This window comes from Artemia sp. Qi Xiang Cuo, chromosome 10 (genome assembly GCF_049724085.1).
Source record: "Artemia sp. Qi Xiang Cuo chromosome 10, ASM4972408v1, whole genome shotgun sequence".
Taxonomy (NCBI): Eukaryota; Metazoa; Arthropoda; class Branchiopoda; order Anostraca; family Artemiidae; genus Artemia; species Artemia sp. Qi Xiang Cuo.
Genome location: NC_142803.1, coordinates 9,784,334 through 9,905,730, shown reverse-complemented (window position 1 = coordinate 9,905,730; position 121,397 = coordinate 9,784,334). Strand labels below are relative to the sequence as shown.

The 121,397-nt window shown below is 34.8% G+C and overlaps 2 protein-coding genes across 4 annotated transcripts; one reads left to right on the top strand and one right to left on the bottom strand.

Moving 5' to 3' along the window:
* Positions 1 to 24,233: 24,233 nt before the first annotated feature.
* On the top strand, positions 24,234 to 78,216 carry LOC148947450 (uncharacterized). 3 transcript variants are annotated; one of them, XM_089095267.1, is made up of 11 exons: positions 24,234 to 24,331; positions 40,778 to 40,864; positions 43,774 to 44,208; positions 49,206 to 49,465; positions 52,046 to 52,214; positions 57,012 to 57,167; positions 60,837 to 61,027; positions 65,906 to 66,195; positions 70,787 to 71,018; positions 73,261 to 73,435; positions 75,248 to 78,216. In XM_089095267.1, the coding sequence occupies exons 2-11, from the start codon at positions 40,784 to 40,786 to the stop codon at positions 75,416 to 75,418; spliced, it is 2,160 nt and encodes a 719-aa protein (XP_088951393.1). In that variant the 5' UTR covers positions 24,234 to 24,331; positions 40,778 to 40,783; the 3' UTR covers positions 75,419 to 78,216. The 3 variants fall into 3 exon arrangements, with proteins under 3 accessions (XP_088951393.1, XP_088951394.1, XP_088951395.1); XM_089095268.1 differs by lacking the exon at positions 24,234 to 24,331 and adding an exon at positions 32,344 to 32,408; XM_089095269.1 differs by lacking the exon at positions 24,234 to 24,331 and adding an exon at positions 34,596 to 34,656.
* A 5,021-nt stretch (positions 78,217 to 83,237) lies between these two features.
* LOC148947449 (homeobox protein TGIF2-like) lies at positions 83,238 to 97,302 on the bottom strand. Its single transcript, XM_089095855.1, has 3 exons — positions 97,201 to 97,302; positions 88,538 to 88,758; positions 83,238 to 84,735 (listed from the first exon to the last, which is right to left on the bottom strand). The coding sequence occupies exons 2-3, from the start codon at positions 88,745 to 88,747 to the stop codon at positions 84,343 to 84,345; spliced, it is 603 nt and encodes a 200-aa protein (XP_088951981.1). The 5' UTR covers positions 88,748 to 88,758; positions 97,201 to 97,302; the 3' UTR covers positions 83,238 to 84,342.
* Positions 97,303 to 121,397: the final 24,095 nt, after the last annotated feature.

Below are 121,397 nucleotides of genomic sequence, written 5' to 3'. Positions count from 1 at the left end.
CACTCGTCCCGGAGTGATGCTGCAGCGGCGACATCTTCCCATTCAGGTACTAACGAAGTTCTTTGGACGATCTCGTCTTCTTTTTTTTGCCTGGTTAAAGGGGGCAAGACGACAAAAGAATAAGCTACACAAATCTTGAAGTTTTGGGCCTTCACTGCGCATGTGCCAGCAAACAAAGAGGCTTAGATAAAGTGTAAGAAATCCGAAGATAGCCTCCCCCCTTCCCGTATCCTCCCAAAAAATGAAAATTTAGTTAATTATAGTTTAGTTTTAGACCCCCTCTCCTACTCCCTCGTAAAATAATTAAATCGCAAAATCTTATGATTTGTGATCTTTTTATTTTTATCGTTATTATTTCATGTTTGTGTCATATTTTTGAATATTTTTTTAATTTTTTGGAATTGTTTTTTTAGTAGTTGTAATTTTCAACCCAGTCCTCCAGTTTCTAGATCTAGATCCGTTTCAACCCTAATCAAGTAAGTTACAACCCTATTCAACCTCCAGTCATAAGAAAAATAGGGTATACTTACCAACACTTTTGACTTACCAAAACTGTTGACTTACCAAAACTGCTGCTTTAAAAAAATTGTTTATTTAACAGAATTGTTGATTTACCAAAACTGCTGATCTAATTAAACTTTATAGACTTGCCAAAACTGTCACCTTACCAAAACTGTAGACTTGACGAAGCTGTTGACTTGTCAATGGTAAAAACACAAAGATGAAAAATTTATATATTCAACTAGTTTAATAATTAATTTGTTAATTTAATTTAATAATTAATATTTGATATGCGGAAGAAGAAGTTTTTTGGCACGAATATGGACAAATAAAACGGGGCCTCCAGTATTAGCTGGAAATAGTTATACGAAGCCTACGCTAAAAACAGCAAACACGAAAGAAGCTGACTTGTGATGAACTTATAAGACAACTTTATCAAATTTAAGTTTCAAACGTTTTTTATTGTATTTGTGTTTTTTTCATTTTTTATTTCTCATTTTTCAAGATTTTTTTATTGTATTCATGTTTTTTCTCATCTTCTTGGCTTGTTTGTTGTTTTATTTTTGTAATTTTCCTGTCACATTTAGCTGTAAGTAATGGCGAAGACCACAGTTTTCCCTTTCAACTGAGACTAAAGCCATCAATAAAACAGTTCTAACAACGTTACCTTAAACATGTTCAGCTAGGAATGTTTGAATAATAGTTTGTTTTTGTTTTTTTGTCATGAAAGAAAATTTCTCCCTTCCCCCTTCCCTTAACGTCAAAATTGTTTTTCACTTTCCGTATGCAAACAATAAAGAGGATAACGCCATGAGGAAATTTTAGTGACAGTGAAATGAACAAAAAAAAATAATTGAATTAAATAAAATTGGTTAACTAAAAAAAAAAAATAATCGAAAATGTCGGCTACATGTCTGTCGGCTACATGTCGTTCTCAGAAAAACAAAAGCTAGTAATACAATAAAATTTGACCTAAGATAAAAAACGAGGACACTAAAAGGACAATGAACAATAAAACATTCCTACATTATTACTTTAAACAAGTTCAGCTATGAGTGAAAAGCAGGGTAGCTAATCTCAACAAAATCATATTAGGAGCAAGTTTTTCAGCAATGTTAGCTTTTCTGGCCGCTAGCTGAACAATGAACCTCTATCGAAAAGTCCTATATGGTTTTTTATAGTGCTATTTGCCTCCAATTTTCTCAATTTGATGATGATTGTGCAGAAGTTAATGCACTAACTATTAGTTAATGTATTCAAAAAAATTGACACGAAGTTAATTTTCGATTGTTCCAGCAGTTAATTCTCTCTAATCTGTGACAATAAATTGAATTTTTGTTGAATATTATTAACGTTTTGTCGACAGAGAAACGTTCTCCCAGTATTTGTTAACTGTAAATTATTACAAATACCAGGGCCATTACTAGCCAAAATGTTGGGGAGAGGGGGGAGCGAGAAATTTTACTGACTGGCTGGTCATTTTTACCGACTGTTTTTTATGAATAATTACCGTAATGTCCGTTTTTGAACACAATACGTAAAATAACTGCACGAGTCGGTAAAACCGAGATTGATATTTTAGTATATGTAACGTCACTATTTTCATGCTCTTTATTTAACCCGATGAAAAATTGTGGCACCATCTTTAAAATCAAGGCAGGAGTCGGTAAAACTGCTAATTTTACCGACTAAGCTCGAGATTTATGTAGATGAGTGTAAGTATTTTCGGGGTCTTTATTTAACCGAACAAAAAAAAATTGGTGGAGTCGGAAAAATCTGACTCCACCAAATTCTCGGCGCTTCGTTCCACGATTTTACCAACTCATTTTTTTAACCGAGTGCCCAAAACATTGGCGGTGGGGCGTCCACCTCCCCCATACGTAACGGGCCTGACGAAGGCCACACTGTCACTCCATCATGTGCATAATGAAGAGGATAACGCAATAAGAAAATTCTAAAGGCTGTTTGTTATAGAAGAACTTGAATATTTTGACTCTATGTCCAATAGTCGTCCTTAGCAGAATGAAAACAGGAACAAACATAAAATTCGACTGATGATAAAAAAAACGCGAAAACTACAAGCACAACCAACAGTAAAACAGTCGTAACAACATAACTTTGAATAAGTTATGCAAGAAAAACAAGATAAGTCATCTAAACACGATCATATTAGGAATAAGTTTTTAAGTAATGTTTGCTTTTTTGGCAGCTAGGTAAACAATGAACCTCTATCAAAAAGACCTATAGGGCTATTTATAGTTATATAGCCGAAATATTCAATTAGTTTTTTTCTGCTTTTACAATCTCCTACTAAATTTCCTCGTTATACACTTTATTGTTTGAATACTTATTGATAATTTATTATTGTTTGTTCTGTTTTATTATATGTTTATTTGCTATTGTTTGTTGTTTTACTGTTATATTACAGGTATATACTGTTATAGGGAAAAAAAGACGAATTGAAATTGAAATAAACCAAACATATTCAAAGTTGCTATTTCCTAGTTGGGATAGCTCTGTACCATGGTTTGTTGATTAAATCCCAAGGGGCTCTCCCCTTGGGGTCCCTAGTGCATGTACACTTGTTTTGCTGTCCATTTTCGACATTTGCTTTTCTTTGGCTGTTAGTGTCCTTGCTGCTAATTTTCCTAGATTCCTGCCTATCGCAATTATTAAATTGCTTGAGAGTGCTTATCAACCCGTTTTTTACCCTGCTTTGACACTTACTGCTGTGCCTGCTTTTGATTTGTTTTGTTTGTTTAATTTATCATTGATTGAGCCTCCCCCCTTCCCTCTGTTTGTGTCTGCTTTATTTATTTGACAATTATCTTCTTTTTGTGACGTGACTTTGTTGTTTTACCTGTTTATTTTAATCTATTGGTATTTTAATTTATTTGTGATTATTGACAGGACAGTTAGTAATCTTGTCACCCCTTACCTAAATAACTGCAGTTTAAGGATTTTGGCTTTAGGAGTTGAAGGTCCAAATGAGACCAGTAAGTTGTTGAAATTAGGTAGTAGAACAGTTATTACAAAAAAAACTTTTTAACACCTCCAAAATTATGAGTGCAAGCGCCATTATGGTTCAATGTTAGAAAGACTTGGACCAGATGGCTCTAATATCATAATAGCTGTGAACCAATCAATAGCTACTGCTATACTTTCTGTCTCAGATATAGCAGTAAATGGTTGTAAGGTAAAGTTTTTGCTTGGTCCTAGCTCCAACCCCACTTTAATCAGAAAAAAAAAAAGTTTTGTATTCACCCCATCTGAGGGGGTCACCAATCTGGATGATTTTATTAGAGAGGTCCAACGTGATGTTAGAATCCAAGAAGTGACCATGGTCTTCAAAAACCCAAGCTCATTTGTTATCTATGTGGGTTGCACCTTCAGTCAGAATGTTCAGTTCCCACTGAAAATCTCTGTCTGAGGTGCAAGGTATACAATTAAACAGTTTATCCCTCGGACAATCATCATCATCATAATTTTATTTATAACCAATCACAAAAAGCTGTGCAGAGCCCATAAAAAGACGGCGTAAAAACCAAGAAAAACAAAAAGAAACAACAGAAATGAAAACACAACGTTGACAACTGCCAACAAGGGACAAACAAAATGACCAAAGATGGGAAGACTTCTGATATTCAGTAGAGAAATCACGTATACGCTTCTCAATAACCCCAGCTGGGTTTACCAGTCGATAATTTCTGTACAGAAAAGAGTTACTTTTCTATGTTAGCAGTTCTATTAAATACTTTGCAAATTTAGAATAAAGGCGATGAACTTGCTTTCTCTTACCACTGATATAAAAAAGCCCAAACATGAGGAAGGGCAAGTAGGTGAGAAACTGTTAGTTGATTGTATAATTGAGAACAATAAACTCTGCTCAGATACGAAACGTTTGAAACCAGAGATGCATCTGCAGCCCGGATTTTACTAGCGTTATTTTTCAGTGCTATGTTTACAGTTTCTTTCAGATTTGCTCCAATAATCATACCCAGGAAAGTAAGCCTGCTAGCAAAAGGAACTTCAGAGCCGGATACTACTTATCGAATTTCTATTAGCTTTATATTTAAATGGTAGAACAACTGTTTTATCAGTTTTAAAACTCAAGTCAGTATGCTCATAATCTTCTTGGAGAAGCTTCAAAAGTCAAAGAGCATCCTTGGAAAGTGCAGGAAAGGTTCAGTAAGTCATCCGCAAACGTAAATAACGAGAGATCAAATCCTTTGAAGATAAATTTACAGTTCAACTTATTCTTAGCACCAGTAACACAACTATTAAACAAAACTAGAGAAGTCAAAGCTCCTTGGCATACACCTTTCAGAATGGGAAATAGTCGAAACTGTACAAAACTTGCGAAATTGTACACTAGTCAAAAGCTCTTGCAACATCGAGTGCACACAGGACCAAGAAAATCACCTCTGTGTTCAATATGCTTCAGCACATTTATAAGTAGAAATAGAGCGTGGTCTCTACTTAAGTCAAACAGGCGAGGAAGGGTGGAATATTTTTTTTCAATTTCTCTTATCAAAAATGACTTGAAAAGTTTGAAAGTAGTACACGAGACGGTAATGGGGCAATAAGAACTGCAGAGAGAAGCGTCATTTTTGCCTTTTTAAAAGATGGGAGCTATTTGTCCAATACAAAATTGCATAGGGACTGCACCACGGACAAGGATCATCTAAAACAGTAAAGCTAACTGTTGTTTGATTAAAGGACCTGCAAGTTGCAGGTGCCTTGCTGAAATAGAAGCAACGCCAGTGAAAGTTTTTTCTTTAATTTCGGAATCAAAGAGTGAACAGCACTTGACGACATAAACAGGCAAGATTTCGTCTTTCATAGGTAGCGCAAAAGCGCTGCCTAAGTAGAGGACGATGTTGGCACAATGTATTAATTATTATTTTCTTCTTTTTTTTGTCTTAGATCAGGGCACTTCTTATCGAAGAAGTTGTCGTAGAAACTTCAAAAAGGACTCATTGGAATGGCTAGTGCCCTTTTTAATAGTTGAAAGTGATTGGAAGGCAACTAACACCCTTTCCACGCCCACCATTTCCCCAATCACATCCAATCAAAATTTTGAGATAGCTAGTTTGTTCAGCGTAGTTGATTTCCGATAGGAATTATGTTTTTGAGGAGGATACTCCCCCACAGCCCTCAGGGCAAGGGTTGTAAGTTATGCCCTGGGAACATATAAAGTTTTTTTAGAAAGCTTTGTCGTAGAAACTTCAAAAAGGGCTCATTCGATTAGAAACTCAAAGGTCTAGTGCCCTTTTTAATAGTCTAAAGTGATTGGAAAGCAACTAACCCCCCTCTAACGCCCACTTTTCCCTCAAACACATCCAGTCAAAATTTTTAGATAGTAATTTTGTTTGACGTAGTTTAAAGTTTTGGAAATTAGGTCTTTGAGGATGACAACCCCCCCTCCTCCAGAGCCCTCAGGGCATGGTTTGTAAGTTATGCCCTGGGGGAATATAAGGTTTTTATAGAAAGCATTGTCGTAGAAACTTCAAAAGGGCTCATTAAATTGGAAATTCAAAGGGCTAGTGCCCTTTTTAATAGTCGGACAGGTTTTACAGAAAGCGTTGCCGTAGAAACTTCAAAAAGGGCTCATTCGATTGAAAATTGAAAGCGCTAGTGACTTATTTAATAGTCGAAAGTGATTGGAGGACAACCAACGCCCCCCTTACCCCCACCATTACCCCCAACCCATCCAATCAAAATTTTGAAATGGAAATTTTGTTCAACGTAGTGGAAAGTTATGGAAACTAGATCTTTGCCAGAGTTTTAATAGAAAAATCAAAAAGGACTCATTCAATTGGGAATTGAGAGGGCTAGTGCCCTTATTAATGGTTAAAAGCGATCGGACGGCGAATGCCCTCTATGCCCATCATTTCCCCAAACAATTTCGATCAACAGTTTGATATAGCAATTTTGTTGAACGTAGTTGAAGGGTCCGGAAATTATGTTTTTGAGTATATGACAAACCCCCACAGCCCTCAGGGCTAAGGTTGTAGGTTATGCCCTGGGGGCATATAATGTCATATAGAAAGTGTTGTCGTACAAACTTCAAAAAGGGCTCTTTCGATTGGAAATTAAGAGGGCTATTGCCCTTTTTAAGCCAGAATATAATTTGTACTTTACTGAAAAATATTCTTTTAAATGTTTTCACTTTAATAACTTCAAGGAATCAAAAATTAATTAAGATTTTAAGGAATAAATATCAGCATGTGTATATAAAACTGACAATGCACATTTTTTTAGTAAATTCATTTGAAATTTTTCAGTAAAGTCCAAATTATGTTCTGGCTTTTAGAAAGCATAGGGTTTAGAACCCTACTCAAATTAATTTCTGCTCGTTTTGAGTTTGACTTATTTTAATTTATGTTTGTTTTGTGTTTTATTTATTTATTGATACTGATTTGTGGTAGTTGTATGCTTGGTAGATTATTTGATTCTATTTTTGTTCATTTTTGGTTTAATAGAGCTCTTCACTTCTTTTGAGAAACTTATTTTGTGGAAAAAGTTATTTTGATTAATCTTATTTGAAAGAACAAGGTCAAGCTGTTTTTCTAAAAAACTCCTCTGTGCTTTTGTTGGGTGCACTGAACTCACTCGCAAAATATTCAACCCACTTTTTTTTAGGCACACTGGTACTCCGGGTTTTGGCGGGCTTGCTGTACTTCCAGGGTTTGAAGGGGTCTCCAGCAAGATGTATCACATTTTTCTGGATCAGCATTAACTTATGTTTTTTCAGTTCCTTATTGAATATCCGTTTCGTACGGAGCCTCAAGTGATTTACTAAGCCATCTCTTGGGCAACCAAATCTTTCCAAACGGAAAGCCATAGCTTAGCCAAATTACGCGTATTTACGGATCTCTGTTTTTGTTTTTGGTTTTTATACCTGTGTTTGAGCTGAGACTTTTTACGAACACTTCGAAGAGAAACGGCGCTTGTTTCAAAACATTTCAGCACGTGAAATGTTTTGAAACAAGACATGAATACACGTCTGAACCCACAGACAGGCAAGTACTCAACCATAGACCGTACCTTCACATCAACAGATATTGTAAATAGGGCAGAAATCCTGTGACTTAGACTCTGACCGTGAGATTCTATCCTTGCCACTAGAGATTAACCCAGTAAGATCAGGGTACCAGCCAGTGAAATTCCAAGACAAACTCTGAAATTCTTGGAAGTACAACTTAGACCAAAAGGCTTCGGAAATTAAGAGAAGTGATGAGTCAGATGAATCATTATCTAAAAAAAATTACTTCAGCAACCATAGCATCCTCGGAGAGAATATTTAGTTACAAACAACCTCATACCCTATGACAAAATTCTACTCCTGGATGGAACAGCAAATGCCAGAAAGCCTACCTAGAGAAGAAAAAGGCAAAAAGTAATTTCTCTAGATGCTCCTCAATTGAGAATAAAATAGTTTTTTTTAGCAAAAAACAGCAGGATTCAAAAAGACACTAAAGACTGAGATACAGGAGAGGTGGAAAAGGCTTATTGAGGACAAGTTTGACCACAGCGCTCCCGTTCGAGATCTATGGAGAAAATTCCAGGTTTTTTAAGGTGAGAAAAGAAGCTAACTCATCCCTGCAGAAATACAGATGGAAAGCTGGGGTTTAATTTGTTATGGGCAGGGCAACTGCCCCCTCCCGACCTCAGTTTGCCCCCCCCCCTCCCAGATTGAATTTAGTTTCTGCAAAAAATCTTCTCAAAACTAAGGCAAGCCTGCTTAACTCAAGTATCCAGAGAAACAGTCAGTTTCCTTTAGTATGTATTTGCCCTTATGGCTCTATATGGCTCATTTTTCAATTTCCACTGTCATTTTCACTTGATTTATGAAAATTGGCTCCAACCCCCCCCCCCCCCCCCAGGATTCTGACAGAAATCACGCCACTGTTGGGAAGGACTACAGAATCTTCAACCAATGGGAAACTTAATCTCTTCCTAGAAAATTTTCTGAATGTTGATACACTTATACGTTATAATGTTTTATTTATTTTATTTTATTTTATTTCTTTTATTTATTTCATTTTATTTATTTTATTTATTTTTATACGTTATATGTTTTACACTTATACGTTATAATGTTACACTTATACGTTATAATGTTTATACGTTATAATGTTAACTTATAATGTTTTCACTATACGCCCTATTAACTCAGACTCAAAAATAGTACCGTTCCCTTTTCCCATTTCAGCTTCCAGGGAGCTAAGGACACTGTTGGGGTTCCACCCCTGTTTCTTTTCTTTTCAGATAAATGACCCATTTTCTTTTCTGTAATTATATTTGCCTATAAGATAATTTTTAATCCTAAGTTTAACTATGGTTGTTAAGCTAGATTCTTTCGCAATAAGTAAGCTTTGAAGTAAATTCTATTTTGGACTCTGGTCTGACCCATTGAAAGATATAGTTAAGAAAAAGTAAAATAGATTTTGAATGGGGATTGAAAGGATTGGCTAGGGCCAAGCGAAGGTCCACCCCTATGAAAATTTGTTGTACAGAACGAATTTTTGAGTTAGTCTACATTGAGACCCCGGTTGAAGAAGCCTATTCTTTTTGTTATATGTGTGTGACCTTTGGAAGATTACAAGGAAGATATTTTCTACAGCTGTGTAGACTAATATTTCCAGGAATCCAGACAGGGTAGGAACAGAGTTACGAGATACCGTCATCGTTATATTGACAGGGGGGTTCGTTACCTCCAAGGAGATAGTTAGAGATTTTTATTGGTGACCCAGGTTGGGTACACCCTTGGCCTTAGGATTTGGCCACTTGACCGCTCGATCACGTTATCATACCCTGGGGCAGGGTATATTGTAAATTGGGTGCTAACACACCCTATATTTACAGAACCGTTGTGGTAGGCGCGGACATCCTATTATAATATCTCGCGCCACCGGGGGCTTTTCCCTCCAGTAAGTGGTGTAGCACCATTTTTGCACCAATAAGTGGGGACACCCGTACCTTACCTCACGAATAATGGTGGCAGTCGTGGCTTACTAGTACAATACTGGTGGCAGCGAAAAAGGAGCTATCAGCGGCACTAATATCAAAAGAACAAGCGTTTCCAAAGATACCGGTGAAAATTAGCCTACAGTATAGGCTATAGGCTGTAAAAATCGGCACGGAAAGACAGAGTTGACAGATTGCGAATTTAAAATTTGATGAGCCAGGCTCCTACCCAAGAACGACGCAGTGTAGGAGAAAGGGTATAACCCCCTTTCATTACCTTCTTTCATCAAAGTTTGGGCTGAGCCTAAACGGAAATTAGAGAAAAAGAAAGATAAAATACGGAAGTATGAAGATCTATAATAGGCTGTACCTTGTTATACTATAATAAAAAAGAATAACGTGAAACTAATTGAGTTTGAGTTTACAGTGGGGGAATCTCCGGATTGGAAAGTATTACAGGGCTTAAGGACAGATAAGAAAACGTTGAAAGTTGGGTTGTTATTTGAGTGAATTAGTGGACTTAGACATAATATTCAGTGACGAAGGTTATAAGATTATTGAAGACGGCAAATTAGGAGAATTTGTCAGTTATGTGCCCACATTTGATAAGGAAGATGGAAGGCACCTGTCCTATTGAGTAATCGGCCTAAGAGGAGATTATATTTGGAGTACGAGCATCCAGGGAGGATACGTGATTTTTTTTACAGGGTAGTTCCCCTGTTTGAGTTTAGTCCAGCTAATTTACTAGTGGATTCCCTAATAAAGTCTAGATATTCTGGTTATTTGAAAAATTGTTGAATCTCATTACATGGCGGTAATAATTCACAATAGTAACTGTGTACCATAATATTTGCGTTTGGCTGTTGTGGAGCTCGCCAAGATTGACTAATTAATTAAGAGATAATATAATCGGAAAGGAGTATACGCGTTAAAATAAGGGGGTACAAAATAAACAAGTAAGAAATCATATGTGAAAAAACCAAGACGAAGTCACCCCTCAGAGACTCTGCCAAATGAAGGGGAGTTGCAGGTTAGAGATAATACAGATATAGAACGAATGGATTCAGAAAATGAATTAGGAAGATGTAATGACAGAAGGAATCAAAGTAGTCCGAATAGCAGGAGTAGCAGAAGCTCATATTCCAGCAGGGGCTCGCGAAAAAGTACTCAAATAGATACGACACAACAAATATTAAATTTCATGAAGGAAGAGAGAATAGCCAGAGAACGAAAAGAGAAGGAAGATAGAGAAGAAAGAGAGAATATCAGAATAGCTAGAGCAAAAAAGGAAGAGGCTGATAGATAAGCCAGAGAAGAAAAGGAAGAGGCTGATAGAAACAGAGGTTCCATCCCTCTTTTTTTCTTTTCAGATAAATGACCCATTTTCTTTTCTGTAATTATATTTGCCTATAAGATAATTTTTTATCCTAAGTTGAATTCTGATTGCAAAGCTAGATTCTTTCGCAATAAGTAAGCTTTGAAGTCAATTTTATTTGTACTTCCTGGTCTGAGCCATTGAAAGATAAAGTTAAGAAAAGTAGAATGGATTTTGAATGGGGATTGAGAGGATTGGCTAGGCCCAAGCGAAGGTCCACTCTTATGAAAAGTTGTTGTACAGAACAAATTTTTGAGTTAGTCTACATTGAGACCCCGGTTGAAGAAGCCTATTCTTTTTGTTATATGTGTGTGACCTTGGGAAGATTACAAGTAACATATTTTCTACAGCTGTGTAGACCAATTTTTCCAGGAACCCAGACAGGGTAGGAACAGAGGTACGAGATACCGTCATCGTTATATTGACAGGGGGGTTCGTTACCTCCACGGAGATAGTTAGAGATTTTCAGTGGTGACCCGGGTTGGATACACCCTTGGCCTTAGAATTTGGCCACTTGACTGCTCGATCACGTTATTATACCCTGGGGCAGGGTATATTGTAAATTGGGTGTTAACAAACCCTATATTTACAGAACTGGTGTGGTAGGTGCGGGCATCCCATTATAAAATTTGGCGCTGCCGGGGGCTTTCCCCTCCAGTAAGTGGTGTAGCACCATTTTTGCACCAATAAGTGGTAACACCCGTACCTTACCACCCGAATACTGGTGGCCATCGGGACTTACCACTAAAATAGGCACCTTTTCAAAGCTCCGACCTGGCGCAACTGGCCCTGATGGAATTCACAATTTGATGTTGAAAAATTTGCCAGATACAATTGTAGAGCTATTGACAGTTATTAAACAGATCAGTCATAGATTCATCAATACCATCTGAGTGGAATAAGACAACATTGATCCCGCTTCTCAGGCAGGAAGACCCCTAGCTGATTGAGTCATACCACCTCATATCACTTACCTCTTGTGTTGCAAAGCTGATTGAGCGGGTAATAAACTAAGAATTTTAACCCCGTTATTGGACCACATCCAAACTGAACAGCTTGGCTTTCTCCCAGGAAGGAGCACTACAGATGCCCCAGTTAGACTAGAGCATTTGATAAAACAAAGCCTTAAAAAAGGAAAAGCAGTCCATGTAATATTTTAGATATGGACTCAGTATTTGATAGAGTTGATATAAGGCAACTAATTTGAAAGCTATCTGTGCTGGGTTTACCAGACCTATTGGTTAATTGGATTTACCAATTCTTGATTGGCAATGAATTTTAGACCTCCTTAGGAGGTTCTTACTCAGAGTTTAAGAGAAAAGCCTATGTCATTGCACTTTTTCGAGGGGCTGTTCTATGTCCATTACTCTTCTCAGTTTATTTTTGTGAGATAAGCCTGGAAAATGCCCTTGGAGCACAGCTATTTCTGTACGCTGGTGATATAGCTGTTGCAACTGTGGGTAGAGGCCCTTTATGCTTACAGGCAGCCTCCCAAAAATCTGTAGCCTAGATATGCTGTCAATATGGGAAAATAATAATAATGTGGCTTTCTCAAGCCATAAGTCAGTTAGTGTGTTTTTCCACAAAATGCATAATCTGGCTGTTTTCAAACCTCTAGTGAAAACGATGCTCCAAATTTTTCTAAAACTGAATTTCGTGATTTTTGGGCGGTCACAGCGGGCAGTAAATAAAATTACCATATAAGAGTCAATTGTAAATCAAAGTAGGATAAAAAGATTAAAATCATTTCGTTACCTTGGGATTATTCTCGATGAGCTTTTATCCTTCCGTAAACATTCTGATTATTTGAGATTGAAACTTGCCCATAACTTAGATTGTCTTCATAGATTGAAACATGTGTTTCCTTTTTCCATCCTTAAAATTTTATACCATTCTCTAATTGAATCATATCTGAATTATTGCCCTGTAATCTATCTCAACACACTTAGGGTCCATCTGAAACCCCTTGCGATAATTTAAAATAAGGCAATTAGAATTCTGGCTACTTTTGTTCATCGCCCAATGAGGCTTCAAAATCTCTCGGAAACTCAAACTTTATATTTTTTTCTCAATATACTTAATCTTAAACAACTGAAAGACCTGCATACAACAATGTGGTATTATGATATTCAATCTTCAACAAGTTATTTCCATGATTTGGGTATAATTGAGACTCCCATTTCTCCTGTCCACCCCGTCCGCTCCAAGAAGTATCACCTTCCTCCAATTAAATCAGAAAGAACTAGATTCTCAATCAGATACCAGATTCCTCATATTGTAAATAAATTTAATTTAGTAGAAATGTTCCCAAGTTTCAAGAGCAGATCTTCTTTGTAAAAAACACATTTAAAAACTGGTTCTTTGTCTGGATGTTGGGATTGATGAATAAACGATATTAGCATGAATTGTGCTGTGGTGTTCTCGCGCTGGGGTGGCCTCCTCTGTTATCTCCTACCTTGTAGTGTTTTTTTTTTTTTTTTTGTTATATCCTGTATTTTTTATTTCGTCATTTTCTTGTATTTGTTTATGGCCGGCACATCGAGCCCTGCTCTCCGTCGACCAGTTTAGAAATTTATTTGTCATGTGTTTTTGTCAATAAAAGATCTTGTCTTGTCTTGGTGAAACTAAATGGAAATGTGATTTTAGTTGCAGAACATGCACGTTTTCTGGGAGTAGTATTTGACCAAAAATTGACATAGAAACCCCATCTGGATGAGCTGGTTGGCAGTCTCAAACAAAGACAAAACTTCATTAATGCTCTCTGCCTTGAAAGAAGAAGAGCCCCCACAGCCTTTGCTTCAAATATCGTCAAGTCAGTGGCGATATCCAAGATAGACTATGAATCATTTATATACGGATCTGCTAAGAAATGCCTCCTGAAGAAAGCTGACACTACCTTCAATGCAATTTTACGAAGAGCTCTTGGTTGTCTAAAATCAATGCCTATTTCAGCTATGTACTGTGAAGAGGGGATCGTGTTTCTTCACTCTAGAAGGATATATCTCCTTGCAAGATATTTTGCAAAAAAGATAAAACTCAAGAACTTCATTATCTTCAAAGGAATCATTAGCCACCACAGCCCTGATGTCCATTTTAAACCAACAGAGATACCCTCTTTCCAGAGATTCTTTGTCTTCCTGGCATGGAAGAATTCGTGGAAAACGGTAGGCTGACTGTTAATTTGGATGATGATTCTTCTAGGGCTTCCAAAGAAATTGTGGAATTAATTATTCCTAAGATCAGCGTCGCAAAAAAGGAAGGCCTCCCCCAAGCACTGATGAAAATTATCTTCTTGGAAAGTTGGAGGATATCAGGACTACACCCAAGTTTACACAGATGGCTCAAAGATGAAAAAAATGCAGTTGTGCAGTAATTATACCCTCCCAGAGCCTGTCTTTTTCTACCGTTTACCCCCTTACTTGACAATTTTCTCTGCAGATCTCTCTGGTAACCAAGTTTTCTCTTCGAGTTAAACAGAGGTCAATCATTAGAAGTATATTGTCTGCAATGATTCACTGTCAGCTCTGGATTACCTTTCACATTAGCAACACCAAGCAGGAGATGTTGCCATTGAGAGGGAAAATTTTTTTACACGTCTAGCAAGAAAGGGTATATCAGTTCTATTTATATGGGTTCCGGCACATTGTGGTTTAACATGAAACCTGGTCTACTGAACCAGCAGACCAGGTTGCAAAACAAACCTCCCAACTGGGTCTGATCACTCACATCCCTATTACTGGTCCCAAATTACTGTCTTATATCAGTTCAGAAATTTTGGAGGAAGAAGAGGCTTGGCTCCATTCTTCTCATACCCAGCTCCTAGATCTCTCTGATCATAAGCAGCCTTCAAAAGGAATGTACCTCACATCTCGTATCCTTTCAACTTGCCTTTTCCGTCTTAAATGCTGCCATACAACGACAAAATCAACTCTATTCCAAGGGAAAATTGCCCCATCCCCCAGTTGTGACGCAAGTGGAGTTCACAGACACATACGTCGCATCGTCTTCAACTGTAGAAAATATGAAAAAAGGAAATATATGGAAATTTACCTTACTTTCGAAAAAAAAGGAAAAAACCCCTAAAAGTGATAGAATCTTAATGAAAATCACAGCATCAGATTCAGCGTAACAGAGAACGGTACTGATGAGGTTTCATGCTCCTATCTTCAAAAATGTGGAATTTTGTATTTTTTGCCTGAAGTAAAATCCTGGATGCGTGTTTATTTGGTTTTTTTTTTCAGGGGCGATCGTATCGATTCAGTGGTTGTAGAATATCGCAAGAGGGCTCATTCGAACAAAAATTAAAGTTTCTAGTGCCTTTTTAATTGAAAAATAAATTTAATTAATTAAAAAACTGTATTTTTATTGCCAATCTTGATGAATTCCAGCCATCCTAACCACTAGTGTGTTTATCATTGTACATTGGAGACCTATGAAAAATAAGTTACATATAAGACATGATAATATATATAGTTCCATGCTCTAAATGGTGGATTCTATGTGGGAAGTAACATCAACAGATATCTAGAAACATAGGCTACAACAAAACAAGAATGGCCCATAGATTGCACTCTAAAAGCTGAGATAACATTACACTAAAACACGATTGGAGTCAAGCTGTTGCAGAACATCTTTATAATTTTCCTCATCACAGTATTTTATTTGATCAAACAAAAATAGTAGATACGTCTGTAGGACTATTTACAAAGCTTCAGGGAAATTATAGAAATAAAAAAGATAATATATGGGTGGCATTAGTATCAATAGAGATGAAGGGGATTTTAGGATCAATTCGATTTATAATAGTTTAATTAAAAAACAGGTAAAATTTTCAACCAGTACTATTTTGAATAATAGTTCAGATACGAAATGACTGACCTTGCGGACAAAAGGTCAGATCTAGGTTGAAATGCTGGTAAAAGTAGAACTAAACTGCAGCTAGAGCTTGCAAGCAAACGAATCTGTTCAATTTATAATTCAAACATTAGGGTGACTGAACCTCGTGAGAGTCTATTTAGGGGTTCATTAGGCCGGAGGTTAGCTGACCTTTATTGCTTTTAGTATTAAGTATAAAATAGTTTTTAATCATTTTTTGATACGATTTCCATGTTATATTCATGTGAGCAAGGCGTGTTCCAATCAATATAAGCATTCGATTTTAGTTTATTACGCCAGTGAATGGAATTGTTAATTATAATATGTGAGTATTTCTTTTTCTATTTATTTATATTTTTTCTTTTGTTTGTTTAGTATGATTTTTTATGTTGATGTAAGAAATTTTGTTTTTGTATTTTCCGTTGAGAAAGGCTCCCGGATGTGAGGCCGAAATATTCGGAGTATTTTTGTTTAATTAAGTGTTTTGTATTCACTGCTTTATAGAAATTAAAACCCGTTTTTCTTGTTTAATTTTTTGTAAATGGAAAAGCAATGTGGTCTAAGACTTATGAATTATAAGTTATTATAATAAAGAACTAACTCTAGCCTATACTAACTTGTATAGGTAACTTAACTATAGTATAGGCTTGTACAGTTCCCGTTGTACCATCGGAGACTTGTGAAATATAAGTTACATATAAGACATTATAATAAATTCGTTGATACATTAAAAACAAATTATATTATCGGGGCTGCAGCGGTAGCTACCACACTAGTAAGAGACCCAAATTTGTTTCTAAACTATTGTATTTTCATCCTATTTTGTTTTATTTCATTAGCATTAACCAAACTTGACTTCTCGCGTGGGTATCAGCTAACACTAAAGTACCCTTTTTTATATATATCTTACGTATTTGGTCAGTTCATGACTCTTGTTCACTTAAAGTCTCAAAGTCACTTTTCATCTCCATGAAAAACTTCACTTTTTAAAATGAATGATGGCAAGAGTCCGTCAGTGTCTGTCACGCCATCGCTGACAGTAGGGAAGCCATAATATCTCCGAAACGAACACATATGCTGCCATCTATAATTGAGTCTAACGCGGTACGTACATAATTCATTCAAGGATTATCGATCGAGTCTAATGGGTTCAAGGTCGATTTATTTGTTGTTGTCCGTCTAGGTGCAATGACTCCAAAGCGAAGTTTGTACATGCACACTAAGGGGAAGAGATGTATTGATCCAGGACAAGAGGGGGAAGTGGATTTCTGAGAAATTGATTTATATAATCGGTGGGGGAATGTATTGATCCACGAGTCCAACGGGAAACAGGATCACGGTTCCCCTTCTACGCCAATCAGAGGGTCGAAAATATTAATAATGAAGGATTGCAGAGAATTTAAGAAAAGGATTGTTGTTATAGTTTTATTAGTCCGTGAATAGAATTCAAAGGAGTGAGAATAGTTTGACGTTACTCATTAGGATCTGCTTGTGCTGCTGATGATGAGTAGAATGCATACCCTATTAGAAGTTGAAAGTGGAGTTGGTAGCAATAATACAAGAGCACCAAACATTGCGGTGGAAATCACGAGAGGATCACGGCTATGTCTGAAATGGGATGAAGTATATGCAAGATATGTGATATCCTTGAGCAAATTTAAAATTGAGGATCATTTATGCTTCGCTGCAAAAGTTGATATAGCGCATGTGAATAGACTTCAATGTGCTCTAAGTGTATTAGTGAAACATATCGAAGACAATAAACTGTATCGCTAATTGTTCATGTCTACTATTATTGTTGTAATTATAACAATAAAATTGTTTCGAAATAGAAAGTGTTCCCTTTCTTTTTGTTAGAATGTTAGGCTAACGATTCATGATCAGTCTAGAGTCAGCAGTTAGAGTGATAGGATTGAAAAATGAATAAATTCGAGAATCGAAATTACATTTATCGTTTTTCGAAAAACATTTGATTTTGGATGATGATTTTCTTGAGTTATCTCTTCAACGAAAGATATTCTCTCGGGAAACACTTGACAATATAATGGGGACTGATTCTCCCCCATTGGACCATTGTATGAAGCTTTGTCGATGTGACTCAAATGCTTATACTCAATCTATTGATATATTAATTGAAACAAAGCAGAATAATATCGTGGAAATACTTTTGAAAACATTGCCATAAATTCAATGTAGATGGCTCCCCCTTCGAAAGAGGTGACGTCACAGAGTTACTCCTCTCGCCTTACCTACACCCTGAATTTATCGAACGAGCTATCTGTATTACTGATTACACATAATTTATTCAAGGATTATCGATCGAGTCTAATGGGGGTCAAGGTCAATTGATTTGTTGTTGTTCGTCTAGGTGTAAAGACTCCAGGGGGAAGTTTTGCACATGCGCATTAACGAGGGAGAGATGTATTGATCTAGGACAAGAGAGGGAAGTGGATTTCCGAGAAATTGATTTACATAAATGAAGGGTAGAGGATTTCCGAGAAATTGATTACATAAAACAAGGAGACAGAATTTCTGAGAAATTGATTTGCATAATCGAGGGGAATTATTGATCTACGAAAGAGGAATTAGAAATGACATCACTTGTTTCCTAGGAATTATACGGGATTCTAAAGAGATAGAAATTCTATTTTTAAATATGGCTTCTCCAGTCTTTAGGTCAGAGTGATAAATTAATATTTTATTTTAAATATGGCTTCTCCAATCTTTAGGTCAGAGTAATAAATTGATATTCTATCGAAACCATAAAAGTGTAGCTAGGAACATCTTAGAGATGAACAGATTAACGCGGGAAAGGGTTTCCTGGGAATTTCAAATGTGAAAGTGCAGGGATGCCGAAACAAAGGAACACAAAGAAAATACTTTTCGGGGATTATATGGGCGAAACCGTTTGAGACATTCTTAGAAAATGATTTAGGCGAAACAGTTTGAGACATTTGAGAAGATGATTTGGGATGAAACTCTGTGGTCGTTATAATACACAAGTTTTATTTGAACAATGTGTGAGGCCCCTACCCCAACCCCAAAGGGCACCTATCCCCGCCCCCGAAGGGACCTCCCTCAGCCCCCGAAGGGCCCCTCCCCGAGCCCCCTCACCCCCGGGGCCCCCCGAGCCCCAAAGGGCCCTCGGGACCCCAAATGCCCCCCGGTCCCCAAAGTGCCCCCGGGGTCCCAAAGGCCCCCCCAGGCCCCCACATTTTTTTAAATACATTTTTGAATCAATTTGTTTGTATGTCTGGGTTGGTGTTAGCAAGTCCAAGTGTTCGCCTTTGTTGGTTTGTATGTCTAAAGTGCCCGTCTTTCTCTGTTTACATTTCTGAATCTATTTCTTTGCATGTCTCGGTTGGTGTTTACAAGTCCAAGAATTTGTCTTTGTTGGTTTGAATGTCTAAAGTGTCTGTCTTTCTCTGTTTGTGTGTCTTATTTTTTTTTTTGCATGTCTGGGTGTGTCACAACAGTGAAGCAGCTTTTGTTCTTTGCGTGAATTAAATAAAAAAAAATAAGTTTTTTAAACTGAAAGTAAGGAGCGACATTAAAACTTAAAACGAACAGAAAGTATTCCGTATATGAAAGGGGCTGTCCCCTCCTCAACGCTTCGCTCTTTACGCTAAAGTTGTTTATTGTTTTAAAAAATAAAGTTGTGAGACAGAGTCAAACTTTAGCGTAAAGAGCGAGGCGTTGAGGAGGGGACAGCCCCTTTCATATACGGAATAATTTCTGTTGTGTCTCAAAATGGCTATCTCAAAATTTTGATCGGGTGACATTGGGAAAAAATAAGCGCGGGAGGGGGCCTAGTTGCCATCCATTTTTTTTTGTTCACTTAAAAAGGGCACTAGAACTTTTAATTTCAGTTCCAATGAGCCCTCCCACGATATTCTAGGACACTGGGGCGATACAATCGCCCCTGGGAAAAAAAAATAAAAAAATAAACACGTATCCGTGACCTTTCTTCTGGCAAAAAAAATGCAAAATTCCACATTTTTGTAGATAGGAGCTTGAAACCTCTACTGTATGGTTCTCTGATACGCTGAATATGATGGTATGATTTTCATTAAGGTTCTATAACTTTTAGGGGGTCTTTCCCCTTTTTCTGAAAATCAGCCAAATTTTCTCAGGCGCGTAACTTTTGATGGGTAGCACTAAACTTGCTGAAAGTTATATATTTGAAATCAGCATTGAAATCTGATTCTTTTGATGTGACTATTGGTATCAAAAACCTGTTTTCTAGAGTTTCGGTTACCATTGAGCCGGGTCGCTCCTTACTTACAGTTCGTTACCACGAACTGTTTGATCAAAAAACAGAAGAAGTTCAGACTCAGTTCGTTTGGGCAAATAATAAGGAACAACAGACAAATACTTTTTGCAAATACCTTATAGCATTTATATTAGAGTCAATTAAACTGTAACTCAAATTATAGATTCAAGCAGTTCAAATCCTTTGTTAATACCTAACGTTGTGAGGTTGTTTTATGAAGCAGAAAAGTTTTACGGGAAAGAACACTTTGTAATCCTCTAAATTCCAAATATTTTGCCGCTTCGCGACATACTGAGTCATTTGAAAGATGGAATGTGATAATACTTAATTCAAGATTTTTTTTTATTTTTTTTATGAAAATTTTGTACAATACAGTGAAAACTAGAACATAGAGATGGAATGACAGAGGGAAATTACGAATTACGGCTAATGATGTGAGTAGATCTTAAAACTGAATAAATAAAAAAAACTAGGTTTTTTGAATTGAAAGTAAGGATCAACACTATAACTTAAAACGAACAGGACTTATTCCGTAAGGGGGACTGTTCCCTCCTCAATCTCTTGCTCTTCACGTAATGTTTTTTAGCGCTTTGAAAAAGCTTCGTACTCTAATTAAACGGCCCTTTGTATTCTAATAGTCGTTCTTAAAGAGTTTGGACAAAAAGTCAATCTCTAGCGGAAATCCCCCTCCGTGGAAATTCTCTCCGGCAATCACCTTTTCTCCGATGGATCAAGCTTTCCAGTTGAAAATTCTCCCACAGAGGATTTCTGCCGCGGAGAATTCTCCCACGGAGAATTTTGCGTTTGGAAAATACCTCCCCCACGGAAAAATCCCCCAGACAATTCCACCTTCACTGAACATTTCCCTCGGACAATTCCTCCGCAACATCTCCAGGTGTAAAATTGAGTCGCCAAAGAGAAATTAAGACACATAAAAAGAATTTCCTCTGGTAATTCTGGCCAATTCCTCTCGTGAAAAATTTACCCTGGAAAGTTCAGCCCCAGAAACCGCCCTCCCCACGGAACACTCTCCGCGTGGAAAATTTCCCCATGCAGAAAATACCACCCCTTCGGAAAAACGTCTTTATACATCCCTTTAACAAGTACTATGTGTAAACAATGGACAAATTATGTAGCTTGCAGTCCTTTCCTCTTAGGTTAGGGGGCCATGTCATCCCCAGAGGCTTATTTATTGGATCTTTCAACTATACTGAACAAAATGGCTGTCTCAAAATATTGATCAGATGACTTCAGTGAAAGAAGGGGCGTGTGAGGGGTGTAAATTGTCTCCTTTCTTTATGGTCACTAAAGGATACTGGAAAATCTATTATCCGTTCAAATTAAGCCTCTACCAATCTTTTAGGACCATTGGTTAAATAAGATAACTCTTTGAAAAAAAAAATACGCATCTATGATCATTCTTCTGGCAAGAAAAAAAAACCAGATTTTGCAAATGGGAGCTTAAATCTCTACACCAGGGCTCAATAATATGCTGAACCTGATGTTGCGATTTTCATTGAGAATACTATAACTTTTTGGGTATCTTTCCCCGATTTTATAATAATAATGGGACTGTTCTCAAGATCCTTGCTTTTGAAAGAAAACATTAAACTTAATGAATTTTGTATATTTGGAATCGGAATAAAAACAAATTTCTACGTATCAATTGTTACCAAAATTTTGTCTTTTGAATTTTCATTACTATTTGGCGGATTTGCTCCTTATTCATAGTTCATTACCACGAACTGTTTGTTATATATATATATATATATATATATATATATATATATATATATATATATATATATATATATATATATATATATATATATATATATATATATATATATATATATATATATATATATATATATATATATATATATATATATATATATATATATATATATATATATATATATATATATATATATATATATATATATATATATATATATATATATATTTATCTTTTCATCTATACTATCAATTCATCGTACTATTTTTTCATCTACAATCATCACAGAACATTATAATTCAAAAGACAAGAAGGTGGAAGATTAAGTGGAACAAATGCTATTCTGATTTGTCAATGGCAACTGTCCTTTCTATCCTTTCTCGCATCTAAGTGCCATTCCGCTTACTCTGCTACATTCCTTCCAAAATATCTACTACAAATGATTTTAACACTTACTACCATCGGGTTGTTCGTCCCATGAAAGTTACCGAATCAACAAAAGCCCCTACTAGCCATATTAAGATTGGCCTAGAAAAACCAAGATGCTCCAGGTCTGTTGAGCTTTGGACAGCAAAGCAGTACTCAAAACTGTGGCTGAGCATGTAGATTGTATGTGGAAGACTTGTACAAAGAAATGTATTTAAGTTTAAACATGCACTAAACGCAAACATAAAGCGGAGCTGAAAAAATACCGTATTATTGGATAACATTTCACCCGAAATAAGCCATCGTGACAAAATATAATCCTAACTGATGGAAATTCACATTGTTGTTTTGTGACTATGGATGAGTAGGACTCGCAATACACGTCAGTCTATGGAATCGAAACTCTTGCCATAAGAAAAATTATGATGAGGAGGTTCCTAGCTGGCTTGAATGTTTATCGGGACAGGCTTGTGTTGTCATCATATAACTAAATTAGCTTAATATTGCCGTAAGAAAAGTTTTGTCTAAATCTAATCGTCGGATCCTCTTGATGCTGCAGATAAGCTTTTTTCAAGCTTACGGGTTATTTGTCAAACCACCCTTAGAAGAATTTTTTTGTTTTAATACTTGTTTCCTTTTTTTATTATTTTTCTTATTTATTTTTATTATTTTTTTTGGTGGGTTATTATTATTTTATTTATATATAAAAAAAAACATATTGTATTTGTTTGTATGATACATTTAAAGAGGTCTACCATCCTTGGAGTGGCTTTTTTTCTGAATTGTTTGGTTTATTGAGTTTTAATTTGCAAGTGTTTGCTGCTATTTATGTATGTATTTTTTTTTTTTTTTTTATCGTTTCTGTTCCCATCTTCAACTTCTTTTCCAGATCTGCATCACCAGGGAAATTTTCCCAACAGTTTCCTAAAAGACTTATAACAATCAATTGCAAAGAAAGGAAAAGACCTCAGTGACTGTAAATCCTCCAGACCTATGTGTGTATTTTGCATTTTGAGTAAAGTATTTGAATGCGCTATTTTTTTCCAAGCTAGACACTGGACTTTTTAGAGATAACCTGTTCGATTCCAAAAGGTGTTGGTTGCCCAAAGGCAAAAATATTACTAGCGAATTTGCTAATGGATTCGGAAAGAAAAAGGCTTTTTATTAATAGTGAAAAGTGTGAGTTTCTTACTTTCAACACGACTATTAATGACAGTGTCACCGTTGGAAATCGTTCATTTTTTGCTGTGTCAGAATTGAAATACCTCGGCTTAATGATTTCTGAAACGCTTCACAAAACCTGGCAAACCATTATAACAACCGCCGGCATTAAAATTGCTTACGGGATTGTTGTCCCAAATTGAGGCGGTACTCCAGGATATCGTTTGCTTCAATTTATAGTTCAGTGTGCCAACCTCACCTTATTTACCTCCCCAGTGCGTCTAATCTACTTACGAAGAGTGACACCAAAAAAACAATACGTGCTATTTAGGATGCGCAAAGTTTCTATTGTTTATTCTTAAGCGACACCGAAACTCCCGTCTAAAAAAATTGAAGTTGTAAATCCAGTGAAAGAGTGGTCGAGAATCCATGAAGAGGCGATACTGAATGGACGACGTTTTTCTCCAATAATAATTTAAGTGTTCTTTTTATTGATGTGTTTAATTTTTTCCTTGATCCACTATAATCTTTTGTAATTGGTGGTTAAATAAATCATTATTTTTATTATATACACAATAATACTTTATATGAATAACAAATATTATTTTATAAACTCTTTGGCAAAAACATAAGGCTAAATATTGACAGACCGCCGGCGCACCGCCGAAATTTTCCTCCATACTGGTGCGTCTTTTATCGGTGGCACGCCACCGATATATTGGCATGGCGTTGAGGTCTACCATATAGGAGTTTATGAAAGCTCTTTAAGATTTTCCTCGCCAAAACTCATAAACATTTCGTCCAAGACGCTCAGCACAGGGGAACTTCGGTGAAAAGTGTCTCAGTGTTTCAGCGTTCTTAGGCAGAGGGCATATTAGACTATTTCTATTGTTGATAACGCTGTACAGTGAAGAAAAGTCACGTAAGCAGTGAGCAGTGCATCAATAAAAACAATAATATTCCTTAAGGGAAAGGAAGGAAGCAAATAAATAGAACCTACCTTGTCAAAGTAAGCTCCTCTGTTGTTTAAATGCCTGCTGATCAGAGTAAAGGGGTTTGAGATTGCATGCTTAATGGGAATAGGATTTCGTCAGATTAGTACAACAGGGTAGGCTAGGCTATTTGAGTGGCACCAAGCCTAATTTTAGACAAATATTACTTATCTTTGGCAATGTTTACATGTTCTAGTCTATGCACTCTTCTTCAGGAAATATAACAATAGCCTAACAAATGGGTATTAGCCTACCATTCAATTTCTAACTCTAGGAGAACTAGAAAATTTCCCAACAAACCATTAACTGCACAAAACACTACTGCTTACATCCTAACTGTCATACACTACCTTGAATCTCCCTAAGCAATCAAATAATCCAACCTCAAACCCTGGAGTCATTCAAACAAGGTGTACCTAGACAGGGGACTAAGAGCATAGGTGGCATCTACACTGGGATGTGCCAAGGCTGTTGATCATGCTTTGAAGTCAGTACTGGTAGGTATTCCACAAGGAGCAATCCTTTATGCCTGCATCAAAGAGTATAGGTAACTTATAAGAGTGGAAACTAGCACTAGGCTACATGGGTGCCCATATTCTGAATTATAGAGAGGGGGGCTTACCTGGTTAATTGGCACTTCCAATGCTGTATAATTCAAATCTCAAGACAAATATATAAGGCATTATCATTCAGCCAGAGGGCTGCCCCCCCCCTTATGGGCACCCATGCTAAGCTAGCATTAACAAAAAAAAAAAACTCAACTCCATCTAGCCAGTATTCAGCAATAAATTACTTGGTTTTTTCCTGCTCTGTAATTGTTTTTCTTTCAGGAACTGAAATCAGACAGTTGTTATTAGCCTACTCTGATTTCTAATTTTACCAGTTATACTGATTAAATTAATATTCTTATTATTGAACTAAAAAAAATGCCATGTTGCCAAATACTAGATGGTATTGATAGCTTTTTTTGGCTAAAATTCTTAACTAGCTACTTTTCACTCTCTTAGAAAGGTGTAAGGTTAGGAAAATGAAACTTTCAGGGATGGATCTACAGACTAAAGTAGACTATATTTCAAATTAACTTTGCTTATGATCCAAGACAACAACTGTTCTGTATCTTAAAGGAGAAAGCCAAAGACTCTTCCATATGTGACCAAGGAAATTAAGAAGCAGCTCAATAAAAAAAAGATCTTGGAAAAAATGCAAAGCAACTGAGAGTCCAGACCAGTTGCTTTGCTACTGGCTACTAAGAGATAAGTTGAGAAATTTAACCAGGAAACTTTATCAGAACCATGAAGCCACTCTAGCTAGAGAATACAAGCATTACCCTAAGAAGTTTTGGCAATATGTTTAAGGTAATTGTCCTGGTTGGTGATCAATATCTAAACTAACTGCTTCAGGAGCTGAACTAACAGATGTCAATGAAATTGCAGATGAACTAAACTGCCAGTTTCTGTCTGTTTTAAGTTGCACATCAGGTACAGACCTATCCATATCCACCATTCAATGGAGCCCATTGAGATTGATAGTTCAAATGTCCTCAAACAACTGAAAATGCTAGATGTCACCATCAGTTGAGCCAGATAGGTTATATCCACATCTTCTAAAAGAAGTTGCTGAAGACATTGCCAATCCACTCTCCCAATTGTTCAGTCTCACTATAAATACATTCTAAGACCACACTGGCTATACATAATGTATGAAACTAAGAGAGGAAAGAAAATACTAAATGAAAAATAAAATCAAAATGGTGAGAAAACAAGGATTTTCTCATTATTTATAATAGTCTCTGTATGTACTAAGGAAGCACTAATAGATTAGAAAACAGCATTTGTCACCCTACACAAATGTTGAACCTACACAAATCCACCATTACACATGGAGCCCATTAAGATTGATAGTTCAAACATCCTCAAATGACTTAAGCTGCTAGATGTTAACAAATCAGTTGGGCCAGATAGGTTACATCCACGTCTTCTAAAAGACATTGCCAAGCCACTTTCCCAATTATTCAAAGCCTCCTTATGTACCAAGGAAGTGCCAACAGATTGGGAAACAGTATTTGTCACCACTTTGTTCAAAAAGGGATAAAGCCAGTGCAGAAAACTACCATCCCATAAGTATAACTTCTGCTGTTGCTAAAATCCTGTAAAGAGTGGTAAACAACTCTGTCATGAAGCATCTCAAACTTAATGGGATACTATCCCCCAGCCAACATGGTTTTAAACCAGGAAAGTCTAGAAAAAAATTTGCTGGAAACTTATGATGTTCTAAGACAACTGATTGGCCAGGGCTTACCCAAGAATGTCTTGTTGCTTGAGCTTACAAAAGAATTTGACATAGTTCTACATCCACACTTGAACAAAAAAACTTATTTCATGTGGAATTAATGCAGACCTTGTGGGCTAGATCTCAGCTTTCCCTACAGATAGAACACAGAGAGTGAGGCTTTTTACTAATGAAGGAGAATCAATCCTCTTTGAGAGATATGGAGGCACCAGTGGTGTCCTGCAGGCTATTGTCTTAGGACCTACCCTATTCAATATCTATATAAATGATGTTTTTCAATTAACTACAAATCATCTAACTCTATACTGATGACTCAAAGTTGTTTGGTGCAGTCAATCATGAGTCACTACAAGCAGATTTTGACCATATTTCTAGGTTCAGGATGTAGCTTAGCTGAATAACATAATATGTGATCCTTAAGGGCTGGGCACACATAGCTGATTTAGGGAACTGATTTCCAAATCAGCACTGATTTTAAAAGAAATTGGCATCAATTTGAGCTTGAAAAATTTTCTAGTGTTTGGCACAGATTTACAAAATCAGCACTATCATTCATCATCATCATCACAAAAAATTAACTACTACTACTACTAACAACTCACTGCAGCACCAAGCCGCCTGAGGCCAACACAGCTATGCATGCTCCTCCTCCACCCCAATCTATTCAAAGCCTCCCTTTTTACACCTGCCCACAAAGTTCCCATTCCTTTAAATCTTTCTTTATGACATCCTCCCACCCCAGACGAGGACAACCTGCTTTCCGTTTAGCCCTAGATGGTTGGCTGAAAAGAACAATCTTTGGCAATCTGTCATCCGCACAACATGCCCTAACCACCTCAACCTTTCTTTCATTATAGCCCTAGAGAGCAGTATTGAACCACATTTTTCATATAGCCTATTGTTTGAAATACGGTCAGTTAGCTGGGTACCTAGAACAATCCTTAAGCAATTTCTCTGGAAAACATCAAGCAAATCTTCATCCGCTTTTCAGAGCGTCCATGCTTCAGAGCCACATTTGACCACTGTCATCACTGTAGCTTCTAATATTCTCATCTTGGTTTGCAGACTTTTCTTCCTATTCTTCCAGACTTTTTTTTAACTGTGAAAAAACACCCTGTGCCTTGGCTATTCTACTTTTAATATCTTCACTGCTCCCACTATCTTTACTAATAATACTACCAAGATAAGTGAAGCTGCCAACCTGCTCAATCTTTTCATTACCCAACGTCACCTTTTCATCTTCACTTATTCCTAGCCTTAGTGCCTTGGTCTTCCTATCATTAATTTTCAAACCAATTCTAGCACCCTGAACTTGCAAAACCTCTAAAACTTCATTAATTTTGTCCACAGTTTCATCTAAGATGCTTAAATCATCAGCTTAATCCAAGTCCAGGAGACTGTTTCCTCCCCATTTGATTCCATGGTCTCCTGTTGCCTTTCCTGTGCTCCTTAAAACAAAGTCCATCAAAATAATCCATATAAAGGGGGATAGAACACAACCCTGCTTAACTCCTGATTTAATACAAAACCAGCTGCTAACCTCATTTCCTACCTTAACTGCAGCAGTGTTAAAACAAATTTTTTTACTGCTATTGTTTGTCCACTGGTGCTGAAATCAGTTCCCAAAATCAGCTTCATGTGCCCAGCGCTTTATAGTTTAAAAGGTTGGGAATTTAGGTAACTAATAACCTTATGCTACAAAGCTCAAATGAGTAATGTAGCTTATAACTAGTAGGCTGTTTACAATAGCCAATCAAAGTAAAACCTATGCAAATGTGGTCACCACTGCTTTTAAACTGTTATGTATTTTCTACTCTATTCTTTGTATTCTGAATTGTTCTTTAAAAAAATTTCTCTAGGAAATTAGTATAGTTTTACTTTATTGATGATGTACTGGAAGCAGTGTGCATCTACTGAACCCTATTTAATTCAACCCATTTATCAGAACCCTTGTTGAACTTAACCTCTGTTAAACTCAGCCCACATTTAAGCCAACCTTTGAGGAGCTCCACAGCCATTTACCTCAACTCCATGGCTGCAAAATTCAAGCATGTTCTACCCTGATTCATCTGCAACCCCACACATTCCAACCCTGTTTAATACAAACTCTTTAACTCAAGCTGTAAACATAAAGTTTAAGTATTTTCTGCCCCTGCATCTGCAAAATTTTGTCAATTTCTAATATAATAGCCAGAAAGATGAATTAATGTTTTTTAGAATGGAGGGGGGATAGTTTTGTATTATTGCAGCATAAAAACCTCATACAAATTAACCAATGAATATTGGTTATTGGAATATTGGCCATTTCATTCGAGTCATCTTTTATCACTTCTGACATAATGGTATAAGTTACATTTGCTAGGTTCATTGTTGATTTAAAGAGCGTTGACTGGAAAAGGGTTTGAGTCAAATAGGGTTGAGTTTTACCAGAATTGAATTAAATGGGGATTGAGTTGAATGACAGTTGAGTTCTGTGGTAGTTTATTTGAATAAGGATGTATATTGCATTAAGGTTGAGTTTTACATGGGCTAAATTGTACAGAGGGTTGAGTTAAGCAGGGGATAAGAGTTGAGTTGCACAGCAGTTAAGTTAAATAGATTTGGTTGCACAGGGTTCAGTTAAACAATTATTAAGTTGCATGGGAACCTTTGGAAGCTTTTGTTGTTTTTGGCTTGGCTACTAAATGTAGGTTTTTCAGTACCATAACACCAATATGGAAAAAGTTCAAAAGCTGTCAGTAGCAGAATTTGACATAATTCTAAAAGCTGCCAAATCTGCCAATAAATTTCACTAGGCCATGAAAACTGCTAAGTAGTATTGCTATTGCTATATCTTGTTTTTTTTATTTATTAGGAGGATTTTCTCCCGCACAAGCATTGCTTCAGGGAATCGATGATGTATATTTTTTTTTTAAAATAAACCCATTTTTACTTACTTATTATGCTACCCCACTTTTTCTATGGCGGCATAAAAGGACTTTGAATGAGTTTATCTTTTAGGGCAAAATAATGGTAGGAACCCAATGTCCTTGCTTCTAAATCATTCCTAATGTTTTGAAACCTTTAACTTTGGTTAACTACTTTTGTAGCAATTTTCTAATGATCTCTATCTCAAAGTTCAAAATCAGTTATTTTGAAGCATTGAAACCAGTCTGCATGTTGTATTCAACAGAGCATTGTCACCATAGGTCTCAACAAGAGTTATGTATGCTTTGGCTGCAGGTTTCTTTTGAGTAAAATAGTGTAATAAAATCATGTGCAAATACACTTTATTTGGCACAAAAATAGACGTTTTCACAACAAAAAGAGATTTCTTTACACTGTAGTGAACAACCATACATGGAACTTCATGGCTGGCAGAAGTGACACCATTTGAAATTCCCTACACAAAGAGTACTTCTAATGCCATCTTTATGATGATATAAATAATTTATTCAAGGTTATTTTATGCTTGCAGAAATGAATTCACAGCTAAAGTGTCTGGTCTACAGAATAGTTTCCGTTTGTTTTAAGTTTTAATGTTGCTCCATACTTTCAGTTAAAAAATATGCTATTTAATTTGAGTTCTGACCATTTTTAAAATCATACCAGGAAATTACATTCCCCACCCCTCCCCGTGTGTGAAATTTCACTTTTAAGTTTCCCCATGAACTTTCTTCTCCATGGAAAATTCTCCCTTGAAAAAATACTCCTCCCAAAAATTTCTATATATTTCCCAGTAACAAATACTACATGTAAACAATTGGCAAATTGCATAACTCATAGCCATTTCCCTAGGGGCTATGGGGGGTCATATCATCCACAAAAAGCAAAGTATTGGACATTTCAATTATACTGGATTGAATTGCCATCTCAAATTTTGTTTGGATATCTTCGGGGGAAAAGGGGATTGCCTAATAGTATTTTGGTCACTTAAAATGGGCATTAGAACTTGTTACTTCTGTTTTCATGGGTCTTCTCCCAATATTCCAGAACTATTGGTTCAATACAACCTGCCCTTGGAAAAAAATCGGAAAAATATGTCAATAAAAACACATCTGTGAGTTTTCGTCTGGCAAAAATTACAAATCGAATATTTTTGTAGATGGAAACTTCAAACCTCTGCAGCAGGGTTTTTTGATATCTTGAATCTGATGATGTATCTTCCATCAAGATCGAATCTGATGATGTGTTTTCACCAAGATCCTTCGACTTTTTGGGGGTTTTTACCCCCTATTTCGAAAATCAGACTCGTAGTTTTTTATGAGTAACAGAGTCAATTTTAGATATTTGGAATCAACATAAAAAGCCAATTCTTTTGATGTATCAAATTTTATCAAAATTTCATCTTTTAGAGTTTCGGTTATTATTGGGCCAATTCGCACCTTACTTACAGATGGGCCGCGTTAGTACGAACTATTTGACAATTGACTACTATTTGACTACTTGACAATAAATAACGTAATGATAGCAAAAACATGTCTGCAAAACAGATTGTTTGCAAAACAAACAGTTACATAATTAGTGCCAATAAAGTTTGAAATAGCCAATAAACCTTCTGACAGATGGAAATATGAAATACTCTTCATCGCCAATGTCAAGGACCCTGAAATAAGATTATCGTCGCCACAAGGGAGACCTTTGGCGAGTGAGGAGGGGGTACCCTTGGGCTTAAAGATCGATGAAGTATGTTTCAAGAATGGAACGTATAAACTGTATTTTATTGAGCACTTTTATAACTTCATTTATAAGTTATAAACACATTAAGCATAAAATAATGCATTTGTTTGTGACAGAGGGTGTTAACATATTTTGATAGGGCGATGGAGTATGGCAAGTGCTTTATTAATAGGACATTTCTTTAATTATCTTGCAATATTATGAATATGCTTTAGTTCTTTGGGTGAGTGGTGGAATCGTAGGTATAGGCTGCTTTAGAGACCGAAGCTACGTCGAGTAGCTACCATGTTGAAAAATTTGCTAAATTGCAAGAATTTTTGGTACTTGGGCATTATATGGGCCTTTCTGAAAAGTCAAGTTTGATTAATGCCAATGAAATAAAATAAAAAAAGGATGAATAAATAATAGTTTAGAAACAAATTTAGGCTATTTATTTGCACATTAGGGGATGGGGGATAAAGCATAGCATATATTAAATACGTACCTAACCTAACCTAGGTACCTACTCCCCCCTAAACTCCAAAAAACAACAGTTTAAATATCGTATACGCAGTAAAAACCTCGCTATCATTGTATTACTCTATAGCGGTTAACCCGTCAAAAACGGGTTTTTCGTGACTGGTTTCCTTGTAAAGGCCCATATAGTGCCCAAGTACCGAATTTTTTTCTGATTTGAATAGTCTTTTATAATCTTTTCCAAGAAAATGCTCAGTGTACAAGTTTACTAGAATCCAATCTTTGAAGTCTTGGGTTAGACTTCACAGCAAGTTGGCATATTTGATCAAAGCAGGTGACGCCAAAGCCCCCGCCCCTCCCCCACCGATCCAAAATCTCAGATTTGAGTTGCATGCTCCCGTAGTGGACTTTTCGAGATATGTCTCGACCCCGTGTTTTTACATTGTTATTGTTTTTATTTTAAAAATAATTTGTTGTTGGCTACATCAGTAGCAGTAGATTTTGAAATCATTAGTGAGAGTATCACATGTAATTTTGGCACAGAAAATGTAGCTAGTATCTGCATATGCCAAGATGGGAACACCTGTCAAACCACTATTGAAGCAACTCAAATCTTGATTTGAATGTCTTCTCTCTCGGTGCAATAATTAAAGAGTAAAAAGGACGTAATTGAAAAATAAATCAAATTCTGTAAGTTCTTTTGTTGTGATTTCAATGACGAGTAGGCTATGTAAGTCTAGGATCTGGAGCAAGATTTAAATCTTATGCGGTAGTAGACAACCAAACATATATATATATATACATATATATATATATATATATATATATATATATATATATATATATATATATATATATATATATATATATATATATATATATATATATATATATATATATATATATATATATATATATATATATATATATGGGGATTGGCTGGGGGGATTGGGATACAGTTAAATGGAAAACTACTCTGAAAATATAGTCGATACAAAAACTTCTGAGAGTAATGAAGTAAGAATTTATGTTATCATGTGTTGAAGATAAGGTAAAGGCAAGGTAAATCTTTATTAATACAAACACTTACAACAGAACTGGTTTTAACAGTTCAGAATTGGTCTTTACCAAAGACCCCTTCTGGGCAGTTTGCTTTGTTCCCTGGAATCATTTTTTATTGTCTGATCCCCTACCCTCCGTAAAATTGTTCGTGGGCACTCGTATGGCTAAATCCTTAGGGTTTTGTTTCATAGGGCTTTGAAATACGGGTCTAGAATTTTGAACTTTATGTAATTTAACACTGTTCTTAAAAATGTGTACTAGGGAAAGGGAGATGTTGGGTATTGTTTACACGGTACTTATAAATTCTTGGATCCTTCTTTTATTTAGAGTATAGTCAACGCTTAAAATGAACAGACATTACTCTGAAGATGAGATAGGTGCTCAGATTAGATCCTGGATCCCGTCCTGGGGCTTTTCGGCTCCTCCTCATGCTCTTTTACTGGCCATTTTGATTAAAAGGGATGCGATCACACCTAGAAAAAAAAACGCGATCACTCCTAGAAATAAATATATAATTTAGCTATAATAAAGTAGGATGCAAAACGCGCATCCTTCGTCAACAATTATTTTATCGTTTATTATTACTAGGCATATACTGTAAGGGAAATGGCTTTGGTGTATTTCATCACGATTTTGCCTATTTTTGGGTCTTTATAGACAACATAATTATGTACCGCCCTTTGCTCCCTCACAAGAAAAAGTCCTGGGAAATATGTATGATCATTATATTCTGTTAGAAAGACATTATTCGGGTTCCAAATATTCGGTACTTCCGTATTAATCAGAATGCACTTCAGAAGTTTACTTTGTTGAATCTAAGATAACCGGTTTACCGTTCTGTATTCGGAGACAGTTAGCCATCATATTTTGGTATATTTCATTATGATCAGCCTAAATTCACTTTTTTAGTGTGTTCTGGATAGTACCAAATATTATATCATGATTGCGTGAACCAAGGCCTCATTCAGCGGGCTATGAGGTTTGAACACCCCCCCCCCCCCCAAAAAAAAAAAATGTTTGTCCGACTTGCTTTTCAAAAGTGAATATAAACAAATTTTTGATGTGTTTTTAAAGTTTTTTTGTACCCCCCCCCACCCCCAAATAAAAAAACCGTTGTAACCCCTCTCCCTCCTCGAAAAAAAAATCCTGGATACGACCCTGGTGTGAACCTATTCCAAAAAAATTGTAAACACCAGCAAGGACGTATTTAGGATTTGCTCAGGGGGAGGGGTACAAAATACTTTAAAAACGCATCAAAAATGTGTTTATATACATTTTGTTTTGCATTTTTACTTGTCGGGCAATTTTTTTGGGGGGGGACCTTTAATCCTCCTTCCTCTGGATACAGCCTTGCACACTAGTTTGTGCATTGTGGAAGTGAGCCACGCGTGATTTATGGTGCTCCATTCTTGGAGCCATTAGCCACGATATGGAAGAGCAAAATTGTCAAGCATGGCAATCTTCTCTGAGATATCTCTGAGAGACCATCAGGCTATGGAGAGTGGACAACCTCTCTGTGTGGAAACTAATTTTTTTTTACGAACCTGATACAATTTTACCAGTGTGTCTGAACTTGCCATAAACCATAAAATGTTCATACTGTGTTATGATCTTAGATGGCGGATGTTAATATGCCACAAAAAATTCACCGCAATTCGTGTCCATCTTTAGGCAGAGATCCAGGCGCACGTGACTATTGACACATGCCGCTGCGTTTTAAATCATTTTAGTTTTTAGTAGCATTTTATGTCTGTTTCCACGCGACAAATACTGGGATTCGTATGATAAGGGATAAATTATCTCGTGTCGAAAATTTTAGTGAATCAGCTTTTATTTGTTTTTATGTGTACGCACGAGTGACTAATTTCAAAATAAGGTGAGGTAGAAAATAAATATTATTTTCCACAATATCTTGTAATTTTTCGTATAATCGCCCGTTTCGTGGATTATTTTAACCCCCCCCCCCCCCAAAAAAAAATGTGTTCCTCACGAAATAAATTGATTTGTACGCTCTTGATAACCGGCGTTTTGATCTGAGGTACTTGTTTCGGTACTTATGCATTAGCTGGTACCCACCCGAGAAATCAAGTTTGGTTATTGCTAATGAAATAAAACAAAATAGGATGAAAAAAATAGTTTAGAAACAAATTTGGGCTATATATTTGCACATTAGGGGGGGGGGGGTAAAGTATATCATATATTAAATACTGAGCCTAAACGAGTGACATTTTTCCCCCCTAACCCCCAAAAACAATGGTTTAAATATTGTAAACTCATTGATAAACCACGCTTTGCTATCCATTTATCTAATGACAGATACCCGTTTGACTGGTTTCCTTTAGCATGTGTGGGTACTAGCTAATACATAAGTACCCTTGTTTCTTATAGCCACCACACTCAAGAAGTGAAGTTAGGTCAATCCTAATGAAATATACATAAGTATGATGAAAGTAAAATACTTTTGTAATAAGATTATGGAAACTCAAACTACAACACAGAATTATGGATATAAGTTCGCCCGGACTGCATTATATTAAATACGGGTACTTTCCCATTATATGGGCCTTTACAAGGAAACCAGTCACGAAAAACCCATTTTTGACGGGTTAATTCAAGAGACTGCTTTAGAGTAATGCAATACATAGCTTGATTTTCATTGTGTATGCGATATTTAAACTGTTGTTTTTTGGGGTTTAGGGGGAGAAAATGTACCTAGGTTAGGTTACATATTTAATATATGCAATGCTTTACCCCCCCCCCTTAGTGTGCAAATATATAACACAAATTTGTTTATAAACTAGTATATATTCATCCTATTTTATTTTATTTCATTAGCATTAACCAAACTTGACTTTTTAGAAAGGCCCATATAATGGGAAAGTACCTAAATACGTAACCTAAACTAACCTAACCAAAATACCAACTAAATATTTAATTAAATATAGCTACAATGTAGTTTCCCACCGAACCGAAGCTAATATTGTCTGGTATAAAGACCATGAAAACCGGTGGTACTAGTGTAGAATCTGGTCAGTGCGCGATTAGTGAAGTTTCGTTAATGCTAATGAAATAAAACAAAATAGGATGAATATATAATAGTTCAGAAACAAATTTGGGGGCTATATATTTGCACATTAGGGAGGGGGGGGGGTAAAGCATAATATATATTAAATACGTAACCTAACCTGATCTAACCCAAAATAGATACCTTTTTGTCCCCATAAACCCCCCAAAAAACTAAAGTTTAAATATAGTTCCCAGAGTGAGAAACCCTTTGTTTATAACTCACAAGGCAGAATAAACCTGTTTTCATAAAGATCTTTGAAATAGAATTGTCGCGCACTTACCAGATTCTACACAAGTATCAAACCGGTTATTGCCTCATTTTCGCAATACAAAATCTGAGTGTGGTGGCTTTAAGACACAAGTACCTGATTGGATAATCTTTTAAACCATTTGATTTTTTGAAGTAGCAAAAGCTCGGTAGACGTTCGATGGTAATTTAGTAGGCCTACACTATTCTAGGAGTGCACACCTTTTAACCGTGAAAATCTAGAAGTGGGCGGAGCAGTACTTATTAAACCCGTTGTTTTACCCATAAAAGAGCTAAAATCTTAATTTAAGATTTTACTTCTTTCTGCTCGAATTATCGCTCTTTGCTTGTTCAAATTTATTGAAGAGAGGATTTGGATGACAATCTCATCCAAGTCCTTAGACCACTGATCAGAGTAGAATGGAGAATGATGTTTGCAAAAAGTGGCCTTAGAAGTAAGACCAAGAGTCCTCAGATTTTCAATAGAATCGTTTTCTGTCAAAGGGTGCAAGATCTTAGCAAATGGATCAAACAGTTTGTGGTAACGAAATGTAAAACGAGTGACTCGGCCCAATAGTAACTGAAACTCTAAAAAACGGAATTTTGATAACAAAAGATATTAAAACAAATAGCATTTTTATGCTAAATCCAAACATATAATATTCACTGAGTTTGATGATATCCATCAAAACTACGAGCCTGAGAAAATTTACCTGAATTTCAAAATAGAGAACACCCAAAGTCAAGCGATCTTATGAAAATCACAGTTTCAGATTCATTGTATGAGAAAATCCTACTGTACATGTTTCTAACACTGATCTATAAAAATGTGGAATTTTGTATTTTTTTGCTCAGAAGAAAGATCATGGATGCGTGTTCATTTATTTCTTTCTTTCCCAGGGGTGATCGTATTTAACGAATGGTCCTAGAAGATCGGGAGAGGGCTCATTCGAACGGAAACCAAAAGTTCTATTGCCCTTTTTGAGCGACCGAAAATATTGGAGGCTAACTAACCACCCTCTCACGCCACTTCTTTTCCCCAGGGACATCTGATCAAAATTTTGAGATTGACATTTGATTCAGGATAGTTGAAAGGTCCAATAACTTTGGCTTTGGGGAAAAGGTGACCATCCAAAGTCCCTCAATAAAGACTGTAAATTGTGCAATTTGCCCACTGTTTATATATAGCCTAGTATTTTGTTTTTGAAAAACATGCAGAAATTTTTCGGGAGGGGGGTTCTTCCTTGGGAAGGAAAGTTTCCAGGCGGAATTTTCTATGGAAAACTATACATGGCAGGGGGGTGAGGTGATTTCCTGGCATGATTTGAAAAGCGGTCTTAAATTGGATAAGAAAACAAGTTTTTTTCAACTGAAAGTAAGGTGCAAAATTAAACCTTAAAACGAACAGAAATTATTCTGTTTATGAGGGGGGCTGCCCCTTCATCAACTCTCGCTCTTTACGTTAAAGTTTGACTTTTGTCACAATTCTTTAAGAAAGACTGCTCAAACACAAAGGTTGTTGAATTTGAATGAGAAGTATTTTTAAAAATTTTCAATACTTTTATTAGAGACAAGATATTTGATAGTAGGTACAAGAAGTTTTGATTTGAGAAACCTGTTTATTATTTAATTTATGTCCACCTTCTATGCCATATTTAGAGGACTCCTGTATATAAGGGAGGCGACTACCTCACTCAACTGTCCACTCTTTACGCTACAGTTTAACTTTTGCATAGTAATGTTTCAAAAGTGAAAATTACTCGTGGAAAAAGCTCCCCATAGGTTTTTATTTAGGGAACACAAGGCCCCCCCTAAGTCTATCGTTTCTCCGGATAAGCCGAAGCCAATTAAGTTTTGTTTCACTTTTTATAGACACTGGTGAATACATAAATCGAAGTAACCAGTCTTCACATCCAGGCAATCCCCTCAAAAAATGTTTTTTTATATGAATCAGCTACTTAACCTAACAGTAACTTAAGAAGACTCTTTCAGTCATGGGGAGGGGCTACAAAGTAGGATTTAGTAGGATTAAAGTTCTTGGTACTCATGTCTTATAGCTACCCCACTCAAGAAATGAAGTTAGGTTAATCCTAATGAAATATAACCTTTAGTTTATATAATAATATAATTTGGGCTATATATTTGCACATTAGGGGTGGGGGTGAGGGTGGAGTAACCTAACTCCCCCTAATGTCCAAATATATAGCCCTAATTATACAAGTCCATTGCATTTGGTCTAAGTTAAATGCATTGTATCATCAGTCACTTGTTTTTGTATTTATGAAACCGGTTTTCTGAGATGTAACCTAAGCGTGCTTCTTGAATGTGTTTCCAGTAAACGACAAGTACCAACTGTTTGCTTTTAAATTTAATTTCATTGTGAGGTTTGACTGCCTTTAAATTTTGAATAAGGGTACCCCCCCCCCTCCCGACGCCTAAAAAACAATTCTCAGTTGAAGAACTTGTGTGTGGTGACTATAAGACATGAGTACCAAATTTTCAATGAATGCGCTTTTAAACCTTAATATATCTTCTTATAGGACCATAAACTGCAAAATGATCCTATTTTCAAGTCTATGGTAGACCATGTGTTGGTATTCAAATTTTATAGAGGACTCCGGATAAATACCGGTGGGATATATTGGAATCAAGTTCCACTCCCCCCCCGTATTTCTAGAGTAGTTTTTAATGAATTGGCTACTAGCGCTTGTAGAGCTACAATTAATGATGAATAGACAGAACCTTCCCCCTCCCCCGTTCATTGGTCATTCCCTGATATTATTGTTATTTACGGTTAGTTGACAATGAATGAAGAAATCTGACCTAGTCAAAAACATAAAATAAATTGCTCGGCCGTTATTTATTTTTGAACTCGTATTTAATAGGATGGATTCCTACCATTTCACATTATATTCATCTTTTATTTTAATTTTGTATTTTAGTCATCTATCTTCATTTTTATTATATGCAAGATGTGCTCTCATTTATGTAAGGTTCTTCCATTTTTCAAATTTGAATGTTCTCTTTAAAATACTTATGGGCATCAAAATTAAAATGACGTATGACGTAATAAGTGAATAAACGTGAATAAGTGACGTAATAAAGTGAAAAAAAATATAAAAACGAACAAAAATGGGACCAAAATGCCAGAGGATTATTTGAAACTAACAAAATAAATGCAGACTAAAAATTCGTTAGAAAATACAGGATACAAATCCTGTATTTTTTTTTAACTGTATTCCTACATTAACTGTAAAAGACAGTTAATGTTGCGTTTTATATGTTCAACTTTAGCTTTAAAAAAACTGTCGGTACTTCTGTATTAAACGCACTCTTTTATATACTGCAATGGAAACCAGTCACGAAAAAACTGGTTTTGACGGGTTAATTTAAGACATGGCTATAGGGTAATACAATGTATAGCGTGGTTTTCATTGCGTATACGATATTTAAACTGTTGTTTTTTGGAGTTTAGAGGGAGGGGGAAGGTACCTAGGTTAAGTTAGGTTACGTAATAATATATACTATGCTTTATCCCCCCCCCCCTAATGTGCAAATATATAGCCCAAATTTGTTTCTAAACTATTATATATCAATCCTATTTTATTTTATTTCATTAGCAATAACCAAACTAGCACTATATAAAAGAGTGCGTTTAATACAGGAGTACCAAATTATCTTTGTATTTATTTTATTATTCTCTTTTCATTCTGTTTTTAGTTAGTCATTTTTGTTTATACTCTAGTGTTCTTGCCTTCTGTTTATTTATAAACAACTATTCTTATTCTTATTTAATATATATTCTTATTTTATTATTCTCTTTTCATTCTGTTTTTAGTTAGTCAATATTTTTATACTTTAGTGTTCTTGCCTTCTGTTTATTTATAAACAAATATTCTTATTCTTATTTAATATATATTCTTATTTTATTATTCTCTTTTCATTCTGTTTTTAGTTAGTCAATATTTTTATACTTTAGTATTCTTGCCTTCTGTTTATTTATAAACAGAAGTTAATTTATAAACAAATATTCTTATTCTTATTTAATATATATTCTTATTTTATTATTCTCTTTTCATTCTGTTTTTAGTTAGTCATTTTTGTTTATACTCTAGTGTTCTTGCCTTCTGTTTATTTATAAACAGAAGTTTATTTATAAACAAATATTCTTATTCTTATTTAATATATATTCTTATTTAATTATTCTCGTTTCATTCTGTTTTTAGTTAGTCAATATTTTTATACTTTAGTATTCTTGCCTTCTGTTTATTTATAAACAGAAGTTTATTTATAAACAAATATTCTTATTCTTATTTAATATATATTCTTATTTTATTATTCTCTTTTCATTCTGTTTTTAGTTAGTCAATATTTTTATACTTTAGTATTCTTGCCTTCTGTTTATTTATAAACAGAAGTTTATTTATAAACAAATATTCTTATTCTTATTTAATATATATTCTTATTTTATTATTCTCTTTTCATTCTGTTTTTAGTTAGTCAATATTTTTATACTTTAGTATTCTTGCCTTCTGTTTATTTTTATTCGTCAGGTATGGTTGGTTCAGTTTTAAATCTTTTAACTGTAGTATTACATGAACATAGCTCTGTGTTTAGTTTATCGTGTTTGATAAGGTTTTAAAACTTTGTGACTAATATTTAATTATATTTAATCTTATTTCAGTTAGTCATGGCTGATATAATAAATGGAAAAAATATCCTCCGGGTTACTTCTCAAACTTCTCTATTGGAGAAAAATCAATCAAAAGAGGCAAGTTTATTTCTCTATTAAGTGGTTCTTTAAGACGTGTCTGCACACAAAAAAGGAGGGGGGGGTAACTTTTTTGAGTTTGAAATACGAGTCTGTATGCCTGTATGATGGACCTGTATGCTTTAAGATGCTTCTTCGTTTTAATCTCTTCATTCGTAAAACAAATCTCTGGAAAGAATCTACCAGTGTTTTGTCTTGTTACAGGTTAGACAAAAAAAAAAAAAAAAAAAAAAAAAAAAAAAAAAAAAAATGTGAGAACAAGAATACTATATGACAGTATAAAGCGGAAAAAAACCTTATTATTACTACCAACTTGCTGTAGCACAAAGCTGCCCGAGGCCAACACATCTGTGCACACTCCTCTTCCGCCCCAATCTGTTGAAAGATCCCATTTCTTCGCTGCATCCACCACCTTTACTAATAATACTACCCAGGTAGGTGAAGCTATCTACTAGATCGAATTTTCCTTTACCGAACATCACCTCTTCAACCTCATTCATTCCTAGTCTAGGCGAGATTTCTCATTATTTTCTGTATTATTTCCTATGGCTTTAACACGGTTTTGACACATAGCTAAAAATGAAAGGTCAAAGCAAAAGGTTTATAAAAAGTATTCTCGACTGTTGGTGGCTTTTAGGGGTCTCACCAAAGAGAAAAGAGAGATTACTTCCCTTTAATCTGGTGGTGCTGTTTTAAAGTCGAGAGATTTCTTTTAGTACGTGTTAACGATCAAAAAATAATACACTTAAATTTCTTTAAAATATTTAATGATAAGCAATTAGCACTTTCAGTAATTAATTCAAAAGCAGTGATGAATCACTAAGCTGGCAACCGTGGGATGACGTTTCTATTACAGTTAGTCGAACAGAAATGCGACCTTGATTAGATAGTTTGGATATTTCATTTTTTTTAATTTTCCAAAATATGTTTTTTTTATGTAATCACATCATTGGTAAATCACGAAAGAATTAGATAATTTATGCAAGTTTACGACTTAAGATGGCGACTATTATTTCATAACTAATTAGTTAATAACATATTAGTTATATTAACATATTAGTTATAACTAGGCAGATTGTGGTTATTCTTTAGAAAAAATTGATTTTTTGTACCTTTTAAAATAAGGCTGGATAAGAAACAATAAGAAAAAAAAAGGTCAGAGGATGTCTGGAAAAGGGAAGATTTTCCACGAAAGTTGAAAGTAGTTCTATGATGTAAGACTGTCCATTATTATACTATCAAAATTGGTTCCGACTGATCATTTTGGATGTACTGGCCGGGGGTTGTGCACTCTGCATTACCTGATGTACATCTGGAGGCGCTCCTTGTTCTTCCATGTCTGGCATATTTCTTCCAAGCTACGATTCTTGTTTCCACCCCATATATTAGCCATAATCAGTAGATTAATAATTATAAATGCGTAGAAGAATATTGTTTTGGGGTAAACTAATTTAAAGGCAAAATAGCTTATTGTCCGTTCATCAGAAATATGTTGTAGCCCATTAAGTAAGTAAGTAAGTATGACGGCACTAGACCCTTAAGATCCAAACCGGCGGTGCTGATCTCCGTTTCGTGGCCCTTCAGCCATGAAGTGCAATGGGGGACTGGGGGCCAGCCATCCTGTGCTTTCGCGCACCCTTCCTGCTTACCTTCCCCAGATTTCCCCAGGTACCCATTTAGAGCTGGGTTGACTCTGGCTAAGCTTACAAGGTCATACCACTGACCCGCGTCCCAAACCAAGAAACTGGCCACGCCAGGGATCGAACCCGTGCCCCTTGGACAAAGAAATCTCAACCCAGCGCACGTCCACTTAGCCAGACGGCTCAATTGTAGCCCATTGCGTTATATTATCACTTCCCAAAGCCTTTTCATTTTCTTTATGCGCTTCTTATATACGGACGTCTGCGTGAACCTGTGAGTTAGTGTTTTCAGGGTGGTCAAGATGTTCGTTCGCGTTTTACCCAAGTATCATTATTTTAGTCGAGTGCACTTGTGCATGTATTGCAGGCATTAGAAAATTTACCAGAAGTGCCAAATTCGTACCAGAAGGATCGCAAGATTCTGATTTTACTCGACATGTTTTCATTTACTGTCAGTGATGCATTGGAAAATGATAAAATACCATTATCCCTTCTGATAACTTTATATCGGTGGAAAAGGTCTTTGATTAGTTGAGAATGATGTCATGCGATTACTCATCCAATCAAAGTAAATTTTCCTTTTAGCTCGAAATTTTGCGCTTCTGGTACAGCTTCTAATACCCGCCAAACATACGCATGCGCATTGACAGTGCGCCAGTGCACTGGTCCAAAGTAGCAATACTTGTGTTTTCCGTTTCAAAATGACCACGATACTCGTCAATCGTGTTGGCCACCGTGATTGTGATGTAGCTAATTGACAATGTTCAGTTAAGTGCCGTCGTACACTACGTCGTCACTGGCTAATAATTATTGTTATTGAGTCAAATGACCAGAGGGAAATTTTATGCATAAAAATGGAAAACATGGTTGCTCTTTAACGAAAACCAACTTTTGTATTGGTATTCGCCAGAAAGTGTAAATTTATACTTCAAATATGGCCAATTATTTATTTTGGAGTAGAAATAGGGGGCTCATCCAGAAGCTAAGTTCTGATAGAAGATAATAAATTTTGCCAAAAGAAAGTAACTATGCGACGTTGCTCTGGATTTTGTTGGCTTTTGTCTCTGACTGAAAGAAAAATTCTATGTTATTCGTAGAATGAAAAGATTTTTGCTTAACAAAAAGCTTTTTGTGTAGGTTCAATAAAAAAAAATTCTGGGTGGAAAGGCTAATTTTACAACCCTGATTAATGAATGACGCGAAGTCCGGCAGCTGCAAAAAAGTATGGATCCTGTCAGATCCTAGCTTAAGATTTCTCTTTTTTCTCAGGCTGTAGCTGATCCGCAATCACCCACGAGCCCAGTATGTTCCAACAGTCTTTTCCCGTCACATTTACGCGAGAGCTCTTTCGACATCTGGCTTCATCCCACTCGTTCATTATCAAACTCAATTGGCAGTAGTTGCTCCATGCTGGCCAACAGTGCCATATCTTTAAATGATGACCAAAGCACCGCAGGTAGTGCCAAAAATACTGAACAAACAAGTCTCTTTTCATCGTGGCACGATGCTGCAAAACAAACGCCAGAGTTGAAATCACCATCAGCTTTTCAAAGACCATCATCACCGTCCTCATGTAAATCTTTTGAGGTTTTGAAATGGGTAGCTGATGAAGAACATAACTCAAATGATGAAGATGAACTGCAGCATGTAGATGAAGTCGAAGCTATGATGAATGCAGCTAGTCAAACAACATTGCCTGAAGAGGTAATGATTGGAAAAAGTTTTTTTTTCTAATGTTATGAAGAAGTTATGCGTACTAAATGCGTTTTAGTCTCACTGGGGTTGCTTATGTAATTAGTTAAGGCCTTTCTGCTATAGATAAAAACAGGTACATATTAGCGGAAAAAGTTGGAGTTAGTAAGAATAACAACAAAATTCACGTGCGGAATGAATTAAATACTAGGGTAAAACTGTAGCTAAAAAAATAACGTCAGTTATATCCTGTTACCCTGCATTTTATAGGGTCTTAAGGGTACATAATCGTGGATACTAGTCATGGCGTTTTTTGTTTAAGTCCCTATAATATGTAACGATAATATTTTGTTTGAATACCAAGGACTAGTAATCATGCTTGGTGAATAGGTAAGCATGTAAACCTACGTTCTAGGACCTAGAACCACTGGACGTTCTACATTCTACTGCGTTCTGGTAATCCTAGAACGCTGAAGCATGCTGACTCTCCCCGTCTTCGATGAGCTTATTGGAATCGATTTTTGTAGCTTTTGGCCACTGTATATAAATATAAGACAGTATTATCATTCCTTGGACCGAGATGCAAGTGCTCCGGAGAACACTTAAACCACTATAAACATAAGCGACATTCGATTTTTTCACGGGTAGACAAGTCAGATTTCTCTTGAACGCGAAACTTGGCTTCACCTTTGTAACACTAAATTTTAAAGAATCTAATCTTAAATTAATTTGTTCTAATACATATATAAAAATCGATAATTAGCAGTGCAATGCTATTATTAGATGTTTTAAGGAATTACAAGTAAGTTTCGAGTTGATTTGAAAGGCATTTTGAGAAAGTTTCTGCCAAAATACGTGTTCCAGTGTAATATGACCGCTGATGACAGATCAAATGAGAGGAGCTGTTTGTACACGCTCATATATATATATATATATATATATATATATATATATATATATATATATATATATATATATATATATATATATATATATATATATATATATATATATATATATATATATATATATATATATATATATATATATATATATATATATATATAGAAAGTTTTTTAATAAAGAAAGTTTTTAAAGATAAGTAAAGGCCATATTAGTAAAATTTAAGAAATATTTTAGAAATTGTGCCGTAAAAGGTCTAAGATTATACAGACTCAGCGGTAAGAAATACAATTTTATTTATATTTTGGTAAACAAACTGGAAGAATATTTCATAACAGGAGCTTTTCTATCGTAAAGCTCCGTAAAATTTTGGATCTGCCACTAAAATGACTGATGTTCTTCAATTTTCTGAAAACTCACTAAGAATTTCACGAAAAACACTTCTTAACAGACGTCTGGTATTTTCTTTGATAGGGTTATTTCACCAGTTGTTCGAAGAAGAACAAAGATCCTATTTAAATTTTGAATGACATTTTTATGGCCCCAAAAAAAGAGCATAAACGAGGAAAAATTAAATGAAATTAATATTAAAAGGAAAATAAAATTGAATGGAAATTAAAGGGAACATTTTTCCTTGCCAATAAAAAAACAATAAGAAAAAGTTTTGACGCTCCATGGCGCAATATTACTATCTAAAACCACAGATGATTGTGAAACCTAATAGATAATCTGTGCTAAAAGTGTTAGGTTGCCTTTGTGGTAAAAAATTTTGCGGCAAATTTCAAATAGTCCCGCCACTTCGTGGATCCCTCTCCACTATGAAATTCCCCTTATTCTTCACATTTAAATAGCGACCGTATTCAAATTTAAAAGTATTCGAAAAGCAAAGTTAGAATTATTAACTTCTCCATTGGGCATTGTTTGACAAAGAATATCCATCAAACTGAACAATTCTTGGCATCTTTATTGTAGAAACCCTAAATGCAATGATTCCATTTCTGTCTTATTTGCAGATGTAGAGGGTGTATTAATTTCCATTTTTGAAAGTCTTAAAACAAGAGAATCTAATATTTAACTGATAGATTCTAGAAAGTAAAAGCACCTTAAATATTCGGGAAAAAAATTGACCTTGGAAAATGTGTCAAAACAGGAAGCATAGAACATTTTTCAATTTTGCTATTAACAAGGCTCACATTTTACTTGATGATAATGTTTCAAAGGCAGTATATTTGGATATATATTAATATGGAATATATTAGGAATTGTAATAGACCCCTATTTTTCTCATTTTCCTCATGTTAAAAGCGAGCATTGATTAATTGTAGAAAAAAATTATCTGATCAGAGTAAAGAGCAAATTTGACACTTTAAACGAGCAACAGTTTTAAAGTTACTTAATAAAGTATGGTTTTTCCCAAACTATTGGGGGGGCAACTGCCCCCTTAGCCCCCCCCCTCAATGACATCACTGGCTGACACATAGCTGAATTTTTGCTCAATTAATCCTAACAAATTCCCACTAGAACATTCTTTTTAGTGGCCATTGGGGAGTAAACGGGCCACCTGAAATCAAACGGGCCACCTGTATATATATATATATATATAATATATATATATATATATATATATATATATATATATATATATATATATATATATATATATATATATATATATATATATATATATATATATATATATATATACTTAGGTAATTTCGGAGACCACACTGCCTTTCCATGACGACAAATTTGAAAAGAATTAGAAAATTAAAGAATATGTAGTTTATTTGATTTTGTGTATAAACTATGGTTTTAAATTGTTTTAGTTTAGTTTTACTACTGATTACTACTACTGACGCACCCAGGCTACAAGAAAACTAAGAAAAACGGTGTCATTTGGCTCTCTATTGCTCTACAGCTCTCAGAAGAGGGTATGAGCTTAATACCCTTCTTGATGTTTTGATGATAGCCACGGGGGATATCCACCATAAGGGGGGAGCATGTAGTGATAAGGAAAGAGGGGCTTCAGCGTTCCAACAGCGTCCCGCCTCCCACAGAAGATCTGTCCAAATATATCACCTGAAATCTCAAAAGTTTTCGATTTTTTATTTTTATTCTGAGCTGGTTCTTTCTAAATAAAGCTGTCTATATAATGCACAAGAGTAAAAAAATAATAAAAAGGAAAACGAACCAAAAATAACGAGGACTTCGATAATGCAATATTTCCACAAAACTTGACAAATAGTTAAAACGAGCCAAAAATAACGAGGACTTTCCACAAAATTTGACTTATGCCACATTTGCAATGATATTTTAGTGATACTTCAATATAGCTAGTGCTAATTTAAGCCTATCAAATTAGCACTAGCTAAATCTCGATATTAGTTCAGCCTCATTGTGAATGGGTCCTTTGACAATGCAATGTACATAGTGTCAGTAAATTTTGTGACCAAGATAACTGAGCAAAACGAATGTGTCGTAACTAACGTGTTTCGGTTTTGATTCACTTAGTATCGCCAACATGGTATATGCAAATTATACCTGTTAATTGAAGCGTCAAGGCCGGGTACAACATGGAAGAAGAATTATTCCTTTTATTTAAAACTGTAAAAAATTAAGGATGACAGATTGCCAAAGATCTTTCTTGTCGGCCAACCATCTAGGGTCAAACGAAAAGCAGGTCGTCTCTGAACTGGGTGGCAGGGTATCGTAAGGAAAGATCTCAGGGAAGTTGGAACTTCTTGAGAGGGTGTAAAGAGGAGGGGTTTTGATTAGATTGAAATGAAGGAGGAGCGTGCATAGCTGTTTTGGTCTCAGGTGGCTTGGTGCTACAGTTATGGTTCGTTTACACATTGCGAAAATCCATGCGGAAATCCGTCCGTTTCTTTTCGAACTATGGCTAAAATAACGCTGCGTTTTAAGGCAAAGATGTCAAATTATTGTCAAATAGATGTCAAATCTAGATCACGCAACAGCAACAGCGTGATCTAGAGTCAAAGGGTTGAAAGGACTTATTGGTAGCCATATGGTGGATATCCCCTGTGGCTATCATCAAAACATCAAGAAGGGTATTAAGCTCATACCCTCTTCTGAGAGCTGTAGAGCAATAGAGAGCCAAATGACACCGTTTTTCTTAGTTTTCTTGTAGCCTGGGTGCGCAAGATCATATAAGCTGGGGTAGCTACCCCCCTTAATACCTTGCTCTTCACGCGAAAGTTTTTTTGGAACTTTTAAATAAGGCTCTTATTCTAATTAAACGGGCCTTTTGTTTCAGGAGTCATTCTTAAAGAATTGGGAAAGAAAATAAAACTTTATTGTAAGACTCTTTACTTACAGTTACCTCGAACTGTTAAAAAAAAAAAAAAATTATGAACAATGACAATAAACTTTGCTGAAAATGAATGTCTGTGCTAAATATTCTTAATTTAGTTGTTGATAGCTAATAATTTGTCGATATAGCTATGTGGAAAGGTTTGCAGAATAAAATAAAATTCAAATTGTTTTGCGAAAGGAATTAAAAATCGCTATTAAAAAAAAGACATTTAAAAAAAAGAAAATTTCTAATCATGAAATATAATGTTTTATATGCGTTTGATTGTTTATATTTAACAGGGTCCATGCTGTCATCCCCTTCTTCTTAATTATTCCAATTATACAACAAAGATTCATTTCATTTCGTCTGCTCAGTTTTATTTTTTATTTAGTGTTGGTATTGTTTAGCAGCATGGCCTCGTAGGCTTAGCTTTTCAAGTGCTGCTGATTAATATTATTATTTTGATTTATGAGAAATTATTGTACTACTACTAGTAATGTATCCCTGAATCCATATCGAAAATGGGACAAAAACTATTGATAACTTACCTGTAGATACCGTAAAACAAAAGAAACAAAGAAGCTAACCGTCTGATTTTTAGAGATCGTTTGCTAGAATAAAATCACTTCAAATTCCATGAACGTACTCCTCCGCTTCTGATAGTATCTTAAGCTACACTCCTGAATTCCTTACAGTGTGAAATAGTTAGACCGCGGGAACAACCTTGAATCTATAATCCAACATAGTATAACCTCTGTTTATCACTTTTTAATGGTGATTTTCGTACAAACAGGGGGATTATGTGTTTGAAGGCAACTCAAAAGCTACTGGAAGTTTAGTCGCCAGTCAGATTAGTCGTGCGACTTCATCGCTTCATCTTGACGAGGAACCAATTGTGGGAACCGTGCTTTATAGCAATAATGGCCTTACTTACTATAAGACTGTTAGTAGTCCAACTGCAAGTCAAATAACTCTTCAATCATCACTTCGACTAAGTGATGAAAACTTATTCAACCCAGCAACTGAGAAAAATGAACCTGCATTAATGACCGGGTAAGTTTTTTTCTTTTCCTCTATTGTGTCTTGAAAAATTATCTTTTTTCTCTTTGATTTCTAAATAATTCATTCAATGGCTTCCATTTTAGCCCACTTTTCATCTATTGGGTCACACTCTCTGTTCTTCATTTCTCCCATTCTTTCTCTTTCCCTCTTTTTTATTTTTTTTCCTCCCTCATTCTGTCTTTCCTCTCTCTTCCTTCTTTCTTGACTTCTGTCTTTCATCTTTATTTCTCTCTCTATTTCTTTCTTTTTCTTTCTCGGTCTTTTACACTCTCTCGCTATATTTGTCACTTCCCCCTCTCTTACTCTTTCCCTCTCTTATGTTGGTAAAACTTTTAATGACAATTTATAGTTCTAAAATAATCTGTTATACTATCTAATTTGTTATTGCTTTATTGGTAAATTATTCCTACTAACAACTTATCTCAGCACATAGGACAACACAGATGCAGATGCTCCTCCTCCACCAACCTATTGTCTTCATAGCTTCACTCTTTACTCCATAATTTTGAAGTTTATACTTCTTTTATAACTTTCTTATGACGTCTTCCCTTTCCCCAGGACGTCTTTTTTTTCTTTTTTTTTTTCTTTTTTTTTTTTTTTTTTGCTCCAAGTGAATTTCCAAAAGGTTCACTTTTTGTCAGCATAATTGGGTATTATTCGTAAAACATGACCTAACTGTCTTAGTCTTTCTTTTGTTTACCCCTAGAAAGTGATTACCAAAATTTTTGATTACTGTTTGATGTGGGCTCATTCAAACTAGTACCTGTAAATGTCCTTAGCAATACTTTTGGTAAACGTTTCATTCTTCAACCTTCTAAAGCCCTCGAGGTCCAGAGCCATGCTTGGTCAATTATCCCTTTCATGGAACCTTTGATATAGCAATACATGCATAGCGTGCTTAATCAATTGACAAAGCACCATTCAAGGCACCTTTTTAAAGCACCATTCAAGGCACCTTTTTAAAGCACCATTCAAGGCACCTTTTTAAAGCACCATTCAAGGCACCTTCTTAAAGCACCATTCAAGGCACCTTTTTAAAGCACCATTCAAGGCACCTTTTTAAAGAACCATTCAAGGCACCTTTTTAAAGCACCATTCAAGGCACCTTTTAAAGCACCATTCAAGGCACCTTTTTAAAGCACCATTCAAGGCACCTTTTTAAAGCACCATTCAAGGCACCTTTTTAAAGCACCATTCAAGGCACCTTTTTAAAGCACCATTCAAGGCACCTTTTTAAAGCACCATTCAAGGCACCTTATTAAAGCACCATTCAAGGCACCCTAGGTTCAGATCTGTGCTTGGGTAATTGTTTATTTCACGGAACCTTATATGTAGTAACAGATACATACCACACCCGGTCAATAGTAATACCTTTACCTTTATGGTACTGATGATTACTTGCTTTAATTTTTTACCATTTTCGGCTTGATGCAACAATGCTCATATTGATGATGTATATTCAGTATTTGGGAGTTTAAAAATTAAAATATTTTACGTACCTACAGTGCAGTTTATAATTGAGTTTTTGTTTCTCGTCTTTGTAATTTGTTCGATTTTTTTTTTTTGATACTCCGCCTTTTGTACTTTTTTTTTTGACGAGTGATAAATAACTAATAATAGTAATACCTTTCATTGAACCTGAGATATAGCAATGCATGCATAGCATGCTTGGTCAATTGTCAAAGCACCCACGGTTTCAGAGACATGCTCGATCCATTGTCCCTTTCGTGGAACCTTAGATGTCTCATTGGAACGGAAATTAAAAGTTCTAGTGCCCTTTTTAAGTGACCAAAAAAATGGAGGGCACCTAGGCCTCCTCCCCCGCTCATTTTTTTCCCAAAGTACCCTGATCAAAATTTTGAGATAGCCATTTTGTTCAGCATGGCCGAAAATATGATAACTATGTCTTTTAGGATGACTTAATCCCCCAAAGTCCCCGGGGGGAGGACTGAAAGTTATGAACTTTACCCAATGGCATACAGGCATGGCATCAGTTTATAATTTTAATTTTCTATCATCATTTGGTGAGTAAATTTACACGTCCATTTCGTCTTATAGATATACAAAGAAGGGAGTCATCTAGGAAAATATATCGATTTTGGGTCAAAGATGCACCCTTTTTGTTCTTTTTTTCCTTCCTTCCTTCTAGAAAAATCCTCCTGTTATCCCTCCCTCCTGTTGAAGACGTAACCTCTATCCACCTGTGATCAGTTTTTTTGTGCATGTAATATCTAGTATAAAAAAAAAAAAAAATCTGAATGGAAGGAGGGGTTTTTAGGTGTGTTGGTAAGTGGAATGAGCTGTTGTTCTTAAGGGTTGTTGCGACCAGGATCCGAGCAAGTGCACAGTTTTCTTTTTCTATTTCTTTACTTCTCTCTTTAAGTTTTATTCTTATGTCTAAGGGGTTACTCCAAGGAAGAGCAAGTTTCAGGAGAGTTATATTGCAAGTGTTTTATTGTATCGCTTTTTTTGTTGATTTTTTTTAATAACCCTTTAAAAGTTATAAAAAAGAAAAACGTTTTTTGGCCATTTTGATTTGCCATTTCAAAATTTGCTATTACTTTATTTTAGGTCTTGCATGACTAATGGCGGAGGCTCGACAAGAACAACAAATCGAACTGATTTAACTGATACATTGATTGCCCACGAAGAACAACTGAAGCAGATTTGTGAAGCAGCAATTGCAAAAGCAGCCAGTCAAAGTGGGCCACCGGGGTGGTTTACTGAATACATGGAAGGAGTTAGTATTTTATTTTATTTTTTATTTTGTTATTTTTTCTTATTATTATCTTAGTTTATTATTATTTTCTTAGTTAAAACTAGTTATTTATTTATCTTTGTTTATATTATACACATTTATTTATTTACTGGGCTATATTAATGTTTCATTTAATTAAGTTATTTATAATAATAAGTTTCTTAGTTATTATTATTTTCTTGGTTTATTATGATTTACTTTATTTTCTGTTTCTTTCTTCATTTTCTTCCTTCTGAATGTCAACAAAACTTTTTTTTTCCTTGGATTTAGCCACCGTTGCCAGTCAATTTTTTTCAATTTAATGCAATGTTTGATGATGGGAGTTTAGGTTAGATTTGGTTTGGTTAGACGAGGTTAGGTTGGTTTAGGCTAGCTTAAATTAGGTTTTTAACCCATTTCTGATATTTAGAACCAAATTTAACCTAACCTAATCTAAACTGACATAATCTAACCTAACTTTGACTTTTACCATCATAGGTTGCATAAGACTGAAAAACCTGACTCGCAGAGCTTATTGAATCAAAGCAGAGAAAAATGACATATATATATATATATATATATATATATATATATATATATATATATATATATATATATATATATATATATATATATATATATATATATATATATATATATATATATATATATATATATATATATATATATATATATATATATTACTAATTTTACCTACAATAAATTTTACTACAGTTGTTCCTTAGTGTATCGAATTCCTTGGTAATCGAAGTTTTTCAATTCCCCTTGAATTCTCTTATCTCTACAATGTTAATTTTACGTCTACATATAGAAGTAATTGTTGTATATCAAATTTTGATGGTTTTTACTCATGTCAAATCACCTCTATATGTCGAACTTTTGAATAAAAACCTCTGTATATCGAAGAAATTTCTTTAAAAGTAGACATGTATCAGTGACCCGAATATTCAATCGACCTCTGTCGGACGATGACAATGAGATCGTCTGACGGGACGGGAAATCACAACATGTAGACAAACAACCGTATGACGTATGACGGTGACATAAAAAAACATCGTATGACGATGACGTAAAAAATATCGTATGACGATGACGGGAAATCACAACATGTAGACAAACAACCGTATGACTTATGACGATGACATAAAAAACATCGTATGACGTATGACGACGACGATGACGTAAAAAATATCGTATGACGATGACGGGAAATCACAACATGTAGACAAACAACCGTATGACGATGACATAAAAAACATCGTATTACTATGACGTATGACGATGACGTAAAAACATCGTTTGACGATGACGGGAAATCACAACATGTAGACAAACAATTTCAGAATTTTTAAAAGTAATGTTTATTTTTTTGTATTTTGGTCGATGGACTAATATTGCACACTAGGTAAAATAAAAAGCGTTTACTGTAGGCATATGTAGTCTGTATTTGTCTTAAATCTTGCAATAATATTTTAAAATATATATTATGCTCATATATTTTACATATTATATATTATACTCAAGAAAATCTTGGTCCTTATTTTGACTCCTAAAACCAATGAAAACTTTTATCGAAATAATTTTTGTGTTCAGATATAGTTTGTATATTTGATTAAAAGTTATTCAAACAATCTTATGTTGTTAATAAGTGTTTTGAAATTCTTTTAATGATTTTGTCAGTTAAAGTATAATTTTTAATTGCTTGTTGTTTGCTAATTAGTTTTCAATTAATTATTAGTGTTAATTAATTGTTGCTTGTTAATCAATTGTTTGTTAACGTCTCCTAGGACATATGGATTATCGTAAAAACTAAGTATTTTTTGATCTCATGATTTATCGATGCTGTTGTTAACTTCTATATATCTATGTCGGAAATCACTTTGATATATCGAACCTCAATAAATCGAAGTCCTCGATACAACAAATTTTCTTTTTCCCCTGTTAGATTTGATGCATCAAGGTTTCATTATAGTAAATAGTGACGAAAAACGTTGCATAACGTTATAGACCAGTAATTTTAAAGGAAATAGCAAAAAAGGCATTTTTCAATGAAATACCCTAAAAAGTTATTGTTAAAAATATGGGGGGGGGGGGGTCAAAAACCAATATATACATGTAGGCTAATTAGAAAACAAATTCCTGTCCACAGAAAAAAAATACAAAGGTTACATTTCTAGAAGCTGATGTGGTCCGATTGGATTTCTAAATGCAGCCACGTCAGGAAAAGATTATTCTTGAAACGTTTTGTATACAATCCCTCTAATTAAGCTTTTGCGTTATTTTTTCGAAAATACCATTCAGCCAAGGATTTTTTTGCCCTTTGTAAGTTGTAAAACGCAAGAGAGGGCACAATATTAGCGCTTTTTTACTTATTATGATCATATAAAGGGCTGAATTTGTTTTTACTGACAGTTTTGGGGGCAGATACTAATGGCAAACAATTAACCCAAAGAGCCCTCCCTCCACAGATAAAAAAAAAATACAGGTCAAATCCCCCACAGCTGGCGTGGTCCGAGCGGATTCGTAAGTACAGCTACGTCGTAAAAAATTGGTCTGGTACGTTTTGTACACAATCCCTCTAATTAATCATTTCCTGTATTTTTTCAAAAATACCACACAGCAAATATTTGTAGCCTTATTAAAACTTGTTTAAACTTGTATTAAAACGTGTCTAAAACTTGTATTTTTATGTATTTTGTTTTTGTACGTGTACATTTGTCTTGTTTGTCTTTTTCTTGTATTTTTATGTACTCCGACTCTTTTGTTTGATTTTGACGGGTAATATATTATTATTATTATTATCATTATTAATTCATAAAACGTAAGAGGGGGTTACAATATTAGCCCCTTTTGCTTCTCATGATCATATAAAGGGTTGAATCTATTGTTACTTACCATTTTGGGGGCAGATTCTGATGAAAAACAATTCACGCAAAGAGCCCCCCCCCCTCCAGAAAAAATACAAAGGTCAAATCCCCAACAGCTGGCATGGTCCGAGCGGATTGGGACCACTGATTCGACGTACATTCATGTCGTGAAAAAATCATTCCTGATACCTTTGGTATACAATCTCTCTAAAGAAAGATTTGCAGTATTTTCCCCAAAATACCATACAACAAAGGATTTTCTGCCTTTTGTAAGTCATAAAAGGTAAGAGGTAGCACAATATTAGCGCCCTCTCGTTATTACGATCAGAGACGTACGCAGGGGGGGGGCCCCCGGGCCTGCCCCCCCCCCCCCCGAAATCTCATGATTTTTTTCACTTCCCCATAATTTTCTGATTTTTCTCACAGAATAATGGGTTTGAAGGATTTGCCCCCCCCCCCCGAAACAAATTCCTGCGTACGTGCCTGATTACGATCCTATAAAGGGTTGAATTGGTTGTTACCGGCCATTTGGGTGCAAACGTTAATGTTAAATAATTATTAAAAAGAAGCTCTAGTAAAATCTGCAAAAGAAATCGCAGAAATTAGCAATACTTAAAGTTATTGTTGTAAGGAGAAAAGGAATATCTCACGGCAGCTCAAGCAGACGCATAAGTATAAACTCATTTCAGAGAATTTATTGAGAGAGCAAAGAACAGGGAAGTTGAATGAAGCTGCCGAAAAATAGTAAAAAGCATGATCATTGGGTGAAGGGTAAGCGTGAAGGGCCCTCCTCTACTTGCTCTTTATTTTGAAAGGCCAAAGATAATCCAAATGAAATATGATTTTTCGATTTTGGAAAGCGGAAATTCACACAACCATATAATTTTTTGAAAACTAAGAACATCGGGAGTTTAATTTTTAAGGTAAAAAACCTTAAAAATGCAGATGCAGTTCTACAGTCGTTGAAGTTCTACAGTCATGAAGTCTTTGCAGTTCTACAGTCATTAAAGAACTGCATATGCAGTTCTACAGTCATTGGTTATCAGGAATACTAACTAAGAAAAAATAAAAATTAGCTAAAAATATCTGTCACCATACAACTTGAGAATGTGTAGCTTTCCTTTGTAGGTGGAGTTATCGGACGAAAAACGTTGTCAAAGTCAACTAAGTAGTTTATTTTCTCGACTTAACGTGGCAATGCTGACGAAAATGTGGTACTGCTCTAAACAGCGTATGATTTTGAAACAACCAAAAAAAAAAAATCTTAGAAAATCACGGTTTTTAGGCTTTATAGGATAGTATAGGGTATTATTGTATGTGTATTTGGTACTTGTATGATATACCCCCTCAATTTCAAGTTGTTCATGCATTGGCACAGTGAAAATCGGTTTCTCTCACTAGTTTTTTTTTAGCTTAGCGTAAGAAAAGACAAACAGAATTGACAGAATAGAGGGGAAATATATAATTTGGGCTATATATTTGCACATTAGGGGGGGTAAAGTATTTGGACAGTGTGAAGTCAGAAAACAATTCTTACTTCATAATATCAGAATATTTGTAGCTAATACGTTATGTATGGAAAACTGCTGTACTTCACCCCCCCCCCCTAATGTGCAAATATTTAGTGCAAATTTGTTTCTAAAGTATTCTATTTTTATCATGCTTAGGTATATTTTATTAAGATTAACCTAACTTCACTTCTTGAGATGAAGGGGGTATATCATACAAGTACCGTGTATTTCATTATGAATAAATCTTATCGGCCATGAACTTTCTTAGATAGATCTTGGTAGGCTACTTCAAGGTTCAAAGTTCTTCTTTTATTTCGTTCTAGGAACTGATTAACCCCAACTATTGTTAAGAAACTATTGTTAATTGTATTTTGTCTTTCAAAATGTGTTTTTCTTTTTAGTTTAAAAGAGAGTTTCACGAAAAGAATGATTCTCGTCTAGAGAAACTTGAAAAAGGTCTTGAAAAGCTTGCATTGGTCTCTATCACCAAGGATAGTCAACCTGCTGTAACCTCGGAAACCCAAGAAGACCTAGCAAAAGAGATGAAAAGACCAAAGGTAAATAATCTTGCTTTTTTATTATTATTTTTTGTTTTTTGTTCTAATGGTCTAAGAATATTCTTACTCTTATATTTTATTTTTATTCATATTTTTGCTTATTTTAATTCTTTGTTATTTCATTCTTAGTAAGTTCGGTATTAATTTGGTATTTATGACTTAGTACCTCTGGCATAATAGTTTTATACTGGTATAGTAGTTTTAGCGTAGGTAAAAATACCAACGGTAATTTAAAGGTGGTGCGAAAACTTTTATCATTTGTAGCTTACTCTAACACAGTGGCTCTCAACCTTTTCGGATCAGAAGATAGATCTTGTGCAGCAAGTGGGGAGTTGGCTGTCCTGTCAAAGCTTGGTATCTGCATTTCTCAAGCTTTTGATATAATGGCGAAATAATTAATTATTTATAAAAAATAATTATTTTATTTTGGAACGGGAGGAATACCTGAAGAGGCAGATTTTGTTTTTTTTGGCAGATCTGGCAGATCTCAATGATTTTTCTTCAAATACCATATTTTTACCATTTTTTGCCACACTGTTTACCACTGCCACTGTTTGCGACTCCGCAGATACTAGGTTTTTTAATCCCGGTATGTCGGTCCTAGGTTTGGGCGGTTTATGTTATTTTTTGGGGAGGTTTTAGTCTCCATGTTGGTAGAAATATGGATAGTGGGTATCCTAGCCTGGGTAAGTTGGGTGTTGAAACAAACAGTTATAGACTGCTGCAATTTTGTAGTTTTAACAATATATTAATAACAAATACAGTATTTAGTCGTAAAATAGCACATAAGTTAACATGGAAGTCACGTGACGGTAAAACGGCCAACGTTATTGATTGGCTAAACTGAAATGGTTTTTGCTAAACTGAAATCGATTGGCTAAACTGAAATGGCTAAACTCATGTGACTGTAAAACGGCCAATGTTATTGATTATGTTGTTGCAAACCGAAGACTTGCAGAATCAATACAAGATACCAGAGTAAATAGGATTGGGCTGTTGGAAGCTGGTGAAATCCGTTTTTACAACTGTAGATAGTAGGCCTTATCTCTAAGAGTACTGTGGATGGAAAAATTCCGACTTCGCCATTGAAAATGCCATATGATTTATTTACAAACCGTATGCGTAAGGATTATCTATTTCATGTAAGTAAAATTATCTTGTTATCTGAATATTTTGAGCAAAGAAGACTGCAACCCCCAGCCAACTTATGGCCAAAATGGCTAAATGCCATATTGTTTGGTGTTGGTGTTGGTAAAAGGAAGAAATTTTTTCAGATGGAAACATAAAACGAATTTTAAATATATAAAGAAACACAAATTATTGCTTACTTTAGTTTTCAGAGAATTAAAAATAATTTTCTGCAGGCTACTTGCAGGCTTTTTCTGTTCCTAATCTTATTTTGTTGCGTCGGTATTGTATTTTCAGTAAAGGGTTAGTTTTTCAGAATTCTATAAATATAGGGTTCGCCGATAAATATGGCATAATTGTCAAGTAAGTGTTTTTGTTCGTTTTATGTTTCAAATTGCTCTTTACTTCGATAAGAAAAGCTTTGTTTTTAAAACATTCATTGACAAAAAGCACGTAGGTATGAACAAGAGTTTCGAAATGAGCCAATAAAAATCTCTCCGGTGTTGCAGCAGACTGCTAGTTAGCAGATGACTTATGAATAAAGCACGGACCTCACTGCGGCATTCACTTTCGCGACGTTTTTTTACCTAATTTTTTTTTCGTTCTTCATGATCGGTGGTACAAAACTTCAAGTGAAGGGTTTTCGACCTTGTAGGTTATATAATGCCCTTTTATTTTTTCCCAGCCTAAAAATGGCACCAAAAAGTACCTGCCATATGGCACTTTATGATGGCGTTATCAAGACGAATTGACAAAAGCCTATGAACATGATCAAGAGCTCTGGACTGAGCCATTAAACGCCTCTACGACGTTGCAGTTGCATGCTAGTTCTGCTAATCAGGAGATAATTTATGAATAAAACACTAAATTCACTGTGGCATTCACCTCCGTCCCGTCATTCACCTGATTTCCCCGTTTTTCAAGGTGGGGGGGGGGGGGGGGGCTCAAGATCTCAACTGAAGGTTTTTCTACCATAAAAGTTATACTAGTGTCCTTTTTATGGTTTCCTGCCTTTCAGCTACAGAAATGGCACCAAAAATAGCATCTTTGGTGCCATCAGGGCTAATTGACAAGTGCATGTGGCTGTGATCAATAGCTTTGGAATGAGCCCTTAAAACGTCTCTACGATGTTGCAGTTGCCTGCTAATCAGCAGAGAATTCATAGAACTTGCAAAGCGGGCTGGGAGGAGAAGCATACAAGAGGGTGGTTGTAACCTCTGGTAAAGGGTTTTTGACTGTGGATATTATAATCGTACCCTTTTTAAGTTCTCCGGCCTTTCTACTCGAGAAATGGCACTGAAAGTGTCATTTTTGGTGCCATATAATATTTTAGCGTTATAGAGACAAATTCAGAAAAAGCACGTAGATATAAGTAGTAGCTTTTAAAAGAGCCATAGACATCTTTCCATGATGTTGCCACAGTCTGTTAGCCTTGGTAGAAAAAAAGAAATATCGTTAATACCCCTTCAAAAAAGCGATTTTCTTTGTTCAATATTGGGGACTGTTATTTTCCTATATGGAGTTTTGACCTTGTTATTTCCAGTGGTGTAGTTCTCATTTCGAGGGATTTCAAGCGTCGTACAATTTTGTTTTGGCAATAAAGTGTGTGCTATTAACGTAAACTTAAATAATAGTTTCTAATCTTGAATCAGCTTCAAATGGCAAGCTTTTTCTGACAAGACAGTTTTCTTTTTAAAAACCTTTTTTTTTTTTTAAGCATCCATTTACTATTGGGCATGATTCGTTCTTACAAAATGACTGAAACAAATCAGTTATCTGTTTGCTTGTTTCATAAAGAAAATATCAAAATAATTCTATAAAAAATATATAAGTAATTAAAAGATCCCCAATTATAATTGTTTAAAATTTAGTAAGAGGGTACTTGACAATTTTTTTTTAAATTTTATCAAAACCTAGTAACCAGGGATAAAATTTTAGTGAAGGGGTCAGAAAGATGAGAGGGTTTTAGTAGAAGATAGCTCAGGTGGGTACCACTCTATTTTCAAGTTAATTTTTATGTCTTTTATTTTCATTTGTCCGCATCGTTAGAAGCAGGGGTGTCAGTTGGGGGAGGGAGCAATTGCAACGTTTTTTAGCAATTTTTGGAACTTTAGAGTGAACTGAACCAATTTTTTTTTCTCCAGAAGGATTTCATGAACACTAGAATACTTTATTTAGAAACTTTAACCCAGTAAAAAAATATTTAGCTTTATTTATTAATCTGTTAAATAGTCTGTTAACATTGACTTAAATAACAGATTATTGACATGATTTAAATAAAATAAACTAAAATCAAACTAGCGTAGTTTATTTAAACTGAAGATACCAGCAAATAGTATTTATTAATTCGTGATAACTATTATTTATTGATATTTTTTTATTAATTCATTAATTCATGACGGCTTTGAGATTCACAAATTAGCTATATCAGAAATAAGTACCATTTATTTATTGCATTTTACTGGCTACTGATTTGCTGATCACTGATGTTTCATCAAAAATTTGAAATATATTTGAAAAACAAAATATTCTTCTTTGAAGGAGCGCCACGCAGATAAATTAGCAGCTAGCAGTCACAAAATGATGAAGTATGAAGAAAAACTGGCAAGGAAGGAGAAAAAATATCGTGATCACCACGTTAGAAAGGTCGAAAAAGATGTCAGAAAAATGGAAAAAATTGCGAAAAAAGTAGAGAGAAGCGAGAAGAAGCATGCAAAGAAACACTCCCCTAGGTAATTATTTCTTGATTTAATGGCAATTATTTGGTACTTGTTTTAATTTGGTAACTTGATTTAATTGGTAATTATTTTTCTAGGTAGTAATTCTTGATTTTCGTTTAAATGAGCGGGTTTTTTTTACATCCAAAATCCAGGATCTATCTAGGAGTCTTATTCGAGCAAATTTAGTTACACTATATTTTTTATGTAGCATATGGTCAAGGTTGCCACCCCTAGTGATTTATCACTATTTCTAGTATTTTTTTTTTGTATTGCAAAAAAAAACACTAAATCAGCACACAAATCACTAGATTATTAAAGAAAATCAATAAATCACCCAAAAAACGACTAAAATTTAGTAAATTTTTTTTGTCACCAGGTCGCAACCCTGTATAGGTTCGCTATTGGGAAAACTTCCACAGGATGATTGTTTATATTTATGTGGGCGTTTTTGAAATTTAGATACAACCTTTTCATCAAATCATTTAATCCAGTTCTTCAAAAAAATTAAATTTTCCTCTTTAGGGCTGTGAGATAATTCTTTATCAGGTATATACACCTAGGGATGAGGGGAAGTGGGGTTTATTTCAAAAAGACACAGAAAACAGTAAAAGAGAAAAAACGTTTTGGTACCCGAACATATGATATCTGTTCGTTACTTAAATAGTGGCTTTTTATTAAATAAATTAACTTATTAAATTAATAAGTTAAGTCCTCTAATTGAATAAATCAATTTGTTAAATTAGTAAGTTAAGTTATTTATTTAATTAATTATATTGATTTATTTCATTAATGAATTTAAACAATTTATTCTGTATTTTAAAGGGAGTAATAGAGCCAGGTTAGCGCAATTTTTTGAAATTATTTTAAACGCTTAATTCGTGGAAATCTGAAAATTTCATTCATCTGGCTCACCTACAAAGGAATCTATTTAATATGTTTTATTAAATTTTACTTATTTTATTAGAGACATTTTTTTAACAGTCAATATTTGCAACGTGAACAATTGTTATATTTAGGCAGAACATCGAATGACCAATTGGGTGGGGTCTTTCTTCCTCTGTGAATTCTTTATGGACCTATATATCGTTTCAAGATTCGAATCTGTGCATACTTATGTTAGTGCAAAAAATAAACAAAACTCGTGAAACACAAAAATAAATGAAAAACAGGAAGTTTGTCTAAGCAAAGTTTAGTGCACATTTTGGAGGGGGAAGGGACGGAGGTAGATACTTCAGAAGACTGTAGCGTGTGTTGAGGAGCCAGTGCCGTCAATTCAGGGAAATACGGGGTTGGGAGAGGGGGGGGGGGAATTTTGTTGTTAAAAAAAAACTTTCAGTGCAAATACAAACAAAAAGGTATTTCTCAATGAAAAATATCTCCTAATAAGGTATACCCCAAAATCCAGGGGGGGGGATCCAGGCAAAGTCCAAATAAGACTAAAATGCAATTTTCTTTGGTTTTCAAAATGGGGATAAGTAAACCAACAGCTATCAATTGGCTATCTTTGATTTTACATTCTTCTACATTTTGTCTTATTTGGGCCAAAGATAACGTTTTGCAACGCAAAATGGCGTTTGGTTTTAACTTTCTTTGGTTTTAACAATGACGATTTAAATATATACCATTGTATTTCAATATATATACCATTGAAATAGGTAAAGGTATGTATACCCTTACTGTGTTGCAGCAACTGCTCAACTATAATAAACAGAAGAGATATATAGCTGCATTTTTAAGAGAGAAGATACAAACGGGAATTTAGTCCGGAAAGAGGGCAAGCCGACAAAAAAATAAGTCACCAAAATTTTGAGGTTTCGGGCCTTCACTGCGTATGTGCCAGCAAGCAAAGAAGTATAGATAAAGTATAAGAAATCTGAAGTTGGTTTACTCCTTCCCCCCAAAAAACTCTTGGTTATTTACAGTTTAGTTTTTTCCTCTTTTTAATTTTTCATGTTTGTTTCATGTTTTTGGAATTTTGCGGAATTGTGTTTTTTTTTTTTTAGAAGTTGAAATTTTCAACCCAATCCTTCAGTTTCTAGATCTAGACCCTGTTTCTAGATTTCAACCGTAATCGGAAAGTTGCAGCCGGATTCATCCTCTAGCCATGAGAAAAAATAGGGTAGACTTACCGAAACTTTTGACTTACCAAAACCGTTAATTTAACAAAATTGTTGATTTAACAGAATTGTTGATTTACCAAAACTGTTGATTTAATAAAAGTGTAGACTTACCACAGCTGTAGACTTATTAACACTGTTGCCTTACCAAAAGTGTATACTTGACGAAGCTGTTGACTCACCTAAACAAAACTTTCGTAAATACATTTATTTCAAAGACTTACAACCTACTTTTCAGCTAACTATTTCTGTGATACATGAAGCCCCGTTCACAAGTGTAATTAATTTCTTTGCCATAATCATTTTGGATCAATTGGGACTGCTTACAATAGACGATGTAAATTGTGATTGGTAGATAATGTTTATACTATGACAGTTATGTCTAGCTAAGCATGTGTGTGAATTGGACTTCAGCCAAACTATCCATCAAAAAATAAAATCCATGGTAACAAATTTATTAATGCTAAAAGATAATACATTAGTTAAAATAATGTATTATCTTTTTTAAACGAATAAAATTTGTTTATTTACTACAATAGCCTTAAGCTAACACAAGTATGGTAATATTGGAAAAATAAATGAGTCACAAAATGCAAAGAGGCACAAAAAAAAAACTATTTCAAGGTCGACACCATGAGGTATATAAAAAACGTAAAGTAATAAGTTCAATGATAAAAATGCCAAGATCAAATATTTAAATAGTTTAGTGATTAATTTATTAATTAATATTTGATTAAAGGAAGAAAAGGCTGTTTGGAACGAATATAGGCAGATGAACTGGAACCTCCAGTCAGGGTTGCAACCCCTAGTGATTTATCAATATTTTAGTGATTTTTCTATTACCTAAACAAAAAAAAAATCTCTAAATCAGCACATAAATCGCTAGATTATTGAAGAAAATCACTATATTCAATTCAATTCAAATTCAAACTTTTTATTTCCTCCGAATACGAAGAGTAAAAAAAAAATAAATAAAAATAATAACCGCTAATCAACAGGCCATAAAATTGTTTTAAACTATATAACAACAAATACGCAAGGCCTTTAATCAAAATTACCACACAAATTAACACTTCATTCAATAGATAATAAATTAACACTTCACAAATTAACACTTCATTCAAAAATTAAATCAAATAAAATAAATTAAGCTTCGTGCGCAGCTCTATATAAATTATGAGAAAAAACATTTAATTTAGATAAAAAATTCTTTTGCTTTTTCTCCAGAATATCAACAGGGTTTTTTATTTTATATGCATTCATTAAAAAATTATTTGATTCAGATTTAGAAAAGTGGCAAAGGAACTTAGCAAAATTAAAAAATGTGGTTTTTACATGCGCAATATTACTAATTCTAAAAAACAGGAGAAGCGATGAAAAAACTAAAATTTGAGGCAAAGCGACTGTATTATATACCCAAGCCAATGATTTCCGAGAAAGATCGCGAAGATAAATTACTGCCCCGAAACTAGATGCTATTCTACTTTTAACTGCTTTGGAAATAGAAGCACGGCATAGAGCTAAAGTTGGTCCATAAGGTACACCAAGATATAAAAAAGATTCCAAAGGTTTTAAAATACTATCATAAATACGGACAGAAATTTCTGAAACAACGAGATCATTAGCCTTAGGACCAAGAATTAAAAACTGACACTTTTCAGGGCGAAAACGAAGTCCATGCCCACTAAAAACATTTTCTAAAAAATCTACATTTTGTTGAAGTGACTGGAGCGATCGACTCAAAAGGAGTAAATCATCTTCGTAAGCAATCCAAGACAGAACATAACCTTTACCATAAATAAAAGTCAAATGAATTTGATCAAATAGCCCCGAAACAGTAATATTGAAAATCAAAGGAGAAATAATGCTTCCTTGTCTCAGCCCCCTACATAACTTAACATTATAATCACTAAACTGATTCTTCCACTTAATACGAATACGAGAGGAGCCATACCCCTTTTTTAAAACCAAAACTACTGGTAGTGGGACATTATTCTTCAGAAGCGCAGTCATTGCCCAAGAATGGATAATTGAATCATACGCCGTCGCAAAATCTAAGGCAAGTGTTATATCAACCGCAATATCAACCAAAAAATCACTAAAATCTAAAGATTTTTTTTCTCGTCTGGTGGTAACCCTGCCTCCAGTAATAAGTGGAAAGAGTTATATGAAATCTGCGCAAAAAAGAGCAAACACGAAAGAAACTCACTTGTCACGAACTAATGAAACAACTTTATCTGGTTTAGGTTTCATTCGTTTTTTTCGTACGGCATTTACGTCTTTTCTCTTCTTTTTTTGTTTATTTATTTTGTTGTTTTTGTTTTTTCAAGTATTTTTAGCTGTAAAAAGTGAAAAGTAGAATTTTATTGTTGATTAAAAAATAGAAAACTTAAAAGAAAACTGGATATTTGACATAGTTTGTCTATAATGCATTAGGATTATAGCTGAAATTTATTTTTGAGTGATTACATTAATCAGCGTTACTTTTTTTCTGGAATTATTAAAAGCCAAAATCTAGTGTGCACAAAGTAGGCCAGCTTTGATTAGGAAAATCTTGGCAGGTTGGTTAGGCTAGTAAACTTCAAGCTTGTAGGCCTACTGGAGACAGAATTCGCACTTAAATTATCTGAAAAGACTAAGTTCACAGCAATTTTAGGTCAAACAAAGTCACCAAACGTTAGATGGGGTAGGTCATTTTTCTTTTCGACACTAGCGCCAGTTTCGACTCTCACAAGTTTCCAATGCTCTTTGGTAATTAGTTTAAATATCCTAGATGTACTCAACTCCCTGAGGAAAAGCGCCAACGCACCTGTGACGAAGCTAGTGACCGCTCTTATTACGTCAGGGTATGCATGTCCGGATCGGAAGACGAACAGGTAGAAAATCAATGTGGCTTCTATAAAACTAAAGGTTATACAAGTTCTGACGACGAACACGTAAAGGACGAAAAAAAAGGCAATGCTGTTACACAAGGTGATGACCCCTACTGTTACGAAACTTCATCTGATGATGGCGAAATTGTCGATGTCGTTGCTGAAGGTGTGAAGAAAATTACCATTGAAAGTAAGTTAATTTAAAAGAAAAATACCATTGACAGTATTGAAATTACCGTTGACAGTAAGTTAATCCAGAAGAAAATTATCATTGACAATATTGAAATTACCATTAAAAGCGGTCAGTTTGAGGATATCGCTGCGTCCGGTACACATTCTGTCAGTTGAAAAACCTTAATTGAGTCATTGAAGGGAAAACAATTAGTTTGTACTTTTTAATTTATCCATATTTACAATTCAAAAAAATAAAAATAAATATATAGGTGAAAAAAACTATAAAACAAATGTCAAATATGTCCAAATTCACTAATAAAATGTACTTCATTTCACTCACAGATTTTATTTTTTGCTACCTCTAACAACTCAAAGTTAACTTTAAAATCTTCCAGTTCTCTAAGGTACCTTATCTTAATGACGATAACTTACCATTAAACTGCCAGTACCAATAAATTATCATTAAATTAACTTTTTACTGTAGGCAGCGAGTTTAATGGGATTTCATACCTTAAAGGATCACGGTATTTGGTCCTTAATAAACCCTTTTAGTTTAGGTGGCCAAATTATTTAGAATTGATCGCGCGGTCTGGCCATAACTTGTAGAGCTTGGATAGAAGATCCGAGTAAACGACAGAAAACTAAAAGCCTTCTTTCCCGGGAATCTTAGAAAAACCGTTTAGCATCTTTGGTTTTGTGGTAGAGATAATTCATTCTTAATGAAACTTATATCGTTGGAAAATGTGAATTTTGTTTTTCGATTATATGAGCAGAATTTTCTTTTAAATGTTCTAGTATACCTGCTAGGAAAACGCTAAAAATCAGCTCAAAGAAAATGTAATTTGATCAATTTAGCAGCTTTAGGACTTTCCTCTGGTGATAGCCGCTTTGATTAGAAGCCTAGCCGACACATGGAAAATAAAATTTAACTATCCTTTCAATCAAATTTCATAGTCTTAATGCAGCTTTGGGACTTTCCTCTGGTGATAGCCGCTTTGATTGGAAGCCTAGCCGAAACATGGAAAATAAAATTTAACTATCCTTTCAATCAAATTTCATAGTCTTAATGCAGCTTTGGGACTTTCCTCTGGTGATAGCCGCTTTGATTGGAAGCCTTGCCGAAACATGGAAAATAAAATTTAACTATCCTTTCAATCAAATTTCATTGTCTTAATGCAGCTTTGGGACTTTCCTCTGGTGATAGCCGCTTTGATTGGAAGCCTTGCCGAAACATGGAAAATAAAATTTAACTATCCTTTCAATCAAATTTCATTGTCTTAATGCAGCTTTGGGACTTTCCTCTGGTGATAGCCGCTTTGATTGGAAGCCTTGCCGAAACATGGAAAATAAAATTTTACTATCCTTTCAATCAAATTTCATAGTCTTAATGCAGCTTTGGGACTTTCCTCTGGTGATAGCCGCTTTGATTGGAAGCCTTGCCGAAACATGGAAAATAAAATTTTACTATCCTTTCAATCAAATTTCATAGTCTTAATGCAGCTTTGGGACTTTCCTCTGGTGATAGCCGCTTTGATTGGAAGCCTAGCCGACACATGGAAAATAAAATTTAACTATCCTTTCAATCAAATTTCATAGTCTTAATGCAGCTTTGGGACTTTCCTCTGGTGATAGCCGCTTTGATTGGAAGCCTTGCCGAAACATGGAAAATAAAATTTAACTATCCTTTCAATCAAATTTCATTGTCTTAATGCAGCTTTGGGACTTTCCTCTGGTGATAGCCGCTTTGATTGGAAGCCTTGCCGAAACATGGAAAATAAAATTTAACTATCCTTTCAATCAAATTTCATAGTCTTAATGCAGCTTTGGGACTTTCCTCTGGTGATAGCCGCTTTGATTGGAAGCCTTGCCGAAACATGGAAAATAAAATTTTACTATCCTTTCAATCAAATTTCATTGTCTTAATGCAGCTTTGGGACTTTCCTCTGGTGATAGCCGCTTTGATTGGAAGCCTTGCCGAAACATGGAAAATAATATTTAACTATCCTTTCAATCAAATTTCATAGTCTTAATGCAGCTTTGGGACTTTCCTCTGGTGATAGCCGCTTTGATTGGAAGCCTTGCCGAAACATGGAAAATAAAATTTTACTATCCTTTCAATCAAATTTCATAGTCTTAATGCAGCTTTGGGACTTTCCTCTGGTGATAGCCGCTTTGATTGGAAGCCTAGCCGACACATGGAAAATAAAATTTAACTATCCTTTCAATCAAATTTCATAGTCTTAATGCAGCTTTGGGACTTTCCTCTGGTGATAGCCGCTTTGATTAGAAGCCTTGCCGAAACATGGAAAATAAAATTTTACTATCCTTTCAATCAAATTTCATAGTCTTAATGCAGCTTTGGGACTTTCCTCTGGTGATAGCCGCTTTGATTGGAAGCCTTGCCGAAACATGGAAAATAAAATTTAACTATCCTTTCAATCAAATTTCATAGTCTTAATGCAGCTTTGGGACTTTCCTCTGGTGATAGCCGCTTTGATTGGAAGCCTTGCCGAAACATGGAAAATAAAATTTAACTATCCTTTCAATCAAATTTCATAGTCTTAATGCAGCTTTGGGACTTTCCTCTGGTGATAGCCGCTTTGATTGGAAGCCTTGCCGAAACATGGAAAATAAAATTTTACTATCCTTTCAATCAAATTTCATTGTCTTAACGGCAAATTCTCAATAGATTTCAACGATAACTAGTCTCCTGTTAGAATTCGCTAATAAACCCTTTGTCTTTGAGATGGTCAGCCGACATTTAGGTTCGCAAAATGATATTTAAGGTATCGTTTCCTCTTAATAATATCGTAAACGTTGGGAATAAATTTTTGTTGGAACAGACTTTTCAAACAATTCCTCGTCTTTTCAAATTTTGCTTGTGTGTATTTTACAAATTGGCCAAATTAACAGCATGTATGTTTACAATTTAATAACCTATCTAAATTTTTTAATTTAAAAAAGACGAATTCAAAATTATAATTATATATCTACACAGTGCATTATCTTATCAATAGCTGGATGCTGAATAACTCCCCCCCCCCCCGAAACAAAAGAAATAATAGATGCAATCAGTACATTATGTTATCAATAACTGGACGCTGAATGACTCCCTCTTCCTCCAAAAAAAAGGAAATAAGCTTGTTTTTTTTGTTTGTTTTTTTCACCTACTGAAACAAGAACTGTTCAAAAAGGTAACACGTTCCTCCCGAAACCCTCCAACCTACCCCACCAACCAAGTGTGAAGTTTTTACTTGTGTGGGTTTTATCTGCTATTTCATTATTTTGTTGAAGCTACGTTAAGTATGATTTTCCAACTAAATTTTTTCACACTGAAATCTTTACTATTGACATTTCTTAGGCCGTATCCAGAGGGGGGGGGGGCAACCCGGTTTGAACTCCCCCACACCCGAAAGTTTGCCCGACTCGTAAAAAAGTAACGAAAATTCATATAAAAAAATTTTTTATGCGTTTTGTGATTTTTTTAAAACCCCCCCCCCCCGAAAAAAAACTCCCTCCGAGCAAAAATCTTGGATACACCCTTGGACCTTTCACATTTAAACAAAGCCTTTCGTGCTAGAATAATGTAAAAATCTTTTAATCATATTAATCTAAAATCATCACAATCATCATGAGCAAACTATTGGAAAAACTAAGTGTGGAATGAAGATATAGATTCAAGCTCTAATCAAGCGTGAAATGCTTTATTAGTTTAATTTAAAGGTTAATAATTGCTCATCCTAAAATTCCATTTTGCTGCTTCTATATTGACTTTCCTGTGGTGTAATATAAACTTACATAGCGTAAAATCCTATGTAGGGCTGTATCTACTTGGTACTGCATGCGTCACGAACAAAATTTGCTCCGTAAGGGGAGCCGATGTTTACCCACCGCCACGAAAAATACCCCCGAACGTTGTAGATTGAACGATTGATTAATATTCATTTACGTTGCGTTGTATACAACGTAACCGAAGGTCTTAAGTTATACTAAGGTGAAAGATTCTGTGAAAATATAGGGGAGGGGGCAAATAAAGTTCAAAATCAAGAGGGTGGGGTAAATTCGTTGATTTTCAATTTCTTTTAGTGGAAATACCATTAGAAGCATTTTTAAATGAAAATATCCCCCAAAAAGTATTTTCAAGATCGGGGAGGAGGGGGACAGTGAAATATAGGACCCCCCTCCTAATTGACGCAACTGCTATAGCTTAGTGAGGAAGAACCATTACACTGTATTTGTTAGTTATATACTGTCTGTTTTTTCTATTTCTATAGAGCTACTAATTGCCTGAGTTTTCTTGCTCTTTCATTTTTTATTTTTGTGTTCTTTCTGTTGTTATAGTTTTTCTTTTCTTGGTCCTTTCTTTTTTTTCTTCCCCTTACTCTCAGAAATTAAGACTCTCAGACTTTTTTTTCTTCCCCTTACTCTCAGACATTCAGACTCTCAGACTTTTTTTCCCCCCTTACTCTGAGGCATTCAGACTCTCAGACTTTTTTTTTCTTCCCCTTACTCTCAGACATTCAGACTCTCACTTTTTTTTTCTCCTTACTCTCAGACATTCAGACTCTGAGACTTTTTTTTTCTTCCCCTTACTTTCTTATTCTCAGATGCTAAATCAACTGAATCACAGCCGTTATTGGCGGAGCCACAGGTTCAGAAAGAATTAGCAACTCCAACTTCAGTTTTGATCGATATCAGTGACGCGCCTGAAGAGATAATTTCACTTCCTCCCGAATTTACAAGGCATCCTGCACCCTACGCTATGTTGAACAATATAGTTCGTGCTGAACGTGAGAATCTTGAAGCAAAATCAAGCAGCGAATCAACAGGAACTCTACCGTAAGTAATTTGGCAAAAGGTTCTCAAATGAGTCAAATTGTAAATTTAGAGGATTGTCATCTTATACCCTTTAACGAGCAATAATTGTATATATATTTTTTTTAACGAATTATATATTTTTTTCTCGAAAACGACACGATTTTTTTCTGAAACTAACGTTTTATGGCGTTAAAAAATGATCTAGATAGAACACGAATTTCCCCAAATCGCTTTCCCCTCCCAGTGCCCGTAGTTTTTTTTTTTTTTTTTTTTTTTAATTTACTGCGCCAGGTTCTCAAAGGTATCTGATATGCCACTAATCTTTTACCTCATTCCAAAACCTCGTGGCATTAAATGTCTTGAACCTTTTTTTTAAGGAGTCAACAGACTCCTTTTTTTTTGCAGGAATAATATCACCAGGAAGATCGTTCCAGATAGAAGTCCCCTGTATTTTATGCATTGAAGTTGGTCATCCACATATCAGACCACCTTTCGATTTTAAAAAGATCTATCTGTAGTGAAAGGGAGGCTTGTGTTGGGTCTTCGTGTGCTAGGATGGCTGAGTGTGTCGTGGTATCGGCGGCAAAGTGATGCAGAGGGCTTGTAAGGTTGTCTGCCATGTCTTTTATGTAGATGAGGAAAAGCGTAGGTCCCTAGACACTGCCCTGAGGAACCCCTGCTTTCACTAAATATTCGCGGGAAATAAACTCTTCGACGACAACCCGCAGTGAGTGTTCAGAAAGAAAGCTCTCATCACTCAATCACTCTTAACAGACAACCACGAGCACCGTTCGCATGGAGTTTCTTTAGCAGGCCACGGTGGTATACTCTATCGAAAGGTTATAAAAACGGTGTTATACTGTTCTTAAAGGTTACAACGTGATTTGATTTTGCCAAGTTGTCCCCTTCTCCACCGGACAAATTAAAAGAAGAGACGAAATCTTTTTTTGTATTTTGTCCTCCATCCCTCCTCCCTTGGTGCAAATCTCTGCCCCTCCCCCTCCTGATAATGGTTGGACGTTATTACCTAAGAACTCTAAAATATCTTGCTTTTAGTGTTTTTCTTCTGATTTTACTTTTCTTTTTTTTTTTTTTTTCTTGCATTAGTCGCCTTAGAATATGCTTCTGTTGCTTCGCCTGATTGTTCAATTGTGGAATAAATCTATCAATGTATCTATTAAGAAATAAAACTAAATATTCTATGTATTCTAGACAAAGAGAAAAATGTCGAGAAAAAACGCGGTTCAGTGACAAGTAGGAAGAAAATGAAAAGAAACAAAAATCACAACGAATATTTCGCCCAGATAATACTAGGCGTCTTTTGCAAACCAAATACAAAAATATAAAAGAAACTCACATTGAAACACAATCATTAAAACTGGTTGAACCTGAAGTAATGATGCTAGGACTGTTCTGAACAAATTTAGGTTCGATTTTTTTCAAAATACGATTTTTTTCAAAAATCGTATTTTAATGTGAGTTTCTTTTATATTTTATTTGTTTTTCTAAGGACTGCCCTTGGATATAGGCTCCAAATATTCATTTAAAGTTCGCATTCCATTGTCTTATAGAAAGAATCTCCCTATTGTTCTACTGTATTTTGTTGTTTATGATGGAAAGGCAGTGTGGTCTTCGTTGCTGTTTAGGCATCCTCACCGTAAAGAACGGAAATAATCTAAAACGTAGCGAGAAAGGGATAAAAGAGAAGAAAAGCTATAAAAGAGAAAAGGGATGAAAGAGAAGAAAAGCTATAAAAGAGAAAAGGGATAAAATCGAAGAGAATAAAACTCAAAAGATCAAGCCAATTATATTCAGAGGCTACTCCATAATAAACACATTACTAGGAAATATGCAATTTGCAAGATCCCTATATTAAAACAGAAAAGTAAAAAAATAAGATAATCTATGCTATCTATTCTAGTATATATGTATTTTGCATTCTATTCTATCTATATATTCTATCAATCGATTTTGTTTTATTTCTCTATTAACATAAAAATGTAGTTCAAAGAAGAAGGGAGAATACATTTTTGGCGCACTTCCCATTAAATAGTGTCTGTTCATAAAGTTTCTCCTATGAGTTTTTAGAATTATAATTTAAATTCCTTCTTTGACCCCCCCCCTTTCCACCCCCTGAATCATATTGATTGTCGTCCAGATCAGTTTTTCTCTTGTATTTGGATGCTGAAGCTTAAGATACCCCCCCCCCCTGATTACTTCGCAAAGATATTATCTGTAGCTTGATTTTATTTCTCTCTTTCAGCCCAAACAATCCGACTCCTCCAAACCCTACCACTTCTGAGCCTTCAAATACTTTGCCTGGACAATTTATTTTTGAAAATGTTGCGAAAATCGGCAACGCTGCTTTCCAAGGATTCCAACATCTCCGTACTCCTTGTTCGATGAGAATGCGACGACCAGGTCATCCCCAACCGGCGGTATGTACTATTTGGATTCAGTCATTAAGCAAGGCAACTTTCTTGAATTTTTAATAGTTATTTATATGTTAAATCAAAATAGGTGAAGGATTAGGGACTTGCATATCTATATTGACCTCTGGGGGATTGGTGCTTTGATGATCTGTTAGTAGCAGTAGGAATGGTATTAAATAACGAAAAAAGATAAACTAACTTAGCTACTGTTCAGTTTACTAAATACTCTACTCTTGGCAATTATCCAAATTAGGAATTCATTCTGGTTAATTCATATTTGGTGCATTATTTGCGCTGACTTATTGAAAGGGTAGACGTCACGTTATAAGAGCGCACACGTGCGAACGATGAGCTGGCCTTTTCCAGAAAAGGTGGCATACTTTTGGCAACTATTTCAAACTTCTGAGATATGGCGACTCAAAGAAATTTGCTTCGCTAATTGAGCTAGCAGTATATTCAGTGAGGTAGCAAGTAACTTCACAATTTTAATGTTGAAAATATTCCAACACTAATAAAAATACAAAGCCAAAAAAATCTCTCAAACTTAAATATAAGTCGTCCTAGAAAACACTGAAAACAAAAGTTAACTTAGAAAGAAATCCTAGTTTAAAAGCTGGTGAAAAAAATACGTGTGTATTGAATAAATGTGGGTGTTTTTAACTTAGAAAAGCTACGTCTGTCCAGTTCTCAAGTTTGGCATAGTAAAAATTAATACTTTAATACTTTTGGGTTGGGCTAAGTGAAGCTGAATAGTACTACCTTTTGAGGTTTTGAGTCTTAAGTTACTGTTGAGTTTGACATAGTAAAACCGAATATTTTACATAGGTACTATTGATGATTGGAGTTTTTAGATTACTGTAGAGTAGACTCAGTACAAACTGAATATTTTAAATGCTTACTATTGAGGTTTCGAGTTTTAAGGCACATGTGGAGTGTGACCTAATACAATTACGTATTTTAAATACTCACTAATAAGGATTTGAGTTTTGAGGTTACTGTTTAGTTTGACTCGGTAAAACTTAATATTTTCAATATTTACTTTTGAGTTGGGCTGAGTGAAACTGAATATTTGAAATAATAGCGGTTGAGGTTTCAAGTTTTGAATTACTGTTGATTGTGACGGAGTAAAACTGTATATTTTAAAGGCTTACTATTGAGGTTTTGAGTTTTGAGGCTACTGTTGAGTTTGACCCAGTAAAACTGAATATTTTAAATCTTACTATAGAGGTTGAAGCTCATTCGGTCTCGCTTAATGTGTTTTTTGTGCTGTCCTTTTGTTAAGCGCCAATGTTTCCCGACAATTGCCAACAGCAAAGTTTTTTTCCAACATTTGTAGTATGGGAAACAATTTATAAATGTAAAACCTAACAATTAGTATATCTTCTACGTTAAAAGGGGAAGGGAATGTAAAAAGGGCCTAAAGTAAGAGACGGGTTTTTTCCTTTTCATGTTAAAAATAAAAATAAAAATAGTTTATGTTTTTTGTGTTAAGTGGTTCAAGATTTATCAGAATACTTCATGAAAATAATCCGAGCATTTTAATCTGTCGTAGGATATCATATCTGAGGTAAATATAAGAGGGTAGGAATTATAATTTCTTAACCCTGGGGCTCAGAGATTACAAGAAAATTTGATATATATATATATATATATGAATATATATATATATATATAAACATGTTTGTTATAAATTAAACCAGTTAATGCATAAAACCTGCTTTGTAAATAAAACACGTCCTTTACGTTCTGAGAGCCATGTTACTATTTCAAGTGAGACTGGTTCATCATGGTTTTTTTAATGTTGCTTTTTTCTTTTAGGCTTCAACTACCCAAGCTCCACGCAATGCATCCCCAGCGATGGCAGTTCTTTTCGAAATGGGCTTCATTCACGAAGAGCTGAACAGTCTTTTGCTTGAAAGACATCGTAATGATATTGGGGCCACTGTTAGTGACCTAGTGAGGATTTACAGGGAGCAGGGACAAATGTAACCGTGAAATAAGGAAAAACAAATAAGTTGGCTGTCATTTGTTAAAAAATTTTTGGGTCCTCCAAATTTAAATTATGGTATGCTCATAGGCAGTAGGTTGGCAATGCTCATAACAGAGTCTACACTTTTTTTTGTTATGGCTGTTGTTCAACAGGCCCGGTTGTTGTTATGTACTAAGACGGAAAAATCCTTGTTTTAATGAAAAAGCAAAAACAAAAAAAAATAATCACTACCATATAAAAGAATTATCAGTCTATGCCTACATAAAAAAAGAATTATCAGTTATTTTACTGTGCTAATCGCAACCACCTGAATAGGGAAAATCTAAAAAAGTATTAAGTCTAAAAATTACATATTAAATTTTAAAAAATTGACAAATTGAAAACGGAATTTTATATTTTTTACATAGTGTTTGAGCATGATCAGTCTCGCTTTTTTTTCAACTCAATTTTTTTAGTATAAATCTAGTTATAAACTGCACAAACTCCAACTGTGCCCAATCAAGGCCCTCTGCTGGTATCCACTTTGTAGTGCGAGATGACATAATGAAATCATGGGTAATGAGAGAAGCACTATTTGGCTTGTAATTTTTTGTCACTCTTTGAAACAAAACATTTCTTACGTAAATTTTTTTACATGTTTTGACATACATTTTTTGTATTTTTGACAGACATATTTCGACATAAAATATTTTTATCTAAAGGTAAAGCTAAATATTATGGTTGCTCCGTGCATATTTTGTATATGGCAATGCTGGTTAATCTTAGTTAACAATACGACCAGATTGCATAGATTGACTTGTTTTAAACAGAAATGACCTTTGACGTTTTTTATTTATTATTTATGTTTATGATTGCAAAAAGAAATTTTCTAAGATTATAATTTACTCTGAATAGTCTTTAATGTAAAACGTTATATTAAAGTTGTAACATAAAACGTTATAAACGTTAATTGTGAATTTGACTTATTTATAAAATTTGTGAATGAAAGACAGTCTACTTGTTAGTTTATTCTTTTTGTTCTGTTTTTATCGATTATTAAATAACACGACACCTTCATTTTATTAAATTGTATATTTCGTCCCTTTCTCTCTTTGTCCCTCTACTCCCTCTTTCTTTTTGATTCTCTTTTGATAGTTTTTTTATAATTTGGATAATATTTGTCATGGATAAGGGCGTATACCTACAAATCTAAAAAAAAAATTATATGCAAATATCTTTGTTATTGATAGTTACTGGAAGCGTTAATTTTATTTCTCTTAGGTGAGTTTGATCATTGGGCATAATTTGTTTTATTTAAACTCTCCTTTGGGTCCAAATTAAGCTTGTTTCCAAACTTTGAACTTCCCGCACGTTGAAAAAACAGTGGAAATGAAATATACGAATAGCAAACTATAGAGAGCAAACGGGCAAGGATTAGAGAAGCACGCAGAAGGGGGCCCCGAGGCCCTGCCCTCTGGAAGTTAAAATTATGCCCAGTTCCTGATCATTTTTTATTCTAATTGTCGATTAATTTTCTATTTTTATTCCTCTCCTCTCTCCAGGAAAAATTATACGCATTTGCCTGGCAAGGATTGTGAGACTCGAATTTATTTTCTGATACTACAGGAATTTGTCTATACATACCATTGTATCATATGAATTCTATCCTTATCAATTCTAGACCAAATTGAATTCCTGAGCTCACTAGTAACAAAAAAGTGCGTATTGACTCGCAATATAAAATAATTATTATCTGTACGGGAAGGGTTGCCATCCATGTGAATATTTTTTAAAAGTTGAAGTAAATAAAATGCTTTTTTATATATACTGAAATACCAAAAATAATTGGGATAGAAAAAACCAAAAACTTATAGATCGACTCCCAACGAACGATAATAAGGCGAAGCCAATATCGTATATTTGATATGTAATATATAATTAGTATACTATAATCTCTAATAATATATTTTATATATTATACGTTTAATATAAGTTACAAAATACAATAAACTGAATTTCCTAATATACTCTAGATATACAAGTTCGTGGAGCTAGTTTTACTGAATGTAGTGATTATTCTTAATAATGACGGAAATTTTCAAATGTTGAAAACAAGTGTGATGATATTATGTCGTATAATTGGCATTTCAAGCGTTGAAGCCTAATATAAACATTACTAAGGGTGAACTTAAACACAATTCTTATTAAACCTTGGTTTGCTTATTTTGGCAATCTTGGTGGAGTCCAGTCTAAACTAGCGACAACAATGCAATTCTTATTTCTTCCTTATCAATATTTATTTGATGTTCTTTTATATTAGGATTTAATCCAATTTTTTCTTTCGAACTTTGAAATTCTTCCATCCATTTTTCCAACGTGTTCCGCCATTCTTTTTTTTTTTTTTTTTTTTTTTTTTTTTACAATGAAGGCAGTAAAATACCGTTTTAAACTTTAGGCATGTTGAAATTAATTAATAGAATAAAAAAAAAGAAACTTGAAAATATTTTGACCAACTAAATGAAGTCAAAGTTTATTACACTTTGAAAGCAACGTTAAGGAAGCTTAATAATACCAATTACGAACCTTGTTTTTACTGTAGCTAGTTTAGATGGAGAAGGCCTCACTAAGATTCTCAAAATATTTCAACTATAATTCAGGATAGGAGATGCTATTAATTGTTGTGTGGGGTTGGAGCGTCACTTTATATCGGTTTTCTTGTCAAAGACTTGAATTTTGATGATGATTTTACTAGTTTGGTTTTGTTTTTCGTCTAGTATATTGTTGTAATCGTGTAGCGAAATAAATATATAACCGTAAATTGTATTTCTTAAACCTACTGTTAGATAATAGAAGACATTAGCAGTCATAATTCTATTTCGGAGGTAATGACGCCAATTCACTTTTTTTGTGGGGGGGGGGACATAGGACCATTAATTTGCTTGAAATAACAATCGTTTAAAGCTATCTTTATCTTTCAAATAGTAGGCCTACCTATTCGTTGCCTAAGCTCAGCCCCACATTCTGAGAAAATTTCAATTTTTCACAAATTTTTCAAATTTTTGGGTCATTGCCCAAATTATATTTTTCAAATTTAGAGGGCAATTAAAATGAAAATAGCTATAAAAAAAAAAAAAAAAAAGGTGTTTTCAATAAAAAAAATACCGAAACATGTATTTTGCGAAATCTGGAGGAGGGGCAAGTGCCTCCTCCCACGATTGGCGGCGCCACTGTCTGAAGGAGTATATAGCTAATTGAATGAGTTGTGTGCAGCTGCTTAATGTCAAAGTGTGTCAATCATCATTTCGGTTACAGCCAAATAAATGGTGGCCACAGCCAATCTGTAGAATGTTACATACTACATTAGCCAATGATATTGACTATTAAGTATAAAATAGAGGCAATATACTAAGTAAATAGTAGCATATCTGGTCGAATAGGTATTATTTAACATCAAAGGGAAAATTATGTACAAACATATTCATAATGAATTCATATATAGTTCCAAATATATTAGTACTATATTAGTTTAACAAAACTAATTAGTTTAATAAGTTAAAAAAACTAATTATTTTAAATATTGAAATATGAAGTAATTTGTTGTCATAATAAGAAAATCCCATCAACATGCTCTGAAAGTCACGACGTAAACCTCTTAGTTGTTCCTGAAATATTACAGTTTTTTCAGGCCCAAAAATGATAATGTGCCAATTTTCAGAAAAAAAGTATGGAGCCGTTTATTATAAAAACTATATTTTATTAGAAAAACTATATTTATTAGAAAACTATATAGCCTACACAATTATTGCTTGCTTAAATAGATATATAAAATCGAATGTATGTCTGTCCGTCTGTCTATCCTTTATGTATACTACACTCCAGTGGCGGATCCAGGGGGATGAGGGGGGAGCCCTCACCCTAACGTCGTCTTAACACCTTTCATGTTGATACAATTGTAGACCCCTCAACACAAATAATTGACGGTTATTTCTGGTAAAATTATTCGCCGTTTCCGGCTATTCAATGTACGGGTTAATTAATTATGGATTCCGTCGCCTAATACACTTCCGGAATTATAAAAATTTTATATTACTTTGTCAGTAAAAGCGTTGAATTCGGTATTCAACAATACTTTTCAAATTTAAAAATACTGGCGTTATTTTACATGTGGGACAATTTTACGGGGGGGGGGGGGTATTTTCATTATTAAAATGATTGGATTTTCATATAGTTATCTGATTCTTTGATTTTGTAATCAAAATAAAATAAATAGGTAATTAATATAAATCTAGAGTAAAGGGCAACTTTATTCAGCCAGGGATTAACTCTATTGTGAAAAGCATAACGTTTGAAAAAACATAGATATTCGTATTCATCAATTCGGTGCATTATCGTTTTTTTCAATTTATGGACTCGATTTCCCAATAAAGGGGAGGGGGTAGAGGGCAGGAATATTCCCCGGGAGAATTTGTCATGGGGTAGGGGGGAATTTCAAATACTTTTAAATTCAAAATATGATCGCGATTAAGACGCGGGTGGAATCTTTCTTGAATTTCCTTTCTTTTAAGATCGTATCTACGCCCCAAGCTAGTTATAATATATTTATAATAGTACATAATAATAATGTATATATAAATATATATAATTTTTATGTAAACATAGTAGTAATGTATATTGAATCATATTTCGGCTCATTATGTATATATATTTGTATATAATTTGAATAATACACTTTACTTATAATATAAATAGCACTTGGCACGCGGCAGGCTTCTCTATGTAGATTCTCATTGTCGCTTGTCTTCTAACCGCAGACAATTTGAGCCTTTTCTTGATGTCATGTCATCACAGGTTAGATACAGCCACCATGGGAAAAACACGAATTCTTTCTTAAAGTTGTGACCTATTTAGATCGTTTTTGTGGCTAGAAATGTCATTTGGCTAGTTTTATGAAGAAAAAAAAAAACTCCGTAGCCGACTTCGAAGCCGGGCCTGTCATCTAACAGACAATTCTTCGTTTTTTCATCACAATTCATAGACACTGAAAACAATACAACCACTTCTGAGGTAGATATGACGTATGTATGCTTTTCGAATGTATTCATAAAAATGACGTAACTCACATGAATCTTTGTTTTCTCCAAAATTAAGGCTTTTAACGAACTTTCTCAAACTTCTGACCTGTATAGAATGTTTTTTTTAGGGCAGAAAATCTCAGGATACCAATTTTCCTGAAAAAATGTGGAGCCCTTTTCGGGAAAAAATACACAATTATTGCTCGTTAGAAGAGATAATATATACTATTTATCTCGTTTATTTTATTTATTATCTAGTTATTATATTTAATTATTGCTCGTCTATTTATTTATCTAAATATACTATCTAGAGATAATATATATAATTCAGAAAAGAAGGGTCTATTAATTCGTTTGGGATGAGAGCGTCATTTTAAGTCGATTTTTGTTTCAATAACTGCTGTAATCGTGTAGTGAAATAAGTATATAGATCTAGTGAAATGAAATAAATATATTTCTTAAACTGACTAATACATAGCACAGATGCAGCCATATCTGGGGGGGAGTATAGCTAATGGAATGAGTTCAAAGAATAGATCACCAGATTGAAAGTAAAACTTTTAAGACCGTTTACATATTACGAAGTTCACGTAGAAACCATGTTGTGGCACAGTGGATTGATGCTCCTTGGTGGCACTTGAATCTGCTTGGTGGTACGGGGCATAGGGATTGATTCTCGCTGTGGCAAGACACCAGACTTAGTGTCGATTCGACTTCCTATGTGCCAGCAATGGCTCTTGAGCCATCTTTATTTTTTATCTATAGTAAGAGAGCGAGTCTTTTATGTTTAACTTGCACTTAAATCTGGCATTTAACTTGGCCTAGATTTAACTGGCACTTCACATTGCTCAATTGTAAAAAGAGAAAGAAAATGGTTATGTCGAATCTTTCAAAAAATGTAATATTGGATTCGAAAGACGTAGCTATGAAATATATCACTATAAGTTCTCATATAGCTAGTAGGTGAGTACATTGTGCATAGTCATGGCATCTGGTATTTCAGACAAAAATTAAGAGGGATTGAAAGCTTAAGATGGTTGATTTTCTGAGCACAACGTCTACAAGTAGAATCACCTCTTGGTTCCAACAGCCCAGCGTACCCTGCTCTGTTTTGCCCCCCTTTTTAAAATTCACTATATTTGGCAATTGCAGACTCTTCTCTCAGGCTACACATCCCAACTCGCCCCGTACCGGTTAGGCTCCCCTTTCAAAGCTTTGTTGTGTCTATGTGAAGGTAATATTTATTCGAAGCAATGGTATGCCTGCCTCTCCAACAGCCTGAAGTTAGAAATAGCTGACTCCCGTGATGTGCCAATGCCAACATCAAATAGAATCTCTCCACACCGAATCACTCCCTTTACTGAGCAACGCTCAGGCGGAGATCTATTCTTAAGCAAATGATTTTGATACAGTCTTGCCATCACTGTTAGTTCCTAAAGTGCTACAACTACCCAAGTTTGCGTGCTACACAGCATGGGGGAGGCAGAGAAGGGCTCCAGCCCCCCCCCCCCGGCTGAATGATGCTGCCTTAATTTTAGTTTTGAGATTTCTATTATACAGCATTGGAAGTGCCGATTAGACCAACTAAGACCCCCCCCCCTAAAACTCAGCTTATGGGCGCCAATGCTACATAGTGATTTTCGGTGCTACAACCAAAAAATTGACTGTATTAGTGCTAATAATGCACTTTCGTGGTACAGGTGGCAACCTTGTTTGGATGCAATCATTGGTTAGGCAAAATAGCGTAGGAAGTTTATAAGAGCGGAAACTGGTGCTAGGGTTGAAAAGAAAAATCACCAGTGCCATCTGGCTTTGGTGATTTTTTCCACCAACCTCCTGTATTTTTGTCTTTAAGTACTTTAAAAACAGAGGGGGTGAATAAATTAGGACCCCGGTAGGTTAAAAGCTTAAATTCCAAGAACCTACCTAATTTGTCAATACTGTCCCAAGCAAACCTAGGAATATTTTGTATAGAGTGCATTAGGCGTAAAATAATTCACAAATTAGTTGTGTCAATGGGGGTGGGGTGGGGGGGTGGTGGTGCAGGGGGTCTGTGTCTCCTAGATGTTTCGCCCCCCTTATATTTTGAAAAGTACATTTATTTGGGGGGGGGGGGTTCTAGTTGAAAAATGCCTTTTTGGGGGTATTTTCATTGAAAGAAAAACGATAAATTTAGCCCCTCTAGCTATTGAAAATGAATTTTGGCCCCTCTCGCTTAAATTTTTGCGAATTGCAAATAAAAAATATATTAATTATCACTTACAGAGAAATTTAAGCTAGACAAATTGTCACTTACAGGAATTGGCGTATTCCATTGTAGATTAATTGTATCAAATATACAGTTTTCTTTGACATTTCTAAGTTTTAAGGAAAACGCCAGACATTACACTGTAAGTGGCGTTAGTTGTTTCTAATCCATATATTAAATCGCTGGAGATCCAGCTCTTACGAGTTTTCCATTCTCTTTGAGTTAGACATTAAGATGCCTTCAGTGTCAATCATTGGTCTCTCTAGACCCATCGATGCCAATTCATGAAAACGTAAAGCGGCAAGGAATTTTTAAAGTTAAAAAATATATATACAAAATATATATTTCGAACTTTAGGAAGAAGAGCATTTTTTTATTTTTTCATTGGAAATTGCGAAATAGAAGTATTTTTTGAAGTCTAGGGGAGGGTCAAAATCTAGGAGAGTAGAGCTCTCCTTGAACTGGCGCTCCTGTTATGCCCTAGAACGTCCAATATACGAGAAAACAAAATAATTAAAACCATCTAGATTATGTCTATTCTATAAAATTTAACAAAACAGGTACGACTAAAAAATAAACACGAATTTGAGCCTTTCTTCTGTTATAATTTTTATGACTAGTTCTCTTTTTCTAAAAGTTGAAAAAGTGGTGATAATATGAACCTTTTCTAGTAAGATTTGAAGCGCGATTAACTAGTGATGATACACCGCCAGGACCGTATCCAGGATTTCTTTTCATGGGGAGGGGATAAAAAATTTAAAAGCGCATAAAAAATGTGTTTATATTTGTGTTTTTACGAGTCGGACAAACATTTTGGGAGGGGGGGCAGTATTCGAACCCCATCCCCCCTGTATACGGCCTTGTGCACCACCATACATTTCTTATGTACTGTATTTATCAAAACCCATTATAGAGAATGTAATGTTGTAGTAAAGGCAAACACTGATAAAGGATACAGTAAATAATCTTGGAGGGTTTTGCAACTTTTTCATACTTATTATTTTATTATTCTGGCTCCACAAGTTTGCAATTATGACCTTCACACAATGTACTGAGGTTGTTTTAAATTATCTATTATTTATCAGAGGGTTATACAGGGGCAGATCCGAGGTGATTTTTTTTTGGGGGGGGGGCAAAATAGATTGACCTGATAAACTTGCGTTAGGAGCAAGTTTAATTAACGCAATCTTGCGTTAATTAAGTAAATTGCACTACTTTAGACTACGTTAGGGGGGCGCGTGCCCCCTCACCCCTCCCCCTGGATCTGCCACTGGGGTTATAAGAGTATGCATTAAAGCCCTATGAAAGTTAGCTCAAAAGTTTTAAATAAGGATTTAAGGCACAAGTTTAAGCAAAATGGGGTCTAAGGCACAAGTTTAAGCAAAATTTAAACAAAATTACGGCTCAGAATATAAAAAACAAAAATCTATAGAAGAAAAAGATACTTCAAACGAGGGATATTTTCAGCCAGTGTTTAGCGTTTAAGTAATCTAATATTGATATATATCTTTTATTATCATTATTGACCTTTCACCTCCCTGACACTATCTAAAGGCCCATGTGGGACCTACCGTTATAACTGACCTTATTTAGGCTCATAATATCACCATCTTTTCTTTAATCACTAATAACCAGAATTGGCAAACTCTACGGCACTATCAGCGCTTCGAACAGCAGCATCTACTAATAAATATAAATAATCAAAGTTCGCTTCATCAGGTGGGCTTGGAGGAGGAGTTACCCTTGTTTCAAAATTTTCTTGAGGAATATGAAATCCACTAAATGCACACCCGCAAGGGCAACCTAATGAACATGAAGGCTCGATTTGAGGTAAGACATAGTTAGTTGGTGATGATTCGTGATACGAGCTGCAGGACGATGATTCATCAGCAGTATTTGGTTGATTTCGAGATTTTCGACCTCGACGGGTGATTGTGAATTTGTTCGGGTCTTGACCGTCTCTTTTTAAAAGCTCTGGTAGAAGACGACGTCTGGCGTTTATAAACCAATTGCAAACCTGAAATATAAAAAGTAAATAATAATGTCGTTTCCTTAGAAGCTTCCGCCACTTTCAATTTAAATCTTCTACAAAAATGCAAAATGCAAAGTGCAGTTTGGTAATGAAAAGCCACAACGAGCAATTAAGTTCTTTCCGAAGCGGCTTAGGAAACTTAAGATTTTTTAACAGTTATTATTCCTAAGCGGGAAAGTATGGGGGAAGGATATTTATATCATTCGTTCCCAAACATCTATCGTCCACCCCCCCCCCCCGCCACCTCCCCTTCAAAAAACAATACTCAGCTTTCCCTGACGTCAACTCTTTCTAAATTCTAATAACAATTAAATCGAAAGATATGCATGTTAATTTTTCTGCCTTCCTAGTAAAGCACAATAAAGAAACATTTAAATTAAAAACATTAATTTAATGTTAATGCCCCACAGTATATAAATTATTGAAAGTAATAAAACTATTTATTCAACTCAAAATTGAAAAGTAATAGAAAAAAGATCAAACATTTGAAATTATACTATTGATGAAACTTGACATTAATGAAAATGACAAACAATATGCTTTGCTAATAATCAGGAAATTGTTCTATCATTGTTGGACTTTACAGTCCAACTGTATAATAAAACATTATTAAAATAATGTTGTTTCACTTGTTGATAGATAGTCTATCACCTTTCCATCCTAGGGCAGAACTAAGATAGATAGTCATGGAATAAGGGTAATCCAAATAGTCCCAAATAATTATCCACAAATAATATTTCTCACTCCTTGTCGGGGAAGTTAGTATGTCTTGTCTGTATGCCCCACAGTATATAAATCATTGAAAGTAATAAAACTATTTATTCAACTCAAAATTGAAAGGTAATAGAAAAAAGATCAAACATTTGAAATTATACTATTGATGAAACTTGACATTAATGAAAATGATAAACAATATGCTCTGCTAATAATCAGGAAATTGTTCTATCATTGTTGGACTTTACAGTCCCTTTGAGTTAAAATAAAGTTGCCATCAAGCCATGGCTAATTGGAGAAAAGGCCAAGACAGATAGTCTGAGTGAGAGGCAAAGCTGGTATAAGGCTTTTTCAGAATTGTATGAAAATAATGTTATTTCACTTGTTGATAGATAGTCTTTCACCTTTCCATCCTAAGGCAGAAATAAGATAGATAGTAATGGAATAAGGGTCCAATATTCCCTACCAAATAGTCCCTACCTGCCGGTGCTGATCTTCATGCCAAGGCCCTTCAGCCAGGAAGTGCAATGTGGATTTGGGTCCACCCATCCTGTGCCTTCACACTCCCTTCCTGTTTACCTTTCCTAAATTTCTCCGGGTACCCATTTAGAGCTGGATCGGCTATGACTGAGCTGACGGAGCCATGCCACTGATCCCCGTTCCAAACCAAATAACCAACGACACCTGGAATCAAACCTCCAACCTCACGAACATAAGATTTCAAGTCTAGCGTGCCAACCACACTAGAGTAGATTAATGTCAGTAGCAATCTTAAGTCAGCGTGATTGTCCACCCTCACGAACAAAGGATTTCAAGTCTAGCGTGCCAAACACACTAGAGTAGATCAATGTCAGTAGCAATCTTAAGTCACCGTGATTGTCCACCCTCACGAACAAAGGATTTCAAGTCTAGCGTGCCAACCACTCTCTAAGGTAGGTCAATGTCAGTAGTAATCTTAAGTCACCGCGATTCATTATTTCCAGTATATCTGTAATCACTATAATGCACCTGTGGGCATCACCGCTCCTGTAAATCGCTTTTGCAACCATCTTGTGGCGGTAACGCCCACTTTGAAAATCACTGATATTAGATCCTCTCACTGGGATTTAATCGCCAAATTCATCGTTAAACGAAATTAATATGCAATTTAAATGAAAGCCAACATAAAACTTAAGTAAGAATGTTGACGTTGTTGCAGCTAGGTTAGAAGGATAGTCTTTGCACCTGATTACCCAAACTTGAATAGTTCGTATATTTATTAAACAATCAGGATTATTTTTGGGGTATGAAGGAAGTACACGTATTTTAGAAGTACCATATACTTAAATTTTAATTTCTCTTACGTACTGACAGAAGACAAAAATAAAGAACAAGAATTGACCTTCAACGATTGAGTCACAAGTTCTTGTAATTCAATTCTTCCTAAAGTAGTTGAGGAAAACTTCCAAAAAAAGAAGGTTGCAGAGTTCTTTAAAAAAAAGGAGGGAAGTGTAGAAACGGGAGAACTAGATTTCCTCATTGAATTTACTTGCAAACCTCATTTTATCAAAAACCAAAAGGCCTTATCCAATATTATTTTCTCGAAATTAGTTATGATCACAAAAGTATTTGTATAGAGGTATATTTACTTTTTATAAGCTGGGAGAATTCACCCGTGATTGGAGAAAAAAATGTGTTTGAAGTTCAAAGACTCGCTAGTACAATTCAACACCATATTAGTAATATCAAGCCACATTGTTGTGTCACTTCAGGCCCTTGCGAAAGATTTATATTCGGGGGACCGGGTAGAATTTCAAAATATATGTTGAAAACAGGCAAATTATATGAAAAATATGCCAAATTGTAGAGACCTCTAAACTGAAGAAAAATCAGGAGGTAAGGACACGAAGCTCCCCCCTCTTTTTTCACCCTGGGCAAGTGCCTGAGCTAAACACTGTTGTCATGTTAAAAAGAGATTTAATAAATCGAAGAATTGTTGAAATACTGCATGGCATGCAGTAACAACAACTTTTTAAAGACCTTAGCTGAAGTAAATCTTATCCTTACCTTATACTAGGGACAGATACTATTTTGTCCTGCATTTCCTGGCATCCTATATAGCTACAAAATACTTGGGAGATATAACTAGAACTTTCAAAACTCAATTTATGATCAATTCTAAATCTGCCAGCAACCTTGCCAAAGGGAACATGGTTGCGGTAATTTTAAAAATCAGCATATTAAACAAAATAAATATCACATGTGTAATGCATGGTGTGAGTCATATGATTACTCACATGGCGTGAGTAAAAAAAAGTTGGTAAAAACGTCTTTGATTTTTCGACATTTATTGGCGAACGATGTTTTGCCTTGGCGCTAAAATAGAAAAAATAATTTATATCAAAGCCTCTTTATCCCAACATATTTAAATTTGAGGAAAGCAGATATAAGATTTGTTGAAAAAAATTAAACTTTTAACTATCATCATAGCCAAGTAAAATACGAAGGAGGGATTGAACCCATTAATATTTCGTTTAACAGGGTGAGTTTTAGATATCACTTTATCGTGTCTCAAACCGTCTTTTATATTACCGCAGTAGAACGGTTATTTCCATTCACCTTGAAGCTCGTTCACAATGGTGTGTTGTAAACACCGAGCCACAGATTGTTTTAATCACAGAATTACGTAATTCTAGCAATAAAACTATTGTTTTCAATAAATATTGAAACTAACCAGTGCAATAATTTAGCACTGTGAAAGATCAACGACAACCCTGTATTCACATATAATTTAGATTTTATTGTAACTCTATGATGTGCCATGGGCGCAACCATTACCGAATTTTTCATGCAGCGCTGCGACGCAGGGCAAATTTCCGCCAATAGGGTTAACAAGAAAATTGGCTAGGTAACGCATAAAAACCGGCATTTTTAGGCAAATAAAATGTGTTGATGCTAGCTGAAATAAAACAAAACCAGATATAATTGAAATAACACTTTCCGCGGTTTGGGCTAACATAATCCAAAATATATCAAAATTGACTGAATATGAATAAAATAAATCCATGAACATGATTCTTTCAACCCTGCTTACCTGCAGAACGGATAAGCCGGCTTCTTGGGCCAACATATATTTCTCTGTATCTGTTGGGTATGCATTATATCTATGTTCAAACAACCACTGTTTTAAAACTCTCAATCCCTCTTTTGGCAGACTTCCCCTTCTTTTGGAGAATTTTGCTTGTTCCTCCAAGCTGCATTGTGTATCTGAACCTTTTGAACTATTTGGAAAGAAGTGTTCCATTTAAAAATGATCTAAAAGATTTAAAATACATCAAAAAGGATTTAAACTAAGTTTGATTGAGTCTAAATGTGAATTTGAACAACTTTTGATTTTTTATTTTTTTTGGGAGGGGGGGGGGGTAAAAAAATAAATCAAACATGTGAAATAAGAACTGGAAAAAAATATGTTCTGAGGAATGAGCTTCGAGAAACCGAATTTGTACCCAAGACCTATCTGGTTTGGGTCAAGGGTCACTCTTTAAAGAGTTAGAAAGTTGGGTACTTGTACGATAAACGCCCTACCGCTCAAGTTGTTCATTCATTGACGCATTCTAGAACCGTTTTTTTTTTTCGTTAGTTTCTTTTGGCTTAGCCTGAGACAAGACAAAGAGAAGTGACAGAATAGATGGGAAATATATAATTTGAGCTACATATTTGCATATCAGGCGGGGGGGGGGGGAGGGTAAGATATTTGGACAGTATGAAGTTAAAAAACAATTCTTACTGCGTAATATACCGAACAATTGTACCTAACAAATTAGGCATGTAGACCCGCTATACTTTACCCCCCTAATGCGGAAATATTTAGCCCAAATTTGTTTCTAAGTATTATATTTTTATCCCACTTTCGTATATTTCATTAGGATTGAGTGTCTGAGAAACATTTTAGAAGAACATTAGGTAGGGCGTACATCATACAAGTACCAAAAATCGTTATTGCAGTAGTGTTGATTTGCAACGTCATAGAGCCGCTACTTAAATATATATGGGATTCTTTTGTATTTTTTTTTCAGTATCATTTGCAAACAAATAAGAGTTCCAAATAGCTACAGGGCCTTTTATTAGACAGTGAAACAAATATATGCCAAAGCTCTATATATTTCGATGACATAGTCAGACATCATCATCCCTAGGTTAGCTTTTGTATATATTTGTTTCACTGTCTAATAAAAGGACTTATCCCTATTTAGAATCCTTCTTTGTTTCGTCATAGAAAAGATGATGTGGTCTTGGAAAAAATGCCAGTATCCTCTGCAAGTTCGAACTACCAAGAACAATACTATACAACAACAATGCTACACCAACAATATCAAATTAATAATGCCCCCCCCCTAGAACCTTCTCAGATTTTTTCATACCAGACAAATGGTAATTTTCTAAGATTTCTCTTTTGGTTGTTTCAAAATTGTAGAGTTTTAAGGACAGTAGCAGGTTTTCAAAACGTAGAGAAAAAAAGAAAGAGAAAAAAAATGTAGAGAAAAAAAGTAGAAAAAACTTTAGAGAAAATATTGCAGAGAAAAAAATGTAGAGAAAAAAACGAGGGTAATTTCAGTCATTGAAAAATTGGAGAATAATTTTTCAGATACTTCGGATTAGACCTCCGCTAAACCGTCCTCGGTGCAAAAAAAAAAATGAGTAAAAATACGCATAAAACTCCTCGATAAATACAAATAAAACTCCTCCTAAATACAGAAATAAAAACCAACACTGAATTAAAAAAGAATCTCTCGAAGCAACGGTGAACGGTCATTCGTCCGTAAAAATCCAACGCATTTCGCACGCATTTCGTCCGTAAAAATCCAACGCATTTCGCACGCATTTCGTCCGTAAAAATCCAAACAGTGACATTTTATAGCTTCCCTAAGACAACTACACCTTCAATTGACTGCTCTTCTAAGTTATCTAGTGCTTAAGTACCATATTGATGCCTTTAGTGCCATACCTCTTTAGATTTTTTGGCTGATTTTACACCAACATTTCTTATTGTACAATTTAGTGTCCGGTAATACCAAATACTGCAAATGAAGGCATCTGGATTAAAATTGAATTCTTGATTTTTTCCTGATCTCTTAAGATATATATGATTGAGCAATTTTCCGCTTAACCAATCCATACAATCAGGTCATTTTCACTGTCCTTGGTATTTCGAAGAATTTACTATGATCTGTATAATGAGCTTTCTCGACAAGAGATAATCTATATGGAGTAATTACCTAACCACCATAGGCCTATTCAAATACCCGCTTAACCCAATATTTCACTGGAATATCTAATTTTAATTCAATATTTTCAATATTCATGTAGGTTGCATAAGAAAATGCAAATTGTTATGTCGTACTAAATTACTAATAGTTATATTAGTTGGGTCAGCATGTTGAAGATTGTTAAGATAGATAACTCAAAAGAGTGGCTTTTTGAAGTTAAGTCTATTCTAAGTCAAATTTTCAAGACAATGGGTCAAAGGTTCTAGAATAATCCAATATCATAAACGACCAAATAATAAATTTAACAAAAAACTAAGAAAAAAAGAATTTATTATAGTTGAATTAAAAAACGACTTTTGTAATGTAAATCTCAGTGCAAATCAGTTTTAGAATTGGTTCTTAGTCTTCTCAAGCTGTTCACCTCGATCCCCTTTTCCCCAGACTTACAACACCGTGCAGGCGCGTCGTTTCGGGGGGAGGGGGGGGGGGGTTAATGGGGCCATCCTACCCAATAATTTGAAGAAAATATTATTATATATCCCATGCCCTCTGACTGTCCGGATATGGACCCCTCTTGCCCCCACAATAAAAGGGCTGGAGCTGCGCCCCTGACGTCGTGAATGTCACTAAGATATGAGATATCTTCACAAATAGAAAATTCAGGTACTTGTATGATATAGCCTCTACCGCTCAAGTTTTTCATTCATTGACGCATTGTAGAAGCGGTTTTTTTTTTCGTCAGTTTCTTTCAGTTTAGGGTGAGACAATACAAATAGAAGTGACAGAATAGATGTAAAAATATATAATTTGGGCTACATAGGTCTACATTAGGTAGGGGGGAGTAAAGTATTTGGACAGTGTGAAGTTAGAAAACGATTCTTACTTCATAATATGCAGAATAATTTTACCTAACACATTAGGCATGCAGACCCGATATATTTAACCCTGCCCCCCAAATGTGCAAATATATAGCACAAATTTGTTCCGAAAGTATTATATTTTTATCATACTTAGGTATATTTCATTAGGAATGAGCGTCATAAAAACATATTAGAAGAATATTAGGTAGGTGCCATATCATACAAGTACCAAAATTCAATAAAAACTAACAAACTAAGAATGACAAACAATTTATTATGTACAAAGTAAAGAAAACTTAGAATGTTTAAATTTTATAAGTGAGATCTATAGCCTAGGCTAAGTATTTGCCTTTCAGTCCCACCCCTCTTACCTCAACAAATCATTAATATACCACTGGTATATATACTTGTTTTGCCACATCTTATATCTATTAAGGACAACGTAAGAAATGGGTAATGGCATGGTTCCTATTTTAGTCAAATTGTTCTACTCCCCTCCCCCCTTACCTCATAAATTTCTTAATTTGCGATTGCTACAAATCTTTACTAATAGAAAATTAAGAATGAAAAATAATTTACTATGTAAAAATTGAGGACAATTTCGCCTTTAAAAAAATATATAAATTTCCGTTACAGATATGGTGTTTAGTCTAGGCAAATTTTTATTCCCGAATGGGCCACTGCTACAGATTTTTACTGATACAAAATTCAATTAAAAATTGGGAAAATCAGTCATAAGATTGCCTCCTAGTCTAGTCCAATTATTCAACTTTCATGCCCCCCTCCCCTATTTCAAAACATCCTAAATGTGCCTCTGCTATGGATCTTTATTGGTATGAATTCTGCTAAAAAATAAAACGTAAAAGAAATTACTATGTACAAATTTAGGACAGATTTGTCTTGTAAATCTAGAAATGTAAATGTGGGTGTAAATCTGTCATGAGGGTGACTCTTAGTCTTGTCAAATTAATTACCTTTCACCCCCCCCCCCCATAATCCTGTCTTTGTTACTACTACAGATCTTTATGTCATTTAGAATAAAATTTTAAATCGAACACAGGCGAAGATAAGGGTATTTTCCACCTCAAAAGGGCACAATGTACAATAGGGCAATTTTTATAATACCCGTAATAAGGTGAAGCTATTTCTGCATGCTATCTGTAGGTTCATATATGATTTAATGAGGGCTGAACTGAATGCAGTTGAATTGAATCGGGCTGAGTTGCATGGTGATTCAATTAAGTGGGGATGCTCTTCTGCAAATAAGTGTCATTTTATGCGCACCTGTATTTGGTGAGTAGATTACCCTTGCCCTGAAACATTTTTGTGAATGTCTGCTGTTCAGTATAAGACCAGAAGGGCTGAAAGCGTCCCTCATATTACTGAGATGATTGTTCACCTTGGATAAACAAATGAGCTCTTTTTATCAAAGCATTGCTATGCAAAATCTAAATTTTGATTGAAACATGTGTTTGAAGGGGGCGGTAGCCCTCCTCACAATGAGGGTAACCTGAAGTATGCTACTAAAATGAACAGAAATTAACTTTACAAAAAACAAATCTTTTCAAATAAAAGTAAAGAGCGACATCAAAACTTAAATCGGAAATAAACTATTCCGTATATTAGAAGGATAACCCCCTCGTCACCCACTGGTTCTTTGTGGCAAATTTTAATTGCTTGTCACTATTTTCTTAAGAACAACTGTCCAAGCACAAGGGCAGTTTATTTGGAATAAGAATGAGAGCACCATAAAACTTTAGCATAAAGAGCAGGGGCTGAGGAGGTGGCAGCCCTGCTCTTCACGTTAAAAAAATCGACAAAATGATTGTTATAGAATGAACTATAACAGACTGTGAGAGTCTGGGGTGAGAGAAGGGACGTGCGCAGGTGGGAGGAGTCTTTCCCACTGGAAGTCCTAAAATTTTCCGAATTATCGGGCAGTTCTTATTCAAATTATCATTAAGATTTATTTTTGGTTATTGGCCTCCCTCCTGAAAAATCCTGCTTATGTGACTTGTCGAGGCCTAGGTCAAGAGATCAAATATACACAGGATAGGGGCAAATACCCTCCCCAGAAATCTTGAGATATTATTTATAATTTCTTATATTTTATATATCATTTTCCACCTTTTTATTTCTGTACCCCCTCCCGAAATGAATTTCTACACACATTCTTAATAAAGGGCTTTTTTAAGGTTTTTTTTTAAACACGTTGTTTGAATGCAAGCTATAAAATATGCTACAAAATTGTATCTCCAGCCAGTACTCAACTCTAGTTTGAATTAAAACTAACTTTCCGTCGTGATTATATACCAACAGTGATTATTAAATATGAAAGTTGAAGCAGTAGAAAAAAGAACATTAAGTTAACACCTAATGAGTCCACCTAACAGGCCCGTAATTAAGAGGAGGAAGGGGCTAGAGGTGCAAGAGGAGGCAAGAGGAGGAAAATTGCCCATCCTGAAACTTTTCAAAGTATTCCCTTATTGTCCCCTACCAAAATAATGCATCCATTCGTGTCTGGTCTATTAAGCTAAGAACTCAGGGTGGTTGAAGGAGTAAGAAAAGAAATTGTCCAGGAAGAGGGAGATTTTTAGGCATTTTTTTTTTACCTTTTACTGCGGAATGACTTTTTGATACTAGTTTGAAGGGCATTACCCCTCTCTTTTTTTCCGGTGCGCACTTAGGAGAGAATGGAGATGAGTCTTCGAGGCCATCCACATAAATCCAGGCATGACAGAAAATTTCCATATGTGTCTGTGTTAGTTTTCTCGAATTTGCTTTGAAAAATTGCATTGATATTATGATTTTGTTGCCATAAGTATTATTTTTAAATTACGTTAACCTTACTAAGGTTTACTTAGTAAAGAGTGACCGTCTCCCATGCATTATCTGTATTCACAGCCACTCCATGTGGAAGGGGTGATCGTTGAAAATTTGGGATTGGGCTTATTCGGATGCGTGCACTGGAGTTTTTTCAGGGGGGGGGGATAAAAAACAAATAATTATTTGATAGTTTGAATAAAAAGTATCTCAGAATTTTAGGATCTTTAGGAGGCCCAGGCCCCCTATGCATGACTCTGGGCTCAATTGAGCAGAAATCGAAACACTTAGTACCTTTTATTAATATTAAAGGGGATTTGGAGAGAAATTGAACCCCTCGTGTACCTTTTCGCCCTCAGGTAACAAAATTTTGATATCCTCAAATCACAGGTAAAGGTCAAAAGGTCCGATAAATATGCCTCTAGGCACATTTAAGGAATAATTAAAAATGCAAATTGTTTCAACCAAAATCTTGCAGGATTTCCGATCTAGGAGTCTGGGCACCCTCCATGGGCTTTCCTGCGGCATAGAATAATGTTTGGATATTTGAAATTCTCGTATATAACACTGCATGCACCCTAGACCGATGCGAGACTTAAGCCCATATCAAACATTGCCTAAAAGGCATAAGTGCACAAAAATAATTTCTGTCCACGAGTCAAGGGGACCTCGGTACGCAAAAAGGCCCCAGTGAAAAGGGTTGAAGTTATGAAATGATATGAAGACCACAAAACAATAATTTTAGAGGCTTTGCCACTGGAGGCACAAATATTGTCTTTGATTTTTACAGCACCGCCTTTCACCGCAAGCTTTTTCGAAGAAAAGGAAGCAGGTTTATACCCCACTTGGCTCGGAACTTAAATTTAGCCAAGCCAAGTATCTTGAGCCAAGAACCACAAGGTAAGGGGATATATTTTCAGAGGTGTACACCACTATAGACCCCACCTACTTTCCGTTAGAAAATACCTCGCCTCACTTAAAATTCCCTATCCATCCCAAATTTCTTAGAAAAAAATTGAATTTAAAAACCAGTTCATAACAGTGGTGGATCCAGGGGGGCGAGGGGGCACGCGCCCCCCTAGCGTAGTCTAAAGTAGTGTAATTTACTTAATTAACTCAAGTTTGCGTTAATTAAACTTGCTCCTAACGCAAGTTTATTGGATCAAACTATTTTGCCCCCCTCCCCGAAAATTTGGCTTATCGGATCAACTTATTTTGCCCCCCCCCCCCTAAAAAAATTCTGGATCTGCCTCTGCCTCAACAAACTATGACAGATCAGCAGTTTTGGATTGAACATTCAAGCGGTACCTAGACTTCAAATTACAATCTGACACTTTAGTTTTAAAGCAGACGATCTTTTAAAAAAATCTTAGCTGCTATTCCTAATTTATCATTTAATAAACTATGTCAATTAAAAACAAAGAGAGACTAACTAAAAAAGTTTTCAAAGAAAAGTAAAGAGTGATATAAAACCTAAGTAAGGAGAAATAATGAATATTGTAAGTCAAACTAACAGAAACATGAATTGAACCAAAATGAAACCAAAATGAACAAAAAATTAAAATGAATCATCAAGTTTAGCTTCAAATAACAAAAAATCATCTCAAACAAGGGTGGGACCACCAGCTCTTAGAACCTCCTAAAGCCTATGGTGTCATTTACATTCTACTTTTACGAAAATTTACGAAAAAATACGAAAATTCTACTTTTACGAAAACATTCTACATTTACATTCTATTTACGAAAATAGGTGTTTTAATCAGTATCATTATTTGTCATTAAATAAAAACACGTTTTTTTCATAAAAAGGTAAAGAACGATGTCAAAACTCAAAACCAACAGGAGTTCATAAGAAAAGCGAACAATTTTATATTTTGTAGATTGTGCCCTTAGAGCTCTCATATATATTGCATTTCATTTTATGATTTTCAGTAAGATTGCACCATTTTAGGGGGCGGTTATTTTTAGAAGTAGAATTTCCATTCGCCAATAGATTTTAATGCGTATTTTTACAGTTAATACATTTTACATAAAGAATCAGCAAGATAAGATAAGATTTCATTAGATACACGTACAATATTACATGTTATTTTCCCCCCAAAGGCTCATTGGCCGGTACAAAGGGGGAAGACAAATGGGTTGCTTACTCATAGATGAAAAATAAAAAAAAATTTGAAATGATCACTTACTCACATACGAAGGAGAAGAAAAGAAAATATAGATAAAATGAAAACTATAGAAAAAATAGAATAAATAAACTAAATTAATTAATTAGATTAAATAGACTCAAAAAATAATAATAAAATAAAAACATAAATAAAAATAACTTCTACGAAGCCAAAGAATTTTTAATAATTTTTTTAAACAAACCGAATGAGTGGCACCCTCGAGCTGATTCAGGCAACTTATTCCAAACAATATGACACGTCATTAGAGGAAAACTAACAGATGTTGCATGTAATCCAATCAAAATTTTATTTTTTAGGGCTTAGTTTTCTAGTGCCAAGGATTGCTCTTTACCTACAGTTTGGCGCTACGAACTGTTTGATCCAAGGCTTTCTAAAGGCTCTCTGATCTAAGGCAACTATTCTCTGAGGATATCTAAGGAATATACCCCTCCAAATATTTGCTAAGAAGTGGATCTGAAATATCATAAACTACTTATAGGTTCGTCATTTCCACGGTTTTCAATACAAATTCTTTGAACAAATTTTTTTATAGTGTTGTTTCACGGACCCCAGTAAAAGGGCAATTTTCCCGGAAACACTTTAAATGTTGTATATAAATGTGAAAATGAGATATATTACCATAAAAACCTCGGCAAAAAGAAATGTCAATCTCGCTAAAAGCCTATTCTCGGCCAATATTGCAGGCGTTGTCCAGATCCCTGAAAATCCAGAGTGATTAGAATATCACTATTAGATATTATCACTGTTAGAATTAAATAGCTATTCTGTTCAGCGTAGTTAAAAGGCCTGGAAATTATGTATTTGAGGATGAATGTCCGCCCCCAACAGCCATCCGGGCAAGGGTTGTAGGTTTTATCCTGGGGGCATACAAGTTTTTTTTTTATAGAAATGGAAGTCGTGTAAACTTCGGAGGGGGCTCATTGAATCCGAAGTTCTAGTGTCCTTTTTAAGGGTCAAAATGATTGGAGGGCAGAAACCCCACCCCACCCTCAAACGCCGTCAATTTCAGAAATGCATTGGATAGAAATTGAATCTGACAGAAATAATCTTGGAAGGTTATTTGAATTTATTTCTTCTCATTTTTAATAAAGCTCTTTACTTTTCTCGGAAAAACTTGTTTCATGGAAAAGTTTTTTAATTTAATTTATATTTGTTCTTTATTGAAATAAAAAAACATGAAAAAATTATATATTTTATATCTTTTCGGATTTTTTTTATAAGAATCGGCTTGCTATTTTATATGTTGAAAAAACTTTTTTAATTTTTTTTTAATGTTGCCACAAATAGTAGTGTTTAATTTCATTTAGACCTCCTCAAGTTGACCTGAAAAATGAAACTTAATATCATCCCCAATACATTCTAACTATACTTTTTGACAACTGGATACACTTATACTCTTTTGATTAATTTAAATTGTACGATCAGAAGTAGCAATAGTAGCAGCCACGAAAATTTCAACTTAATACCCCCAGCCGTTCTAGAGATATTACTTAAGTGTCTTATGGGCAACCTTAGTAGTAAGTACATATGGAATTTGCGTACGCCCTCGTACCGGACCGGTTTCTGGTGGGTATAGTCTGGTTTGGTAGGTACAATCTGGTTAGGTGGGTATAATCTGGTTTGATGGGTATAGTCTGGTATGGTTTTTCAAAGAGAGTGACTATCCCTATGCATATAGGTAAACCCCTCACATGGCCTTCTGGATTTGCGCGAAGCTATAGCAATTTCTATGTTATTCTGGACCTTGTATACACCTTTTCAAAGAGATTCAGAGCTCCCTCACATGGCCTTCTGGATTTGCGTACTGCCCTAGCAATTTCTATGTTATTTGCGCACTGGCCTAGGAATCTCTATGTTATTTGCGTACTGCCATAGGACCATGCTATTTGCGTACTGCCCTAGCAATTTCTATGTTATTTGCGTACTGCCATAGGACTATGCTATTTGCGTACTGCCCTAGCAATTTCTATGTTATTTGCGTACTGCCATAGCAATTTCAATGTTATTCTATAGAAGCTCTTCACCTTTTCAAAGAGATTCAGAGCTCCCTCACATTGCGTTATACTATGTTCCATCTTGTACTAGTTAGGGCTTTGCATAACGTGTTATGAAGGACAAGTTGTTCTGACGCAATTTACATAGACCATATTTCTAGTTCATATATTTTTTGATAACTTGATAGGTGATTTGAATAAAAGGAATTCAAATATTTTGCCTATGAAATAGAAGCTAACTCAATTTGCGAAAAAGGTATTCCATTTGCACAACTCTGATCTGATTGAATCATCGCCCGACAATGAGATGTAATCGCTGCTAAGCCTTTTGCTATTGCGAGAGGGTTACCCAATTTACATCTTAGTGTTAACTGACAGAGTTCCAAATACGAACATTTTGAAAAGCAGACAAAAAAAATCTGACACCATAATCAGAACTATTTGATTAACATTTAAAAAGGGGTAATGAGATATATGATCTGTATAATACACAAGTAATTTTTGATAAGTACTGTCAATTTAAAATAGGATCTAACGTTCCCTTCGTTCCCCCATTTCTGAGGGCAGAGTGGGGAGGGGTCAATTTTGGAGGCCTAAAGGAGTTGTTAACTCAGGTAATTTGTTCTAAATTTGAAAAATGCCTAATGACGAATCGGAAATCTTTGATTAACATTTGCAAAAAAAAAGGGTAATGGGATTAGAGAATTGGAAAAGATGGGGTGATTATGTACTTTATAATACATAAGTGTTTTTTTGGAGAGTATTGTCAATTTAAAATAGTTTTAGAAATAAAAAAATTTAACAAGAAATGGTTGAAAAGTGTTTTGAGGGAGATGGGTTGCATGGAGGGTTGAATTGCACGATGGGTTCAGTTAAAGGGAGTACAGTTACATGGAGGTTTAGTTAAATGGGGATCGAGTTGCTTGAGTGTTCAGTAGCACGAGGGTTTAGTAGCACGGGGGTTCACTTGTACGGGGCTTCGGTTATACAGGAGTTCAGTTACATGGGGGGGGGTTCAGTTGCATGAGTGTTCAGTTATATGTGGATTCAGTTACAGGAGGATTATGTAATGCGATTGAGTTGCATAATCTCAATGTAAAAAGTTGGAGTTCATACATAAAAAGTTCTATTAAGAGCTATTTTTATGGAAATCATTTATTTTTGAAATGAAGCTACGCTTTTCTGACTGAAGATACATATTTGAATAAGAAAATGTGAAAATGTACACAATTGAAACAGAGAAGTGTGTTTTGACGATATTTTCTATAATTTCGTCTGAAAAATAGGAGTTCACGCTTAAAAAGTTCTATTAAGAGCTATTTTTATGGAAATGGTTCATTTTTGAATCAAAACCAAACTTTTCTAATTGAAAATATACATTATAATCAGAGAATCATGCATTGAAGATATTTTCTATAATTTCGTCTGAAAAATAGGAGTTCACGCTTAAAAGTTCTATTAAGAGCTATTTTTATGGAAATGGTTCATGTCTTTAGCAAAGTTAGCCATAGCTAGTTGAAACTCCTCATAAATATCTTCATTTTTAGTCTAAGTACGTGGTTACTAAAGGAACACTGAACATTTTTTTCTGATTTTGTGTTTTTTTGCAATAATATCGCTTGCAAGTAGTAACATTAGACAGGTAGAGTTGAAACTCTACATAAATATCTTCATTTTTAGCCTAATTGCGTAGGTACTAAAGGAACATTCATCATTTTTTCTGAGGTTGCGTGTTTTCACAAAAAAGAAAATTGTGATTTGCACACTATGCCAGGTATACAAGAAACTAAACTTGAATATATTTATTTTTAGCCTAATTAACTAGGTACTGAAGGAACATTGAATATTGTTTCAGATTGTGGGTGTTTTAGCAAGAAAATACCTGGTCTTTAGAAAACTTATCCATAGCTAGCTGAAACTCTAAATATATCTCTTAATTTTTAGCCTAATTGCATTTTTACTAAAGGTAGATTGAACATTTTTTCTGATTTTGTGTGTTTTCGCAAGAAAATAGCTTGTCTTTAGCAAACTTAGCCATAGCTAGATGAAACTCTGCATAAATATCTTCATTTTTAGCCTAATTGTGAAGATACTGAAGGAACATTGAACATTTTTTCCGATTTTGTGTGTTTTTGTAAGAAAATAGCTGGTCTTTAGCAAACTTAGCCATAGCTAGTTGAAATTCCACATAAATATCTTAATTTTTATCCTAATTGCGTAGCTACTAAAGGAACATTGAAATTTTTTTTCTGATTTTGTGTGTTTTTGGAAGAAAATAGCTGGTCTTTAGCAAACTTAGCCATCTTTATTTTTAGCCTAATTGCGAAGGTACTAAAGGAACATTGAACATTTTTTCTGATTTTGTGTGTTTTTGCAAGAAAATAGCTGGTCTTTAGCAAACTTAGCCATAGCTAGTTGAAACTCCGCATAAATATCTTAATTTTTAGCCTAATTACGTAGCTACTAAATGAACATTGAAAATTTTTTTCTGATTTTGTGTGTTTTCGCAAGGAAATAGCTGGTCTTTCGCAAACTTAGCCATAGCTAGTTGAAACTCTGCATAAATATCTTCATTTTTAGCCTAATTGCGTAGGTACTAAAGGAACATTGAACATTTTTTCTGATTTTATGTGCTTTCGCAAGAAAATAGCAGGGGTTTAGCAAACTTAGCAATAACTAGTTGAAACTCTGCATAAACATTTTCATTTTTAGCCTACTTGCGTAGCTAAAACAAGAGCATTTTTTGTTGTATCTATTAGTATCAATATTCTGTTTTTTAGAGTTTTAGTTACTATTGAGCCTTACGTGCCTCAAATCATGAATTAGAATATTTAATTAGCTGTTTGGGTTTTCAGACATAGTTTTTAGATATTCATGGGTGGTAGGCTCCTGGAGGGTTTTATGAATCCTCCCTCCAATGAATTCAGATGGTTTTAGGACTCATCCCCCTAGCCATAACTCCATTCAACCTTGAGCGAAGATATAAAAGTTTGATGATATCTTTAAGCTTAACCCGTCTTTATTCTTTAGAATAGTTTGATTCATTTCATTAAATTATGAAGAAATTGTAAGTAAGTAACAATAGCTTTCTTGAATTCGCTTCCTGTAAACAATAAATATAATTAAGTCAAGAAATATTAATAAAATTGAAAGTAAGTAATAAAGTTTTAATTATTTTCACCAATCTGATACACATTACTGAAATTTCATTCAATAAATTATCAAGGAATTGTAAATAAGCAACAAACTTATTCTTGAGGTCACCTCTTGTATACACAATGCAAAAATTTCATTTAAGAAATTATCAAAACTGTAAGTAAGTAGCAAATTCTTTCTTGAATTTGCCTCCTGGATAAATAAAAAAGACATTTCATTCAAGAAATTATGACAAAATTATAAGTAAGCAACAAACTCTTTCTTGAAGTTAACTCGTTGATACATAATGTATAAATTTAATTTAAGAAACTCTAAAGATTTGTAAGTAAGTGGAAAATTTCTTCTTGAACTTACCTCCTGGTTAAATAAAAAGTGCAGTTCAATAAATAAATTACGAAAAAATTGTAAGTAAGTAGTAAATTCTTTCTTGAATTCACCTGATGGATAAACAAAAAAAACATTTCGTTCAAGAAATTATGACAAAATTCCAAGTAAGTAACAAACTCTTTATTGTTTTCATGACTTAGATACACGATGTAGAAATTTCATTCAAGAAATTATGAAAAAATTCTCAGTAAGTAACAATTTCTTTCTTGAAGTCAACTTTTGGATACACAATACGAAAATCTCACTTAAGAAATTATGAAAAAAATTGTAAACAAGTAACAAACTCTTTCCTGAAGGCACCTCTTGGATACACAATGCAGAAACTTCATTTAAGAAACTATGAAAAAATTGTAAGTAAGTAACAAATTCTTTCTTGAAGTCACCTCTTGGATACACAATACAGAAATTCATTAAAGAAATTATGAAAAAATTGTAACTAAGTAGCAAATTCTTTCTTGATTTCACTTGCGGGATAAACAAAAAGACATTTCTTTCAAGAAATTATGACAAAATTCTAAGTAAGTAACAAACTCTTAATTGATTTCATGACTTAGATATACGATGTAGAAATTTAATTCAAGAAATTATGAAGAAATTCTCATTAAGTAACAATTTCTTTCTTGAAGTCAACTCTTGGATACACAATAAGGAAATTTCATTCAAGAAATTTTGAAAATATTTGTAAGTAAGAAACAAACTCTTTTTTGATTTCACCTCTTGGATATACAGTAGAGATATTTCATTCAAGAAACTATGACAAAAACGCAAGTAAGTAAATTTCTTTTCTCTTTTTAACACACAGATTTGACTTAGTTAAACGATATAGAAATTTAATTCAAGAAATTATTGGAAAATTCTTAGTAAGTAACAGTTTCTTTCTTGAAGCCAATTCTTGGATACACAATATGGAAATTTCATTCAAGAATTTCATGACTTAGATGCACGATGTAGAAATTTAATTCAAGAAATTATGAAAAAATTCTCAGTAAGTAACAATTTCTTTCTTGAAGTCAACTCTTGGATACACAATACGGAAATTTCATTTCAGAAATTATGAAAAAATTGTAAGCAAGTAACAAACTCTTTCCTGACGTCACCTCTTGGATACACAAAGCAGAAACTTCATTTAAGAAACTATGAAAAATTTTAAGTAAGTAACAAATTCTTTCTTGAAGTCACCTCATGGATAAACAATACAAAAATTACATTAAAGAAATTATGAAAAAATTGTAAGTGAGTAGCAAAATCTTTCTTGAAATAACCTGCTGGATAAACGAAAAGACATTTCGTTCAAGAAATTATGACAAAATTCTAAGTTATTAACAAAATCTTAATTGTTTTCACGACTTAGATATACGACGTAGAAATTTAATTCAAGAAATTATGAAGAAATTCTCAATAAGTAACAATTTCTTTCTTGAAGTCAACTCTTGGATACACAACACGGAAATTTCATTCAAGGAATTATGAAAATATTTGTAAGTAAGTAACAAACTCTTTTTTTTATTTCACCTCTTGGATATACAGTACGGATACTTCATTCAAGAAATTATGAAAAAATCGCAAGTAAGTAACTTTTTTTTCTCTTTATCACAAACAATTTTCACTTAGCTACACGATGTAGAAATTTAATTCAAGAAATTATGAAAAAATTCTCAGTAAGTAAGAATTTCTTTCTTGAAGTCAACTCTTGGATACACAATACGAAAATTTCATTCAAGAAATTATGAAAATATTTGTAAGTAAGTAACAAGCTCTTTATTGATTTCACCTATTGAATATTCAGTACCGATACTTCATTCAAGAACCGTAATTACACACGTTTTGAAACTATATGCTGTTTGCTTGCGCTTGCGTTGGCACCTTTGCAAATAAATGGAGATGACTTTACCCTTTTGATGTAGAGTACATATACCTCACGCAAGAAAGTATGAAAAAATCGCAATTACGTAACTTTTTTTCTTTTTCTCTTTATCACAAACAATTGTAACTTAGCTACATGATTAAAAAATTTAATTCAAGAAATTATGAAAAAATTCCCAGTAAGTTAAAATTTCTTTTATGAAGTCTACTCTTGTATACACAATACGTAAATTTCATTCAAGAAATTATAAAAATATTTGTAGGTAAGTAACAAGCTCTTTATTTATTTCACCTCTTAAAGATACAGTACAGATACTTCATTCAAGAAACGCGATTAAACAAGTTTTGAAACTACACGCTATTTCCTTGCCTTTCCTTGGCACCTTTCGAAATGAGCGGGGATTCCCCACCAGTTCCTACACATTGCAAAAAGTGAGCAGTACGAAAACTCCAAGTTTTCAACCAGACTGGTTTTTTAGCTAAATCTATAGAAACAGCCTCTATTTCTGACCGTTTAAGTTTTGATGTTAGTGTTGTCAGTCAAAAGCTATGACCTTGAGACAGAGCTTGAGAAAATTGCCTGAGTATCGAAAAATGGGGAAACATCCTCCAAAAGTCGACAGGAATGCACCCCTCCAGCGCTATGTCGGATATGTTGAAAAAAATATGCAAAGTCGACAGCACTTTATTAAATTTTTTTAAGGTCAATTTAGACGAGGGTCCGGGCGACCCCGTAACTGCGTTGAAATTAACCTTAAAAAAAATGAAATAAAGCTAAGTCGACTTTGGATATTTTATTCAACATAACCAAGAAAGCGCTGGAGGAGCATTCCTGTCGACTTTTGGAGGATGTTTCCCCATTTTTCGATAATCAGGCAATCTTTTCTCAAGGTCATAGCTTTTGACTGACAACACTAACATCAAAACTTAAACGGTCAGAAATAGAGGCTGTTTCCAAAGATTTAGCTAAAAACCAGTCTGGTTGAAAACGTGGAGTTTTCGTACTGCTCACTTTTTGCAATGTGTAGGAACCGGTGGGAATCCCGCTCATTTGGAAAGGTGCCAAGAAAGGCAAGCAAATAGCTTGTAGTTTCAAAACGTGTTTAATCGCGTTTCTTGAATGAAGTATCTGTACTGTATATTCAAGAGGTGAAATCAATAAAGAGCTTGTTACTTACTTACAAATATTTTCATAATTTATTGAATGAAATTTCCGTATTTGTATTGAAAACCGTGGAAATGACGAACCTATAAGTAGTTTATGATATTTCAGATCCACTTCTTAGCAAATATTTGGAGGGGTATATTCCTTAGATATCCTCAGAGAATAGTTGCCTTAGATCAGAGAGCCTTTAGAAAGCCTTGGATCAAACAGTTCGTAGCGCCAAACTGTAGGTAAAGAGCAATCCTTGGCACTAGAAAACTAAGCCCTAAAAAAATAAAATTTTGATTGGATTACATGCAACATCTGTTAGTTTTCCTCTAATGACGTGTCATATTGTTTGGAATAAGTTGCCTGAATCAGCTCGAGGGTGCCACTCATTCGGTTTGTTTAAAAAAAGTTATTAAAAATTCTTTGGCTTCGTAGAATTTATTTTTATTTATGTTTTTATGTACTATTATTTTTTAAGTCTATTTAATCCAATTAATTAATTTAGTTTATTTATTCTATTTTTTCTATAGTTTTCATTTTATCTATATTTTCTTTTCTTCTCCTTCATATGTGAGTAAGTGATCATTTCAAATTTTTTTTTATTTTTCATCTATGAGTAAGCAACCCATTTGTCTTCCCCCTTTGTACCGGCCAATGAGCCTTTGGGGGGAAAATAACATGTAATATTGTACGTGTATCTAATGAAATCTTATCTTATCTTGCTGATTCTTTATGTAAAATGTATTAACTGTAAAAATACGCATTAAAATCTATTGGCGAATGGAAATTCTACTTCTAAAAATAACCGCCCCCTGAAATGGTGCAATCTTACTGAAAATCATAAAATGAAATGCAATATATATGAGAGCTCTAAGGGCACAATCTACAAAATATAAAATTGTTCGCTTTTCTTATGAACTCCTGTTGGTTTTGAGTTTTGACATCGTTCTTTACCTTTTTATGAAAAAAACGTGTTTTTATTTAATGACAAATAATGATACTGATTAAAACACCTATTTTCGTAAATAGAATGTAAATGTAGAATGTTTTCGTAAAAGTAGAATTTTCGTATTTTTTCGTAAATTTTCGTAAAAGTAGAATGTAAATGACACCATAGGCTTTAGGAGGTTCTAAGAGCTGGTGGTCCCACCCTTGTTTGAGATGATTTTTTGTTATTTGAAGCTAAACTTGATGATTCATTTTAATTTTTTGTTCATTTTGGTTTCATTTTGGTTCAATTCATGTTTCTGTTAGTTTGACTTACAATATTCATTATTTCTCCTTACTTAGGTTTTATATCACTCTTTACTTTTCTTTGAAAACTTTTTTAGTTAGTCTCTCTTTGTTTTTAATTGACATAGTTTATTAAATGATAAATTAGGAATAGCAGCTAAGATTTTTTTAAAAGATCGTCTGCTTTAAAACTAAAGTGTCAGATTGTAATTTGAAGTCTAGGTACCGCTTGAATGTTCAATCCAAAACTGCTGATCTGTCATAGTTTGTTGAGGCAGAGGCGGATCCAGAATTTTTTTAGGGGGGGGGGGGCAAAATAAGTTGATCCGATAAGCCAAATTTTCGGGGAGGGGGGCAAAATAGTTTGATCCAATAAACTTGCGTTAGGAGCAAGTTTAATTAACGCAAACTTGAGTTAATTAAGTAAATTACACTACTTTAGACTACGCTAGGGGGGCGCGTGCCCCCTCGCCCCCCTGGATCCACCACTGTTATGAACTGGTTTTTAAATTCGATTTTTTTCTAAGAAATTTGGGATGGATAGGGAATTTTAAGTGAGGCGAGGTATTTTCTAACGGAAAGTAGGTGGGGTCTATAGTGGTGTACACCTCTGAAAATATATCCCCTTACCTTGTGGTTCTTGGCTCAAGATACTTGGCTTGGCTAAATTTAAGTTCCGAGCCAAGTGGGGTATAAACCTGCTTCCTTTTCTTCGAAAAAGCTTGCGGTGAAAGGCGGTGCTGTAAAAATCAAAGATAATATTTGTGCCTCCAGTGGCAAAGCCTCTAAAATTATTGTTTTGTGGTCTTCATATCATTTCATAACTTCAACCCTTTTCACTGGGGCCCTTTTTGCGTACCGAGGTCCCCTTGACTCGTGGACAGAAATTATTTTTGTGCACTTATGCCTTTTAGGCAATGTTTGATATGGGCTTAAGTCTCGCATCGGTCTAGGGTGCATGCAGTGTTATATACGAGAATTTCAAATATCCAAACATTATTCTATGCCGCAGGAAAGCCCATGGAGGGTGCCCAGACTCCTAGATCGGAAATCCTGCAAGATTTTGGTTGAAAAAATTTGCATTTTTAATTATTCCTTAAATGTGCCTAGAGGCATATTTATCGGACCTTTTGACCTTTACCTGTGATTTGAGGATATCAAAATTTTGTTACCTGAGGGCGAAAAGGTACACGAGGGGTTCAATTTCTCTCCAAATCCCCTTTAATATTAATAAAAGGTACTAAGTGTTTCGATTTCTGCTCAATTGAGCCCAGAGTCATGCATAGGGGGCCTGGGCCTCCTAAAGATCCTAAAATTCTGAGATACTTTTTATTCAAACTATCAAATAATTATTTGTTTTTTTATCCCCCCCCCCTGAAAAAACTCCAGTGCACGCATCCGAATAAGCCCAATCCCAAATTTTCAACGATCACCCCTTCCACATGGAGTGGCTGTGAATACAGATAATGCATGGGAGACGGTCACTCTTTACTAAGTAAACCTTAGTAAGGTTAACGTAATTTAAAAATAATACTTATGGCAACAAAATCATAATATCAATGCAATTTTTCAAAGCAAATTCGAGAAAACTAACACAGACACATATGGAAATTTTCTGTAATGCCTGGATTTATGTGGATGGCCTCGAAGACTCATCTCCATTCTCTCCTAAGTGCGCACCGGAAAAAAAGAGAGGGGTAATGCCCTTCAAACTAGTATCAAAAAGTCATTCCGCAGTAAAAGGTAAAAAAAAAAATGCCTAAAAATCTCCCTCTTCCTGGACAATTTCTTTTCTTACTCCTTCAACCACCCTGAGTTCTTAGCTTAATAGACCAGACACGAATGGATGCATTATTTTGGTAGGGGACAATAAGGGAATACTTTGAAAAGTTTCAGGATGGGCAATTTTCCTCCTCTTGCCTCCTCTTGCCCCTCTAGCCCCTTCCTCCTCTTAATTTCGGGCCTGTTAGGTGGACTCATTAGGTGTTAACTTAATGTTCTTTTTTCTACTGCTTCAACTTTCATATTTAATAATCACTGTTGGTATATAATCACGACGGAAAGTTAGTTTTAATTCAAAATAGAGTTGAGTACTGGCTGGAGATACAATTTTGTAGCATATTTTATAGCTTGCATTCAAACAACGTGTTTAAAAAAAAACCTTAAAAAAGCCCTTTATTAAGAATGTGTGTAGAAATTCATTTCGGGAGGGGGTACAGAAATAAAAAGGTGGAAAATGATATATAAAATATAAGAAATTATAAATAATATCTCAAGATTTCTGGGGAGGGTATTTGCCCCTATCCTGTGTATATTTGATCTCTTGACCTAGGCCTCGACAAGTCACATAAGCAGGATTTTTCAGGAGGGAGGCCAATAACCAAAAATAAATCTTAATGATAATTTGAATAAGAACTGCCCGATAATTCGGAAAATTTTAGGACTTCCAGTGGGAAAGACTCCTCCCACCTGCGCACGTCCCTTCTCTCACCCCAGACTCTCACAGTATGTTATAGTTCATTCTATAACAATCATTTTGTCGATTTTTTTAACGTGAAGAGCAGGGCTGCCACCTCCTCAGCCCCTGCTCTTTATGCTAAAGTTTTATGGTGCTCTCATTCTTATTCCAAATAAACTGCCCTTGTGCTTGGACAGTTGTTCTTAAGAAAATAGTGACAAGCAATTAAAATTTGCCACAAAGAACCAGTGGGTGACGAGGGGGTTATCCTTCTAATATACGGAATAGTTTATTTCCGATTTAAGTTTTGATGTCGCTCTTTACTTTTATTTGAAAAGATTTGTTTTTTGTAAAGTTAATTTCTGTTCATTTTAGTAGCATACTTCAGGTTACCCTCATTGTGAGGAGGGCTACCGCCCCCTTCAAACACATGTTTCAATCAAAATTTAGATTTTGCATAGCAATGCTTTGATAAAAAGAGCTCATTTGTTTATCCAAGGTGAACAATCATCTCAGTAATATGAGGGACGCTTTCAGCCCTTCTGGTCTTATACTGAACAGCAGACATTCACAAAAATGTTTCAGGGCAAGGGTAATCTACTCACCAAATACAGGTGCGCATAAAATGACACTTATTTGCAGAAGAGCATCCCCACTTAATTGAATCACCATGCAACTCAGCCCGATTCAATTCAACTGCATTCAGTTCAGCCCTCATTAAATCATATATGAACCTACAGATAGCATGCAGAAATAGCTTCACCTTATTACGGGTATTATAAAAATTGCCCTATTGTACATTGTGCCCTTTTGAGGTGGAAAATACCCTTATCTTCGCCTGTGTTCGATTTAAAATTTTATTCTGAATGACATAAAGATCTGTAGTAGTAACAAAGACAGGATTATGGGGGGAGGGGGGTGAAAGGTAATTAATTTGACAAGACTAAGAGTCACCCTCATGACAGATTTACACCCACATTTCTAGATTTACAAGACAAATCTGTCCTAAATTTGTACATAGTAATTTCTTTTACGTTTTATTTTTTAGCAGAATTCATACCAATAAAGATCCATAGCAGAGGCACATTTAGGATGTTTTGAAATAGGGGAGGGGGGCATGAAAGTTGAATAATTGGACTAGACTAGGAGGCAATCCTATGACTGATTTTCCCAATTTTTAATTGACTTTTGTATCAGTAAAAATCTGTAGCAGTGGCCCATTCGGGAATAAAAATTTGCCTAGACTAAATACCATATCTGTAACGGAAATTTATATATTTTTTTAAAGGCGAAATTGTCCTCAATTTTTACATAGTAAATTATTTTTCATTCTTAATTTTCTATTAGTAAAGATTTGTAGCAATCGCAAATTAAGAAATTTATGAGGTAAGGGGGGAGGGGAGTAGAACAATTTGACTAAAATAGGAACCATGCCATTACCCATTTCTTACGTTGTCCTTAATAGATATAAGATGTGGCAAAACAAGTATATATACCAGTGGTATATTAATGATTTGTTGAGGTAAGAGGGGTGGGACTGAAAGGCAAATACTTAGCCTAGGCTATAGATCTCACTTATAAAATTTAAACATTCTAAGTTTTCTTTACTTTGTACATAATAAATTGTTCGTCATTCTTAGTTTGTTAGTTTTTATTGAATTTTGGTACTTGTATGATATGGCACCTACCTAATATTCTTCTAATATGTTTTTATGACGCTCATTCCTAATGAAATATACCTAAGTATGATAAAAATATAATACTTTCGGAACAAATTTGTGCTATATATTTGCACATTTGGGGGGCAGGGTTAAATATATCGGGTCTGCATGCCTAATGTGTTAGGTAAAATTATTCTGCATATTATGAAGTAAGAATTGTTTTCTAATTTCACACTGTCCAAATACTTTACTCCCCCCCCCTACCTAATGTAGACCTATGTAGCCCAAATTATATATTTTTAAATCTATTCTGTCACTTCTATTTGTATTGTCTCACCCTAAACTGAAAGAAACTGACGAAAAAAAAAACCGGTTCTATAATGCGTCAATGAATAAAAAACTTGAGCGGTAGAGGCTATATCATACAAGTACCTGAATTTTCTATTTGTGAAGATATCTCATATCTTAGTGACATTCACGACGTCAGGGGCGCAGCTCCAGCCCTTTTATTGTGGGGGCAAGAGGGGTCCATATCCGGACAGTCAGAGGGCATGGGATATATAATAATATTTTCTTCAAATTATTGGGTAGGGTGGCCCCATTAACCCCCCCTCCCCCCGAAACGACGCGCCTGCACGGTGTTGTAAGTCTGGGGAAAAGGGGATCGAGGTGAACAGCTTGAGAAGACTAAGAACCAATTCTAAAACTGATTTGCACTGAGATTTACATTACAAAAGTCGTTTTTTAATTCAACTATAATAAATTCTTTTTTTCTTAGTTTTTTGTTAAATTTATTATCTTATAAATTAAGATATTTATGCGGAGTTTCAACTAACTATGGCTAAGTTTGCTAAAGACCATCTATTTTCTTGCAAAAACACACAAAATCAGAAAAAATGTTCAATGTTCCTTTAGTAACTTCGCAATTAGGCTAAAAATGAAGATGGCTAAGTTTGCTAAAGACCAGCTATTTTCTTTCAAAAACACATAAAATCAGAAAAAAATTTTCAATGATCCTTTAGTAGCTACGCAATTAGACTAAAAATTAAGATACTTATGTTGAATTTCAACTAGCTATGGCTAATTTTCCTGAAGACCAGTTCTTTTCTTGCAAAAACACACAAAATCGGAACAAATGTTCAAAGTTCCTTTAGTACCTTATCAATTAGGCTAAAAATGAAGATATCTATTCAAAGTTTCAACTAGCTATGGCTACGTTTGCTAAGGACCAGCTATTTTCTTGCGAAAACACGCACAATCAAAAAAAATATTCAATGTTCCTTTAGTACTTACGCAATTAGGTTAAAAATGAAGATATTTATGCAGAGTTTCAACTAGCTATTGCTAAGTTTACTAAAGACCAGTTATTTTCTTGCTACAACACACAAAATTAGAAAAAATTTTTAATGTTCATTTAGTATCTAGGCAATTAGGCTAAAAATCAAGATAATTATGCAGAGTTTCAACTAGCTATGTCTCAGGTTGCTAAAGACAAGCTATTTTCTTGCGAAAAAACAAAAAATCAGAAAAAATGTTCAATGTTCCTTTAGTACCTATGCAATTAGGCTAAAAATGAAGATATTTATGCAGAGTTTCAACTAGCTATGGCTAAGTTTGCTAAAGACAAGCTATTTTCTTGCGAAAACACACAAAATCAGAAAAAATTTTCAATGCTTCTTTAGTACCTACGCAATTAGACTAAAAATGAAGATATTTATTCAGAGTTTCAACCATCTATGGCTAACTTTGATAAAGACATGAACCATTTCAATTAAAATAGCTGTTAATAGAACTTTTTAAGCGTGAACTCCTATTTTTCAGACGAAATTATAGAAAATATCGTCAATACATGATTCTCTGATTATAATGTATATTTTCAATCAGAAAAGCGTGGTTTTGGCTCAAAAATGAACCATTTCCTTAAAATAGCTCTTAATAGAACTTTTTAAGCGTGAACTCCTTTTTAAATGTTAATCAAATAATTCTGATTATAGTGTCCGATTTTTTTTGTCTGCTTTTCAAAATGTTCGTATTTGGAACTCTGTCAGTTAACACTAAGATGTAAATTGGGTAACCCTCTCGCAATAACAAAAGGCTTAGCAGCGATTACATCTCATTGTCGGGCGATGATTCAATCAGATCAGAGTTGTGCAAATGGAATACCTTTTTCGCAAATTGAGTTAGCTTCTATTTCATAGGCAAAATATTTGAATTCCTTTTATTCAAATCACCTATCAAGTTATCAAAAAATATATGAACTAGAAATCTGTTCTATGTAAATTGCGTCAGAACAACTTGTCCTTCATAACACGTTATGCAAAGCCCTAACTAGTACACGATGGAACATAGTATAACGCAATGTGAGGGAGCTCTGAATCTCTTTGAAAAGGTGAAGAGCTTCTATAGAATAACATTGAAATTGCTATGGCAGTACGCAAATAACATAGAAATTGCTAGGGCAGTACGCAAATAGCATGGTCCTATGGCAGTACGCAAATAACATAGAAATTGCTAGGGCAGTACGCAAATAGCATAGTCCTATGGCAGTACGCAAATAACATAGAAATTGCTAGGCCAGTACGCAAATAACATAGAAATTGCTAGGGCAGTACGCAAATCCAGAAGGCCATGTGAGGGAGCTCTGAATCTCTTTGAAAAGGTGTATACAAGGTCCAGAATAACATAGAAATTGCTATAGCTTCGCGCAAATCCAGAAGGCCATGTGAGGGGTTTACCTATATGCATAGGGATAGTCACTCTCTTTGAAAAACCATACCAGACTATACCCATCAAACCAGATTATACCCACCTAACCAGATTGTACCTACCAAACCAGACTATACCCACCAGAAACCGGTCCGGTACGAGGGCGTACGCAAATTCCATATGTACTTACTACTAACCTTATTGGTATCCTATTGCTGAGGTGTCTTATTGACAACCTTATTGGTGTCCTATTGCTGAGGTGTCTTATTAGTTTCAGACCATGGGTCAATTGCATAATTGTGGGGGATTGACATACCAAATTTCCCTAGAGACATAGTTGCTGGCCCCTTTGGCTATGAGGAACAAAATGCTGTCTCAAAATTTTGACCGGATGTGTTTGGAGAATGAATGGGCTTGGGAGAAGGGCTGCTTGCCCTTCAATCTCCTTTTACTCCTAAAAGGGCACTGGAACCTTTAAAGTTTTAATGATATTTCTAGCTATTAAAGAGCAGCAATACCTGTGATATTGCTTATGTGCACTTTTGAAAGCCTGCATGCCAAGGCCGTATCCAGGGGGGGTTACCCGTTTTGAACCCCCCCCCCGAAATTTTTGACCGAGTTGAAAATAAGTAGAAAATTAGTAAAACCTAGGTAAAAATCAGTATTTTTAGTCGAAAACTGAGTCAAAAATTAGTAACCCCCCCCAAAAAAAGTCAAAAATTATTACCCCCCCCCCCGAAAAAAAATTCTGGATCCACCCTTGCTGCATGCATGTAGTTTTTTCGTTTAATTGAAAATCCCCCTGTACGCTCCTTAATAATTTCACCTTAATACCCTTAGCGTCATGAGGTACAGTAACTGTAGTGGTAGTATTAAAAGTATATGTATAGTTCCTCTCACTAGTTCAAAATCTGCCACAACTTATCTTTAAAGGTCCAACTTAATAATGTAAGCTGTTCTTTGTCATCTATCTTAAAACCCCCATAATCCTAGTTTGTTTTGATTTAGTTTAACATCCGCGTAAATATTCCTTAAAAGACCGCCTTTAATACTCTCAGATTGCGTAGTAACAATAACTGTAGCAGGAATAGTAGCTGTATATGCATAACACCTTTTTCTTCAACATCCCCTTCAACACACGCTGAAAGTTTCAACTTAATACCATCAACTGTTCCTGAAGCATTTGTGATCCGTCCTCTTGACAACCGGTGTGGGCATTGTATGTTTCGATTTAGTTCCATACAGTTTCAATATTTTCCAAATTGCCTTAATGCTATTAGTTTTAATAGCAGCAGTAGTAGTAATAATAATAGTAGTAGTAGTAGTATGAGTGGAAGCAGTAGCATTAGGATGCTAATATTTACTTTTGGTTAGTTCAACACCCCTCTCATCAAGTCCTGGAATTTTCAACTTAATACAATTATCCATTGCTACGATATGGCTGACATATCCTTTTGACAACCTGGAGTTTCAATTACTTCTTGAAATTTTCATCTCCTTACAAGTAGTTTGCAATATAAGTAGTAGCAGTAGTAGTAAATATAGTATTGACAAAAGTATTAGTAGTACTGTGCATCTTTTGTCTTTTCGTCAGGTGATCATCCCCTTTAAGCATTCTCTGAAAGTTTCAACTTAATACCCATCTCAATTCTTGATGTACGCTCTTTTGATAATGTACATGCACATAGCGTCTTTTGGTCTTTTTCACTTTTGATTTTTAAAAAGGGCACTAAAATTTCCGACTTCCAATCAGATAAGCTCCATCCGATTACGCTTGGAAGATTACTTGAATTTATTTCGCTCATTTTTGGCTTAAAGGAGCATAACTTTTCTTTGAAAAATTTGTTTTGTGGAAAAAATTTTTGTAATTGACCTACACAAAGATTACCGAACTTCCTTTAAAGTAGTTCGTGTTTAATTATTTTCAGTAGTACATGATTTTGTCACAGGGGTGGATCAAGGATTTCTTTAGGGGGAGGGGGGGGGAAATAGGTTGATCCGGAAAAAAAAATTAGGGGGCGCAAAATAGGTTGATCCGATAATCTTGCGTTAGGAGCAAGTTTAATTAACGCAAACCTGAGTTAATTAAGTAAATTACACTATTTTAGACTACGCTAGGGGGGACACCCCCCTCTGGAACCGCCACTGTTTTATCATGCCACAAACGAACAAAATTAGTTAAAAGGAACCTGAAAATAAATCTCTGTTTCAGCGGTTAATTTTGTATGACCACATGCATCTTTAGGATCAATTGTGCTTCCGCGCATTGTTACTGTCTTAGAAGCTGGGCAGTTATTTGAGAATTTTAAATGCATTGATTATCTGAGAATTAGCACCAAGAGTTGGCATAAAGTGACACTTTACTGCGCACAAGAGGTGGCATAAAGTGCCACTTTACTGCGCACAATTTTTTTTTGCTTCTTAAAACGGTTAATTGATCTTTCAATTTCCCCTCTAAAGAGCCTTCGCCCGATATTCTAGGACTATTCGTTCTGTGCAATCACCCCTGACGAAAATGATACCAGTCTGTGATCATATTTCTTGGAAAATGCAACATTTCACGATTTGTATATGGGGACTAGAAACCTCTACCACCTGGCAATACTTGCCTCCCCCTCTTAGAAAATCCTCTGACAACACTCAAAATACCTCCCCCCTCTACTTTTCTGCCGATTAGCATATGAACAGTGAGACCAATTTACGAAAAGTGTCTTACAAAATGTAGGGAGAGGGGCAATGTTTACTTATTTTTACTAAGAAAAAAAAGGTGTTTTGCAGTGAAAATACCAAAACAGGGTATTTTTTCAAAATTTGGGGAGGGGCCTAACCTCTTCCAGGTTGGCGCCACTACATATGAATTGTGAATCTTTTGTTTTACAAAGGAAACATTTTTCTGCATTAAGAAGGGAGCTATCACCGCACAGTACCTGTATTCTGGGTCAACCCAAATGAAGGGGGATTAAAGATTAATTTATACACTCGTGACGTACGGAATTTGATTGAGAAATCATATCTTTTCCTGACTCTCTGCCATTGTAATCAAATTCAATTAATTAGGTAATTTACATTTAATATAGGGTAAAGAACAAAAATATTGAGTCTGGAATTAACTCTATTGGGGAAAACATGAGGTTTGGAAAAATAAAAATCGATGTTTGTGTTTATCGAATCAGTGCATTTTCGTGTTTTTCAATTTATGAACTTGGTTCGCCAGTAAAGAGGAATTTTTCGGGAGGAATTTCTCGCATTGGGAAATTTTTTCGAGGGAAAAATATTCAGGGGGAGGGGGTTACTTTTAAAAACTTTCAAATTTAAGAATCAGATTGTTATCAGTTAGTCGGGGGGTGGCCCGCAGGATGGGGGACTTTCCATGAAGTTTCTTTCGAGACTTTAGCAACGCGTAAAGGGGAAATAGTTTATGAATCAAACAGTTCATCGTAACGAACTGTAAGTAAAGGGCGACTCGGCTCAATAGTAACCGAAACTTTAAAAAACGGAATTCTAATGTCAATGGGTATATCAAAAGAATCGGCTTATTATGCTGATTTCGAATATATAGTCATTCAGTTTTCTGTTACTCATCAAAAGTTATGAGCCTAAGAAAATCTGACTAATTTTTGAAAAAGGAGGAAACGCCCCTTAAAAGTCAAAGAATCTTAGTGAAAATCAAACCCTCAGATTCAGCGTAACCGAGAACCCTGATACAGAAGTTTCAAGCTTCCATCTCCAAAAATATAGAATTTTGTATTTTTTGCCAGAAAAAAGATCACAGATGTGTGTTTTTTTTTTTCATCCCAGGGGTAATCGCATCGAACCAATAGTCCTAGAATATAGAAAAAGGGCTCAAGTGACCAAAAATATTGGAAGAAGACTGGCCCCCTTCCACCCATTTTTGTTTTCTTAAAAGTCATCTTATCAAAGTTCTGAGATATCTATTTTGTTCAGCATAGTTGAAAAGCCCAGAAGTAGAAGGGGAGGTTCTACTCCCACCCCTCACCCGTGCTGCCACCTACAACTTTTTTGCACCCCAAATATGGGCATAGAGTCCCTAGAGAAAACAATTGGTTAATTGGGTCAATGACCTGTTTCTCCAGGTGTGTTTTTGGCACGCTCGAGGCGAATGTTATGATCCAGAAATAGTATTTGTTGTTGTTTCCGAGGCAAATGTCAAGGTCAATGTTGTTGTTGTTGTTGTAAGTGCACGCTCGAGGCGAATGTCAAGGTGTCCAGAAATAGGAAACAGCATTTGTTGTTGTTGTTGTTTTGGGCAAGTGCACGCTCTCAGCGAATGTCATGGTGTCCAGAAATAGGAAACAGCATTTGTTGTTGTTGTTGTTTTGGGCAAGTGCACGCTCTCAGCGAATGTCAAGGTGTCCAGAAATAGGAAACAGTATTTGTTGTTGTTGTTGTTTTGGGCACGCGATAGAGTCATTATTGATCTAGGACTCGAGGGGGAAGTGAATTTCCGAGAACTTGATTGCGTAATCGAAGAGGAAGTGGATTTCCGAGAACTTGATTGCATAATCGAGGGGGAAGTGGATTTCCGAGAACTTGATTGCGTAATCGATTGGGAAGTGGATTTCCGAGAACTTGATTGCATAATCGATGGGGGAAGTGGATTTCCGAGAACTTGATTGCGTAATCGTTTGGGAATTTTATTGATACGATAGCGGGAAACAGTTAGATCACGTGTCTCCTTCTCAGCCAATCAGCGAGTCGGTTACATCCCCCTTATCAGCCAATCAGAGAGCTGGTTACATATTAGTAGCGGAGGGAATATTAGGAAAGGATTTTTACTATAGTTTTATTAGTCTGTGAATAGAATTCACTAAGTTTTTAGTTAGCAGTGTAATAACATGAGTGAACAAGTTGAGTTAGAAATATCCTTTTATTGCAACATTTCTATCTGTAAGGGATATTTTAATGATTTTGAGTATTCACACGAACCCACTGAATGTTTAGACAGCTTAGTGACAATGACAGATGAGCATAATCTGGAGGACACGAGAAGAAAAATTATATATGACATGGAGAGAAATTTATACATATTGCAAGTAAGCTCAGATAAAAGAAAGATTGTTATGATAGAAAAGGAAAATCAAAAGAAGAGACTGGTAAAGGAGGGATTTCTCTATAGTATAAAAGACAGCAGTGAAACCCCAAAGAAAATTGTGTATAATATAAGATATAACTCGGATTATTATGATGATTATGCTCCAAGAGAAGAGAAAAAGTGGTTCTTTATGAGACAACATAAAAGATTATTCTACGAAAAGGATTTTAAACAACAGAAACCATGGTGGAAGTGTTCTCATATACCATTTTACGATAAATCCCATTTTTGATATGCTTGAAAAGTTTTATAGCATAATCATACAATAAATTTGTTTCTGCTATTTTTATTTTCTCGTACTAGATATGTACAGAATAAGGATACCAATAGAGACTTCGGTTCATGAATAGTTCAGATTGAATGGATCACCATATAGAGTATTATCAATCCATAGTATAGTTTTCTATCAAAGATAAAAAATAAATCATTCTTCTAATCTTTATTCCTCTGATATATCAATATTTATAATAGTTTTTATATACACAATCTCGGGTTCAATTACGTCAACCTCATTTTCTTCATTTACCATTATATCTAGCAAAGGGGGCATCTCCTGAAATAAATCCTCTCGTATTCTAATGGGCGAACTAACAGCCAACCGCTCATCGTCCTCTATACAGACTCGGCCCGAAGGTCCCCGCCGTACCAAGTCCTCAGATGTATATGATAGTCCATCATCTGTATAATGAACTTCTAGCACGTCGTCATCATCATCTGTACTTTCAATCTCGGGTTTACACAAAAGAAGCTCCTCACTTTCCGTGAGCTCCCACTCGGTCCATACATCCTAAAAGATTGAGAACACTATGATCAAATACTAGAGTTTACGGTCAAAAACCAGTGTTAGTTCATATTTTACGGTAATATTTTATTTTCTAACAAAAAAATTTATTTACCATAATTTTATTACAAAAAACTACATTAGTGGTGCTGCGTTTTTTTGTAGTAGTAGTAGTTGAAATAAAAATAACGATACTATTAAAATTTTAGATGAATTTATCTCTCTTTGGGCAACTAAATACAGTAATAAGATATCATATCGTCAACAAAGTGAAAATCTGCATAATATCTCCAAACAGTTTCTATTCATATTTTTCTAACAGTAAATACTTTTATAAACGAACTAAAATTAATATTCTACCTCACATAAACTTTTTTAGTAAGAATCTCTTAGGAATGATTGGGTGGAAATTTGAGCTATGTCATCACATAGCAACAATAATTAGCAGCAGAAAACAATAATTATTTATTATTTTTCCAAGTACATGGAGATCCAGAATTTCTTAAGTGATTCTTTGATGCAAGGTGTTATGACATACTAGTTAAAGTGACAAAAAACTTTTTCCCACAAGAGGACACTTTTCAACTAAAAGTAAAGAGCTACCAGACTAAATCAAAGATATTATGAAATAATAAAGAATAATTGTTCAATCTTAAATTTCCAGTAAATTTATGTTTAGCGTTATACTTCTTAGAGTGACAAAAACTCTTTCCTACAAGAGGACACTTTTCAACTAAAAGTAAAGAGCTACCAGCCTAAATCAAAGATAAGATGAAATAATAACGAATAATTGTTCAAACTTAAAATTTATGTAAAGTTATGTTTAGCAATAAACTTATTAGAGTGAAAAAAACTCTTTCCCACAAGAGGACAATTTTCAACTAAAAGTAAAGAGCTACCAGACTAAATCAAAGATATGATGAAATAATAACGAATAATTGTTCAACAATAAACTTATGTACATTTACATATTATATAAATTGAAAAAAAACTTTTTCACACAAGAGGACACTACAAAAACTCTTTCATACAAAAGGATACTTTTCAGATAAATGTATAGGTATACTATCCTAACTAAAAGATGTGCTGAAATAATAACGCGTAATGTCTCGATATTAGGTTTCATGAGGGGTTATATATAGAGCTAAACTTCTTAGAGTTACAAAACTCTATCCCACAAGAGGACAATTTCCAACTAATATTCAAGAGGGGATAATCTCTCTCTCAAAATTACGTGAAAAAGAGCATTCAGTTTCTAAGGTACCTAAAAATATATGTGATAGCAACAGAGAACATAGTAAAGATTAGAAAAAATAGCATTTTGAGTTTCAAAGGCGGTGATTATTAATAGAAATTACCTAAAAATATTCGCTTATGAAATATCGAAGCGATAGCAAAGATTAGAAAAGAGCGGTTTCTTTGCAAAAAAAATACATTATATTTAGATATCGCCTAGGGGAGGGGGAGCAGAGAACACACGGGGTGGGGGTGAGGGGTTAATATCCCGCTGAGATAAGTTTATATTGGGATTGAAAAAGAAAAAAACATTGGAAGAAATAGATAGGTAGGAAAAAAATGCTTACATTTGCATAATCCGTCTGGGCTTGGATGTCGGAAGGATCTGACATAGCATGGTGGAGGGTAACCTCCTGACCTATCGTTGATGAGGCAGCTATTAGAGGTCCAAGGAGAGCGGATCTGCTAGCGATGTCACATTCCAATATGGCTTGGCTATGCATCACTCGCTTAGGAGGCTTTTGCCAGCGACCATATTGCATAACAGTAGCCTTTGCAGGGCCCATACTATTAGCCCTTGTTCTCTTAGTGGGTGGCGGCGATGATTATTCTTCACCATTTGACTTAAAAACAAGAGAAAAAATTAGTTTCAAAATAATTTGCCCCCTTTTTTAAAAAGAAGGAAAATTAGTATCATTACGCAAACAAACCATAATTCTATCTAGAAAAGAATTTATAACTAAGAAAGTCCCCCTACGCCAGAAGTTTCAGTAAAGCAAAAATAAAAATATACTAAACTCAGAAATCAAATGCTATTTCAATTAATTTAAAGAAAAAAAGGGTTATTCATAGACATCCCAACCTAACCTTACTTTTCATGCAAACACTTTGTTATCATTTTAAAATAATGGTTATATAATTTAGGCAGGTAAAACCCCCCCCCCTTTCACCAATGTCCAAAATATATTGTTTGTAATTATTTTTGGAAATAATCCCGTTTCACCGGTTCTCCGGCAAATACAGGTTACGAATCCACAATCTTAATAAACCATGCCATACATCCTAAAAGATTGA

What these genes read in the sequence shown, in the direction of transcription:
- LOC148947450 (XM_089095267.1), top strand. Translation starts at nt 40,784, where the DNA reads ATGGCTGATATAATAAATGGAAAAAATATCCTCCGGGTTACTTCTCAA. An exon ending in AAACAACATTGCCTGAAGAG is followed by an intron (nt 44,209 to 49,205) that starts GTAATGATTGGA and finishes TCGTACAAACAG; the next exon opens with GGGGATTATGTGTTTGAAGG. An exon ending in GAATCAACAGGAACTCTACC is followed by an intron (nt 71,019 to 73,260) that starts GTAAGTAATTTG and finishes TCTCTCTTTCAG; the next exon opens with CCCAAACAATCCGACTCCTC.
- LOC148947449 (XM_089095855.1), bottom strand. Translation starts at nt 88,747, where the DNA reads ATGGAACACTTCTTTCCAAATAGTTCAAAAGGTTCAGATACACAATGC. An exon ending in CCGGCTTATCCGTTCTGCAG is followed by an intron (nt 84,736 to 88,537) that starts GTAAGCAGGGTT and finishes TTTATATTTCAG; the next exon opens with GTTTGCAATTGGTTTATAAA.